We start from the raw sequence: 144179 nt of genomic DNA, 5'->3' as shown, positions 1-144179 counted from the left end.
ACTGGTGATTACGTTGTCTTCTAGCTTTTCTTCATGACAGCAAAGGCTCAAATGTGAGTATTGCCACCTTGTGGATCCACTAATTCATGCAATTAATTGCAGGCATGTTCAAAGATGCACGGTTAGAAAAACCAGGCTGTACGTGTTAAGTGCTCCAGCACTCTACTAATTACGAGATTTGCGTAATGCGTCCTGTACACGAATGCTGATTGTTTGCATTTGACCGAAATATACTTTGGACTAAAAGGAGATGGCAGAATGTTAGCATCAGTCACCATTCACTGTCACATTGTATGGACAAAATATGCAATGAAAGTGAAGCGTGACTAAGACTGTCATTCTGCATAACATCTCAATTTGGGTTCCATGTAAGAAAGAAGGTCATATGTGTTTAGAACAACTTGAGAATTAGTAAATGATGACATAATCTTTATTTTTAGGTTTAATATTAGGTTTAGACGCTTATTCACCATTCTTTTTTAACCTATCACACCCTAATTTTAGGGGTATTTTATGGCTAGGACTATGTTTATTTGAAAGGAATGTGGTTTCAGGACCAACAAAAGACACTGATCAAGGAATATTACATTTACGGTGACTCAAGACTGACACAGCCTCAAAAAAGCAACCCGTGAGAGTGATGATGTTCTACATATACCGAAAGACATGCTCTCACATATGGTGTATTCTAACCACACTGTTTGTATATTAAAACAGACGTCATATATTTCTTAGATCTTCCCAGTACCTTACTGTAATGGTCGTTAACTGTACAGGCTCTTAATTAGGCTGCACTTCAAAGTCATGGCGTGGGCCAGTATCAAGGTTTAGCAGAGATTTATATCACACAATGGCTCCATGGGTCCTGAAAAATTAATGAACGCTTAGCAGGGATCCGACTTATGGGCGACAAGGCACAATATAAATCAATGTGAGTATGAGCCTCACTGTATCTGCAGAACTACACATTTTTGGAGCATTTTTTGAGGTGCATAGCTGATTGTGGATGCTGATGTTCTCTTTGTCATTGCAGAAAGTTAGGTAGGTAGGTGTGGGTTGGGGGGGTGTAATCCTTCTGCTATGATGACATGAGATCTCCACTGTGCACACATAACTTGTGAGTTTATGTGAAGTAATTATGGGTGTAGAGATCAGCCATAATCACGTTGATACGACATGATACAGGATAGAACGCAGGTCAGGACCATGCAATCGACTGACGACTGTTTTCTCTGTAGAACAGACTTGAGTGGAATATAATAAGGACTAACTAATGCCTTTCGCATTGCTGCTCTCCCCTCTGCCCTTCATGTCCACTAAAGCCCATTACTGTGCTCACAAAATTGCATTTTGTATACTTGTCAGTGTCATTTATACACATGAAGTCATATTATCTCATGTGGGGTAAATCTCACGTTGAAATTGCCACTTGAAGGGGCAAATAAATCTACCTAAAATGCTCACCGAAGCAGATGCCTCAATGATTTCAACATAATTATCTCAACATATTGCCTAATACTGTAAATGGCCTGTGAGGCAAAATGGACAAAATCGTTTACCTGCACTCATGTTATTCCAAACCAGACATTCTTCCAGAACACAAACTATGATGTTGAGAATAATGTGGGAAAAAGATGCAATGAGAGTGAATGGTGACTGAGGCTAATATACTTCCTAACGTCTCTTTTTGTTTTCTATGGATAAAAGAAAGAAATGGGAGGTTGAAACAACACGAATGTGAGTAAATTATGACATTATGATTTTAGGGTGAACCCTCCTTTAAAAACCCCTGCCAGCCATTTTGTTAATGCCCCTGGGCAGCTATTTTTTATGTACTGTAGGTAAAAGTTCCTATGTAATAAAAAAAAACATATGTCCAATCAGCAATAACATTTGACTACAAAGGTATTATAAATGTTGCTTCTTAAGCTCAAAGCACACAAAAAGACTTGCCCAGTTAATGAGCATATGCATTCTTGAGTAAACAGACTATATAAGTTTCAGTCTGTGAAATCGGTGCCCTTTGTGTTTCCCTTATTAACAAATGTGTAAACAATGACTTTAACAATGAATTGCTGATGCCAACTTTGACATGCTTTTTTAGGCAAATTGTATTTTATTTTTTTGTGATTAACATTTTTTATTGATTCATACAGTAAACAAATAAAAGCTAAATATATATATATATATATATATATATATATATATATATATATATATATATATATACACAGAATCAAAATTTAACCCCCACTATTAACCCTCCCAATCCCCAACCCACCATGACCCTCAACAAATATTTCTGTGGTCACACACACACACACACACAAATACAAATAAAATAATTATCACACACATTTATAACTATACCTTTCTCTCCACTGCCCCTCCCCAAAAGCCCTCCAAGAACACAGAATAGTTGCCCCATTTCCCAACAAACGAATCCGAGTTCCCCAGTCTTCTAGCTGACACTTCCTCGAAAGCCGCAACCCTCCCCATCTCCGTGCACCACTCCTTGTTATTTATAAGGAATGGAAATAGATAAAGTGCTAATATTACGGCACAAACCGGCACAAATCGAGCACAAAGGAATGACACCAGTTTGGAGCGATTCGGACGACATGGGGTGGAGCTATTCGGATGACATGAGGTGTGTCTTTAAGACCAAGCCTATACAATCTAGAGGTAGTCCAACAGAATCGATGTAAAATCTTGAATTGCATAAGGTGCACCCTTGCATCTCTAGATGCAGACTTGATCAGTTTTTAGAATCCTAGCCCACACTCCCTCCTCCAATACCAAATCATCCTCCTTTCTTATCGTGGCTGCTAATGGTTTCAAGGCAAGACAAAACAATAATGAGGAAAGAGGGGTACCTGTCCAGAGTAAAATAATCTGAAATTAATACATTTGTTTGTACTAGATGTCTATAAAGTAACTTAATCCAACCAATAAAATTATTTCTGAACCTGTACATTTCCAAAATCTTAAAAAGATAATCCCGTCAAGTGAGATGGCAGCGACAGTATCTGATCATTCGCCACTGACCACATGATATTGATGAAACACCTAATGTTATCAGAAGAGCTATGGCCCCAAAGAAACCCCACCTGATCTATATGTATAAGAGATGTCATTTACAGAACTTTACATAATCGGTTAGCCAAAACTTTTGACAATATTTTAATGTCTAGCTGGATCAGGGAAATTGGATGGTAACTTTTACACTCACTTGGATCTTTGTTCTTTTTAAGAATCAGACTGATCCGGGCTTGCGTCATGGTTGGCGGAAGCTTTCCATTCTTTAGTGATTCTTTATTAACTTCTAGAAAAATTGGAGCAAATTCTGTAGCATAAGATCTAAAAATCTCAGTGGCAAAGCCATCTGGCCCCAGAGCCTTGCCTGTAGGTAAGGCCTTAATTACCTAGCCAAGCTCCTCCAAGGTTATCTCAGAATCAAGATAATTTTATTGCTCAGCAGTCAGTTTAGGAAATTCTAATCACAAAGTTTATAATATCCTCATGAAGACATGGAACTATATAGATCAAGATAGTTCCCTGTTTGTCGCTCACTCGACGTTGTGTCAAATGAAGTGACACTAGGGGTCTTTCTTGAAGGGCTCAGTTACCTCTGAACTTGATAAAAGGCCAATGAAAAATTGTCAGACAGAATTTGCATATCACTCCCCTGGACATACGATTATGTGATCAGCGAGCTGAGATCACTTCTGTTCCACTCACCTCTGCAGAGCATTTGTTGTTGGATATATGGTGCATATCAGTGGCTTTCTCCTTCTCTGCATGCCAGTGCAGCTTTGTCACTGGGTGCTTAGACAGCGCTTATAGCAGGCATTGAACGTCCTTTTCAGGATGCCCTTACACCTCTGTATAGTTCCTGGATGCGGTCAATATCTCTCCGCTCCTGACGGACATAGACACAGCCTCGTGTGTCTGGGCCGCGATCACAATGAGGCGGTATTTGTGGATGGTTCTTGTTCTCACTGCGAGAACTTAACCATGGCAACGTTGCGGTCGCGGCGTAAAAAGGACCACAACTCCAGCCACCCCATGCGTCACTCCTTCTTCTAACGGGATTGAGGACTACACGGCTGGTGATGGAGGCAATTTAGGGATGACAGCAGGCTCGGTTTCGCCGGGTAAATCTCCACGAACCTCCTGTCCCCTGCCATGCTCGTTGAATTCCGTCCGGGCTCGAGGTGAGGGCGGCTCGCCTCAGGGCCAGTCTGACTACTCCCTCGGACCCGCCGAGCTGGATGAGGAATTCACTGCATCGTAGAGTCGCGGAAGACTCGACTGGGCTGCTGCCTTCGGGTCGGCCCGGCCAGTCTGATGCTGATGCCCAGATGGCCGACATGCTTGCCCGGGTCGCCGTGAGCATGGGGTTGGCTAGAAGATTGGTTCCTCGGGTCCGGGCACCGCTCACAGCCATGCCCATTACCCCCCCCTCCCTCCCCGGTTCCTTCCTTCCCGGAGGTGCACGATGAGCTGACGAGTTCGTTGAGGGCACCTTTCACTGCCGCAGCCGACCTCCTCGTTCGTCCGCTTTATTTCTTTTGCCGCACTCACTTCGGGCTGTGGTCCCACATTCTCAATAAAAGAGCTACTTCCTTGTTCCCTGGGTCATCTGGCCTGCAAATGCCATTCTCACGGCAAGCTGGTACCAAACCTGCGCCAAACCTCCGGACCCACGACTGCTGTCACTCGGCCGGCCGGTTCTGACGAGTCCAGAGGACGCCTACACAGGAACTCCTCCTCAGTCACTAACCCACCCCCAGCTGGGTGTGCCGAGCAAGGTAAGTGCTTTGAGTCTTTTCTCAGCACCAAAACCACGGGACACACTTTTGCCTCCCGACGCAACACTACCTGCTCCACCCCGCTGCGTAGCCCTACCAGGTATGTTTAAAAAGATCATCACCTTAGTGCCCCTCGCATGGAGCTTGGACGCGTGACTTTCACTTCCAAACCCTTTGCGTTGGTTGGCCATGACCATCCGACTCGGCTACGCAATTCAGTTCGCCAGGCCCCGGCCCCCTTTCAGTGGTATCTGCTTAACCTCGGTGCACGGCAAAGATGCCAACACCCTACGTTGCTGATTTCGGAGTGGTTCAGCAAAGCACAGGTAGACCTGTTCACTTTCCAAGAGACCTCCCACAGCCCGCTCTGGAACTCCCTAGCGGAGGCTCCCCTCCGCTGCTTTGGCACGCAACTGCCTGCCCGCACCTGCATCAGCAGCTCATTTACACAGTTCAGAGCATGGCATGATTGAATAGGGACCCCTAGTGTTTCTTCATTCGACACAATATCAAGTGAGGGATAGACGGGGAATGTCTAGGTTACTATTGTAACCTCCGTTCCCTGATGGAGGGAATGGGAACTTGTGTTCCCCTGGCCACAATGCTGTACCGAGCCACTGTAATGGCCGAACCTTATTCTTGGCTCCTCTGTGCAAATTTATACCCGTATATCAGGGGGAGGGACATGCAAATTCGGTCTGTCAAATTCTCATTGGCCTTTTCTCAAGTTCAGAGGTAACTGAGGCCTTCAAGAAAGACCCTAATGTTGCTTCATTCAACACATGTATCGTTCCCTTCATCAGGGAACAGAGGTTACAATAGTAACCTAGACAAACTCTTTAAAAGCATTAATAATATAAATATATCTCGTGCTTTGGATTTTTTGGTGAATGAGGCATATTGTCTGATCAAGCCCCTAAGAACCACCTTAAGTGCCTCCCAAGCCAAATGTAGTCAAATTCGCCACCTAGGGACTCTCACCCAAGGATTTAAACTAAAACAGACACTCCATGCTCGTTATACCCAGTGAGGACTGAGATGGTTTAGAAAATTAACAATATACATAATTTTTTTTATATAAAAGAAACAAAAGCAACATAAAACATCAGGAGTCACAGAAGAAACACTCAATACATTCCAATATCTTTTAATTACCTCCCCAGACCAACCCAAAGAAAGAGAGGGCCATGCCATATACTCACACTAGTGCCCCATTCTACACAACCTAATAAACTTGTATTCAACAGTGAATCTCACAGCACACCATAATGGGGGAGGGGGACAAAATACCCTCTAATCAGCCTCCCTGGGGGCAGACCCACATAACTCCCTAAAAAGATATTAAAAGTTATTGATTAATAACCTCACGCCAAAAACAATAAAAAATAAAAAAAAATAATATTTTCACATTACCACCATCGGTGACTCCACAAACCAAACTGCTCCGTCAATGCAGCAGAACATTGAGCACTATTTAGGCTGACAAAAAATTATGTAAGAAAAACAACACGAAATATACAAAAACAATTCCACAATACCAAATTAATTACATTTATACAACCAAAATCAAAACAAACATCATAAGACCACAAAAATGAAAACAAAAATAACAAGAACAAACAAAACCCAACAAGGACAAAACAGCAGCGCAGACCGAATCCGCGTTCCCTTGTCAGCACACACACACACACACACACACACACTCACACCATTCAAGGCTGAAGATAAACAGAGAAACATACCCCTCCAACCTACACACACAAACACCTGCCACAACAGCATATAAACATTAAAATATAAACATTAAACCCAACACTGTGATTACAACACACCGTATTAAACTCATACTTATGGTGCCGGAGCAACACACACAAAATATCTGCTTGCTATGGAACACCATCACACACTTCCAGCTATGGACACAGAGATTTGAGATATATAGAGCACATTCCCACTGCACACATTCATAGATTGTGTGTCAAAAACTAAATTATAAAGACCACATTCCAACATTACTGCAACAATCAAACCCTGAACTTCCCCCAGACCCAAACAAACACACATTAACCCTGTGCATGACAGCGCCAACTGGCGTTCATCCCTCTAAACTCAAACAGTCCATATACGCCTAAGAGATCCCCCGTGACAACTTTGCCATCGGATTGCTCAAGTCTGGAGTTTCTATACAAATTTTGTGAGACAGAATTGCACAACAAAAGATAATCTATAAAACAAACTCCTGCCAATAGGTGGAATAAGCACAAAGAAATGTGTAGATTCGTCCACAAAACTGTCGCAAAGGAGTGATGCTCCACAAAACTAACTCCAGCTGCTAGGCAGAACTAGCACAAAAAGAAACAAAAAATGCGCTCAGTTTACTCGAACAGTCAAGTGAATGATCAGTGACTCAGTCCACTCGGCTGCAATGTGAGTACCACAAAATAACTTACTCAATTGACTTTATGAAGGATATTGCTTGCTGGGGACATTTCCAGCTTATGGCCTGTTATATCAAACAGATTCGGGAAGAGCCCATCCAGGAATTTCACCATATCCTGACCCTCTTCGGCCTCAGGAATTCAGACGATTCAGACTTTATTCCACCAGCTATGGTTCTGAACTTCTCCCAGACACGCTCCAAATCCACCTTGGTCATTAGAGGATTAGCAGATAGTTCCTTCTCCGATGACTCCAGATAATTTATTCATTTCTTGACATCCCCCACTCTTGTAACCACCACAATGAATTTAGTCTCCATGGCATTGATCGGACGATGTATTTCAGCAAGATCTTCCAAGTCAGCAATGACCTTCATCAGCATGGCAAACATGTTCGTCATTTCTCGCCGATTTTCTGACCATATCAACTCCCGGGCTCGGGGCCTGCTGAGGGGTGTCAACTTCATTACGTAAGTGTTTTTTATGTCTTTTTTATGTCTCCAGAGCCCGAGGATTTTAAATTCTTTAACATATTGTCCTCCTAGAACAGTTATATAACAGAGTGTATCAAATCTCACCTTTATCTTGCATTTTGTTAGGTTTGTAAGTAGGGGTTAATCTTAAAGTGTGTTCCCTATTACCATGATTTTGTACAGAAAAAAAAAATCATTAATAATAATTAAAAAGTGACTGTAAAACTGTCAATCCAGTTACTTTTTCAAAGGCTTAGCTGTACCGCAACATATAATTTGTATTTTTTTAATTTAGCTTGAGATGGCACAGTGCAATGTTTTAACACTTCAAGACATTCCTTGTCTGACAGAATGTTTAAATTCGGACAGAAATCTATTTTAAAATCACCCTTTTGAAATGGAAAATATACCAATTTTGCCTAAATGACCCTTCTAGAACCACCACATTGAGAGTTACAATTTATCACATACATTTTTCTATGAGTGGTACGTCTTTTCGTCCTTTAAACTTTCTCTGCTTGCACCTCATTCCTGAAGCTCATAATAACTATTACTAAGGCAATGCCCTGAGCGTATGTTCTCAAAGCATTGTATAGCGTGACCTGCACGTGTTTCAGTTGGAGATTTTGAGTGTTGGAGCTCAGGGACTGTTATACTTGGCTGGGGTCAGCAGATATCCTATGCTGATTTTAGTGATTGGATTGCAGGTGATTACCATAAGCAATTTAAATGATATTGATTTATCCTCCTGGATGCTGTAATTGAACACCATGACCAAGCCCCTGCACCCTTTCCCTCTAACCACTGCTTGCCGTTCACCACCACCTTCTCTTCTCTCGCATTATCCTTTAAAGTAAATGCATTTGGTAGCCTGAGGAGCATCCATAAAGAGGGGAAGATTGGGTCTTGAAGGGCCAATCAATTGGCAGTTTGCCACGGCAACAAGGGAATTGTTCAATTAATATCCTATCTCTGGTTAACTCAGCTGCTTAGCATCCAGGCTCTCCTCACATTATACACAGGGAATGTTGAGGTAGCAGTGGGATTTCTCCAATTTGGATGCAAACGTCCTTTTTGTTTCTCATATCCAGTACCGCCACTCCCTATGCATATACTACGCAGTCTGTGTAGGGCACCAACTCCCTAGGGGGGCACAATCTTACCCTAAGAGGGCACCAGAAAGTCCCTTACTCTCACGTTATACTTTATTCCTTGAAAGAAGTTGCGGAACACAGGGGATCTTTCACGCTCATATCACGCAACCCCCCCATTCAATTTGGCCAGCAGCGGCCCTGCTCATATGGAAAATAATAACAGAAGAAAATGCTGTTTCCTGAGAACTTCATGCTAGATAACCCCCCTAGTGTAATAACCTTGGGAGTTAATCAACTTCTTTTAAATCAAACAGCTAATTTGGACGATAATTATAATTTGGCATTTAGATAACATTGACTAAGCACTTGATTGAGGCAACAGGACAAAAACAGAGCTAATGGCAATTCTTCTAATGAAAGCACAGTTAAATATGTTTCTGTTTCTCCAATAGTCTACTACGCTCTTATATGGAGCTATATTTGGTGCTCAGATCAATTAATGAATGGAAAAAGTCCACCTGGGAGACTCGCTTGTGCATTTTCCATTTTTCACCCACCTTTCCAGCACCTCAGAATAGTGTGCAAATTTCTTGTTTTAATATTTTAGCGCTCTGACTTAAGCTTCAGAGAACTCTGCAGGTAGCACACTAGATCATTCTGACATTTCAAAGTACTGAATCCTTTGGAATAAAGTGTATTTTATTTCATTCTATTAACATAATTTATGTTTGTCAGAGAGCCCAACTCTGTGGAAGTAAAGTGGGGGTGTTGCCATAATTCATCCTCACATTGCCACACGTGTGCACATTTGTGTGTGTTAGAGACATGATAACAGCTGTGCGTGAGACTTGAAGACATTCAACTTCATTACTCAGATCTGAAACATTGAGCAAAGACTATTCTCTGCCTTATCAAAGGCACCAAGCACTTTTTTGCCTTCACACAGCACTGTCAGGGCTGATGTGATGTCATCTCGATTTTAGCCAATCAAAGTCAGGGACTCCTCAATAGAGTGAATTAGTCTAGTTCCAGACGTAAGAGTCCCAATCGTTGTTTCCATTGTGTAAATTGATTATCAGTGATAATGCACTCTCTGAGAAATTTATTAGAAGCACTATACTAGTACAAGTTAGGGCCTCCCTTTGCTCTCAAAACAGCCTAAATTCTTCATGGCATGGATTCCACAAGATGTTGGAAACATTCCTTTTATACTCTGGTCCATGTTGACATGATTTCATCATGAAATTTCTGCAGATTTGTCAGCTGCATATTCATATGCACATGGCCAGCAATAATACTTAAATAGGCTGTGACATTCAAGCGATGATTGATTGGTATTAACGGGCCCAAAGTGTGCCAAGAAAATATTCACCACAACATCACACCACCGCCACCAGCCTGGACTGTTGACACAAGGCAGGGGGGGTCTGTGGTTTCATGCTGTTGCCGCCAAATTCTGACCCTACCATCTGTGTGCCTCAGCAAAAATCAAGATTAATTTACATTTACATTTATTCATTTGGCAGACACTTTTATCCAAAGCGACTTACAAAAGAGGAAAACATAAGGAGACAGTGGTACGAAAAGTGCCATACTACAAAGTTTCACTATCATCAGAATAGTATACAGATTCATCAGACCAGGCTATGTTTTTCCAACTGTCCAGTTTTGGTGAGCCTGTGCCCACTGCAGCATTTTTCTTTACTTGGCTGACAGAAGTGGAACCCGACGTGGTCTTCTGCTGTTGTAGCCCTCAATGTTTGACATGTTGTGCATTCTGAGATGCTGTTCTGCTTACTACAATTATACAGAGTGGTTATTTGAGTTACTGCAGCCTTTCTGTCAGCTCAAACCAGTCTGGCATTGTTGTGTTGGAATATGCCCGTGACATCAGAGAAGAAAAAAATCCATTGATGGGATAACTTGGTCTTTCAGTATATTCAGGTAGTCAGCTGACTTCATTTTATTGTTGCATAACATTGCTGAGCCTAGACCTGACCAATTGAAGCAACCCCAGATCATAACAATGCCTTAAGAGGCTTGTACAGTGGGCACTATGCATGACCTCATGTGCTAGTGCATCGCCTCATGTGCTTCCCTTCTTACCCTGACACGCCCATCGCTTTAGAATATGATAAATCTGGACACATCAGACCACATGACATTTTTCCATTACTTCACAGTCCAATCTTTATTCCCCCTATCAAATTGAATTAGTTTTTTTCTTGTGGCCATACAGATGTTTAGTCACAATCCTATAAGTTCGCATTATGCATGATGCAATGCTCTTACTTTCACTATTAACCATAGCCATGAGTTCTACTGACGATTTCTACGATGTGATGTCAAGCATTTTAGTTTACGACCACATTTCTTCCGTGAACCTGATGGTTCATCACTATCCTTCCAGGTTTTAATAATGTGTTGGACAGTTCTTATATATATATATATATATATATATATATATATATATATATATATATATATATATATATACATACACACACATTCTATTTTTATAATTAACAACTTTAAATCATTAATTTTATATGTTCCTATAGTTTTTAATTAAATTACATCATTTGGAGTGCATCATGGGATTCGAGGTTATTCCCTCATTAAAGACGTTAAGTACACTGTCTTGTATACAGTGACCAACAGTGCTGGTCTTTTCAACAAGGTGCTAACTAGATTCAGCTGTACTCGGCCAACCTACAAACTTGACAGTCTTAATGTAAGCGTGACGTTAAAGGTGTAGCACATGAATTACAAGTCTTTACATCAACAATTTCATCTCAAGACATTCAAAACTTCAAATGGGGGATGGATAGATTTGAATTATTGAACAATACTGTTCCACATAGAGCCACAAACCTAGTTCCAGCCCTGCTCCAAAATGTCTCCTTGTAATCTTCAAGCACTCCTGCAGACCTTGATTAGCTGCTGCAGGTATTTCATTAGGGTTGGAGCTAAACTCTGCTGGACTTTGGCCCTCCAGAAACTGAGTTTGACACCCCTGGATTAGAGCATATAGGTTCTTACCACAGTTTTGGTGCAGACCTATTAAGTTTTCTACTATGTGCAGCAGTGGGCCTTCAGTACACTTGTTTCAAGACCCTATTGGGCATACACACATCACATTAGAGTCCTTATGCCTCTACAATGGTAAAAGATTCAATTTATGTATCTTCTCTGCACACCAACAACTTAAAACACTTTAATGTGAATGTTTTGTAATGTGAGTGTCTCACTGAAATTGCAGCCTCTGCAGAACATTCTAGACTTTCTCAAGTTCTGTGACTCGTTTTGCACTCTCAATTGCACTCAAATTACACTCAAAGTTCTAGTGAGATGGTGTAAACTGCATTCTAGATGCAATGGGATTGTCTCTCAGCATCAGAGTGGCTATCCTTCCACGCGGCCATGATCAGATAGAAGGTGCTGAAGCCATTCAGATGACACTGTTTGTAGCTCCGCTGACTTTTGAGGGAAAATCTATAACCTGGAGGCAAGCTAATGAACTGAAAATCATTTAACCCTGTCTCAGCAATACATAAAAATATGGCCGCTATGAGGAGCATAGTAAATAATAGATACATCTTCCCAGTTTTCTGAAAGAAATAAAAGCTGCTTCAGAGGCCTTGAGGGACCTGAGGGAGGCTGTTGGCAGCTCAATCACTCTTGAAATATCATGTCCTGTCAGAAAACTTCCTTTTGCAATAGTCTGTACTGGACACAGCTTGTACTAGATGTTTTAATGGACCTTAAACAAGGTAGACACATTTTTAATTTTAAATGAAAATGTACCATATGATGTTGATCGTTTAGACTATGCAAAATTGAAATTTCCAAAGGATTTTGTCCAACTTTTGCCTTGGACCATAACAAGGTGTTGCAGCATTGTACTTACATTTTGGAAGCACACTCCACTCAAACTATTGAGTCTGGCAGAGAATACATTGTTCCAGTGTTGGAAAATAATTTCGACACCTTAAATTTTGAATCACAAATTAGATTTCCTCCTAATGTGACAAGTAATTGTGGATTTAGCAAACCTCATTACAGTCAGAAGTCCAGGGAATCAAAGCACAGCCTATAAATTCCAAACAGAGATTTATTTGGTCTTTGTGTACTATGCTTTTGCACACCCTGTGGCACTCACCAATCAATAATTGAACAGACCGAGGATAATAGCTTCTACACACACCACACTGTATCTGAACATGCAGGAACACAAGAGAAACTCATCTGGAGGTGAAATAAATTGCTGCTTGATTTCCAAATGTAGCCTCTCTTTGAAGGATAGAGAACTTCTGAGCTACCTACACATTATAATGTTTGCCAGCACTACTTGAATACCTATGGCTGAATAAATTTCCTTGGATTCTAGTCTCTGTCCCAATATAGACACTAAAAAAAAAATTCACTTTCCCTATTATTAGGTTTACAGAATCCTCCCCTTTACAAATGTGTAAAAGCAGTGATAATAACTTGGGTAATGATGACAATAAAGGTGCTGTAAGTATTTATAGCCATTTTGCTAACTCCCACTAGACTTAGCCAATGATTAAGACTGCCTCCACCCCAACTATATATGCTGTATCCAAAGCTCCACCATCCAAATACATATCAGCTACTTGGGTTGCCAACTGTACCGTATTATCGGGCATGTCCTGAATTATCGTCTAAATGAAGACATCCCATCCATGATGCCTGTTGTCTTGTATTTAAAGGGATTGTTCACCCAAAATTTAAAATTCTCTCATAATTTATTCACCCTCATGCCATCCCAGGTGTGTATAACTTTCTTTCATCTGCAGAACACACTGAAAGAAAATAAAAAATTATCTCAGCTCAGTAGGTTCTTAAAATAAAAATTCACAGACAGTGAGCTTAAACATCATCCATATGACTCCAGAGGTTAAATTAATGTTGTCTAAAGCAATACGATCACTTTTGGTGCGAAAAAGATCAATATTTAAGTACTTTTTAACTATAAACCATCACTTCCGGTCAGCAGCAGAATATGCATTCACGAGAGCGCTGAATTCAGGTGGTTTCTCATGTGACAAATTTGCGTTGGCATGCTACGGATGTAATCTCATGTTTTTCTCTTGGTTGAGACATCCAGGATAAGCACACAAACGTGCCATTATGAATGAAGAAACAGATAAATGGATATCTAAGCCAAAACCAACTAAGCTTCTGTACAGATTTCCTCCTAAGTTGTTAACAGTGCTGCTCATCCAGGTGTGTCCCACAAGCGTCAGTTCTCACGTGAACATGTCAATGCGATTACGTCACACATGCTTACTGTTGCTGACCAGATGAGATGGTTTATAATTAAAAAAACTGAATATGCTTTTTCGCACCAAAAGCATCATATCGCTTTAGAAGACATTAATTTAACCACTGGAGTTTTATGGATGACGTTTATGCTGATTGTCTGTTCTTTTTGGAGCTTCAAAAATCTGATTACCATCCACTTGCATTTTAAAGGTGCACTCAGTACATTTTTCCCCATTAAAAAAGTTTTATTAATTATAATTTTGAAGCATAGGTATAAAATCATAACCACTCACATGAGATGAGGACTCTTATAAAAGCTCTTTTATTCTACTTGAGGCAAGGGTGCCCTCATGGGGACTGTCATTTTAAAATCACATGACCAGCTGAATACTACTCCTGGAATCTCAGTAACTGTCTTGTTATTGGACTTTCACGATTAAACTTATCATGGCTGATGGTGAATAGTGAAATTCTACAATGGCATCTGTCTAGGTGTCACTGTAAGTCCAAAATGACACAAGCAAAATGTTACTGAGTGCGCTACCGAACTTATTTTTTTCGAATGTGTTCTGCAGAAGAAAGAAAGTCATACACACCTGGGATGACATGAGGGTGAGTAAATGATGAGATAATTTTCGGGTGTACTATCCCTTTAAGCGATGCAAACCTGCCATAGTCGGACAGTGAAATGTCCGGTATGGCTGTATTGAAGACATTGTGTTCCGTTTTGAAGTGTATTGAATGTCCTCAAAGAGAACAGTCAGATGCCAAAAAGTTAAAACATTTTATCCAAACATTTTTTAAACAAAATATATTTACATTAGTAGGAATATTACATGAGATATTAAGGGTGGAATTTACTAAGAATTAATTGCTTAAAATGGGAAAAATGCCAATGGAAAACAAATAAACTTATTTGGTTTATTTTTCTTATCCCATTAGCAAAGAAAATAAATAAATAAAAAAATATATATAGTGCATCCGGAAAGTATTCACAGCACTTCACTTTTTCCACATTTTGTTACAGCTTTATTCCAAAATTGATTAAATTCATTATTTTCCTCAAAATTCTACAAACAATACCCCATAATGACAACATGAAAAAAGTTTTTTTGAAATCTTTGCAAATTTATTACAAATAAAAAAACTAAATAAATCACATGTTCTTAAGTATTCACAGCCTTTGTTCAATACTTTATTGAAGCACCTTTGGCACCAATTACAGCCTCAAGTCTTTTTGTGTATGATTCTACAAGCTTGGCACACTTATTTTTGGGCAGTTTCTCCCATTCTTCTTTGCAGGACCTCTCAAGCTCCAACAGGTTGGATGGGGACTGTCATGCACAGCCATTTTCAGATCTCTCCAGAGATGTGCATTCGGGTTCAAGTCTGGTCACTCAAGGACATTCACAGAGTTGTCCCGTAGCCACTCCTTTGATATCTTGGCTGTGTGCTTAGGGTTGTTCTCCTGTTGAAAGATGAACTTTCGCCCCAGTCTGAGGTCCAGAGCGCTCTGGAGCAGGTTTTCATCAAGGATGTCTCTGTACATTGCTGCATTCATCTTTCCCTTGATCCTGACTAGTCTCCCAGTTCCTGCTGCTGAAAAACATCCCCACAGCATAATGCTGCGACCACCATTCTTCACTGTAGGAATGGTATTGGCCAAGTGATGAGCAGTGCCTGGTTTCCTCCAGACATGACGCTTGCCATTCAGGCCAAAGTGTTCAATCTTTGTTTCATCAGACCAGAGAATTTTGTTCCTCATGGTCTGAGAGTCCTTCAGGTGCCTTTAACTGAGGAGTGGCATCCGTCTGGCCACTCTACCATAAAGGCCTGATTGGTGGAGTTCTGCAGAGATGGTTGTTTTTCTGGAAGGTTCTCCTCTCTCCACAGAGAAATGCTGGAGCTCTGTCTGACCATCGGGTTCTTGGTCACCTCCCTGACTAAGGCCCTTCTCCCCCGATTGCTTAGTTTGGCCGGGCGGCCAGCTCTAGGAAGAGTCCTTGTGGTTCCAAACTACTTCCATTTACAGATGATGGAGGCCACTGAGCTCATCTGTACCCTTCCCCAGATCTGTGCCTCGATACAATCCTGTCTCCGAGGTCTACAGACAATTCCTTGGACTTCATGGCTTGGTTGGGACCTTATATAGACAGATGTGGGCCTTTCCGAATCATGTCCAATCAACTGAATTTAGTTGTAGAAACATCTCAAGGATGATCAGTGGAAACAGGATGCACCTGACCTCAATTTTGAGTGTCATGGCAAAGGCTGTGAATATTTATGTACATGTGATTTTTTTTTACATTTGCAAAGATTTTAAACAAACTTCTTTCACATTGTCATTATGGGGTATTGTTTGTAGGAAATTTTTAGGAAAATAATGAATTTAATAAATTTTGGAATAAGGCTGTAACATAACAAAAAGCGCTGTGAATACTTTCCAGATGCACCATATATGCTATTTAAAAAAATTACCATGCCAAATTTTGTTCGATTTTTGTGAAGAATAAAAAAAGGTTTGCATCTGATGTCATTCTGTAAATGTATCTTGTTTTATGGATTTTTATGTATTATTACTGGAAAACAAGACTATGGAGATGGGGGTGTGGTCAATCAAGATTCTGTGGAGTGGGAGGCCGGGAGTGAATGGCTGTAAAGATTGACACCTGGGGTAAATTATCTCTAACAGCGTCCTTGATGAATGCCAGGCATTTTTGACAGGTGCTCCTTTAATACACATATAAAATGTGAATCTCTTCTGAATTTGGATGTACGCTCAGTTAAATTATAAGGAATGTAAGTATTATTAATAATTTTTATCTACTGGCACACAAATCATGGCTAGTATTAACAGTGATTGTATCCGCGCACACTTCACTTCTACCGGTCAATTTTGATTTGAAAAACTGTTTGATGTATTCAAACACTTAAAAAAATAAAGCAAAAATATTTCTAAATTCAAATTACACTTTAAACAAAATGAAAATATAATCAAAATAATAAAGTGGTACAAAAATCATAAAGAATCCAAACATTTTAGTCTCCTTCCACCGGCCCCTTTTGCAGTGGACTTTTACTTGGCCCCTCAACAACAGTAGTAAATATACAGTTATAATAATACATATAAACATACCAATAAAAATAATAATAAAAACTTGGTGCTGAGTTAAGAAGTTGTATTGAAACGTCTTAACGCAACAACCAATTTCTCCGAAAAATAGCATATTGCGCTTTGTGCCACTTCATTTACATACAATACACCAACAGTTTGCGTGCCTACACCCACGATAGCGCAAACACGAAAAATGTGCCCACAGTGTGAAACTCATACACAAAAAAAGGTCTAGAGTATCCTCTGATTCTCTAAGGTTCCTCATTGGCTAAGAAAGGGTGGGACACACCCCTGACTGCTATTATGTTGTTTATAAAGCCAAGGCTTGCCAGAGATAGATGCCATTTCTTAGGACATATATTTCAGTGATATCTGTCAGGTAATAGACACTGTATGCATGACATTCTCAAAAAGATCACAGTACATATGGCTTGAGTTGTACTGAATGCAATGCTCTGGTAAAGCTATATCTTTGGAGATTGTGGTACAAACAATGACAGAAATCCTCCTGTAGACAAAAAGCGATGAACTCAGTGAGCAGGCAGGAAGGTGATAACTGGACACCATTAAGTGCACGGCCTGCAAAAACCACCATGAGCTGTGAAAAAGCTCCATTACTTTAGGGTAAAGAGGGATGAAATGCAGAAAGGCACTTTTCTGCCAGTAACAGGCCTTAATGTGGTGCAAATGGGCCAGAGTGCATTGTCACCTCTCAATTTGATGCACTTCCATTTAGCCTGACAGACATGATACACTTATTGCCCATATGCACCTGCTTTGTTACCACTGACACTAACAATGGCTCTAAAGAATGGGTTGTGTAACATCCATCATTCCTTTCAAAAAAAGCCTTTGGTGTGTTTGAGCTTTTTCCTAACACAGAACACAAATGGTGAATTGTTGAATCCTTTGCCAGTTTTTTTTTTCCATGTAATGAAAGTTAATGTGGACTTGGACTGTCAAACTCCAAAATGATAAAATAAGCACCTATAAAGGAAAATCATAAGTAATCCAAATGATTTGGCCATTATATTCCAAGACTTTTGAGCTCATATGATAGTGTTTGAGACGGACTAAAAAGTCATTATTAATTCAAAATAGTCCCTTCTAGTGGGCTTTTAACCGTTGCAGACAAACAAATGAATCAGTAAATTGAACAGTCCGATTTGGTAAACAAATAATTTAGATTGATTTGTAAACAATATCAACCAATTCTATGTCAAGATCAGACTCATATGATTAAATAATTCACTCACAAATTGGATATCACTACTATCATGAACTCACCAAGGAGAGCTAGGCAGGATGTCAAGATTTACTGTGAATAACAACATAAATTTCTCACACAAAGTTATTTTATGCCTTAAGAAGACTTGGAATATAGCAAATTTCGAATGGACCACTTTTATGATGCTTTCATGTTGCTTTATTTCCTTTATAAAGCTTGAGCAACCAAGTCCTATTTTTCAAAATCCTCATTTGGTGTTCCACAGAAGTAAAAAGTCATAGATTTGGAATGACATGAGGGTGAGTAAATAATGAGAACATTTTCAATTTTGGGTGAACTATTCCTTTAAGCATAATATACAATGTGTTGAGTGTCACAAAATAGTTGAGGACTGAAAGGAGAACTGGAAAAGAACCGAGAGAGAGAGATAGAGAGAGAAAAAGTAGTTACATTCTGAGTGCTTATTACTTTACTTCTCTCGAACCTTGGCAGCGAGTCCCAGGCGTAGGGTGGAAGACTAATTTTTGATGACACAATCGATCGAGAGAGATGTTTAGCCCCTTCCTCCCATCTCCCCAGCACAGACACATCTAATTTGTTGCTTATCTTATACCGAGTTTTGCACATCGTTAAATCATACCTTTCAGCTGTTTAATATCGCCTGCTGCCTCTCCCACGTTCCTTTCCGGCAAGCGTGTGCAAACACTTGATATTTTACCCACTCTTGAAAAGTGAGATTGCAAACGAGGGATCAAGACGCACAGGGTGTGATTTGAATTGTTCTCATCTTAATATGGCCTCCACCTACTGCTCTAAGTCTCTTTCATGACGGAGGTGCTCGTATGAAATGCTGATGTGGAATCTCCGGCTTTCTTCACACCAACACTCATCTCGTTCTCCTTCTCCCTCAGGTCTTTATTCTTCCCTTTTTCCCCCTGGCAATAGATCGGATCTCCTCAGGGGAAATCATTACATGGCATCATTACCATCCTAACACTTTCATCTACCAGCCCTTGTTTCCACCCCTAATCATTTGATTAAGTTTAGGGAGGAGAGTATTGGGGGAAAAATAAAAAGCTTTAAATGGCAAAGTTAATAAATAGCTCCTCAAAGACACTTATTTTTTGATTGGGTGCTCATAGGGTATCAGTAGTTCGGTATTGTCCAGAGGGACACTCTTTCCCCAAAAGATGCTCATTTAGAAGAGAAGTGTTGTGATTGTGGGTGGAGATTAGGCCTAGCAGATGTTCTGCGATTCCTTGCTCTAGTTGCAATGGAAATGAGTGTTGTGGGTTGCTTCAGGGAGGTCATTTGTGTCTTGTATTTCCAGTTACAGTAACATTATTTCTTTAAGCTAAACAACAGATGATAAAATAAATTAGATTGCTTGCTTGTGCACACATCGTCAGTATGATGTGGGTGGTTGCCAGGGTATTGCTTTTTGGATGAAAAGGTGTACTGTGTGGTTTTATTTAAGTTTATGTAGTTGCTAGAGTTTTCTGGGTGGTTGCTAGGTTGCTTTGTCAAAGACAATATACCCCCACCCCCAAGTCTCTATGTCCATCCACAGACTCTACACTAATACGTTTTCGGTTGCCATTTAATGGGGCATTTAGAAAACGCTCTCCATTCCCACATACTTTAGAAAGCGATGATGTTAGGAAACTTAAATTTAAATGTTTGGATGTGGCCTAAAATACTCGAGTTCCTTTCAATTTAAGTCTGTGATTTCTTTCACTCAGTTTATCGTCCACCAGGTGAAAATCATATCGTCTAACATCGATAAAAGTCCTCAGCAATTAATATAAAAGTTAAGCTCAATTTACAGCATTTGTGACATAATGTTGATTACCAATTATTTTCCACTTGTCCCTCTTTTTGTAAAAAAAAAAACAAGAACAAAATGAGCAAAAATTACAGTTACAGTAAAACGCATACAATGGATGTGAATAAGGTCTAGTTGTGGAGAGTTTAAAATCAGAAATGGAAGTTAATCATTTTTTTAACAGAGTGTCTATTTACACTAAGTGCAAATTTGTTTACATTAACTCTGCCCACCATTGGTGTGACCAAGCTCAAGACAGCCATGAAATATTTATAAGGGGGTCAACTGCTGGTCAAATAAAGCTGGACATATTTACATTTTTTGATATGGGGCAGAGATATTGAACTGGCTAATAGTTTAGACATTAAATGGGTTAAGAGAAAATGGAGTGATAATTTATGCTCCAGTAGTCTGGTGGAAAGAGACGAGTTTACAACAAATTGCATCCTCACATGTTGCTGTAGTACCTCAAAGTTTTAAGACGTGTGGGGATGTATTGTTATGCTAGTGATCCAGGTTCAAATCCTGCTTTTTTCATACTTTTTCCCATGTCTCCACTCTTAATATTTCCTATAATACTACTTATTGTCATGAACCCAGCTCCTCTGCTTCTCCCCGCATCGTCTAGCACACACACGCACACTCCCTCACTCCGCCCCCTCGAGCTTTTCATGCTCTTTTTGCTCGCTCGAGCCCTCACGCCCACTTTGCTCCTACTCGCTCACATGCTCGTAGGCAATCTCCCTTCCTCGAGTTTCTCACGCCTCCAATCCCCAGAACATTATGACCACCTGCACTCGCGTCATCTGCACTCCTGCACATTAGTTTCACCTGCACTCGTCTCATCACCTGTCATGGTTTACACCTGCACTCGCCCTATATATATCACCACCCTTTCAGCTGCACGGGTGTTGGTTATTGTATTTAGTTTCCGTGTCTTTGCCCCCCAGTCTCGTCTAGTTTTGCTCTCCTCTTGTTTACTTCTTAGCTTGCCAGCTCCCCTTGTTCCCCTGTCTTTTGCTCCCACTAGTTATTCTATATCTTGATTCCCCGGCTCTCGACCTCACGCTCCCCTTGACTACTCTTCACTGGATTTGCCCTTGTTTTGTACTGTTGCTTTGCTTTGTGAATAAAGCAGTTTTTCCCCGACATTGTGAGTGTCTCAACTTGTGTTCGCTACACTTATGATAATAAATAAAAGTGATTATTCGCAGTGATTTGGTCACAGTGAAGGTCGAGGTGTTGAGGATTTGATCTGGATAACATTTACCATGTTTTTACTGTAGTAATATTGTAGTAAAATGTTTTTGGGTGGAAGCTATAGTTTTGATGTTATTAACCATGGTGTTACTGCAGTAATATGTTGTTAAAATAGTAACCAGGTTTTACATGTTTTGTGGTTACTATGATTTTTACTGCAAACTACCATGGTGATCCTATAGTTGCTATGGTAAAACCATGGTTAATTATTGTAAGGTATAGTTATGTTTATGGTTAGGGTGTTTGAAGCACTCTAAATAAACAAAATAATAACGCAGCAGTGATGCCACTATTCTGTATGTTAGTATATATACAGGGGTGTAATCGTATCTGCCATCTAATGCTATTTGCACTTAGTGTAAAGAAGATGATTACACTTAGATTACACTTGCTATTTACACTTAGTGAATAAAACTTACATAGTTTATTCTGTTAAACAGTTTTTTTAGCTGTAAAGTTGTCTTAGTCATAGTTTTAAGGTCGATTTAGGGTTTTAGGCTGTGTCCACACTAATGCATTTTCATTTGAAATTGCATCTTTTTCTCTACGTTTTGGCCTTCCGTACACATTGATACTGTGTTTTTGACAATGAAAACTGAGCTTTTTGAAAATGCTCTCCCAAGTGCATGAATTTGAAAGCGCCCTCTTCGCTTTGTAGTGTGGACAGGTAAAACGGAGCATTGGAAAATGATGACGTATTTGTTTTCATGTGACAGTCATGTGATCCATTCAACCCAAATCAATCAAGATGGTGGCCCATGTTGTAATGGCTTTGTTGTACCCGATATACACTTTGATAGCGTTTTTAAAGATAAATGTTACTTTGTCCAACCTTAACATTTTACTCCTTCAAAGGCGACGGGAAATTTACTCGAAATTGGTGTCCGGTGGCAGAACTCCAGGATTATTGCATTTTAAACTGTACATGGAACAGCTATTTTCCGCATGCGCAGTAAGGGGAATTAAGCATTTTCATACTTTTCAGTGTGGACGAGTAACTTTTCGAAAACATTTGGAAACGGCAGTGTGGCCGAAGAGTGTTTTGAAAATGAAAACGTCATTTTCACATTTAAACAGATTAATTAATGTGGACATAGATTTAGGGTTTTGAAATTGGATATAGCTTTACCCAGAAAAGGTTAGCAAGCCATTTTAGCAATCTAAAATCACATCATATTTACAACTTGTGGCTATACTTAAATACTTGTTTTTTTTCCTTATTTTATCCCCATTTCTCCCAATTTGGAATGCCCAATTCCCACTACTTAGTAGGTCCACGTCGTGGCACGGTTACTTCAATTTGGGTGGCAGAGGACAAGTCTCAGTTGCCTCTGCTTCTGAGACTCTCAATCCACGCATCTTCCACAGCGGAAACTCACAGCACAAGAGGCTCATGCTACTCTCCGCTATCCATGCACAACTTACCTCGTGCCCCATTGAGAGTGAGAACCACTAATCGCGACCACGATGAGGTTACCCCATGTGAATCTACACTTCCTAGACCTTTGAAACATTACACATTTGAAAATTTACAAATTGGCCCCATTCACTTAAGTGCATCAATGTAACCCAAATTTGATCTTTTTTGTAAAGAAAAAAGAAGGGTAAATCAAAATGAATTTTTGTGGTTCTCAACGTTGTTCCACAAATGCTGTCGATTGAGCTGAGCTTTTATTGAACCCAGAATATTTCTTAATAAATAACTCTTAGTATGAGCGATAATAAAAGTAAAGCGTGCTTGCCTTAGCCAACGACTCTAAAAAAAGAAAAAAAAAGTGTAGAAACATTAAAAATAGATATTAATAAATTGAATATTATACAGTATTTGACATGGCTCCATTTGTTGAACACTTTACTGTGGTCTGTTGCAACAACTGTTGAGTACAGGTACTGTGTGAACTGAACTTGTGCATATTTTTGCTAAGAGGTGCTCAAAGGTGACATCCAAAGCCTGAAGTGTGCTGGCAATTGTAAAGCTTTCAGACAACCATCCAAGAAGTAATCACTCACATTTAGAATTCGCTTGAAGGTTCAGAGTGAGCAACACTCACACAGCATCTTTCTAATGCTGTCTTTGCCCAGCCCACTCATCTGACCCAAGACCAGAATGCACAGCAGGAGTGTGGGCTGACTTTTCCTGCTTCATCCAGAAGTCACAGGTCACTAGTCGAAGAGGAAAACAGACATCTTTTATCACCATTAGTAATATGAATAACTGACAAATAAACAAACAATAGTGTTGAGGGGACCGCAAAGTCCTTTATTTAGCTGGACGCAAGCTATAAGGGAGTGATGCTTAGTGACATTAAAGTAAAAAAAAACATTTTAGTAACATAGGTAATGAAAAAACAATGTGTTATGTATGTATGTATGTATGTATGTATGTTCATACATAAATCCAAAATAAATTTAAAATTGGAAATATTTACTCTCTTCTTTGACATTCCTAGTCTTACATGTGGCATTTCTTCTATGCATGTTATTCCCATGCATGATTTTCTTCATATTCTTTCATCAGAATACAATAACCTGATCTGCATCTGAAACAACTTTCTTTTAGGCTGATGACACCATCCCCTTTTATTGTTCTCCAAACAGATAGAGACCACTTTTCATTATACAATCACTTACTGATGGATAAATAAATTGTATTCTTCTCATTGAATATACAGTACTATTTCACTATTCCACATAGTGGAAATAGTTTGTGAATGCTGTGTCATATTAATCTCAAACAGCACAATTGTTTTTGCAACTTGTTAGCTTAACTTTTGCCATCCCAGAACAAATGCTTTGTGAAGTTCAAACAAATACAGAAGAAAATTAGCATTTTCGACCCATGTGTTCCTTCTGGAATTTCCAACGGGCTTTTTTTAGAACAGGTCTGTAGTTAACATTTCTCGAAGAGATTTCCTCTTTTTGTTCTACAAAATAATGTTCTACAACTTTAAAATGTGAATTTTAAAGCAGTTGATTTTGTTATTAAAGTTGCAATGTAAGGACTACAACTACCACAAGCATGTGATTTTCCGTGCTTAATGAATTAGACAACCGCTCTAGTTCTTATGTAGCAACTTGCTTGCAACTTATGTTTTTTTTAAAACACAGTGGCTTTCAAATTCACATTTGAGGTATGATGGTTTGTCGTGATTTATGCTGAAGAACAAAACGTGAAAGTCCCTTAAAGTAATTTTAACCACAAATCTTAATTGACTAAAAAAACGAAAACCACTATTCTAACACTTGAGAAATTTTCAAGGAAACCCATAGTGAATTAGTCTTCAGGGTTGGCATACAGTATATACAGATGTAATCACTGATCAGTTCTATAGCAGAATATTACCTAAAACTTCTTTATTTCGTGATGCTAGCTCACAATCTATGATCAGTAAGTCATGGATCAGTGATTAGTCACCAGGTCCAGTGTCAAGCTAGCACCAGTCTCATCAGGTATTACAGCTGTCACAATTTAACGGTGGTCAGTAACGATATGGCTCTACTGCCCGGCGGAGATTCTTGTGTCGTTGTATTGCATGTATTTATTGTTAGTAAATAGTAGTTAAAGACACATAATGTAAAGTGGGACTGAAACGATATATCACACTACGTTAGAACAGTCTGAAGGTCTGTGCCCAATTTGGTTGTGGCAGCTTTAAAGCTAAGATGATTTAGAGTTAGAAATTTTGGTCTTCATTTAGGGATTTTGGAAAAACCCTGTCAAGCCAAGATAATGTGTCTGGGAGTATGCAACGATGCAAATTAAATGTTAAAATTAGGACTGATTGCATTCATACACACTGGGAACTGAACTGACCACCTTTTTAGCAAACTCGGATGTGGTTTGCTAGTGCACACCCTAGTTCGTAAAACTGATTTCACACCAACCAATTGTCAAACACATGTGGGTCCACACCAAAATCCCTATTGTGAATGCATATGTAATGTTTAATGTGTGTTCATGCATTTCATGTCTTTTATTTTGAAAGTTTATTTCCTGTTTCATGTTACGTGTCCCTGGTCATGTGATCCCTCCATGTTTATGTGTCTTGTTTTCATTGGTTTATTGTCTTATTATCTTGTTATCAGATCTGTCTTTTCATTGGCTCCCTTGTCATTGTTCTCCCATGTCCATGTATTTAAGCCCTCATGTTTTCCATTGTCCTTTGTTAGTTATTATATGTTTGGTATCATTGCCATGTTAAGTCAAGTCAAGTCAAGTCACAGTCAAGTTCATGTTTATGTTTCACGTTTATAGTTAGGGTTTTTTGGATCTCACTTTTGTTAAATAAACTGCACTTGGGTTCTTCACTTCATCTTCATCATCGTTATTGCCAGTACTAACGTCACAGCATCCTCAGTGTTGACTTCATGCTTTTAGAGTCAACTTCAGTCACATAAATGTAGTCCTATATGGGCTTAAATCACACTAGTGCTCTGAAATACTTGGCCGCAAACATAACCTTCACAGATGTGGTTGCACACAAGCACTCCCCTCTAAATAAGGCCATAAAAGCCAGGAATCCAATTACGCACCTGAAATAAAGCTCTTGTCCACCGAAGGCTTCAGCTCGACATTCAAGGCCACATGTATACACGCTGGTCAGATCAACATTCTTCTCATATCGCTCATCTGGTCTTTCACTGTGTTCTCCTCAAATCACAAGCCCATCTCCCACAAATAAGTCTCAGAGGAGACTTTGCACTTGTTTCTGTTGTTGATAAAGATGAGGTAGTGCTGTTCTTATCTCACTGGACCTCAGTTTTACAGGCTTTAGCCGGTTCCCATAACAGTGCAGCAATGTTTGATTACTCTTAAATCACAGAACTCAGACCTCAGCTCTCCCTGTAGCCTCAGCCATTTCAGTCTGGCAAAATAAGATGTTTCAAGTCGTTATTCCTGTCCAAAAACACGCAGGCTTGAGGAAGGAATGGTGGAAAATTGTCTCAAATAATCTGAAATATTTTCTTTGAAAGGCTGTTGTGAGGGAGTTGTCAGGAGTTACGTGTGACTCGCACCCCCTGCTGAATACAATCATCTCTCCAATGTGGTATAAATTAGGTAAAATGGAATTGCCCATCATACACGGCTAGAGCTATACTCCACTCCAGCTGAGTAGCTTTACTTGAAAGCGGGTGTTAACCACGAAACTGAAATAGCCATTAGAGATGCTCTGCATGGGTGCATCACTTGTAATCCTTATTCATTGTCCACAAATATAGATATTTATCTGTATATCTGAAGGTTAGCATTGATGTTCTGAATGGAACACTAGCATACTGTATACTGCATATTATGCAGTATACAGTGAAAACCGTCTGCCATGCTACAGTAAATATCGTCAGTATCCCTTGAAATTTCTTGACGAGTTCAGTTTTCTGTCCTTTGTTGATATATTTCCTATTGAACAGGAAGTTTGGGTGGTATCTATTGAAGGGCTCGTCCATTTTGTTAAATTGGCAGTAGCTTTTAGTTATGTCGACAGTATGTCACAGCCATGAGTCATGATGTGGTACTTGCTATTGCTAGTCAGAAGGTGGTGGTATTGGGGGAGGGAACAACAGGCATGGACTAAAAGCTACAAAAAGCTACTTTAAGTCTTGACAGAATTATTTAATTATCTGTTAAGAAAAAGATATTCAAAACTATATCTGATATACTTCTGGTTCATTCATCACACTAGAAATGGAAGGTCAAGTCGAGCACATTGTATTGTATTCCGCACCGTGTATTCTGTTGTCGAAGGTCATCTAGGTATTCTATGCAAAAGTTTATATGCTGTGCACAGTAAACACACTTTATACTGCAGTAATAGCAAAAGTAGTGTGTGTGTGGAACATAAATTTGGCTCTTTGTGTAGTTATATTTGTGTGCATGCTTCTGTATCCTTATATCTGTGGCTGTTTCACTGGCATGTGCATTTCGGTGTCATTGCTGGGCCTCTGTGGCGTACCAATAGTGGTTCATATGGTATAGGTTAGCATGCCACATCAAAAGAGAGAACTTCACAAGGCTTTCGGACTCTGAATCTCACTCCGTCGTTTGTCGGTGCTTTGCTATCCAGCGCACATTACTGATAATGGCAGACTGCCTTTGCAGATCCGTCTCTTTTGATAACACGTCTTGCATTCTTTAAATAACAGATCACAGATCAGCTGAATGAGCCGCATGGAATAAATTGCCAGTGACATTTAAGTGTGCTTAAGGTGAAATAACTAGCATTCTTGCTGCCTAACAGGGTATAATGTGAGCCACTTATGTGCATCTGCAGAGTTGAGATTGAAGCATGGATGGAGACAGAAGGATTTGGCCCATTCAAACCTTCTTAGATTATTAAGTCAAATAGATTTTGTAATGATACTTCCAAAATGTGTCTTTAATTTGCACAATTATTGTAGTATTTTGGTTTGGTTTAGAATGCTTAGGGATCAATGTGATGCTCAGTAGCAATTTTGCAATTTTATAGATAAAACATTTGAAAAATATGTATTTTTTTAATAGATTATATTATTTTCATAATAATTTATATATATATATATATATGAAGAAGGGTCGCGATCTCGCCTTGCACTGAAGTGAATCAGACGTCAGTGAACTGGTCCTGGCCAGCCACGGCTATGCTGAGGGGGAGCTCAAAGCACTTACCTTGTAAACGGCATAGTGTGGGTTAGCGACTGAGGAGGATGCCCTCAGTGAGCAGACACGGTGCAGGATCTTGAGCCACTCCAGGGCAAGATGTGCTGGATGGACTCTGTCTGCTTCTTCACCGGTGAGAAATGCTGGTTTCGCCGAAAAGTCTTTTGTTGGTCTCATTTTGGAACCGGACGGAATTTGAATTGGCATGCAAATTCCACTCGCCAATTCTCTTTGGCCTTTTCTCAAAGAAGGGAGGTGTTCGGGGCTCTTAAGAGCGACCCCTAGTGTCACTACACCGACACAACGTTGACTGAGTGACAGAAGGGGAACCATGACTTGCTCTGCACATAAATAACTAATATTGGAATTATATTCATGATGTTAGCCAGAGGGGAACTGGCTGCCACAGTGAGTCTGGTAATTTTTCTCCATTAACCAACATTTTATGGAATTTTGTGTTCCTTGCCACAATCGCCTTCAGCTTGCTCACAGGGGTTCTAAATACAATTATTATTTAATTATATAATTTTATACACAATTTACAATCATATTTAATCAAACAACACACTGATCACTCTAAGACTTAGCGAAGAAACGATGCTGATTTGAAGCTGCTTTGAAACACGCTATATAGATAAAAATGTCTTGAGATGTTTGGTGTGTGTGTGTGTGTGTGTGTGTGTGTGTGTGTGTGTGTGTGTGTGTATATATATATATTTAAATATCAGATTTGGTGTAGCGCTGTAAATATATTGAGGACGAAACCTGCGAAAAAAAACAAAAACGTATAAAAACAAGAAATTTATAAAAACACAAATAAATAAATACATAAATTTGCATATTCATGCATAATATATAAATAAATAAATGTGCGAGGAGATATACAAATAAATAAATAAATGCACTAATAAATGCAAAAATAATACAATATAAAACATAAATAAATGGTTTGGGAAATGCAAACTGTTACAGGAAATGCTACATCGAAAGTTTCTTTCATTTCAAAGGAACATTTCTAGATTTATTTAATCATACATTTATTTCTGTATGCTGTTCTGTATTTATTTTTGCTTTGCACAACATGCTAATGAGAGGATGTCAACAGCTGTTCAAATATCGATACCAGGTGAAATGGTTTTTGGTGGGAGTTTGCAGTTTCATCATGGTGAAGAGAAAGTCGATAGCAGAGCGAAAAGTTTGGAAAATCATAAAAGCAAGATCCTTTACATTTATTATTTGATTAATTGTGAATATTTGCTATTTATTATTAATTAATTTATTAATGACATAGTTATGTGAAGCACATTTACAATGATCAGCCAATGGTGTCATAAAGTCCCCCTACCGATGTTTGATTGACTTCCTCTCATTAGCATAAATAAATACAGAAATAAAAGAATGATTAAAGAAATATAGAATTAACTTACAATTTAACATTTCCTTTAACATTTTTGCATTTCCTCAGCCATTTTATATTGTAATATTTTGTGTGCATTTATTCATTATTTTTATTGATATATTTATGAATGCACAAATATATGGATTTATTTACATATTTATATATGTATTTGTGTATTTATTTATTATTTTTGCAGGTTTGTCCTCCATATATATATAAAATACAGTACATACAGTATACTAATATATATATATATATATATATATATATATATATATATATATATATATATATATATATTTATATATACATTTACACTTATATTTACTTATATAATACTTACATTTATTTGGAGATCTTGAGAAAAAGGTTTTTTTTTCTTATCTTGCCTAGGGCACTAAGGGAGCCAGGATTGCCACTGGTACCCCCGCTATAAAAAAGGTGACACTCCTGGGTTACGAGGCATGTGGTGTGTGTGTGTGTGTGTGTGTGTGTGTGTGTGTGTTTGAGGTTTTGCGTGGAGTTTTCATGGTGTTTGCATCTTAATTACGGCTCCTGAAAGGTCTTTAATCTTGTACCATGTGTAGTTTGTTGTGTTAATGATGATGGTAATGGCATAAGCAGTGATAACTGAATCAATGTATCGTGGAAAAAGACCCCACAAATGGGGTAATTCTAATCTAATCTACGAGTCTTGCTCAAGCTAGTTTGGTAAATATGATGTTTGATTTAGGGAGATTTATAATTCAGGTTAATTTCCAAGGACTTGAAGGGTAGAAACAGGGTTGTCTGTGATACCTGGCGAAAGCTATAGAGTTAGCATTCCCATTAATCTCAATGGCAGTTTGGCTTGTGCATAAGGTAAGTGATTTTAAATGTACAATTTTTGCTCATGGTCACTCTGCTTCTAGGTTTTTTTAGCCAATCACCTGAGCTATAAATGTCATGTGACTAATCACTCTGTAGCCACAGGTAAATTACATTATGACAACACTTATTGGCTATTGGCACCTTAAGAGTCCTTAGCCCACCAAGAAAAATGTGTCACTGAGTTTTGCCAATACCAGCTAATGATCTTCTAATCTGGAATGAAAAACAGAACCTTGAGTTCCTTACCGGCTGTTGGGTAATCACTCTGAGGGCTGTTTTCCACTGGGTAGCACAAACTCGATTTCTACCCAAAATTCTTTAGTCCATTATCACTGCAAAAAAGAGCTAATGACCCAACGACGGGAAAATATATTTGCCATGGCACCCATCTCTACGAAGAGGCCGAAGGATAAGGAGTCATTAAGACAGCATTATCTGGTCCAGATAGCATTGGCATGTCTACGCAGATCATTATTTTCGCCCCTGGAGCCGTTTGCCAAACGAGAAGCTAAAATTTATTTTGCTAAAAATTGGCGGTCAGCAGCAGTGTGTGTGGGGGAGTGTGGCCTGGCAGCTAATGTTCTTTCTAAATGCCCCTAATGACTATTTTATGAAAGACACTTGCTTTTCATTTTCATTTTCTTTAGTCCAATTGCACAGACCTTTAACAAACACCCTGTAAAAAGCACTGATAAAAACAATAACAGTGCGTTAAAGAAGGCACGGTTTGTGCTGTGCTTTCAGAGAATTCTTAAGATCAGGTCTCTAAGCATTAAAAGAGCTGATAAAGGATTTTTAGGAGAATAAAGACAAGAATTTAGTGCTGTGGAATCTCCTTTGAGTTTTATAACAGTAGGTTGTACACCTTGCATTCCTATGAGGTCTTTTCAATATACAAGTTATAAATGTTATTGTCAGACATGTTCTGTAATTATCAACTTTGTCTTGGATGTTTTTCCTGAAATGCCTTATAAGAGAAACAATAAGACAAGAATGACACACAGTATGAGTATAGAAATATAAGATTACAGTTAATGGCATAGCTTAGATTATGTGGGCTTGGAAGTATTTGATGAGAAATGTTTTAGTTCATATTGAGATCTCTTTTGATTGCATGCCTTGGCAAATCTGAGATGGAGACAACATTGAGATCTCTTCTGAAACTATATAATCTTCTGATTATTGAGATTTTTTTCCCCTCAAGAGACAAACCTGATATTCAATAAACTTGGGCATTGAATTTTGAGTTAAGTGGATTTTGAATGGCTACTTAAAATAAATAAATAAATAAAATATATTGGAAGGATTGAGAGATATTGGAGAGAAAAACAATAAACTTCACAATTTTTGTGGTTAAAAAATAAAAAAAACACATTGTCATGTTCAAATTTTACTCAGTTTATTATAGAAGTAAAATAATAATTATTTTGTATTTATTTATATTAATATAATATTATTTTGTATTATATTAATTCTTTAATCGGTTCAGCAGGAAACCGATGGAGTGCGTACTCCAGGTAGGGAATGAGGTTTTGCCCCAAGTGAAGGAGTTCAAGTACCTCGGGGTCTTGTTCACGAGTGAGGGGACAATGGAGCGGGAGGTTGGCCGGAGAATCGGGGCAGCGGGGGCAGTATTGCATTCGCTCTATCGCACCGTTGTCACGAAAAGAGAGCTGAGCCGAAAAGCAAAGCTCTCGATCTACCGGTCAGTTTTTGTTCCTACCCTCACCTATGGTCATGAAGGTTGGGTCATGACCGAAAGAACTAGGTCGCGAGTACAAGCGGCCGAAATGGGCTTCCTCAGAAGGGTGGCGGGCTTCTCCCTTAGAGATAGGGTGAGGAGCTCAGTCATCCGTGAGGAGCTCGGAGTAGAGCCGCTGCTCCTTTGCGTTGAAAGGAGTCAGTTGAGGTGGTTTGGGCATCTGGTAAGGATGCCCCCTAGCCGCCTCCCTAGGGAGGTGTTTCAGGCACGTCCAGCTGGGAGGAGGCCTCGGGGAAGACCCAGGACTAGGTGGAGAGATTACATCTCCAAACTGGCCTGGGAACGCCTTGGGGTCCCCCAGTCAGAGCTGGTTAATGTGGCTCTCGGGATAGGGAAGTTTGGGGCCCCCTGCTGGAGCAGCTGCCCCCGCGACCCGACTTCGGATAAACGGTTGAAGATGGATGGATGGATATTAATTCTTATGGTTTATATTTTTATGATTTCTTACCACTAAGATAATTATATTTTAATATATAGATTTTATAATTTGTCATATTTACATTTACATTTACATTTATTTATTTGACAGATGCTTTTATCCAAAGTGACTTACAAAAGAGGAAAACATCAGCGAATCATCTTAAGGAGACAGTGGTGCAAAAGTGCAATATTACAATGTTTCACTAGCATCAGAATAGTATTCAAAACATATACAAGTGCAAAAGTTTTTTTTATTTTTTTTATTTGTGTCTAGTTAAGTGCTATTGGAAAAGATGCGTTTTAAGTTTATATACTGTATATAATATATTATATACAGTATTAGGTCAGACTGTGATCATAGGTCCCCTGCACACTTATCAAATATTTAAACTCTGAAACTTTAAGAGACATGTGAGAATATTGGAATTTCTTTTTTTTTTTATTAAGGAAAATAAATAAATAATTAAGTGCATTTCTGAGGGGGAGATTTGGGATTTTGTTCTCTATTTAATCTCATTGCTGTCTAGGAGAAATAAATTGAGCTATTTTACATTCAACATATTTTTCCTACACTTTCAAAATATGTTTTTTTAATTGCATGTATGCATCATTTTCCCCAAACAATTCCTGTGAGACTATTCTAAATGATCCTTCAGTAATCAGGAACTGGCAGAGTGAATATTATTTCACGGTCACATCACTCAGAATCCAGGAAAAATGAAGGTGTTACAGCTAACAGTGTGATTTCATCATATCTTTCTTCAAACACTGCAATATACGAGACAATTACCGTAAATTAGTGAAGTAGATTCTCCTGTTCCAGGCTGGATTGTTATCTATTGAGGTTTCGGAGCAGTTTCTGCTTTTTATCGAAGGATTTAACAGCTTGAGTCTAATCAAAGACATTTTTCCCTCTGTGTTTTAGGCTAAAGAAATTCAATTAGTATAATTGGTCTGCTTATTATAGGCTGTAATGTGATGTGAGTGCTGCTGTTGTCAAACTTCACAGGCCATTTTAAACAGCCTTCTTAATTACAGGGAGAACTTTAATCGCAGTGTTTCAATTGTACAGTTGAGGAGGATATTCAAGCAATATTCTGGCTTTGTTTGCAATGTATGTTACAAAAGGTTTTAAATGGTGTGAGGGTGGGTCTCAGTGAGAGAGTGGAGGTCTGTGTTTAGGTTTATTGGTAGGAGATATTTCTTGTTTTAGTCATTCATATGTACCATAAGAGATTTTATTTTCCATGTACATATAAATGTTAAAGGGATAACTTCATTCATTGGACTTAAAAGGGGACCTTTAATGTTTGTGACACCGTTTTCTGTATACAATGAAAGTGGAGGATGATTTATACTGCTGAGCTCCAAAAAGGCAGAATAGCACCAAAAATCATGTCATCATGGCAGCTTGAGATATACAGTGTTCTAAGTTTTCTGAAGCCGTTGTGTGAGGAACTTAAGTTGTTAAAGTCTTTAATTTTTTTTTACATTTAAGTAGTTAATCACTGATATTTTTCCCTTCCCTCTGTACCTTACTGTAACCGCAATTTTGGCTTTCTTAAATAAAATGAGGTTATAAATGAATTTTGTGGTAATAAACATTATGCCACAAATGCTGTTTTGAGCTTAACTTCTTTTGAATCCTGAATATTCCTTTAAGAGCTCCTCAACAAACACTTAAACACCCTGTAGTTCTCAGCAGGACTCGTAGATCCATTTCTTTCCCTCTTGCCTTTTCCCCTACTTGTAGACTAAAGGGGTGGGAATTTTTGAGGTGCAATGACAACAAAATGGCTAACAAAATGACAAATGACAAATTGCACTTATGATCAATCATGGAGCCGGAAGTACAGTATGGTCTGGTGGATGGGCTAATGGAGTAGAGGCCTGAAGGTTCACCACTGGCTGCTCGGCATCTACAGTGGTGCCCTTGAGCGAGGCACTTCACCCAAATTGCTTCAGTAAACACTCCGTCGTAGAAATGAATGACAGTGTATGCAAACCAGACTGTCTGCTTTCTTTAGAAATAGGGAGATCTATCTTCTAAACCACTGGTGCTTAACTATATTTTCTTCAAAAAGAAAAAGAAAAGAAGTCACCACACAGTTCTAACACAATAAAACTGTATTACATTTGTCCTTAAAATGATTACAGTACCTTATGTACAGTGCTAAAAATAAACATCTCATGCTGGATAACACATAAAAAGAAAATCCATATACAATAGCAGGCAAAAAGTATTTTTTTTTTTTTTTTTTTTTAGATATGTACAACCAACATTTACAAATTAAGTTTGTCCTCATATTTTCTCTAGGCTATACCCTCAGTTTCAAAAGTGTAAACACGGCAAATAAAAGGATTATCTTAGAATAACGCCTCAATGTAGTAGGCTACAGTGGTGATTTCCTTGCGCTTGAGTGTCACCTTGTAAACAAAACCTGGAAAAGATCAGGCATTCAGGTGTTCTGTTGTTGCCTACAGTTTATGCAACCTGATTGTGTTTTAAAGAGGATTATGCCATCTGATCAACATGAGCTGCACAAAAAATATGACATTCAGAAACTGATACTCGTCACATCTGGAGAGAAGACAGTTGGTGACTGAGCAGTTATTAAATTTAGATATAAACATGTGAGGGATACAGCCTTGGAATTATGCGCAATGACAAAAAGCCTATTAAATAAATACAATGAAGAAAGTAACAACCCCCCTTGTTTTACAAGCCCACCAAACCCCGTCACATATGTGCCAAACCAAAATGTTTTAGTGTTCTCTTTTGATCACTAGGGTCTTTTAGGTATAAAACAGGGTGATAAAAGTTTTGCAAAGTTTGAACAATTTCACTAATGAAATAACATCACTAGATGTTGATGATGTTCCGGTCAGAAACTGGGTTCCCACATCTTTTGACCAATGAAATTCCATGATTTTACCATACATTTTCCAATCATTTGTGATTAGTAGATAATAATGATAAAAAATATTTGGTAGCACTTATCAATACGGTTCTATTTGTAAAGATTAGTTAATGCATTAGGTACGGTATCATGAACAAGCATCTGTTAATCTTGGCAAGTTAATTAATGAAAATACAATTGTTCGTTGTTAATTCATGTTCATATTGCATCAACTAATGTTGATGTATTCATCTGCCGTAAAAGTATTTCATTGTTATTAAAGTTAACAAATGTTGTTAGGTAATGTTATGAAACACAGCATTGTTATAAAGTGTTTCCAAAGACATTAGACTCAAATAGATCAATTTCTAGCCAAATAAATTCTTTAGAACTGTGAATAACTATTAAAATCTATATTAACAAAAGACATTTCCATGACTTTTCTAGGCCTGGAAACCACACTTTAAAATTCCCTGATATTTCCAGGATTTCCATAAATGTAGTAACTCTGAACACTGCCTTAAATATTAAAGTGTAAGGATGGCTGGCTCTGGCTGTTTTGAGAAAGGAAAAAAGGAATATTGTGGTAGAAAGAAAACGAGGATCCCCATTCAACCTGAGATCTTGCGTTGACATGGCTCTCTTTCTCCTTACAAACTTGTTCATGCCTTTTCACCATTAAATATCTAGATTAATTTCTATCTTTTTAGAAACTCTGTGGTCCTCAACCTGTATTGGAAGTTGAAATGGCATCATTGTGATTTGGACAGGGGTTTTGGAGTAGGGCTGTATTTGTCTGTGTGTGTGTGTTCACAAAATTGGGTCTTCATAAGGCCATCAGGCGGCGTCATTAAGACCACAGTCAAGGTCCACGACCACTTTTTCGAGGGCCTAAACTTTCTCCCACAAAAAAACATCTCTATGGCTAATCTGTACAGTATCATCCCTTATCTGGGGTCTTCATATATACAATGTGATTGGGGACAGCGGCTGGAGAGGACACTAGTGCTTTTTGTGTCTGATTGCATGTCCCCTTCAGGTCCTCTCTCAGCACTCTCCCCTCATGTGCCAGGATCGAAGCGGGGTCAGCGGACCTGCGGCGCATAGCCCTCCTTCATCAGACCTTCCTCGTAGTCTGTCTGGCACAAGATCATGTTGTTCTTCAGGAAGAACTTGTCTCCAACACAAAACCTGCATGGGCAAAACAAGAAAAAAAGGCAGTTCATTTAAGGATGTTTTGTTAACTACGGGCACGTTTATGCAGTGTTGGATGTAATCTGATTACACAGTTATTAGGTACTATAATCTAATAAACTTTTAGATTAACTAGAAATTAATCATTTCAATATTTAATGAGTGAAATGACAAGTGTCAGTAGAGAGCATTCTTGAGATGAAATACGAGATGTGATGTGTTAAAAAAACAGGAACATCAAGGTAAATAGCTCAATGTTTTCATTGTGCATCACAATTTAATTGAATCAAATTATGAAATAAGTACAAACACTATTAAATTGTTTGTAATTTGTGTGTATACATGACATTATCATTAGTAAGACAAAGGAGAATGCTATTTATTACCAAATCTGTCATTTCTACCACCACATGTTATCAATGAAAATATATAATTTGAGATGTGCTGGAAATGACATATGTTGGCTCAGACAAATTACAAAAATTCAGAAATCTGTTGTGATGCAAGTTACGTCCACTGTTGGACAGTGTTAGAACAGACATTTAACTAGTGAGAGTCTGAAAACTAAACAGTTTTAATGAGTTTTCTAAAAGTCCACAAGGCTAAAAGTGCCAATAGTTAAAGAAAACCGTAACACGAGAGGTAAAAAGAACTACTCATTATTATCGAACGTTGTAGACCTCCCCATAGACCGATGAAGACATGCTATTGCTAACTCTCCTTATCCCACCCCCTCAATATTAGTATGTGTCTTGTCCTGAGGACACATGGCTTGGATAGAGTATCTCTAGAGTGTATAATAAGAGTAAACTGCATCTTTTCCACCTGCAGTGGTTTCATAAATAAACCCCATAGATGGAGCGCAGACTCCACTGCTTTAGTGCTGCCCAACGGGCCACTGTCTCACTTGACCTTTCGAAAAGAAGATTATGTTGGTCAGGCAGAAGAGAAAGACAAAGAGAACAGCGGAGCAAGGGAACGAGAGTGAGAGTGCGTTTAGTGTGTCGAGTTGTCCTGAGGGCCGCTTATCTTGCTCGTAGCGAGAGTTCGACAAGGTCGGCGCACCAGCGAGTGTTCTGGTGTTTACTGGTGTGGCTGGCCATTGTTCCCAACCCAATCCCTCTCTCCCTGATTTCTCTTGAGGAGGACTGAGAAAAGAAAGTGTTTGAGTGTGTCTGCTGGTCCATCATCACAATTTTAAATCTGAATGAAAGTCTATGCTGAAGGCTGTATGGAAAATGCAATTTTTCAGCAAACAACAGAGATATACAATCCCCTTAAAAAGTCCCAATCTATCACTAATTAGGAACTTTAAAACAGTGAGTGAATTACGTAATGACTTTCAGGGTGGTGGACATTTTATAAGGGTTTACCTAAATTTTAATCTCTGCACAGTTACTGTAGCTAAACATACTCTTAAATGTATTTATTTTAAATAAAAAAATTACATTTTATGAAGACATTGGAAAGGGACAAAAAGTCATTTTACTGACCTTGTGGTCCTTTTATTTTACATTTTAAGATTACTCATAATTTGCACCCTAACTTTTGAAAACATGTTCCAAAAAGTTTCGAACTCATCTAAGAACTATTACCCTTTCCATCATTCTTGAATATAATGAGCGAGCGAGAGAATGCTTCGTAAACGGCACTCTTCTTTCTTCCTCCCTCACAAAAAAAAAAAAAAACAACTCTGAAAAACTTTCTATTCGTTACACATGGCAATGTCAAGCAGGAAGGCACAGCCATTAGTTTGGAGCAAGTATCAACAAGTAATATCCATTAATCGCGCTTGCTGACATGGAGATTAACACAAAGCAGAGGTGTGCTTAATGTAATGGTGTCATTCACTCCAATAAAAACGTCCTGAATGACACATTCTTGCTAGGAATCCATTAGTGTCTGTCTTCTGTGACATGCTGCCCCTCTCCACCTCCTCTTTTGAGCAGCTCCATCTCGCTCGTCCTTTCTTTTTCCATCTCCCTCTCTCTCTATCTCTCTAGGCTAATAGGATCTTTCTGTTTATTTACAGCCCGTGTTTTCTGTTCCCTCTTAGCCTCGTCGCCGCCCCGTTTCACAGCGCCCAAATTGTTTCTGCTTGGTGAAATGTCAACAGCGTTTGTGACATCTGTGTGCCAATTATGACGAGGATATTGCAGTCAGCCCATCAGAGGTAGCAGTAATAAATGCCCTTGTTCTGCCCTCCGTTTTTCTGCGCGTGCAGTCATTAACGATCACAACACGTTCCGAGCACCTACATTACCCGTAGCTTGATGCGTCCCCCCTTGCCCTCCCCGTTCAATCTCTCCTCCCTGATGAGGTCAACTTCAGATTGCTTTAATTGCTTTTTAGTATTTTCCATCAAGTGGAGGGGAAAAAAGTAAATGTGCCTGCTATAAAGAGTTTTCGACCCTTTTTATGTGTTTTCACAATTAACTATAGGGCTGTGCAGGTACATACAATTGGGTCCACTTTGGGAGTCCAAATGTATTTGGAATTCAAAATCTAATATAAACCTGGAAATAAACACATTTTTGGGATTTTGAAAAATGTAATAAACCGAAGCTTTATGATGTAAAATGAATAAGAAATATTTAATATTATGACATAATCACAAAGTCACAAATCAAATAAGCAAATCTGTAACATTTACCAAGTTAACTCCTTAGTACAAAAGCTCAGATTTCTTTGCAACCATTGAAGCACACAAGATGCTCTTTGAAACATTCTCAAATCATACTGGAATAGCATGGATTTTCACTCAGATTGTTATGCTGACAATATCTTTTTTTAACACACAAAAAAGGTATTAACTAAGAAGAATTAAAAATACAGGCATTTTCACTAGTGGTATCATACTTCTGGACCCCACTATATATCAATATATTGTGATTCTTTTCCCTCACAATATTGCCTCAATAATTTTGATCCTCACATTAATATGATATGATGTGCATTCATATTTCCTAAAGTTCAGCTAATGAAAGAATAGGGTTAATTTGTGATTCTATCATGCTATTATGATGTATTGAATTGTGACACATGTATCGCATCATGATGTAGTTGTCGACACCTACAGTAGCATTAATTAACAATGCCTACTCGTTCTCCCAGACTCTTTCTTTTCTTTCTCTGACGTTCCTCCATTTATACCTCGCTGACTCTCTCTCTCTCTCTCTCTCTCTCTCTCTCTCTCTCTCTCACTCTTTCTACTTTTCCTCAGGTGTGACAGTAATGATGAATATGTCTATTGAGACCCATCTTGTTAAAGAAAAGATGGCTTCTAAGTCATTGGACTTAATGATGTATGGCTTCATCAGCTATTTGCCTCTGAGGTCTGTGTTAACTAGAGTAGTAACATTCCTCTTCTGTGAAATAACATGCTGGAGCTGAGTAGCCGTGAGAGCACTAGAAATAGTGAGTGAAAGAGAGAGAGAGAGAGAGAGAGAGAACTGAATCAAGAAGGTAGGTCTATAGACAGAGAGAAAAGAAATCTGGAAGTACTCTTACTGAATGTCTTTGGATGTGAACAAGACATTATAGGACAGAACAGAATGGAATAGAATGGAACTGAATGCGGCAGCTCAAAAAAATGGAATACAGAGACTGTATAACAGAGGAGGAAACCACTCATAGGACTTCACTTAATATGACAGCTGTAAGAATGGAAGCCCACCATTCAGTAAAAAAGAGCCAATTGCCTATTTGATATAGGCATTATCTTTGTTTGTTTACTCTAGAGTGCACATGCGGATTAGTTTTGCTAGCATGATTTGAGCTTAAGAGGCTACATTTATGATACAATTAATGTCCAAATGTATTGCTAATTTAAAAGATATTATCAAAACGTATCTTGACAATTTTGGAGAAATCGGTCTTTCAATTCAAGTAGGTAGAAAATCAAGATGGACGCAGAGTGAGCTGACTCGCCTTAAATACTTGCCCATGAAATGGCTTGACGAGTGCAATTTTTTTTCCCTGTTTTGGCATTCCAATTAAATCAGGTAGTTTGAGCAGGAAATATTGTTTGTGCTTGTCCTTTAAAAAAATAATAAAAAAATAGGGTTACTTCACAGCTATGAACCTTGATTTGCTACCTGCTATTCAGATGCAGGTCGTGTTATGGGATGGGATTTAAAGGGAGGTTTTAAATACGCAAATCTATATGTGAATTTTGCCAACGTTCAGGAGTACACTAGCATATATATGGCCTCAAAGTGAATAGACATGGACAAAAAGCCACACAACTTTGGGATGCAACGGCATGGTTTCTTCAAATGAGTGAAGACTATAACTGAGGTACACTGAACCCTCTGAGAGACCACTGTCTGTGGTGTACAGGCTGTGGTGTACAGTTCTTGAGCATGCATGGCCCAATTTGGTTCGAGTTCTCCAGACACTTCGACAAGAACAGTGATCCATACTAGTGACCTCTCTACCCTGCCACCAAGGCCCTGGCCTTCTGTGCATCTCCTGGGATGGCTCTCAGCAGCGCAAACCAGGCTCATCACCAGGAACTGGGACTTCTGAGGCTGGCTGATGAGGCCCGAGTGGATGACAGGCTAATCGATAGGCTGTCCCCCCAGGGTTGATCTGTGGCTAACGGCTGATTAGAGTCTCAAGACCACACAAACATGCTACTGTGGTAGTAACCCCAATCCCTGTTAACCAAGCTGATGGTGTGATTTGTAATCATGTAATTCTTTCCTCATTAAAAAAAGAAAATAATTGCAATTTTGAAACATATTTATGACCATTCACATGAGATATGAAGACTCCAGTCATATTAGTAACCTTATAAAATCTATTTTATTCTACATGGAGAGATGGGGGCTGACATGTTAGGATCACATGACCAGATGAATAGTGCTCGCTTAAATCACAGTAACCACCATGTTATTGGAAACTTTCTCTAATAGATTAATTTAATTATGACTGACTGTGAATAGACGATTTCTGCATTTCAACCATTGACTAGCAAAATAAAAATGGCACGCCATAACAAAAAAGGTTGCCGACCCCTGTAGATGTTAATGTCCAAAACAACATGTATAAAACAAACTACTGAGTGCACATTTAAAGTAAATAGGGTCATTTTTGATTTCATGTTGACTTAAACCTTTAATATATAATATGAAGCACACCAGTATATGAAAGTGTGCCCTTTAGTTTATGGTTTTCAGATTTAAAAACAGAGCTAAAACTAGTTCAACATCCTCTTTGGTAAAATCAAGCTAATCACGGCTTGTGTTTAAAATTTTCTTGTCTTAATTGTACATTTGTGTGGGTTGTCCTGACTAATGAATCTGCTCTAGAGGAGCTGGTGGCTTTGCTGATGTGTGTGGGAAAAGCAGGGTGGCCCTGCTGTATTAAAAGCTTGATTGTAATCATTTAAGCATCCAACGGCAATGTCGGGCCATTTCCGACCCTCATTGAAGAGAATAATTATACTGTGTGACCTCTACTGACCCAAAAGCCTGCTCTCAGCATCAGAATGTCTATTCGACGTCATTGATGCCGAGCTGAGCATTTGGTAAGATGGATTAGATGGCTCTTTTAAAGGCCACGGCCTCTTTAATAATGTTTAAGGGAGGGAAATGAGAATGCAGAGTGCAGAGATGGGATGTATATGAAAGAAGACAGAGGGGGAACAGAAGACAAAAGCAAAATCAATGCAATATAAATTTGCACAAAAAACTATATTTAAATGGATAGTTCACCCCAATTTTTTTTTTATTTCTATCAATTACTCACAAGCATGTTGTTTTTCAAAGCCACATGACACCCCAAAGGTGTTTTTTTATTAACGTAGAAAGTGCACGATACAAAAGAAACAAAACCCAAAACTTAAACCTGAATTTGGCTCGACTGGCACTTCAAAAAAATAAATAATAAATAGCGACCAATATTGTATTTCTCTAAAATATCTTCTACCATCAAAGACTCTTGAAACAGTCTTGTTGTTTGTGTTGATGTTTATCAAAGAGCATCACAGTGATCACTGCACTGGTTTGAGCTTGTATTCGAGTAATGTGCAAAGCTGTCACAATGATGGACGCATCATCAAAAGCCCTGCTGTTCCTTTATCGTCCTTTTCTCTTTTGGAGGAGTCCATCAACATTTGCAAGGCTTTCTCAAAAAGCACTGGCAGAAAAACAAAGTGTCCGAGACACGTCGGTGGCATGTGTCTTTGGAGATAATGTCTCTTCAGCTTGTTGACAAATTAATTTGCTCTTTGTCAAATGAGGGGTATTTGCATATCAAACTTTTGATGCGCTGCTCTCTCGGGTAATGCTGAGAAATTCGAGATCTGATGTTGAGTCTCTTCTTGACCATTAAAAATTCACTAAAGGTTCTAAAGTACCAGGTTTAGTCAAGAAAAACACAAGATGGTTTGTTTATTGTATGTACAGTGGCACCCAAAAATATTTGGACACTCAAAGGGGCATTCAGTAGTTCTCTAGCTAGCATTAGCGTTGCTCATCTTCGTGTACGTTAAGTACCAATGTGAAAGTGGTGTTACACACTGTACTGGCATTTATCGATGTGGATAAGCATGATCATCTCTGCTGCCCCCGCCTGCTTTGGAATATCATTTGCATCTGGATAATGTTGGAGTTTGAGGTAATTTCTAAAGTTATTTATTACTACTATAATACAATTGCTTTGCCTAAAAACAAATGTCAGAATTCAAGCTAACAGACTTCTAAGGTTAAGGACAGATTATTATTGTTCTTCATATCAATAATCTTTGGAGACTGTCTACATTTATCATTATTTCTAAAGACAGTTATTACCTTTATTAGAGAACTGCTTAGCATAAAATAAACCTAAATTTGTACTTTTGTATGTACATTAACTATGTACATGTTCTGCTAACTTTAAACAACCACAAAGTGTCCAAATAATTGTTATGTCTAATTTGAAACCGTATATCTGTTGTGTTATAATTTAAGACCTAACAAATGTCTTTTTGTGAAACATTTTGTTTTAAATTATTTTCTTTCCATGTGGTTTGATATTTGTTATCTAATGCAATGAAATTCATAAATTTTTTAAATGTGGTTTAAGTGTCCAAGTACTTTATGGGACTACTGTATTTTTATTGTGTCAAATCTGTGCCAAAGGTCTTCAGAGGACACCAAAGTAAATCCATCATTTCACCAAAACATCCAAAATTGTCAATAAACCAACAGAATGTTCAAGTCCCAGTCTGAGATATAGGCAATTACGTTGTAGCACAAGCACCATGCCATAAATCTTGTGGTGAACACCAGAGAAATTGTGATGGGCGGATGAAAGATGCAGCGAGGTCTCGTCAGGATCACGACGGATTTATTAAACAGTTGATCGGTTGGCCTAATGTAAAAAGAAAGATTTTGCCTGGGTCTAAATGGGCTTTAATGTTGCCCAAGCGGGTAGACCTGTCTGATGAAGATTAGCTGACTTCTTAGATTAGGTGAGCTTGGTTCGTGCAGTCAAGTGAAGTGGCAAGACAATAACCCGTTGCTAATTGAGCGTAACCAGATCCTGCAATATGCCTCTCTTTGTGGACTGCCCTCTGGCACCTGTGTGTTTGCCTTTTTGTGTATGAAAACTCTGTGTGAGTTTCGTTTTTTTGCCTTACTTTACAAGGTCTTTTGCAGATTCTAAGACAAATGGTAATTTTTTTATTATAGTGAATGAGGACAAACAAAGCAATTTGCCCAATATGATGAAGTCAACAAATCACACAATGATAAAAATGCAGAACATATAATATTCAAAATATTGTATTGCTATTCTGTAGGAATTAAAAATATGGGTTCCAGGTTTGTTTAAATGATACATAGTCACCTTTTAATATATGTAATTGGAGTGCATTGTAAACAAATTGAGCCATTCATTTATTAAAAGTTTTGTTATATCTTTCAAGTAAAGTATCTTGGTTTTTTCAGTCAAAGAAATTAAAAGGAATGGTTTGAGATCCTTAGAAATATTAATGCTGACAGACCTCCAAGTAGAAATATTGTGGGACACTCAGGGATGCTGAGGCCAAGAATTTCTGTAAGCTAATGCCAATGATCCATTGTTGGGTTGGAGCTGCTATATATTTGTCTGTGGAAATTGCAATTTTATATAATAAAGACACAATTGGTTTTAATACAAGTGCTTGATAGGAGGGTTATAATTTTCCAAGGTTCCGGAGCCAGCTGATTTTCTTATAACTTATTTTTATTGTAAGTTTTGAAAATGAGCATGATTGGGTATGTTGTATTTTTACTGCATAAGGTCAGAGGTCATGAACAGGCCTTTTTAACTTACTTTTTAAGCCTAGAATGAATCAGCAGTGGTTGTAGCTACCCCAAAAATATTTAATAATTAATTTATTGGAGGGATATTTTGTGTTCTCGGACAATTCATGTAGCTTGAAGGTCACTGCTCCAATGTATTTAAGCCGTTTTGGATAAAAAAAGTATAGATATTTTTTTTGTCGTTCCTTTTTTTGGTAGGGTGGTTGTTGCACAAATAATTTTTGGTCCATTGGTCATTGGCTCAAATCATCAGAAAGAGGAGTTCATGAACTACAGAGTTGGTGGGATTTATTATGGCCATTGTGCCCTGGAATAAACTGGGCAAAACCCCTATGGATAAGTAAGTATATGCCATACACCAGCTTTTGGAAGTATAATGGTGGGCATACAACTATGCCAGCAATCCAATGGTTGCCGTTTCAAGCCCCATTGGGGTGATTCATGAACCGGAGAGTTAGCCACTATCACGGCTATGAGCAATGTGATTTTGCTCCAGGGGGGCTGTAGTATTTATACCAATGTAATTTCAGATTCTTTGGATAAGAAAATGGCAGCCAAAACCACCTTTTGGTGGTGAAGTTGTTGTTGAACAACAGGGCTCGTAATCCGAAGGTCATTTTTCAAACCAGAATGGGCGATTTGTGAACTGGAGAGTTACTGGGATTCCCTATCAGCATTGTGCCCTCGAACAAGAAAAAAAAAAGGGGTGCTAAAGGGACTGTCCTTGTAATACATATACTGTAAGATACTATAGATAAACAACTGTCATATCCAAATTACAATTGAGCTTTTTGTTCTTTAAATTCCACAAATCTGTACACACATATTAAGTACAGTTTTATGTTTACTTGCAAAAATACTGTAGAATGTGTTCAAGACTTCAAAGTCCCCAGAGATGAAAAACATGGGTTGGTAGGACTTACCTCTGGTTACACAGCTGGCAGGCAAAGCAGTCCAGGTGATAGACATTTTCCTTGGCTCTCATGACCATCTCGAATGCTGGAATGAGTTTACTGCATGCTGCACAGTTCCCCGTCACACCAAACAACCTGGCAGATTTAAAAAGAGTTTCAGCCTTCACTCTGAAATCATCTGACCATCCATATCTATGCTGAGGTCAAACAGCATTACTATGGGTTGCAGGGGCATACTTTCCTAGTTTTTAGGGCTTACACATGACCTCTTCACCCTTTCATAATGCATCCTTATCAGTGTAGGTGAATAACCAACTAAAAGTAGTGACACTACTGACTTAACATTTTCAGAGGTGAGACAGTATAACTGCTGTTTTCAAAATTGGGTAGCTTTTGACTCAGCTACCCCATTATAATGACTTACGACTCATAATTTAGAATGTTCAGTATGTTTTTTTAGTTGTATTTAGTGTAAATGTATCTGTTCAATTTAATGGCATCACCTAAATATTAATTAGACAATCTTTTATTTAATTAAATAATATCATTAAATATTTAAAGATATTAAAAAGCTTCAATGTAGTTAGCTAATTTTCGTAAGTAACTTTTAAGGGTCTAAGTATAAGAAATGTTCAGAATTTAAAAAAAAAAAAATGCAAGCTCAATCAACAGTATTTGTAGCATAATGTGCATTACCACCTAAATTCATTTTGACTCATCCTCACTTACTAAAAAAAGAAGAAAAATAGAGAGACAAAATCGTGGTTAAAGTAAGGCACTTACAATGAAAGTGAATGGGGCCAGTCCATAATCATTAAAATACACACTGTTTTAAAGTTTAGGAACAAGATTTAGGAACACTCATTTATAAAAAAAATAAATTATAAAAAAGAAGCAAAGTCAGGTTTACAGTAAGGCACTTACAATTGAAGTGAATGGGCACTTACAATGGAATTGAATGGGGCCAATCCATAAGCATTAAAATACACATTGCTTATAAGTATAGCTACAAGACGTAAATATTTAAACAAAATCAGGGATTCACCGATGTTATAGGGTTTTTTTCATGTTATGTTGTCATGACAACAAAGTTGTCATATTGGAAATAAATGTACAAAATGTATTTATTAGTAAGTTAATTTATCACACTAAAAATCATGTTAACACATACTATTTTTACGTCTTGTGGCTATACTTTAGAAGAAATTAGCATTTTATCACTTCTGGATTGGCCTCATTCACTTCCATTGTAAGTGCCCATTCACTTCCATTGTAAGTTGTATTGAACCCAGAACATTCCTTAAATTGCTTTATAAGTAGCTTGTAGCTTGAAAATCTACAGTACAGTTTTAATGGATCTTCCCCAAAATTGACCCTTACAAGATTTCTTGGAGTAAGGTTAGAAATGACTAGTCAGTTGCAATGGTAACATCACAGAGATGACTGGGCTGAGTAAGGTTAGCACCACAGAGCAAGAGATTCATCGCAACAGTAGTCACTGCCCAGGGACGACCCTATTATTTCCTAGCCTGCTCGCAGAACATTAGAGAGAGGATTCATTAGGGATTCATGGCTGCGACCTAGAGTGAGTAAAAGGGGGAAGGGGAAAAAGAAATATCTGATAACGAAATCATATAAGAAAATAACCTATTAGGCGGACTTCTTCAGGCACTTTTACCCGTCGTTGTTAAAATGATAAAACTACATGCCACTCTCCGGCTCTGTAAGAGATCACAATCTGATAAATGATCTTGGGGCCTGGGACATGCAGGGTTGTTTATTAACCTTCAGAAACTATGTTTCCCACAGGCAAATATAAAAAAGTGAGAAGCAGATAGATTGTGCCCTCATGAATACCTACAAAATTAAGGGCTACTGTCAACACACCTTCAGACAATGAAGGATATCTCCTATTGCGTTCTAAGTAATTGGGGAGGAAACAAGACTTCATTCCATGGATTGGTGCAGATTTAATTAAAGGAATTATGTAGTTTCCTTTGAGCTGTCTAAATATACTGTAGACACATTTGTGTTATCTCGTCTTCAGTATTTTTAGCGGAAAAAGAAGGCCTCAGTATGAAATGGGACCAATTTTACTCCGATCTTGCAACTGATCTAAAAGATCTAAACATAAATATAAGATAATAGATTAATTGTAAGATAACTCTTCAACTGACTTGCATAAATAATGAATTAAAAAAATGAGTATGCCATGGGTATAAAGACTCCCATATTTAAAGACTCTTCTTGTAAGAATGACTGGTTTAGAGTATCATTAAAGTGCACTAAAGCTTTCAGCTAATGAATGATAGATGATATCCATATGAAAAAATGATGCTTGAAGGTCTTTTTGTTATCAGGTTGAATCAAAGCAGCATTGCTTTTGCCACTCTAGCAAGATGTGAGCTCAGACTTCTCATTTTGTGCAAATTTAAAGTAACCAATACCGTTCTTTGAATAGGACAGTCATGCTTTTTTGCTTTGAGTATTTGGTCATGCAGGATTTTACACAAACAATTCAACAACAAAACTTGGATTCAATGCAACTTGAATTCTGCAAATGACAATCATGAGAAGCACAGATGTCAGAAAGGTGACACATTCTTGCATGGTTGTTAAACCAGCAATAAGTTGAAGATCTTGATATACAATGGTGACCTCTTGGGGATTTATTTCCCAACTTTTTTCATGCAGAATTGAACTATTCCCTTGTTTAAAAACGGATTCACTTCTGGTCAGTATTTTCACACATTACATTCCTTTATTATTGAGAAAAGGTCTTGGCACTTCACTAAAATGGTTTTGCCATCCAACTGATAAAAAATATATCTTCAATCTTCGTGATTACAAAGTGTAACACATGCACTGGTCATCTTGTATAAACTGGGCACTTTGCACCAAAACTGAGCAAAATGTGGTTGTAATAGGTTTTAATAAGTAAAATGTACCTCCCTAACCTAACCTAAAACTTTACTCTAAACCTAACCAATAGCGTCCAAAAAGATACATGAGAGTTAAAAAAACAAACATCCTGACCCTTAACCAACACCTAACCAATATTGTTTTAACATACACATTTTAAATGAAAAAAAAAAACAAAGAAACAACACACATTTACTGAAGCAACCATATGCTTTCACGCTTCTATGCCATTATCACTGTTGTGCGTCTTTGACTAGCCTCAAACCATGAACATCAAATCCAAAGTCCAACGCTCTAGATGGTGAGCTACCAAGCAAGCTAATGATGAAGGAATAAGGGTGTATATGTAAGTGGGTCTGTAATACAAGTGTTAAAATATTTCGGTTTTCAAATCCTGGTTACAGTAAAAGAGTTTGATATCATAACATGGGGGAAAAATACATTTCTATAAAGTCATACTCACCAATTGTCCTCGTGATTTGTGTGACAATGATTAAACCACACAGTTGTTGTAGCACCTCTAGTATTCATTTCACCATGGACACTAAAGTAACGTAAAGTGGCACTTAGATTTTTATTTAATTTTGTAAAAATGGTAACATTTATATTTACATTTCTGCATTTTTATACTGTACAAACTATATATTCTATCCCCTAAACCTCACAGAAAACTTTCTGCATTTTTACATTTTCAAAAAACATAATTTAGTATGATTTATAAGCTGTTTTTCTCAAGGGGACCGACAAAATGTCCACACAATGTCAAACATTTTGGGTTTTACTATCCTTATGGGGACTTTATGGTCCCCACAAATTGATAAATACACTCACGCACGCACACACACAACAGTAACATAATACTCTGAACTTTATCACAACAACAGTTTTGGCGGAAACAAATCTCTCTCTGGTGGTAGAATTCCACAGATATTAGAAAGACCAGCTGCAGATACAATCAGGGGACTGTTTTCTAAATACCTAACGTCTCTCCATACAGAAGACACTTTCAGAGAGGTCTGTTTCAAGCCCAACAGGAAAAGGGGAGGGACAGGAAGATGGATGAAGCCCTACCTGCCACTTGTCTTTCACCGGTCTGCCAGTTTGATGCCTCAGACGCTAATGGCTCTCAAGGGAGGCGGCAAATTAAGCGTGCTTGGCTTGTAATGAATTCAGAGGTACGTGTTCTCTAAATGTTTTGCTCTTGGTTCAATCTAGTTCATAGCTCAGTCCAGTTTTCCTTCAGCATTCTGAGGCTGTCTAATATTAGTAAAACATTATGAAGGAAATCACATTGCATTCGACATAAATGCTGACAAAATGGCATGTTTATTTCAATTGGCTATAGAAGCAGCGTGAACTTAAAATTCATCACGACTCAGATCAGTAAGTTAAAAGAGAATGTACAATCAGTAGCACCTGTTTGGACTCAAAAAGGGTTGGAGGTGCAAGGTGGCTTTTCACAGTTGAATGGCACCTATTTGATGAGAGGAAAAGAGACACCAATTAAATTAATCCACAAGGCTTTATCCTAGTGGTAGCAGTAGTGAGGCACAAGCATGCAGCTTTACTGTAATCATTAAACAAGTGCCCCACTGGAAATGCATGAGAGATGTCACCTCAATCTCTTCATCATGCTACAAAATCCTGGTAAATAATTCTCCATTAAACTAGACCCCTCTGGGATTCTAATATGCAAGTAACTCTGATAAGCCCAAAAATGTGGCCCAAACTGTATCATTTTAGATTCCTTTTTTGAATCTGCGAGTGTGTTAACAAGTATAACACTACACTTCCCTGGTCTTGATATCAAAACCTAAACAGTGACAATAAAGGAGTTTACATGCAATGCAAAATCAGGGTAACCGGACAAAAATTCCAGTCTCAGTCACTATTCACTGCATCTTTTATCTGCTACAGCAGTGAACTAAGGCTGTCATTCTGCTAACTCTCCTTTTGTGTTCTACGAAAAAACAAACAAAAAAACAACAACATGTGGAACAACATGACGGTATGTAAATGACAAGTGGTATTTTTGGGTGAAATATCCCATTTAGTGTCCACACGACCTTCCACATGATCGTCTTGTTTAGCGTCAGTGTAAGATTGTGCATATAAACACATTTCAAACAAAACAAAGCATTTATCAGAATCGACAGGCTTGTATTAGTTTAGCTATGTTTGCTTGGGCATTTTCATTTTCTCCCCTTTTTTCCCTAATTTGGAATGCCCAATTCCCAATGCACTCTAAGTCCTCGTGGTGGCGTAGTGACTCAATCCGGGTGGTGGACGATGAATCTCTGTTGCCTCTGCGACTGAGATGTCAATCAGTGCATCTTATCACGTGACTTGTTGAGCGCGTTACCACGAAAACATAGCGCATGTGGAGGCTTCACACTATTCTCCGTGGCATCCAGGCACAACTCACAACGTGCGAGGATGCATTATACATTACAGTGACCACGAGGAGGTTACTATATGTGACTCTACCCTCCCTAGCAACCAGGCCAATTTGGTTACATAGGTGACCTGGCTGGAGTCACTCAGCACGCCCTGGATTCAAACTCACAACTCCAGGGGTGGTAATCAGCGTCTTTACTTGCTGAGCTACTCAGGCCCCCTTACTTGCTTGGGCATTTTCTGAAAATCAAGGACAACAAATTAAGCATTATTTTTTCCTTTCCTTTCTGTTCTGTTTTTTTATTTAAGGGGAAAAACAAGAATGATAACACTGCCACCTCCAGAAGCATTTGAAATTCTGACAGCGGCTCCCTCTTCCCACTCTCTCCCTCTGCCACCCCCGCATCTGCTCCGGCCTCAGCGTGCATTCATCAGCTGCCGAATTAGAATTTGTTTCCTCACAAACCATTGATCATAGGCCTATTACCAGGCAAATGACAGTTAATTACCCACTACATTAACCACCGGGACCCAGGGACCGGCCGCCTGTGCCATCAGTCACCGTGATGAATGTGGCAAGTTCAGTAATGCACGGCCGTTTTTGCGTCCGCCTGCCACACTGAGAGCAACCCCTGGATCTCACTTCTCGGCACCCAGGGAAAATCTATGGCAATCTGCATAATTACAGGCTCAGGGTTAATAACAGACAAATGATTTGTTGCGTCTCAAACAGCAGGCTCTCTCACTGCTAACATGCGGCACTGTGTCTGCAGCTAGTGTCGCCGCAAACTTTTAACGTCAATGTTTACTATGGAGGGGGGTAGGGAGGAAAGTGTGGTACTCATGGAGGTGGAGAGACAAAAAAAGTTGGGATTGGTGGATTAATCCTGAAATATTAATACTTTAGATTAATGTTGTCAAAAGTACCGGTACTTCGGTACCGAGTCGATACTAAAATAAAAAAGATGTAACAATACCAGTGTTTCTGCAGTACCAACAGTGCCGAGCACTCACTCTATCCTGTACCAGCACACAGTATGACTGACACATGACTGTTTTAAAATGCTCACAGGCTTATTTTGAACATGTGATCTGTTACTCCTTGTACACTGAAATGGTCAATTAATCAAATTAAAATCGTGACATGTCCTTGTGTGATTTATTAAACCACTAAAGGCTGCAATCTTACTGTGGACGAGCAGCGTACTTTAAATAAATCCAACCACTCATCCACTAGAAACTCCACAGACATTGAGAATCATTCACGTTGTATGAGATGACAGAAAGAGCAGAGGACTTATTCATTGTGAATCATGTAAAATATATATTTATATAATTAAAATCACAGCATCTGCACTTGAATCTCAGCTCTGTTTTATTTATATTGCATTTAAAACAACAGAGTTGACCAAAGTGCTTCGCAGTAATAAAATGTACAACATTACAACATTTCAAAATTACCACATACACAAACACCTGTAATCTAAAATACAAACACTCCAAAAGTGTGTCCTAAATTTAATTTGTCAGACTCAAAGGCCAGTGTAAAGAGATGAGATTTCAGATGTGACTTAAGTTTTCAGTGACGGCCCAAGCCGTCTTCCACCCCCTGAGAATGATTCGCCTGGCAACCATAACTCCGGCCAGGACCCAACATTTCAAGTGGCTATCTCCGAAATTAATGACCTCCCCATCACCCAAAATGCAGAGAGACTGAACTTGTGTTGTGTGACCAATACGTCACACATAAATCTTTGAAACTTCAACCAAAATTCCTGTATCTGAACACATCCCCAAAAAACATAGGTTGTGTCCCCGTCTTCTGATTTGCATCGCAAGCAGGTGGGTGTGACTTTAAGACCAAGTCTATACAATCTAGAGGGTGACCAGTATAATCATTCAAAATCTTAAATTGCATCAGACACACCCTTGAATCTCTAGATGTAGACTTTTTTTAGAATCCTAGCCCACACTCCCTCCTCTGATACCAAATTTACATCTCTCTCCCATAATCTCTTGAGAGAAGTTGAAGCTCCATCCCTGAATTAACAGAGAGTAATACACTGATGCCTCATGACCTTTTCCAAAAGCAGTAATCACCACTTCTAGAGTATCTGCCCTTTTAGGGGGGGTGTATGCTACTCTCAAAAATAGTAGAGCAGGTGGTGCAGCTGTAAGTACTTGAAAAACTGAGACCTGGGAATCCTGAAATGTTGGACCATATTTTCAAATGATCTCAACTCACCACTCTCATATAGGTCACAGAGCATATTAACACCCCTTTACAATCCACTCCGACCAGCAGAAAGGGGACTCACCAATACGCAACTTTGGGTTTAGCCATATGCTCGAGGCAACATTTCAATAAATCTCTGAATTAAACACTCTGGACACTTTTGTCCATAGCGCATGCAGATGTGAGATAATGGGGTGCGACATAACTTCTCCAATTAGTTTAATATAAAAGGCTTTGCAATAGTAAAATAGGAGCAAGAACTATGTTCAATTCTCAATATTTATTATTTTATATGCATTTAGAATAGCACTGAATTAGAATTTGAATAAGAAGCTAATTAAACTACTGTGAACTTTCCTACAAACAGACAAATACAGGACTTCCTGGAGAGTTTAGGAAAAGTATGAGTAAGTTTAAACCCTCATAAGTATAAAAGTATGAGGGTTTAAAAGTTAAAGGTGTCACGGAGAGACTCGCAGAGGCAGAGATATGAACTCCGTAGCAGGGTTTATTGAACAGACAATTGAAATATTGATGTAAACATTGAGTAAATCCAGTTGAGCAGAGTGGCAAACAGCAGGTGAATAATATCCAGACAGTGTATAGACACGATGAACAGATATCGTAACAGTCTTATGATACTTGCAGGCAATAATGAAGACACAGGTATGTTTGACATATTTGAAAGGTCTGTAGTCAGAGATACTATCGATGAGAACAGACAAAGAATGTGTGTGAAAGCGGGAGTATAAATGCAATCCTTGATTAGCCACTAATGATATGCAGGTGCGTATAATCAGAACTCAGAGGAGAGTGAGTGCTGTGATGGCAGTGAGGGAGAGAGAGGGAGAGAGAGTGAGAGAGTGAGAGAGTGAGAGAGAGAGAGAGAGTGAGAGAGTGAGAGTGTGTGTGACCGGACATCCGTGCATGATTGAGGTATATTACTATTATAATATATTATAATTATGATTATTATCATCATTAATTACCATGCATAAACTATATTTGTTAAAATAATTAAAAATAACTAAACTGGTGTGTTCAATAGCACATTATCATTTTAGCACATTTTTGCTGTGGCATCGAAATTGGTATTGAGAACTGTGAAATTTCATCGGTACCGGTACCAACTACTGACATTTTGTTACCACGACAACACTACTTCAGATGCTGTTTTATCGAGAGCATTGATCCTCACTTAAAAATATTCACAATCACATAAAAATATATGTAATATTGTTTTGATTCCTAATTTAAAGGGACTGCCTACTTGTCTGAACAACTACAGAAGGGGGGAGTATTCAGGAAACCTGTTTGAAAACAATCATTAGGTCTGTTCCAAATCCAAATGAGCGTCCTCCAGAGGCAGCATTTTAAGACATCATAGGTGTGTAGTGGGACAAACAGTGGACATTGCACACTTATTTTTTTAATTATTGTGCCACACCTGTGGGTGCATTGGTTGTCCAATCATAGGCCTTTAGGGATCCTATAAAATGTAACTGTAGGGCACTGCTTGTGAGTCAGAGCACCGCATGTGTGTCACTGCCTGAGGACCCGTTCTGGTTTTTATCCCTTCCGCTTTGGAGGTATGTTTGGTTGGCTAACTAGCTAACTCTAATATGCTTGGTTGAGGTAACCGGTTTGTTTACTTTGTCGATTAGCTTCAGTACGGACAGTTTATCGCTGTGGTCGGCTGGCAGCTACCATTTCCTCAATGATCTCCCCTCATCATTTTCCCTTCAACATTCTTCCTCCACTTTGGAGTGTGTTATTGGCGTATTGATACCTTTTTGTTATTCGCGTGGGTGTGAGATTTGTATCTACAGTTGGGCATATTTAAATAGTTATGTTGTAAACAATCCTTTGTTTAATTTGTTGGAAGAACAATTGGGGTTTTAGGAAACATCTTGATGTGTGATCCGGCGGGGCAACATTCCCCACAGAATAATGGGGTGTTTTAGGAAACCTCTCCTCAGATTAAGCCTGCAAGGTAACATTATCCGACACTGCTGCTTTGTTTGTAGTTGTTTGTCTCTATTTGTGGGTTTTGTCTTTATTTGTTTGGTTGTATGATGTTTAGCCTTGAGCTATTTTGAGCTTATAATTTTTTTTGTTTCATCTGACCTCTTCTCTGTCTCTGTGAAATTATTTGTGGTTAACTTTTGTTTCTGTTTACAGGAGCAGAGACCCATGGAAGGCAGCTAGCTAGCCTCCTTGTGCAGTGGTGGTACTTCTGTCACTGAGTGGTGTGTATTCACACTTGACCTCATTTTTGTGTTGATGTGTGTGTGGTGCGATTCGTGCACTGGGTGGTAAGATTTCATGATAGGAGCCTTGTGCTCGTCAGCTAGCCTACCTGCCACTGGTAAGCCTCGGTCTCTTGTTTAGTAGAGTTGGTGTCCATGTGTGCATATTTCTGCCTGGGTCATACAGTCTTTTAAATGTTTTTAAAGTTACTGCTTGAAAATTGTAGAAAATAAAGATTTCGTATTTTTGGTATCCACATCTTGGGTCCCTTTGTTTAAACAAGTGAACCTGTGTGCCATTTATGGGTGATTTAATTAAATATGAATATTTCCCTATTTAACACTGTGGCGTAGGCAGCTATATTTACATCTTTAGTTTTGTCCTTCTTCCCCCTTCCGCCATGCCACATTTGCGCTCCCAACATGAAGGCTATTCCAAAAGGTAGGTATCTTAATTATGCTGCCTTCCAAGATTGTTTTGGTCAAATTCTAAGGTAGCATCACTTGTATTCTTCCCCTGGTAGGTAATACCAGAATGCACCGTGATGAGCTCGGTCAAAAAATAAATCCAAGATTGCAGACAAAGCGAGAGAAATTTCGATTAGAAATATGCTTATAATCCATTCAATACTGAAAAATATCAATAAATAACAGTTTTATATGATACAAAAATTTACTATTTTACCCAAAATGTTTGTGTGCGTATTTATGTTCATTAAGGAAGGCATTGTTTCTCTCACAACACCTGTATTGAAATCAGTGGAGAGTCGAGTCTCCCGTGTGTTGCGCATGCGAAGCGCTTACAACTATTGAATGATGTGAGGAGTTGCGGCCTATGTAGAGCATTTCAAATAGGTCACTTATGAGGCATCATTTCAGGTAGGATGCTGCCATAGAAGACAGCTGCCAATGTAAGCTGGAGACAGTAAGGCAGCTCACTAAGTTTTGGAACAGACCCATTATGTTGCTTTGAAAAATCCATCCATCTGACAATCTTAATTTCAGACATATCTTTGTCAAGCCAACATCTTGATGAACTTTACCTATCTAGTAGGGGTGTACTTTCTTCGAAGGCTGAGGAAAGCACATCTCCCAACCCCCATCCTCACTACATTCTATAGAGGGACTATTGAGAGCATCCTGAGCAGCTGCATCACTGCCTGGTTTGGGACTTGCACCGTTTCGGACCGCAAAGCCCTGCAGAGGATAGTGAGGACAGCTGAGAAGATCATTGGGGTCTCTCTTCCCTCCATCAAAGACATTTACAAAAAACACTGTATCCGCAAAGCAACCAGCATTGTGGACGACCCCACACACCTCTCACACAAACTCTTTACCCTCCTCCCGTCTGGCAAGAGGTACCGAAGCATTCGGGCCCTCACGGCCAGACTGTGTAACAGCTTCTTCCCCCAAGCCATCAGACTCCTCAATACTCAGAGACTGGTTAGACACACACGTGTCCTGAGTTGCACTTTAATTACTGTCACTTTATAACTGTCTGCTACTCAATAACTGCTATGTGCATAGAGCATTATCTCATAGTATGTTATGTTTACATTTTAGAAACTGTCATCTTTTTGCACTACTGAGTACTGGTTGGCGCTGCACTGTGTCTATTGTCCTGTTCATTGTCAGAAATTTGTTGTACTGTCCCGTACTTTTTGCACATGTTTGCATGTGCACTTTATATAGGTATATATAGGTTTTTTATATAGGTATTTTATTTCGTTGTGTAGTCTCATGTGGTCCTGTGTTGGTACTATGTTGTTTTTTATGTAGCACCATGGTCCTGGAGGAACGTTGTCTCGTTTTGCTGTGTACTGTACTAACTGTATATGGTTGAAACGACAATAAAAACCACTTGACTTGACTTGACTTGTACAGCAGTGACATTTTCTGTATTTGTTTGTGTTACTTTGACAAAATGATTTGTATCTGTTTCTGTATTCTGATAGAACCGGATGTGGGTGTGGCTTAAACCGGAAGTGCCTCAACACTAAATGTAACTCTTACATTTAGTTTCTGTATATAAAATATGCCTCAGATAGGCCTATTTATATACTGTTATTAATAATAATTATTAATAATTATAATTATTATTATAGCCTAATAATTATTAATATTTAATTATATTATTGATCTATGTTGGCTTCATTAACTGTGGAATATGTTTTTACCTTTGGTTTCTCCTTGTATTTCTTTAATTAACCAGAATTTTCGTTTAGACTAGCCTGTGTAGTGTGCACGTATAACAAAGTGATTCTAGAGGCACGAGGTGTCAAGCAATTGTGAAAGGTCAAGCACACATTTTGCAGAGAATATTAAATAGCCTACAAATACAAATATTAAAAGAAATTATAATTATTTTTATGAGTCCATAAACAGGTGAAAGCATCATAAATCTATAGCAGAAAGTTTTTTTTTGGTAGTCTACACTGTGTGCAAAAATGTTAACAATGTGGAGGACATAATTATTTAGTTAAATTACGTGTGCAGAATTAATGAAATGCAGTGGAATAAATAGCATGAGCGAGCCTCTATATTTCTAGAAGAGAAAAGGGGACAAATGTGCATGTTTTGGTTTCTCCGCAATCCTCTGTGTGCAGGAATATTCTGAATAGATTTACAAGTATTTAAACCTCTTTGGGGCATTTAAACATTTTGGGGATAAAGACTTAACCATGCAATTACCTTTATTGGCGATATGGATGTAAATGTGATCAGCTTTAAGAGACGGACAGATGAGCTCCGCTATAAAATCACTTCTCTGGTCAGGAATTCATCATCGCGCTCAGGTTGGTTTATGAATCCTTACGTTTGAATTGTGAGAAACATTTGGTGTTTATGTATTAACAGGCATTTGAAAAAGTGGAAAATGTATGTAATATAGTATCTTAGTTAACGTTACTCATGACAAGATTAGATCTCTGAGATGTGCACGATTACGGAGCCGAGTCTGCGGTCATCCAATGAACTTGATATAACAGTGCACATTTTTATTCACAAGGTTTACACTAAATGTGACTTTTATTATAGGTTAGTACTGCAGATTTTTAGAAGTTGTAAACTGATGGCTCATATTCTATAATTCTCATTAATAAATGGAGTCTGATAATCTGCATTTCAGGCCAATTTAATGTTAAATGGCTGTAATCTATTTTATACTCAGAAATCATCAAAGCTTTCAATGATAGAGGTATTGGTATTGATTTTGGCCTTGATTGTACTTGATTTCGGATTGAAAAGTGAAATAAGTAGCCCATCCTTGTAACAAAGTAGGAAAAGGAGGGGCTGGTTGGAAACAGAGAGTGGACGTTGGTTTGGCAGAAGTGATCAGATGTGTACTTTCTTCAATCGAGTGCCTACATGTGTGATTTTCGAAGATTAAACAACTCTTGGGGCAAAATTATTTCAATTACAGTGGGCATGACATGGGAATTGTCTGTGGGATAAATTTTCCTCCTTGAGTGCCTTGACTTGCCTGGCTGCTTGCTCAATCAGTTCTAATCTGCACCTGGACTCTGATATCCTAATGATGAATTATGGGCCTCTCTGTTTTCTACTGCAGGGCAGATAGAAGAGCTTTCCACTGACCTGTCAGCTTGCTTAGGCTGAGGCAAAGACCCACAATAATTACCTAGAAAGACCATGTGCATGGTTAAAAATCACGAGCATCACATGAACATAGTTCACTCATTAGGCCTTTCGATCTGTCTATGCCTTTCTTCCCTCAGTTAAACCACAGCAGAGACAATTTTATGCACAGAAACGTTCACTCTTAAAGGGATAGCTCATCCAAAAATGAAAATTCTGTCATAATTTACTCATCCTTTATGTTGTTCCGAACTCATATGATGTTCTTTCCTCCATGGAACACTAAAGGTGATGCTAGCCTAATTATATTATTTGGTGTTTCACAGAAGAGAGTTACTCATATGGATTCTGAAGAACATAAAGGGTGAGCAAACAAGTAATAAAAATAACAGAATTAAATGGTTTGGGTGAACTGTCCATTTTAAGTAGAGTATGATTGTCTTCTGACATCTAAAGTTCCTGCTTCTATCTGCCTCTACAGGGTAATTACTGTAAACAAACCTCTAAGAAGGCAGTATTTTAAGGAACTGACTTTAGAAACTTCTATTATGAGATAATAATGTCCACAAGCATACCAGGAGATAAAACACTGACATTAATTGACTCCTGAAAAACAATGGTGGTCAAATATTTTCTTGCATCTGTGTATTCAATAAACAACTGAGATGAAAGGTGCACAGCCTCTTTTTTTAAACACTTTCAAGGCTAAATCATAGTGAAACAAAAATAATTATGCCTTCACAAACTACAACCATCCAAAAGCTTTGGAGGGCTTTTCAGCAAGAGAATCTGGCATGAGTGTACAGGGATTCAGAGAGGATATTTTGAAGAGGGGTGTGATGAAAGTTTTCAACCCCCGCAGGGTCCAGATGTGCACTTTGATAGGCACTTCTCAGTGCCAACCCACCTGCAGTTGCAAGCTGGGCACCGGGGTGTGCCACGCAAGCCCTGCAATTATCTGCACCAAACATGTGCAGTCCCACGAGTCATTGCTCTTCACAGCTAATTAAGCTAATCATAACTGGAGGGAACCATCCAAAAACATAATGTGTCCAGGCGACTGATCTCAAAAGTGTTAAGCTTAAATGGAAATGCCAGCATTGTGAGCTTTTTACGTTTTTGAAAAAAACAAAAACAAAATGTTAACAAGGGTGGCTCGCAGAGAGTTCTGTGTAGGTAAATCAGCATATATATATATATATATATATATATATATATGTCATATATCATATCCATATAGGGTCTGACATTTCAGACCCCTCCATGATTTCTAAGTGGGAGAACTTGCAAAATAGCAGGGTGTTCAAATACTTATTTTCCTCACTGTATATACATATATATATATATATATATATATATATATATATATATATATATATATATATATATATATATATATATATATATATATATATATATATATATATATATATATATATATATATATATATATATATATATATATATATATATATATATATATATACAGTATCTCACAAAAGTGAGTACACCCCTCACATTTGTGTAAATATTTGATTGTTATACAAGCTGTACACTCACTACTTTACATTGTAGCAAAGTGTAATTTCTTCAGTGTTGTCACATGAAAAGATATAGTGTAAATTTGCTGTCCCCTCAAAATAACTCAACACACAGCCATTAATGTCTAAACCTCTGGCAACAAATGTGAGTACACCCCTAAGTGAAAATGTCCAAATTAGGCCCAAAGTGTCAATATTTTGTGTGGCCACTATTATTTTCCAGCACTGCTTTAACCCTCTTGGGCATGGAGTACACCAGAGCTTCACAGGTTGCCACTGGAGTCCTCTTCCATTTCTCCATGACGACATAACGGAGCTGGTGCATGTTAGAGACCTTGTGCTCTTCCACCTTCCATTTGAGGATGCCCCACAGATGCTCAATAGGGTTTGGGTCTGGAGACATGCTTGGCCAGTCCATCACCTTCACCCTCAGCTTCTTTAGCAAGGCAGTGGTCGTCTTGCAGGTGTGTTTGGGGTTGTTATCATGCTGGAATACTGCCCTGCGGCCCAGTCTCCGAAGGGAGGGGATCATGCTCTACTTTAGTATGTCACAGTACATGTTGGCATTCATGGTTCTCTCAATGAACTGTAGCTCCCCAGTGCCGGCAGCACTCATGCAGCCCCAGACCATGACACTCCCACCACCATGCTTGACTGTAGGCAAGACACACTTGTCTTTGTACTCCTCACCTGGTTTCCGCCACACATGATTGACACCAACTGAACCAAATAAGTTTATCTTGGTCTCATCAGACCACAGGACATGGTTCCAGTAATCCACGTCCTTAGTCTGCTTGTCTTCAGCAAACTGTTTGCGGGCTTTCTTGTGCATCATCTTTAGAAGAGGCTTCCTTCTGGGACGACAGCCATGCAGACCAATTTGATGCAGTGTGCGGTGTATGGTCTGAGCACTGACAGGCTGACCCCCCCACCCCTTCAACCTCTGCAGCAATGCTGGCAGCACTCATATGTCTATTTCCCAAAGACAACCTCTGGATATGACGCTGAGCACATGCACTCAACTTCTTTGGTCGACCATGGCGAGGCCTGTTCTGAGTGGAACCTGTCCTGTTAAACCGCTGTATGGTCTTGGCCACCGTGCTGCAGCTCAGCACTAATAATTTACTATTTTACTAAGTTTTTCAATAAAATACAGTGTTTATATTGCTCATAGACTACTCAAAACAAACAAATATGCAAATATTAATAGGTAACATGTTGCAATATGGAATTGAGTACACGTGTTTGTGCGGGTCTCCATAAAATTACTTAATTTTACTTCATGAAAAATGTTACTTCCCTTTTAGGCTGGGCAATATGTAAAAAATATTTTAATGATAATCGCATTTAAAATATCAATATCCGATTATATGCTCAATCCCCAAGGTCGGTGAATATTTTTCCTTTATTGATTTTGCTTTAAAAATGTAATTAATTTATTGAAACACGAAATACTTGAATAAAAATTCAAATTGCACTTTAAACGAAACAAAAAAGCAATACAAATAACAAAGTGATCAAAAAAATCTTATATATAACCTCCACCCCAAATCCAAACATTTACCATCTCCAACGGCTCCATTTGCCATCACGCAAGAACTAAAGAAAATTATAAATGTAAAGATAATTATAATAATCATCATAATAAATAAGCCTTAAAAAATGTTGTGTTCCCAAAAAATGCTGCCAAATGTTTTTGTATTCCGTTTTGGTCCTAGTATTTTTTTTAAATTAATTTTAGATTCGAGGTTAACGTGTCTTGTATTACCTTATGATTTAATCACATTCATCTTTGTTTATTTAATATAAAGATACCTGTATATATTACTGAACCTACGTAGTTGCGTTCACAATGAGTAAGAGTTAACTAAACTCACAGTACCTCATGAGATAATCGCATTCTCATAGACTACATTATTCTTGCAAACAGTTTTCAGGTGAATGAAAGTAAGAAAAATGACTCTTTACATGCACTTGTTTCACGAGACAGGGTCCCGTTGCACGCCTCTGAACAGTGAATCAGACATGAGCACTGACGGCTATTGTCTGTTCTTAAAAATATAATAAAGTGTGTTTCTTCAAACACGTCAGCACATATCAAATCAGACGCTCATCGGCGGCTTTTCTTTCATCTGTTCTTCAAAATGTAATCATGTTTTGTCAAACGCATGTCTTTGTGTCTAGTTTCTTGTTATATATATCTCTCTGAGAGGTCTTACAGGTAGCCTTTCACAGTGGCTGGTACATCAGCAAAAATCTGCATTTGGCGGCTGTTCATTTCAAACCTTTTTCACCAGAATTAGGCTGTAAACTTCGTGAGAAAGAAAATCAAAACAGTGTCATATGTTAACGGTCATGTGTTGGAGAATGGTGCGAGACTTGGCGAGCTACTTGATTTTTAACAAAGAGCCACAGGTTCCCCACCCCTGGCCAAGGCCATCTTTATGTACAGCAACAATTCTTTTTTTCAGATCCTCAGAGAGTTCTTTGCCATGAGGTGCCATGTTGAACTTCCAGTGGCCAGTATGAGGGAGTGTGAGAGCGATGACACCAAATTTAACACACCTGCTCCCCATTCACACCTGAGACCTTATAACACTAACGAGTCACATGACACCGGGGAGGAAAAATGGCTAATTGGGCCTTAATTGAACTTTTGTGAGATACTGTATATACCATATATTGGTTGCAATTCTTTGTTTAGTCTATTGTGATTCACAACTGTTATAAATTACAATATTTTACTAAGTAGTTTTTCATTTTTCTTTATTGAAGTGGGGATTTTTGCTGAACTTCCTGCTTTACTTTATTGTAGAGCCACAGAAGTACAGAAAAGCATAGGCAAGTTAGTGTTGCTAAAAAAACGCAACTTCAGGGAGAGACATGACCTGTACCATCAACTTTTCAGCTTGAACCCAACAGAGCGCAGGTGTCTGTATATGCATTTTTTAAAATTTACATTTTTCACACATTGTCTTAAAAAATGTGGCAGATGCTGAAAAAAACCTGTGAGATGTGCCACAAGGGTCAAATATGTCCATTCAACTTGTTTACATAGAAAAACAACCAAAAAGCAGACTTGTGCAGCCCACAGACCACTCTTCTGTTCATGCACGTCGTTTTTCATTCATTTAGTCATACTTGAAAAATGGTCCAGAACCTGGCAAGAAACCCTATGGTTTGTAGGGTCCCGTTGGTTTTGGGTCAGGTTGCAGATATGTAATTCTGACATTATTATTTTAAGCTGGTTCTGAGTTGCATTCTAGTCAACTAGAAATCATTGATGGTTCACGTAGGGAAATTTGCCTGATCACCGGATCCCCACTGAGATGACTGTATAGTGTATATTCCCACTGAATTGTCCTGTCCATAGGTAAATATGAGTCTTAATCCTGCTGTATGTTTGGTCTTCTCACACACTTGTTCTGAGTGTTGCTCATTCTCTTTCCCCCCCAAAATATTAATGGTAAAACTTAATTGAAAACATTGATTCTTGGCATTAGAAAATTGACAGTATTGTGAGGTAAAATATAGCATTTTTTTTATATATATATTTTCCCTCACTTCTAAAGCTGTAGAGCTGTCACATTTGTGTAGCTGTTGGAACATTAAATGGATTGTTCTAAAGGTCTAAATTTACGCACTATGTTCACACTGTGAATGATAGTTTTGGCTACCTGAAATTCTGTTGAGAATACATCGTCTAGCAAAGAATGTCATTTAAAGAAAGGTAGCAAAGTAACTTTTACAGCTTTTCAATACTTCTATTTTGATCCACTTGAAAGATTATGTCTTCTCAAATAAAAGATGCCCTTAAGTTAAAAGAGATGTAAAAAAAAAAATGGCCCATTCTTATTTTTGCCACAAAACTTATTTTCCGCCAAGGACTGGAAAGAGTGAGAGAGAGAGAAAACAATGCCGTCCTACCTCTGACCCCTTTGCAGAATCCCTGACCTTCCCATCAGGACAATTTAGTGTGGAAGAAAAATAGAACATTAAGTACTTGCACCTCTACTTCAAATTCGATCGATGGTGATTACGAGTGCCCATTTTGACCCCTCTGCGATTTCAGATTACATGTGAAAAGCCCAATTTAATTACAGGAAGTCAAGAACACACACTTGCAAGAATGTAGCATTATTGACTACGTAATTGCCAGACATGTGAAGTGAATTGTTTTGAGAGGTTAATGGTGGCAAAGCTTTTTTTCCAAGCACAACATAGCAATTACAGGACGCCTTCAAAGCTTTCAACATCTCCATGCCATCTCATTTAACACAAAATAGAGGCGAAAGGGGATGCTGGATTTATCTATTAATTTATTTCCTGAGGATGCAAGACTTAATTCTCATCTGGAGAACAGATTGTTTTGTTCATAATACAGAGGCCTCCTGTTAGAGGAATTTTTGAAATGTCACAAGCCACAAGAAACTGTGAGAAAAGGGAGCAAAATGAATACAAGAATATCTCATAGTTTGGGACTGTCAGAAAAGTAATGATTGAACATAGTATGTGCATTATGGAAGTGTAAAGGTGAAATGTGTAAGTTTTCAATGTTTAAACCCCAGCTTAATATGCAGAGACAACTATAAGCCATTTTTAAGTTGATTTCTCAAAAAAGTGTAAACACTTTGTCTCTGTGATGCTATAAAAATTGTTTGAGTATCCTGACCAGGGCTGCATTTCCCAAAAGCATCGCAAGCCTAAGTAGATCATAGAAATCGTAGTCTCTACGATCAACTTAAAATTGCAATGATTTGGGAAACGCAGCCCTGGCCAACACAGCAGCATAGGCAATAGAGTGAGTTTAGGGCAGCAATATCGTTTTTTCCAACCAATGACAAATGGGGGGATTGATGAGAACCAGTTTGAAAACGTTATTTTTGTCATTCCATTTGATGTTTTTAGAAGCACAGAAATAACACACTTTCCCTTTAAAGCCTAGGAAGATAACAGTATTGTGCTTTTATAGCAGTCTGTACATCTCTTCATGGAATAGATGATAGCATTTATGTTCTTGACCTTTTTGAATAATAAAATCTTAATAATGATAATAGTAGCTTGTTGGCTAATCTACTGTTTGCACAGAAATAACTTTGATTAAAAATGTCAAACATCTTTGACACTGTCAAACTGTCACTCGATTCATAGATTGTATAAAATATGTAAAATGGGATTTAAAAAATAAAGAGCAAAAGTTCAAACACAGGAAACGCCAAAGAAGTGACATCATGCCAATTAACATTTGAGCTTTGTTTTTATGCAGTAGTGATTTTAGCAACTTCAGTTATCATAGCAATTGATGGGTAAGGTTGCGATCCCCTGCATTATATTCAGTTCTCAAAATACTTATATCATGTGCAGAATTTTGGGATAGCAGGATATTTAATACATTCTGTATCATCTTACAGATATTTCTAAATGAATAGCATCGTCTTAGATGTTTATAGGTTTTAAAATAGGTTTGAATAATTTTTCAAACTGTAGTGTGACAGTCAGTCCAGGTTGTTTTCAGTTAACCCTGTTGAAAACAGAGATTTCTTAAAACTGTCTAGTCAAAGTTTTCCCAATTCGATTGCAATTCCTTTATGTACGGCAACTGCTCAAGCTTTGTAAATGTATTAGTAAATAACCAGAGTTTTAAACCAATAAAAAGTATAAAACAACATAATTGCAGAGTATGCAGAGTCTGTCATAGCTCTGTAGAAAAGGGGAAAATCAATAACAGCCCCATATTGTTGCAGGAGAAGGTTTACAGATCCCATCTGTGAAAAGGTCTTCAAAATCAACCTGATTAATTTCCCTTTACTTTCTCTTCATGGAAAAGATAATTAAGAAATATTTAATGTAGGATTTTAATTAGACCAAATTCTGAATGCTGTCCCACATCGAGCTTGAGGGGAGTTTTTGTGGATTCAGTGATTGAAATGTTTTAATCACTGATAAAATTGATTGGATGTATTTTTTTCCAGGAATTCCCACTGGCAGTTCAAATGAAAACCATCTTGATATTATTCAGAGTAAAGTAATTAATAGAATGAAGATAAAGCCAGATGAACTCATGATCAATACATTAACCGGCATCCTCTCTCTCCACCCACCTCTCTCTTTTGAAAATCAAATTAATAATATGCACTCCTCTCAGTATCAAATCCCTCTGCTGCTTTGTACCAGGGACATATGTATATCAGAGTAATGCAATACGGACAGCAGCACCTACACTTCCCGCAGTGATGCCTCTTTTTTATGCAGATTTGTGGTAGAGAGAAGTGAATCAGGGCAACTGATCTTGCTATCCAAGCCTGACAATGGAGAGGTCTCTAACAAACAGACTTAGAGCAGGCTGTTTATTCTAATGAGAGCTTACAAACGCCTTGGGTCTGATCAAATTCAGAGATCTGGAACCGGTAGAATGCAGGAAAAGTAAAAGCTGCAGTAACTTTGAATGGAGACAAAATACCCAACTATTTTACAGCCTGCCTTTCTAGTTATGCTCTTTTTTTCTGTTAACATTAATGATCGACCATTGTGTTTTCAGAACTAAGCCTGATTCTGGACTCTGTCTTCTCCGTGGTGTCAAAGTAGCCAGTCGGTGACATCATTTAGCACACAAAGTGTTAAGAATCCTAGCACACTCTCAGGCAGAGCTGCCATTAAAGAGAAAACTGGTGTGAGTGCGATTGATAAGGACACACAGGGCTAATGCAGAGGAGCTAGGCTGAGAAATCAGTGGTGCTGACGTGCACAGACGCCAGGCCTTCAACACGCATGCATAATGTAGACTTCCTTTGATTGCATCTTTAGCATTGGAGAGAGATTAAAAGTATATGGAAAAGTGGCAGAGATTCAGCACAATCAATGTGATGGCAGCAGTAGCGCTGGCCTCATCTCTATTTTCTCCCTCCCTCTCAGTCATACACACACACACACACACAGTTAAAGTAATCCCATGTCTTAATTTCTGCATGGTCAGATAAACGGTTAATGTAGAGTGTGATTCTATGAATGCATTGATTAAATGAGCAAGAGGCAATATAAAAAAAAACAAGTCTGAATTGTAACGAAGGCTCATATTGATCACAAATATCTATTTATATGATTATATATCTATTATGTTTGGCATGATTATGACAATAATTGGCGATTACATATATTTATTTACATCAAAATATTTATTTAGAGTGGATCAGACAATTTCCAAAACAAGCTGTGTACTGTGTTCCTGAATAAAAAATAAATTCTGTTTTAAACATCAGTATGGTTGCCTAAATGGTCAACTTCACTTTGGAAGCATAAAAAGCTAAGCTGTTATTCATATATTGAATCAATAATACACAAAGTGAGCAAAGGACTTGTCTATGATTGGCAGTGTTGGGGAGTAGTTAACTACAAGTAGTGACGCTACTAACTTAACTACATTTTTCAGTAGCTTGGCAGTAGCTCAGTTGCTTTTTAAACAGTGTAGCTTTTCCAGTATAGCTAACTACTTTGTGCAGCAAAAGCTACATTGCGTTCTGTCGAGCCTGCGCGAATCAGCGCGATACAAGGATATTCTTCTTCTTTTTAGATTACAAACTAATTTTTTGCCATTACCGCCACCTGTTGTTTAATCATGCATCTTGCGGCTAATGATTCACTGATGTACAGAAGTGGTTTGACACACACACACTCCCATATGATCCATGATGGAGCAAGACGTGGCGGCAGATTTGGAGGATGGAGAAACAACTAACGTTAATTACCCATGGCCTTATTTGTCCAAGTTCATGTCTCTCAAAGAAACGACAGGTAAAGGTTACACTTTTGTATGCAATCTTTGCAAACCAAAGTTTAAAACGCTGTCTACGTCGAAGACATCAAGCACAAATTTAAGGACGCACATACAGGTGAGTAATGGCCATTTTAAATGTATTAATTATCCTGCTTTATTGCTCTCTATGTTACATCAAATTTCTATTTCTGATTTAATTACAATGACCCACAATGATCTGTACGCCAGTTTGGTAATGAACCTAAAAGACCACTAACGTTTATGCCATCTTGTCAGTTGAACAAAAAATGTAATCTTAGTTTGTTTATCGCACGACAAAGGCTTTGATCTAATTAAATTGCTGTATAGATTTGTTGTGACTGGTTTCAGAGCAAACCGAACTGTGCTCACAAGCAGCTTGTGATTCACGTTCTTCTTTCACAGTAAATTCTGCGAGCTCCATCACTGCATGTGAGTGAGTTTAACGTGCTTTTTCAAATACCAGTTATGCTGTTTAACGTTCACATAACTTCCAACATTTGTGTGGGCAGGCAGATAATTACTTTATCTTAAATTACTTTTTATATTATTTGTAATATAAAAGCATTTTTAATGTAATAGAAACGTAAAGGTCTCGTCACACAGTTTTCCACCAAAATAAAATCTCAAGTGTTTAATCCTTTCAAGTGGAGAAATTAAGACAAGTGTTATCATTTAGCTACCTTAGTGTAAAATGAAAATTAATATAAAAAGGAAACATTCCTTTTATGTTGTTGCATGCATGTTGTTGTATATGTTATGTACGCAGTTGTATTATTAGTAGGCTTATATATTTCTGTCTTGTATAATAATAATTTAAAAGTATGGCATTTAAAATGTGTTTTTCTTTCTATTTTTTCTCCTTTATACTATAAAACTAAATATTTTACTTAAAACATTCCTCAGACACTTATTCAGTTATTTATAATAGACGTTGTTCAAAACAAGCAAAAGTAGTTTCAATGTAGCTAGCTACTTTTTGATAGTAACTTGTAGTGTAGCTAACTACTTTTCCAAAAGGGTAGCTTGTCTGTAGTTTAACTACTTTAACTAACGAGTAGCTTGTAGCTTGTCAAACTACAGTTTCAGAGTAGCTTCCCCAACACTGATGATTGGTTACGATTCTCAACAGCTTCAAAACACAAATTAAATATTAAAATAAAAATTTGACACACGAGCAGACCTACAGTACACTGACTGCTATAATTGACACTTTTCACGATTAGTTAAATGTGGCAGCTGTATTTGAAATCTTGATTATTTAGGAAAGAGAGAAAGAAAAGAAAGAAGGAAGGAAAGATGAAGAAGACAAAGAATACAAACAAAGAAAATTTTAAGTCTAAAAATGTTATTTTTAAAAGGGAATATTCAAGTGAAGTGAGCTGAAAAGCTTTTCTAGAGTTGAAATACAGTTACACAGTAAGTACCCGCCGCACTTACATGAAAGCTATTGTCAGATGATTCAATAAAGTTGTTAATTCTTTTGGTGAGATGGACTTATTTGTGGATGTGTCTGGTTCAAGGGCAAACCTGAGTGCCTCATTTGCATTCTTCCTTTTCTTTTGGAACCTCCATGAATAAATCAGGGCATTAAAATGGCTGCATTTACATCTCATTTTACACAAGTACAGTTCAGCAACTAGGTCTGACTGGTCTCTCCCACACCATTAATAGAGAGAAAAAAGATTCTTTGTAATACCAATTCAAGTGATCATTCATCTAAAAATGGAAATTCTATTATCTGGCAGAATGTTAGCCTCAGTCACCATTTACTTTTATTACATCTTATACTTTCATTGGTGACTGAGGCCATACAATTATATCTAACATCTCCTTTGGTGTTCAATGAAGGATAAAAAAAATCATACCGGATTGGAACGACCTGTTAATTTTTCAGTTAACTATCCCTTTAAATATAAGGATGAGTGCTGCATTTTGATAATATCAATTATAGTCCTAATAATCAAATGATTTTTGAAAAGCCAACCATTTGGAAGAGTCTTGCTGGTAGTGCTCTTAGAGTAATTCAACTGAATTGACCAACACTGAAAAACATTGTTAAGTGCCTGATGCACTTTTCAGTCAGGCTATGCTTTGGCCTGCTGCTCTCGATAGAAGCATGTGCATTGATGTAACATCCACAAAAAAATAAGCCTGACTATGTGATCATATGAGATTTTTTGGCAGATGATGTGTTCCTGGAGCCGAGTGGTTGAGGTGATGAGCATCCAGCGGCATCTCACAGTTCCGCTAGGCAGCACACTAATTGAGAAGTCGCTCAGGGGTTGAGCGCAGGGGGCTTGATGCATTGCCCTCCCTATCCAAATCAAGCCCCTGTAAGTGGGACTGACATGGACCAATCACCATCTGGCTGGAGGTTCCTCAACTAAACCCCCTTTCCCCCAACTACTTCCTGACTACCATGAAATAAAATGCTGCTATCCTCCCACTTTTTCATCTCCGTAAGAGCTCATTACAAAATGGGCGTGACTGAGGGTTTGATGGCAAGCCCATCCTAAATAACTGAGGTTTAATTGTCAGCTAGCTTATCCGACTGCTCTGTGGTACGTTGATGAGGTCTGTAGAGCTGACATTCATACACGCTCAGTAGATTGATGGATGTGGAATTCAAGAGTGGGCTTTGTTAGGAGAGAGTTCTGTAACTGGTTAACACATACAGACTAACAGAGCCTCAAGCAAGCATTTTAGAGAAATTTCATGGTTTGAGTTGGAGGATGCTTTTGAAAGCTACTAAGTTATCATTGAGTACGTTTTCTTTCAAAAACAAAAATGTTGTATTGTTCTTCTGTTCACCAAAAAAAAAAACAAAAAAAAAAAACGTGAGAAACCAGACACCTTGGCCTTTTCAGCCAGTCAAAATAGGTTTTTGTGCTTGCATCTGATCCTACAACAACATGGCAGTCTTTGTGACTGTGCACAATTTGCTATGAATAGTTGAAAAGCTACCAGGCCTTGCGAGGTGAGAGGAGAATGTTTTTTTTTCAGGCTCCCTCTCAGGGCAGGGATTCCATCTTGTTTGCTGGATTGGGTCTTTTTCTTTATCACAGGTAAAAGAGGAATTGGTTTTGGAGGGATTGCACCAGCAGGTTGGAGAATGAGCTGTGAGATTTTCAAATGGCTGTGATGCAAGCCAAGATGGCGGCGGCTTCCAGGCATAGAACTCGGAAACAAAAGCCGATCGGTGACAGCCAAAGCTCTTGGGGTGGCAGAGGGGTTTGCATATCTCACCGTGTCAAGCGACAAGGCTGGTTATCACACTGTCACATGCCGGCAGAGAAGTGATGCCAGCCAAGGATGCAATGGCACCCCCCTCCCACAGCCTGGCACAACCACAACTGTGACAAATGAGGTAATGCTTCTTTTAAAAGAGCAACTGCCTTAAACTTGAAATTAAAATTGAAAATTAAAAAGAAAAAAAGAAAACATGCCTGACAGCTACAGACTGTACAAACCTAATAAACCATATTCATAATTAAAGGAATTGTTCACCTAAAAATGAAAATTCTATTTAGCCTATTTACATTCCAAAAAGGGTAAAAAGCATACGTAAAGCATGCGCATATAGTGCTTGTGCGCTACATTTGAAGTCTTCTGAAGCCATATAATTGGTTTGTGAGAGGAACAGACCAAAATTTAAGTCATTATTCACTGATATTCATATGGACTAGTTTTATGGTACTTTTGCACTCTCTTTGAAGCATAAATGTTCCAGTCCCCATTCGTTGTATATTATTGTCATTCCATGGAAAATAGCACAATCTTCAAAATTTCTTCTTTTATGTTGCATGGAGGAAAGAACATCACACAACATTGGACGACATGAGGGTGAGCACTGTAAATATGACATTTTTGGGATGAACTATTCATTTAATAGCGCAAATCTCTCACCGATTCCTCAGCTAACAGTCATTGCAGCCTCTGTAAGTTCTTCAAGATTTTTCCTTCCACAGCAGATCAAATATGTGCCCGATATTCTTCAACCGCACCTCCAGCTTAATCTATAAATCCAAGCGGATCATGGACACACTAGAAGCAAAAAAGAGCTAAAATGTGGTAATATATGCATGGAAATGACCTACGGCAATCCTCACAATGAGGGAGCTAAGAAAGGTCAAATAGCTTCCAAACTGTGCTCAAGTTTAATTAAAAAGACAAAGAAGAGCGGGAAGCTCCATGCGCTCAACCCAGATTACGGATTCTGAGCGTAGGAGAGCCCAGGCCTAGGCTCTTTCAGGGAGCCCCAAGACCTCTTCCTCGTCGGCCTTCCGCCATATTCCCGTTCCTTTGATGTCAATATAGACCATTTATTAAGGGCACAAAGGTTAATCTCTAAGGAGCAAGTATATCAAATGGTCTGAAGGAGGAAGAATAGTAAATCTGTTGAAGAAAGTTAAGTTTGTTTTTCCAAACTTTCCAGCCCATTGAGTCTAGTCAGCAGGTGCAGGATTTAATTTCATCATTAAGCGATGGCCACACTTTCTGAAAATTAATGTAACGACATGAGCATGGGGGAAAATGAAGCACCCATATGCTCGTAATGCCTGTGGAAGTGCTTTTGACAACGAGATGTATCGCAACAACTATTTCGGGAAAATTATCTCATCAGAAATGATACCCATAGGTAATGGGTGATTCAAACCCAATATAACCTTGTACAAGCATTTAGGGGCTCAAACAGAAATAAGACTCCTGTCTTAATGGGGAGGAGAGAATGGATGAAGATCACCCTGGTATTAAAAAACCCACAATACTAACCCACATTAAATCCTGTCATTATGATACATTTACACATCAAAGCCATGAATATCTTTAGCAGCCTTGCTCTGCAGTATCTGCATTGTTGATCGAAGAATTCAAACCTTAGAAAACTTCAGGCATATATAAATGCCCCAAAAAGTATGTGGACACTAAAATCACAGTTAAATTGTCAGTGTGATTCCATAAGATATCCATATCATTCCATACTGAAATTCCAAAATATCAAACTAAGTGGCATCAGTAAACAAATGAAGAGTTTTTCTCAGAACTAGAACCTAAACCTAACCTAGCTATAAAATGTAAAGACATTCATAAAATGTAGTAAGTGTCCAAACATTTTTTTGGGCCATTATACAAAGAAAAAGGAAAAACAGAGAAGAAAATCCCATAATAATAGAAATCAATACAGCTGAATGTACAGAAATAGAAACCTGTCGAAAAACAGTTCCTGTTACAATGATAACAGTTAATATCACACTCAGCAGGCAGTTAGAGTATGTGTTCCTCTTATAGCGTGGAGTTATTCCACGGCCGACAATTTTTAACCGTATCAGTCTTACACAGTATCACCTGCTACCGCCAGGTGTCGTGAATAAAAAACGATGGCTCAAACATATATTTCAAAGCCATTTGTTTAATGCATTGTGATTGTCCATCTTGAGCATGGCTGTCTGGCTAAATTATCTCTTGGGAATAAGTGAACCCAATAATTTGGCAGGTGCAAACAACAACTAGAATAAAGACGCATAGAATCTCATTATAACAATCACATATAACTTTCTTTAGGGGAACAGGAGGAAAAGGTGATGTTAATCGGAATGATACCCGCAGTCATCATTCACATTCTTTGCATCTTTTTTTCCATACAATGAAAGTAAATAGAGACAGAAAATGCCTCAACATCCTGTCTAACATCTAATTTTGTGCTCAATAAAAGACTATGGGTTTGGAACAACATGAGGCTCAGTAAATGACAGAATTTTCATTGCTGTGGGTGAACTATCCGTTTTCAAAGAGGTTTGGGGAAACAGCAGTAGTCCATGGCAATAAATCCACAGACATCCCTATATCTCCTCTAGACCAAATCAAAACCCTCTGAAGGCTCTGGGTGGCCCTTTCTGGCCAAAGTTGACATTTAATCTAGACTCAACTCCTGGAGTCCGTCTACTCATGACACAAAGCTATCCAACATTTTGCTTCCCATAAATCCACAATACAAATAGGACTTGAAACAGGGTCATCTCTCTCTCTCTCTCTCTCTCTCTCTCTCTCTCTCTCTCTCTCTCTCTCTCTCTCTCTCTCTCTCTCTCTCTCTCCCCTTGCTATCCCATCTTATTACAAGGTTCCCATACATACCCACAAGAGTACAGCATTGCCTGGAAAAGGTAGGGTGGATTAGGACTTTATAGTCCTCTCCCAGATTAGATGGAAATCATAACACAGACCAATGCACTGAACTCTGACCCCTCCAAAACCAATTTCATTTGGAGAGATTGGAGTGATGTAGCTGGATGTCTATGTGCTATAGTGGAGAGAATTAAAGCAGGATTCGTAATGCATTCAAAGTGCGAGTACACGGGAGAGGAGGTGAGCACAAATAAATTGCTGTCACTACCCTCCCACACACATCTCCGGTCGGCAACCTGTTTCAGTTATAACATTCATTTTAATGGAAACTTGTTGGATTAGAGGTAGTGAAGGGAGATTGGAGGAACACTTATTTGCTCTGGCAACAGCAATGCAGCTATGCAGTGAATGACAACATTCACTTTAAAAAAAAAAAAAAAGTCTTGGTCAAGACAAAAAGTGCATGCAGATCTAAAATGTGGCTACTTCAACTACAAGCTAAAGCCTTCTTTCTTAGTGTAAATGGCAAATACATACTGTACAGTGGGGTCAAAAAGTCTGAGATCACAGAAGTCTGAGATCACTTTTGTAAACTGACATTTACATGCCACTTTCCACATTTCACTCTAGAGGTGCTACAACAACTATGCATTTTATTCACTTTCACACAAATCACGATTAAAATGGCTGATTATGACTTTATAAACATGCATTTTCTACACTGTTACTCACACATTTGAAAAATGACACATTTTAAGGCTTGCTTTACAGACCCACCTACATTTACACACTTATTCCAATGTGATAAAGTGTTCCATGAACACTTCCAAAGTGTTAGACTTCAGACTCGGAAGACCACAGAATAAGCCCAGCCAAACAAGCAAGCGGACACATTAGACAAAAGTGTCATAGAAAGGACATGAAATTAAAGGGGTTGCTTCAGAAAATTAGCTTTTCCCAAACTATTTGTTCAGTTTAGGGTAAATATGTCTCTTTGTTTACTTCTCATTTGATTTTAGAACACTATTGGTTAAATTAAGGTTTAGGTTAAGTTAAGCTTTAGGTTAGAGAGGTAGGCCTACATTTTACTCATTGAAACATCCATCTAATATTCACCTTAAAAACTATGTCTGATTACGACACCATTTCACTCACTTTTGGCTCCCCCTGCTGGACATTTCACTAGGAAGCTGCACGAAACGTATAAAGAAGCATGTAAATTAATTTGGCAAAAATGTTGCCACGGTCACGTAACATTCTTGAGATCAGTCTGCATTTTTAATTTATACCAGGATTTTGAAAGATTTAAAATAAAATTAAAGGTATTTGGTAAAATAAGGAAGAAATATTGAATAATCTACACTACACCTTTCTGGGTCACTAATGAAATGTAAGAAAACATTGTGACTTTGACCATGTTAATTCCTATGTACAAAAGGTCAGATTTCATTCTAAAATCATGCTGAAATAACATGGATAATTGCGTTTTGCACAAAGACTTCTGGAATCTATGCCAGCTCTATTGCATGCTGTCATTAAAGCAAAAGAGGGACATACCAAATATTAAGAAATTATACATTTGTGTTAATTTTTTTATGTAACTTTTCACTTAAAATGTTATGCTTATATAATGTGTAATGAAAATTTTGCATTAAATTAGAAAGATACAAACTGAACCATTTTCACAAGTAGTCTCAGATTTTGGACACCACTGTAGTGTTTGAAGTCTTCATATTCAGTATGCACAGTCATAATCAAGCTACAACAGATTTTTGCATAGCCGAGCAAGTCTTAATCTATCTGACCAAGTATGCAAGACACAATGTGTAACTGAATACTTGAAAGAGGGATGTCAGCTGAGAAAGTGACGGAAATAAATGCTGCGCGTCTTTCAGAGCAAGCGAACAGTGGCGATGGCAATTGTGGTCTTATTAAAAGGTATACATGCTGTACGAAGCCAAGCTACAATCGTATTATCTAGCTCTGTTAGTACATTTTAAAGGGCATGCAAAGGTACTGACTGATTACAACAAGGCTCACCAAATTTTTTTCGCTTCAACAAAACACTAAACTTTGACGTGAGTGCAGAATAGGGTGTGCAGAGTCGTGGGAATGGGGGAGGGGGAGGGGGGAAGGTTACAGGAGGTTGTGAGGAGACATTCAAACGTACTGCCTATGCCCTGTCCTGTTCAAATAGATAGCTTCGTGCTTTGGCAAAAGGTATGCTTAACAGTGCCAGGTGGTGACATCTTAATTTTTCACGGCTGGAAACATGGCCATGCCCTACTCCCCAATCGCTCCCATGCATTATTCCTGCCTTAAGCACTCATCCTCTGGAGAGGCAAGCCAGGGGGAGGGGGCATTGTTTTACAACGCGCCCAGCTGCGGCCTAGTTGCCTTGCCCTGGGTTCTTTTCAAGGAGTTGTCGTGGGTGACCCCCTCTGGCTGACAGTTATTAATAATAATGCACAGTGGGGAATAGTTCACCTTGTGGCGGTGGAATGGCCGCTGCTGTTTAGACGCTCAATGTGCAGCCTCCAGGGGGAGAAATCATACACCACACCATGAGGGAACAAATAATACAAGAATGGGCAAGCGAGGAAAGAGATGGCAAAAAATCTTAAACTTTTTTTGGAGTCATTATCGTAGGTTAGATTTACAATATCCCTTGATTACACGGTTACATTTCACAAACTCCCTGGTGCTTACTTGGGAGTTTGAAAACAACATTTTACATTTAAATGTAAATGAATCTCATCACCACTGCAAAATTTACAAGCATTCCAATTTCAGGCACAAGGCATTTTCATCACCTTAAAGGAGCAGTTCACCCAAAAATGAAAATTCTGTAATAATTTACTCACTATAATGACATTCCAAATATGTACGACTTTCTTCCATGAAACATAAGAGGAGATTTTTTTCTCATGGACTACTTTCATGACGCATCCTTTTTTAAGCTTGTAAGCCCCCAGTCCCTATTCATTGCAACTGCACAGAAAAAGTGACTTGTACAAAATGTCTCCTTTTGTGTTCCACAGAAGAGAGTAAGTCAAACAGGTTAGGAACAATACGAGGAGTAAATTATTTACATTTTTGTGGAGAATTTTTTTCTTTAATGAATAGCAGCCATTCTTTATGACAAAACAAACTTGCAGTTGAGTGACAACAAAAACCTGGTGGATATAAATTTGGTAATAACAAGGCTACAGTATAGAGAATGTATACAGAGCACGTTCAAAGACCGAAGCTCAGCAGAAAGGAAGAAAAGATGGCGAGGGGCTGTCTAATGAGAAGGAGGGGATAAGGAGGTAAAGTGTCCAGAGCCACAAGGCCATTAAAATCTTCACTAGGAGAGCCCCTTTTGTACACACTGAGTGCTCTGTTATAACAAGTGCCGTTGAGACAGAACACTATCTTGGGCTGAGAGAAACGGCACACCCGATGAATCCACACCTCAAGTACCTGTGATCCAGCAATACTAAGGAGCACTATTGGAGCACTTCTCTATAAGGATGTATCTCCTTGAAATCATTAATATTTCCTCTTTACAAATCCGAGTTTATTCAGAGTGGTTTTCCAAAATATATTAATGGTGGACCAAATCAAACTCTAAAATGACTGTTGATTGGTGTCTGCAGTGGGAGTATAGTTTGTGTATATTGCAAAAATATATATTAATAATAATAAAGGAAAGTTGTGACACTGCAAAATGATTAGATTTAAGATTTATAGATCAGCTAATTAAATGTAAGCAAATTTGTGACATTGACAAAGTTGACTCCTACAAAGTCTGATTTCCTTTTCAAATCATGCTGGAATAACATGGATCGTCATGTTTTATGAAACTTGCATGCTGGCTCGAGTGTATGCTTTTTTCTTGATAGGGTAAATCGAACTGAGTCTGCAGTGGTAGGCCTACATAATGAAGATTCGTCCTGTTGATATAGACAAATGTTTTTTGTCTATACTGTTTTTCTGTAGATGGTAAAATTCTTTACCATCTACAGAAAAATTGCTTGCAACAATGACACAAATTGCTTGCAACAATGACACAAATACTTTAAAACAATAAACACATGTTGAATAATATTACTATTTTTTTCGTCATTCTTTAACAGACAGAATAGTAAAAAAACAATTACAGCCCAGGTGCACCCACAGAAAACAGCTTCATGTTGGTTGCAGCATGCTTGAAAAGCTGACCTTGCAGATGAATCCCTCGAGACTTAGATATTTGTCAGCTTGAGATGTCACTGCCAACAGAAGTAATATGGGCTGTTTATTAAGAATCTTAATGTTTACAATTCAAATCATTAATGTAAATTTGCTCTTCTGTCTACTGATATGTTTATTATGTGTCTCCTTAAAGGGTGTCACTTTATCGCAGGTCTTTAGACAGCATTTCTCACCTCACATTTCAAATGTGTTTCAATGCTATACAGTCTGAAATGGTCTGCGCGTGAATTTTTAAACAAAGAATGATGCAAAGCCCAGATAATCTGTCAACAGCTACCCTGTTAAAGTGTGCAGTTTGTTTTCAATAACCTGAAAGACATTAAGGCATTTTTAGTTTGTTAGTTCGTTGTGAGACGAAGAAACTGAGAATTGTGGTAACATCTAAATTAATAATTAAAATTATTTACTTGTTTATTTAACAGTTCTGTAAATGTCCCAGTTTTATTAAGTTAATTTTCAACTGTAGTCCATGGGAAAACATTACAAAAGATTTAGAATGACTGAATCAATCAGGCTTTATTAGGTTACACCAACAAAAGTCATTTTTAAGGGTTATATCAAGTAGTAATAACTATTTTACAGTGACAACTCCACCAGTGTAGCAGACTTAATGTATGAAGAAAAACAGACAAAACTGAGTCCTGCTCACTGCCCTTCAGAGGCAGAGAGCACTTGCACAGTTTGCAAGCATCTGCACTGGTCATTAGAACAAGAGATGGCCTCAATCTTACAGCTAGCTTCAAAAACACTGTGAGGAATACACATAACAAACTATGACAGACCTTGCTAACCTTTAACAGACAACACAGCTGCAACTGTGTTACTTTAGTGTCATGTCAGCACACAATACATTTAAATTAATATTTGAGAATTATTGCTCTAATATGTTTAGGGCATTAACTAGAGCATGACAACTTCTGAACTAACAAGTTCACTTCTACGTTTTTGAACTCTTTGTGATAACAAAATTGAGACTGTAAGCGGGACCCTTAGACTTAAATGAGTATTGCCCACCTGCGCAACCTCCAAAACATAGATTAAAGTAAAATAGCTTATTGGACATTCTGTGGAGGTCCACGTACAGCAATTTTTCTAATAATTTGTCTCTGTCTTCATAGGTGGTGACTCTATGGACTATTGTTTGGCAGCGAGCCAAGTGTGATGCTTCATATGAATGTTTTCAAGGGTGATAGGTCCTTTAAATGGAGGTGAAGATCAACAGTCCAAGGGACACTTTTGCTTTTTAAAGCATACAAGCCATCTGCAGTTTTTAGTACAGCTTATTGTTTTATATATTGCACAATCCTCTCTTTCAAAGAAACCTGTTCCTCTAGAAGCGTAGTTATAACTTTGCATATCAGAAATGTACAAGCAGAATGAAGCACAAACAAAATCTCAAAACAAGATTGTGTTCAGACTTCAAAGCAATTTGCTGTAATTCCTGACTTTCAAGATTACATGTTTTGTTGACCTACAGTATGACAGATAAACAAATGGCAAAAACATAAATGCATACAATCTACACTCTGACTGCAGTAAGATGATGCAAATATGGAAATGTGAAAGATACATTTTTATGGTTAATTTCTGAAAGTTTATACAGCACAACGGAGATGTAGACCACATAGTGGTTTCTGAATGAGGAGAGGGAAAAAAATACAAGTTATTACAACCAAACCATGCTTTACATGTTGGTTATCTTTCACTGATAGCCAGCTTTCCATAACGGTAATAAATCCAGTCATGTTGACAGTTCTGTGAGTTTGCTTGCATTTACAATCTTAGTAAAACCACTGTAGAGGAAAATTGAAGTTGGATTAAAAAAATGAATGAATAGATAGATAAATAAATAAGTGGTCACCCTGTGCTGTCTTTAAAATGGATGCCTGAAATTTACAGTTTTCCATTAACTGATGCCTAACAGCTTTCCTCTCCCTGCTTGCATCCTGGGCTTTCCTGTCTGTTGCTACTTTCTGTAGGCAGTGTCAGGATTCATTTTTGCTGGTTTCTCAACTCAAATGTGTCAGTCCCTTTTTTGTCTGGGCCTTTTAACTTTATCGCTCCCTGCTATGAAATGTATATGTGGCATAAACACTGCTGTGGCAGTTATTACCTTTATCATCAATGGAGATGTCTGCACAGTATCAAAAGAATCATTTGTTGATATGACAGGCCAATACCATTTACCCGTATTTTGAGTGCAAAACAAGCATTGAGCCGGGCCCGATAACGCTTTCCGTCAATAATTACCTTCTCAATGCTTTGAATATGAATTGAATGATATTCTCTCCCCACTAGCTGACAGCTGAAGACCAAACAATTCCTGCATCTCCCGTCTACTACAAAAAAAAACCCACATCATATTTGATAATACGTACTAAAGGAGACAGGTCTGGTAAGGCATAAATCTTTTTTTCCTTCTTTAATTTGTTTTTGTGTGTGTTGCGATAGGCATTATTATTTCTCAGCTGGTGGGATCACATCGCTCCTGGTTGTAGACCCCTGAAGAATTCTATTAACCCTGGTTATGTCAGCCTTAATAACATGCCATTCTGCTAAACAGAACTGGATTGATTTGGTGTGGACGGTGGGGGTGGGAAATCTTGTATAATAAATCCAAGCATAATTTACTTGGAATAAGAATGGTGAAATAGAACACAGAACAAAGAGGAAGGATTAAGTCTATCTCTTATCTCGGTGGGCTGATTCCGGCACTAACTTAAGAAAATAAATAGGGAAACGATACAATCGAGGGGAGAGTGTGTTGAGGGCGTTTTGTAAGAGTGGCAATTGATTGACTCATCAATGAAGACTTCTTTTCTTTTGTTGCATTGCAGATGTGATTTGTGGAACTGGGGCTGTGCCATATTTGCCCCTAATTTGCTGTTCGAAGGGGATGTCAAGCTAGAGGCACAGGAAGACCATTCGTGTGATAGCCAGAATCAAATCAATTCAGACACTTTGAACTTTGAAGATGAAAGAATCAGGCAAGGTTGGTCTGTTGCTTCACTTATGAGTAGGGATAGGAATTGTAAGGAATTGAATTTCAATTCTGGTTTCTCTTAAGGAATATTCCAGGTTTGAGACAAGTTAAGATCAAACTATGCTTAATGTTGATTACCACAAAAAACTTTGACTCACCCCTCCTTTTCTTTATAAAAGCAAAAATTTAGGTTACAGTGAGGCACTTATAATGAAAGTAAATAGGGCCAATTTTCTGACATTTAATAGGCAGAAATTTGAAGCTTATTAAATTAATTAAACTCTAAAGTTGTTTAAATCATAGTTTGTACAGTCTTTTAAGGGTTTACAGTGTAAAATTCGATATATTTTTACACAGAAAATGTTAGTAAGAAGTTGTGGACGGAGAGCATTTGTATACCTGTAAAGGAAAGCGACAAGATGCAACATCATGAGAACTAGGTTTACAGAAGATATGTATGACTTATAATATGTGTTGTACTGCATTTAATTGAAGAGATCCACAAGGACACAGAGACTTCCTTAGTTTATAACACTAAAATCATGTTAACATGCATATCGTCTTGTTGCTTTACTTTTGAAACAGTGAGTATTTTAAAGTTGAGGATTGGCTTCATTCACTTCCATTGTTAGTGCTTCACTGAACCCAGAATATTCATTTAATAATTCCAGAGTTTCCGAGTATTTTAGGCAATGACCACATTAATATGTTTTTGTTTGAAAACACATTGATTTTGCTACGTTTGTGCCTCTCGTCCACACTGGATCAGCAAAAACACTCTCCATAAACAGTGGAAAACGATATTAGGAAACTGAAAATGGAGTTTTAAGGCAAAAACTGATTAGTGTGCATGTGACCTTTATGCTGCGTTCACTTTCTGTCAAAATTGCTGTAATTACGAGATGAAACTCAGAGATTCTACTCTGAGCAGTACATGTCCTCAGAATGAGACATTTTCAGTTTCTTTGGCACTGATCATAAAGCCAAAATAAAACACTTTGTGGCTTTGTTGTTGATGACAGCATAATATTGAAACACTATATTGAATTACTTCATCACTCCAGGTAACAGTGACTTTAAAAGAATGGCATATCAAACAGTAGTTATATATATATTTTAATTGAAATGTATGAGTTTTCATGGAGTTTATGGAGTACGAAGATGTGAGTGTTTTTTACAATTCAGAATCTTATAATTATGATAATTTTGACACGACATGAATGCACCATTTGTACAGAGTTCTGTCTAGATTGGCAGCAGAATGAATATTCTAGAGCAATTACAGGAAACAAATTTTGAAAATCTTTCTTTTTTTTAATCAGTATTGTTTAAAAAATTAAAATATAAATATTAACTAGTTCTCAATTCCAAATCCTAATCATAAGCAGTGAGGTGTGTTCAACAAACTATTCTAAATATAAAAAAATATTGAAAAATAGTATGAACAAGAAAACTATCACTCATAAATTTAGCCCAGGTCTAGGGGTAGAAACTATTTAAAATAATTTTCTGTCGCAACTGAGACAAACCGTTGCCAAAGCACTTCACCGTTCTACTGAAGACAGATATAAACTATTCAAAGTGCCATCTTTTAATGACACATCAAGTGTCATCTGTTTTATTGCCGCTGTTGTTTCAGGCACAAACTTGTGAGTGTCGTCGTGAATGAAGATGCAGTTTAGCAAGGCACAGTCAATGAGGCTTACTGTGAGATGGTAATCTCAGTCTGCCTCTGGCCCTGTGGCAATGCTTTACAGTCGCGTTTTCCCTGAAGTCTGCTTGTGTACTGCACCTAATGGAGACTCGCTCATCGGCCATGCCATAATTAAATGAACTGTGCCATTTCAAAGTGCCTCCTGCCTACTGTAGCTTCTAGCATACTCACAAAGACGTGACACCCTGGAGCATCCCGTTGAGCATTTATATCATTTTATATACAATGTACGCACAGACATGCACACGTGTACATGGGTTTCCTAACATATGTATGTGTAACTACAACTGAGACACTGGTAAGGAAAAAAATGTGGCATGCGCTGCTTTCTAGACCTCAGTCATGCAAGAGAGTACCGTTCATGCATTCTTTAATTTTTACTCATAAGAAGAAAGCAAGTGAAATTTTTAGATAGAGTTTTTTGGGTGACCAACCAGGCCAAACATAAGAGATTAAGTAGAGTCAAAATTTGTCCAATGTATCATAGTGGCATTGCCAAAACTGAAACTTGGGAGGCCGTGTTCTTGCTCTGTTTGGACTTTAGAGGTCTTCATGAATCCACATATAGATTTGAATATAAAAACAGACCAAGTTAATTCTTTAGGCAACTGTACACATAAAATGTGAAATATACATCAAAACTATTACTCTTTGCTAAATGGCGTGATGTGCAAGTTGAATTGATAGAGTGCAGCAACCCCCCCAGTGGTTTCAGCCAACAAAATAATTCTAATAAAAACTTAAATTTGAAACAAAAATGTTATAAAAGTTGGACGAAAAGACAAAGGCACAAGACGATGTGCTTAACGTCTTTAATGAATGAAGTACAATCCCACGAAGCATTGCGAATGACGTAGTAAGATTAATTTAAATTGATGATCATAAGTTTATAAAGAAAATATTGTAATATTATTGCAAAATATCCAGATATATGCAAATATATATGTAGTTTGAGAGTGAAGGCAGACCGACCCAACTGTTTTTGTGCGTTTTGTTCACAACGATTCTTTGATTGGTGAATTGTTTCCCTTCTTGACCATGGGTAATGTAGTTCTTTCCCATAAATTAGATATTAAACAAATGTTTTTTTAAACAGATAAAACATCAGACTGATGGCTTCCACAGAAGCATACACCATTGATTAACAACTTCAAAGCTCATGATGTGTGTCTTTAAAGAGTACAAGTTATCATAAAAAATTCAATTAGTCTATGGAGAAAATGAATGGGATTATTACTTCTGGATCCAAGCTGTTGCACTTGTGACAAGGCCTACCATAAGATATTAAACAGGCCTATTGTGTTGTCTAAGCATAATTGAAAATTGTCTATATGGTTGGTGGTGCTATTGCCGAAACTGAATACTGGTTGGAATTGGGAGTTTGGGTTTCTAAGGAAACCCTTCCATCAGTTGACAAAGGTAAGCTGATTGAACAAGAACCAGGGTGGTCCTTGCTAAACAATGCCCCTCTATCAAGGCTCAGTGTGCTGATTGGATTCAACAAGTGAATTCATTGAAACCTCACAGAAATGGCAGCAGTTTATAGGCTCATAAAGGTCCCCTTTGAGCTCCTTTTCTATTACAGAGAGCAAAGGATATCTAACAGCATGGGAGAACACTGGGCGTTAAGGGCAGCCATAAAAGCCAGTGTTAAAGGCAATATGGCTTTATGTGGCACTTGCTGTGTTTGGACATGGTATTTGAAGCAAGGGCATTAGAGGTCTCTAGTGAATATGGTACAGATTTAACTATTTTGTGGTTCAGACTTAATTTGTTCATTCTAACGTGGTTTTAATTGTTAAATGCCTTAAAAGGGCTAATTCACCCAAAAATGATAATTATATCATCATTTACAAAAACATTTTGAAGAATGTTAAACACTGCTCTTTCCCATACAGTGGAAGTGAATGGTGACTGAGGTTGTTAGTCCCTGACATTCTGCTTCATACATGTTTGGAACAAGATTTTTGGGTGAACTATCCCTCTTATTGCATATAAGAGCTAATATGCAACAACATGAAAGCAATTACATGTCTGTGCTTTTGCATAGAGGCCGTGTGTCACAATACAATGAGCAAAAGGTGATTTCTCCTTACCGTAGGTAGTCTCTCCGACAAAGGATGAGATTGGCTTTGGTGTAGAGCGTGGAGCCCACCTCGCCAAGTCTACAGTCGCAGCAGGCACACTTGAGGCAGTCTTCGTGCCAGTACTTGTCCAAGGCCTTCAGCAGGTAGCGGTCCTTGATTTTCCGGTTGCAGCCGGCACAGCCCTTTGGCTTGGTGTCCGGCTGGACGGAGAGCATTTGTATACCTGTAAAGGAAAGCGACAAGATGCAACATCATGAGAACTAGGTTTACAGAAGATATGTATGACTTATAATATGTGTTGTACTGCATTTAATTGAAGAGATCCACAAGGACACAGAGACTACCTTATCCACAACTACAAGTAGCCATCAATAGATAGGGTTTTTTCAATGATTGCATATATAATGTAAAAAAACACCACATATTTAACACAATATTTATTGATGTTGACAAGGCTGTCGGTAGATTTGAAACTCATGTAGAGGAATGGTTCACCCAAAAATTCTAATTCTGTCATAATTTACTCTCAACCCCTCATGTTCTTTAATACACATATGACTTTCTTTTTTCCATGGAATACAAAAGGAGATATTTATTTTATTTCATAAAATAAAAGTGACTGCCAGACCCTAACATTCTGCCTCCTTTTTTGTTTCACAGAAGGTTTGGATCAACATCCAGGGTGAGTAAATGATGACAGAATTACCACTATCCCTAAGAAGAAGCCAAAGTAGCTAACATCCTCGTCTTCTTTCTGACTCACTCTTCTGTAACGCCCTCTCTTCCCCCTTTTAAAGGGAGGAGCTAGGGAAAGCTTGCCCCATTGCAGGCATTGTGTAGCCCTATCCAGGGCATGAAAGGGCTTTGTTGGGTGGAAAGGGAACAATGTGGGCTCATGCTGAAGGCCTGTAATTAGTATTCTCCTTCCATACAGAGGAGAGTCAGCGCTACCCCTCTCCCCTATGCCAGCACTCCAGCCCCCTCTTTTGTCCCAGCCTGAAAAGTTTTTGTCCTACATTACAAGTACGACTGATTCTGCCCAGTTGTCCTGCCACTATGACAGTCCCCATTTCTCACCTTGTGCAGCAGAAGCTGTCAGAGCCATAGATTCCACCTAATGTATATGCTGCTCTTGGAGGGGCACGAGTGCAAGCAGTGAGAAATTGCGAACTTTGAGTGAGAGGGTCACCGCGAGTTTTCTCTGTTGTGGTAAATTGAGTGTCTCTGTCTGAATTGAGGACCTCCCTCGGGATAGTTATAATGTGCTCGTAGCCGCGATGCGTTGTCCAGGCAATCTCGCTGAAATACATTCATAGAGGAATATGAGATTACAAGTCTTGTTTGAACTGCATGACATATAGTGAAAGTTTCTGAATTGACATCATGATGTATGCAATGTGAGATTTTGGTAGAATTCCAATGAATGTCAACACATTTGGAGAACGTTATGACTTTGCTCTACCTATACAAAAAACTATTAAAAAAAGTGTGTCTTTCTTGCTATTTTTTTTAAGTGCAGCCTTGACGATAATTACTTTCAAAAATATTTTCCCAAAGCATGGCAGTTGGCCATCACAGAAAATAAACAATACAGTGCACCAATTAGCAAGACTGAGGACAGGTGTGAAATTGTTTCAATTCAACTGAGCATTACAATGCAGGAAAAGGAACAGCAGGTAGCCTATCCCTCTTGGGTCATAATTATAGCCTAGAGCAAATATCTGATGCAGTACCATTGGTTTAGATTGTGGAACAACTTCTTTCTGCTGTAAGACCGTGCTCATTAAGATGTAGGAACATTCAATGAAAAAGAGCGAAACAGATAATACTGATATAATAAATATTCTTTCTGAGCCCTCCATGGATTCCTTCGACCTCTCTGTCCTTTTTATTACGCTTTATTTGTAGTTTATACAAAGGGAGAGGTTTGATGAGGGGGAAAACAGCAAGGAGGCACATCAGACAGGTAGTGAGGTAATGAGCAAGCCCTAGTTTGTCCCATTACGTTTAAGCAGTTGAGCTTTTAATTGGCTGGATGGGAGTGTGAGAGGAGTGCACGGCTGATTGCCTCCCCTATGCGTCCTTGTTCTGTCTCACTCATCCGCACCGTCCCAGCTCGCCTGGTTAACACAACAAAGTCACCGCCTCTCATTACCAAGCCAAAGAAGTAAGAGTTTCGGCCCCCCTCTGTCCGCAATCAGGTTTAACCCTAAATGAATCGCTTGTGCAATGGCACAAACTAACTATCCCTTCTATTCGAAAGCTCGGACCTGAGTGGCAAGAATGTAGCCTCTTCGATTTGTCCTAAGGCGAGCGACGAACAAAAGATTCATTTTAAACAGGATAAATTAAACGCTATCCGTAAATGGGACCTGGGACATGGGTGTCTTTTTTTTGTCTTTGCTCGCTCACTCAAAATTGTATTATGTGTCGTTCACATAGCGATAGGATGCTCTGTATGCTCTTCCCGTTGGTTAGATACTGATGGGGACATTTGTGGCGTCGCGAGCATACACCGGGCGCATAGTACCAATTTGATTCCCCCTTTCAAGCACATCACAGCTGCGCGAGCCGGAGCTGCTGACATTTCACCCTCTTATCAGTTTAATTACTGTTGCCATGGCAGCGTAGCGCACGGAAAAGGCCAATAAGATTTGCAACAGAGTAGCTAATTTTCGAGGCAGCTTGCATAACGACGAAATGAAACCGTTAACTGAAAAGACCATTAGCGTGTTGGAAATGATGATACGCAACGGCTCACCAAAATAACGTTATTTACAATTTCCCACGCGAAAATCACAAGCGTGTAATTAAAACGCGCGGGGAAATGAGAAAAATACACACTAGTTTAAAGCAGCTGTACTGGGTTGGACAAAATTCGCATGCCTTGCGCTAAACTGCAGCTGATACCCATTGAAACATTCCAACTATTCAGGGACACATTTAAACACGCTACCCTCAAGCTGATATTGTGCAAAGCAGGACACAAAACGTTGCTCTTACCGAAACTTTTCTCCCTTTTCTGCATTGGTTGACCCGCTTCGGCTCCCAGAATCACCATGCAAGAGACGAGGCGCGAGCCAAAGATGCGCGTGAAGTGAGCAGCTGTATGCGCGCGAGGGTGGTTCGCTTTTGTTACAAGTAACAATCCAGCTCGCTTCGCCAGAAAAGAGTGAACACGAGGAAAACACCAATCAACAAAACACGGGAGAATGAAAGAAAGAGCGAGCCGCGGCGCGCTATCGCTCTGCGCCACACGCTGTGAAGACTGCGTTTGTCACAACAGTGCTCGACTATGAAATTAGATCGACCAGCAGCCGTGGCAAGGCAAGTGGCAGCGAACAAATGACAGCGGATGACAAAGGCATATGATTTACCCCTTCGCGCGCGCCGTAATCTTATAATCCCGTGCCTCGCGCTATTCGCATATTCGAGGCATTTCAGTGTCCGAACAGCAAAATGATCGAAGTTAGATATATGCAAAGGACAACATTCAAAACTGACTATTTATAACAAATGAAGTTATAGATTGCTGGAGCCAGGAATTTTCATCTGTTTTGAAGCATTCCGTATTTTTAGAATCAAAACACAAACGCAATCCTCTTTGTAGCTATATCCAAATCCTTTGACGAGCTTTTTCAAGATGTCAAGAAGTGCAGTAAATTGATGAACTCTTAATTAAGCCTTGTAGGATGAATTTGTCTTGCACATTTGCAACACCAGTTGCCATTTACGTGATATCACGATGTATATACAAAATCACCAAGCGTGAATCTTAAATTAAACTCTAAATTTTGCATTAAACATCAAATACAGCATTGATTGATTAACCAGGTAGTTTTGCACTATAGCAGTAATAACGACTCAACCCAGAGCAGAGACAATAGAAATATACAAAAAACAAGCTCGTGATCTTCTCAGAAAACACAATTATAGCGCAACCCACTCACCTTCTTGAGCAAGTTATGCAGAAGGTTAACTAGGATAGAGCACCGTCGTGCAGACTCCAACTCAATATTCCACGGAGCAAAAGTTCACGAATCTGACATTGCACCGCGGATAAGAGTGATCTTCAGGTTGAAAATAATGAGGTCCACATGGATCATCTACGCGTAGTTGTTCGCAGCAAAAGCTACAGGTGTTCTCGCGCGATCCGTCATATAGTGGGTATTCTGAGAGGGCTCGGAACAACTTGCCTATCTGTGAGTGAGGAACGAGGAATAGTGAAGCCTAGCTTTATTATCTTCAAAACCAATTCCTCACCAGTGAGACATTACACGAGGAGGAAAAAGGTCATTCAGTTATTACCGACAGCCGGAGTAACGGAGCGCAAGCATGCGAGCGCGCGCGCCACCAAGTCAAACTTAATGCTCGCCTCACTGAGACGCGCGCGCAAACAATGAGCTTTATACTACACATTTTTTAACACACACTCTCTCTTTCTCTCTCTCTCGCTCTCTCTCGCTCTCTCTCTCTCTCTCTCTCTCTTTCTCTTTGTTTCAGCAGCTGGGTAGAATAAAATAGATTTATGAAACACATTTCATGTATTGTCATACAGGTGTCTGTAATCCAGGAATGTTGGCATAGCTACTGAGAACATATTAATTTAGGAACTTTGGAAATATTATGCATACATAACATTGCTTAGGTGTAGCACCTCTGAGTAGGTCAGGTGTAAATCAGTTTTGAAATTCACAAAAGTTGACAATTTTGTTCCCTTATTGAACCAACACACCTGATTTCACCCACTATACCAACTAAAATCGGGTGTGCTATTATACGGTGATCAAAGAGGACTATATTTTAGACTACATCACTAATCATTCACAGAAGAAAAAACAAAACAACGTAACAGGACAGGGGATAATGCAATGTAAGAAAACATGAGGCCTGTGCAGTCCTGTCTTTAAGTCAAGTGTAATCAACTATGAAATAGTTTAAAATACCCTTTATATTAACAATGTTAAAAAGCAGATCTAAAAGACCACCTTTGCATTAATGTAGCACTTTGTGTGATATTAGTTTGATATGTGTCACTGCAACATTCACCTTGTCTGAATTATTGATTTATTAGCCATGTTAAGTCAAGTCATATTACCCCAGGACACTATAACTATTTTTCCTTATTGATCATAATGCTTTCATGCATCAGGTATGTGACTCTGCACCTGCAACTTCAATGGCTATTGAATTCTGGACAAAGAGTTTGAAAGAAACAGTAGGCCTACATTTTATTTTTCTTTCAGATATTGCTATTTTTGTGCACATATTTGATCCTCTGTGCTTCTGAAGCTACTCCTCGCCCATTGGTTACACCTATTCTCTCTAATAGACCTTTTTCACACTCTGAGTTTTGGAATGCGGAAGTAAACGATTGCATTGTTAAACTTGGACAGCTGTGAATGGGAGATCACAGCAAATATTTTTTTCACTAACCCATTTTCTCCAAGAGCAAAAGAAAAAATCCACTTTTGCATTTGAATGACTTTCCAGGAAAAAAAAAAATAGAAAGCGTTGGATTAAGACAGTCAGATGGGAGAGGATACCAAATTTACTGTCACTCTCTCAGCAACTGTCATCGAAACCGCATCGCAGCTGTAGTCATTCCTTTTTTAAAACTGATTCCCGGGTAATATAACACAAAGCATAATGTTATAAAGTCTCTCTCAATATTTAAAACAATTATCATATAAAAAAGTTTGCTAGATTTACACTGCTAAATAGGCTAAGGCAGAAATTAGTCATCACAGTCTGTGAAAAAGATCTATTAGCACTGCTTGATGCCCTTGTTGCCGAGGAGGAATCACAGGCCTTCAGTGCCACCACTCCCCACAAACAAACACAGAAAAAGTAAAGGTGTATACACTCACTATTGAGTTTATTTTCATTCATGGTCATCATAGCCCAAAAGTAGTCATTTACTGTATCTTGAGTTTGGAAGTAAAGGCGAATATGGAGAGAACTCGTTGTAACAGTTGGGTAGTGGTAAGATTGCGGCCCCACGTCAATCACTCTCCGCTTAAAATACAGCGGTATTGAGATGGGTCATAAAATGCTCCTCGCTTCCATTATGAGTGATGAGATGCATTAAAGCTGACAGGGTATTACCTGCCAGTAATTAGGTTTTGTCATGGATTGAATTATTTCAATGCAGGCTATCTTGGTAATCATGCAATTTGCGGGGGAGACGCTTTAAGCTGAGTAAAAGAAAAAGAGAGGGAGCGTGTAGAGGGGGACGCTGCAACCCCTTCTTCCTCTCTGCTCTCCCGCCACCACTTCAGCTCGCCCATTATCACGTCAATTATTCTCCGAAGATATCTGAATTATTGGGGGTGATGAGAGAGTGCCATCATCAAACTGTGCTGCGCGACGTGAACTCAGCCGTCCGTCAAATTATGTGATGCTCAATGTGCATAATAGTCCAGCAGCCAGCATGGCGGGAATGTCGCTGCGAATGGACATCTTTAAAATGAAGATCTGCATATTATTTGACATTTCTCTCTCGTTTTCTCTCTTTATCAGACAGATGCAGTGTAACGTCAGCGAAGAGAGAGTTATATCCGACAGACGACCATTCGACTCCATCTGACGGATGAATTTAAGCATGAGAAATGCAGGTTCATGTGTTTGTGGTAGAAATGAAAGCGGAGTTTAATTACTAGGCTTTACAGAGAAAATCTTTTTGGGGAGGATTAGAGTGAAAAGATATTTCCTGGTACTCTTACCCTGGTTTAAGCCTCCTTTGAGCATCTCCAGCAACCATTCATTTCACGGAAGCTTCAACTTAATCCCAGTTTTAAACCTCTGCTGCTACTGTACAGAAAATCTAATACTCTCGCTCACCCACCACAGCCAAACACGTTATAATGAAGGTAAACCACTCTAACTGTTCAATTTGTTTCCTGATTTAGGAAAGACAAATATAAGTTGTTGACAAATTATCCAGAGATCCTTTATCTTAAAATTAAATCTTGAACAAAAGATGTTCACCATTTCCTCCAGTTTTGGGTTAAATTGAAATATTGCACAAGCAGTTTCCAGGCTTCTTAATGAGGCTGCTGATCAGAATAGTATAGCAAAATCTGATTTAAAGATACTGTACCAAGGAAAAGTGCTGCGTAAGATGAGTAGGTAGCTCAAATTTAGCCCGTTCCCTTTCCAAGTTCCAGGCGACTGGGTAATTTGCACAGCCCACCTCAGTGCAACTCCTTTCCCGCTTGCTCTCAGTCTCACTCCCGCTCTACAGTGAAAGACTCCCCTCCTTCTCCCCACAATGGCTGTTTCTTCGCTCTCAGTCTCGTTCCCTCCCTGGCAGCAAAGCAAAACAGACCTGAGCCGGCCTGCACGTCTCCTTGCCTATTTAAGCACCTTCACCAGGTCCCTAGTTAGCAGCACACTCCAGCTCATCCAAGAAGCTGACAAGCACCGTTTGGGAAGGCAGCGCATGTTGCTCTAATGGACCTCATTAAGTTCTACTTACAGATGTTCTCTTAACATAATTGATCTGCAGCGAGTTGAGAGGACGGCAACCTATTCCCTAGCCCCCAATTATGGCCCGGTAATTAGATCCCCAACCTCCAGTTCTCCACATTCACCCTTCTAACATTCCGAAATATCAAAGTATCTCTTTCTCTCAAAGCAAACCCTCCTGCCTCCCCCAACACCTAACCTTCGTGTCTCCACCTCCTTTGCTCCCTCCCCTCCCTAAGACTCCATTCCTCTGACAGTATTGACAGTCAGATCTGCTAACCTTTGTAGTGAAGCCAGACTTAGTAGTGCACTCACTCCAATTGACAGAGCTCAGTCTCTTTTTTTCTGTCTCTTTTCCCTCTCTTTTTTCACACCCTCTCTCTCACTTGCTCTCCTTTTCTCTCCCTGCAGAAATACAGAGGGAAAGAGTGAAGGATGGAGCGTGAGACACATATGGAGGGTGGTGGTGGGGGGATTGATAAAAAAACACGTTTGCACTTTTTGATAAAAGGTTGTAATGATAATATCTGTCAGGGGAAGATTTCTTTTTTTCCACTATTCCTTTTTATCTCTAATAATTCCTCTGATGGTAACTTAGAGCTTGAGCGCAGATGGAAAAAAGCAGGTGGTGTGAACGGTGAGTAGTGATGGCACAGTGTTTATAATGCCAATCAGAGCCAATCCCTACTCTCGCTTAATTATCCGCCATGCTAAAATGCAGAGCACTTTAGGGAAATGAGAATGTCACTCTTCCATACTTAAAAGACGAGACTGTTTCGTCACAGAGGGGAGAGCAGGAAGCTGGGTTGGGTGCACTCTGTGCCAATTATCACAGGGCAAATTTTCTATATCGTCCACAGTTTGTGATATGTGCATGAGTGTTTAAAAATGTAAACGTGTAGGCAACAGATCGTGACCTAAGCTTTGTGAGACAGCAAAAACTGCAATATGTACATTTTAGTTCAATTACATGCATTTTACAAACACTTTGTTTGCACTGTTTGTGTCTTTCATTCTGCATGTGTTTCTGTAGTGGTTGATGACTTAATCATGGGAAATTCATTTAGACACCCCAATATGACGATAGGATATGATGGCATGCTAAAGGGCTTCTAGTTTTTATAAATAAAATAATAATATTATATTCATAAAATACACAAACTACTCACTTTCCTGCACCAATAAATGCATGCAATTTTGAACCTTTGTGTAACGTAATTCGATGGGAAGGAGGAGGTGAGAACCTGCTTGACAGTATAAATTATATTTTATTGATTAACTTAAACAAACACACACACACACATGCCGGTCATGTCCGTAAACTATCTCTCTCTCCCGCACAATCCTTCGCAGTCATCCTTTATCCCTCTCGGAGGCTTTATTGGTCTGATAAGGGACCGGGTGTGTCACAACCCAGCCCCGCCCTCCACCCTGCCACACTTTGTTTTAAGCTAATAGGTCAATATGTGACGTTTTTTTATCTTCTATTGGTCACACGTCTTCTCGTCATACAAATTTGCAGGTTAGAGTTTGCCAAACTTGAACTTTGGAATGCAGCGGATTGAAGAATTTCTTTGCATGAGCTTGCGCTTCTGGTCTCGCTCGTTCAGATGCGTTTGAATGGGAGTAAATGGAGTGCAATGTGTAGTATGACTGCTGCTTCAGGGTGTTTAAAATGTAGTCTCTGCAGTCGTCTTACAGCATGTGTTAGTTTCAAGGTGCCTTGACATGTGGTGTTTTATATCCTTCTTTTACTGTCTCTGCTTAGCTGTTACCCCATTGAGATTTTAAAGCAGGCCTATGGGCCATCTTTATGTTCTCATCCTAGCTCGTCTTATCTTTACCTAACACTTTTTAAAACTTAGTTTACCACAACTGCACACACTAGGCTTCTACAATCCACACAGACTCTGGTAGAGATTCACACTCATTCTAATCCAACATACTCTCCCACAGTTCTCTTCTCCCAATGGACACCGAGGGACACATGTGACTTTTCACTAATGACCACAAGAGCCTCTCCTTAAAGAGACACCCAATAATTGCTTCATGAAGGTGACCCTCATCTAGGGTCAAGAAATGCCTTGCTTTTAATGACAAATTTCATTCTCCTTCCACATGCCCTGTAGACCAATTTGAGTTTTTAGCTGCTAGACAACTAAAGCAAATAATTGAGATTCTCCTTAGCAAAGTCTAAAGAATTTCCTTCAGTAATGGGCCAGAGTGTACACCTCTGAAATTAAAAAAATTCCCGGACCAGAAGATACTGGCCCTATTCTATTGTCGCTGAGGGAATCGATTGAGATTACTTAATTCAACCGGCAATTAATATGTTAAGGCCAATATGAAAGCTAGAATATCTAAGTGCAACGTGACAATATTGCAGAAAGGAACGCATTCTTGCACAGCCTAATACAGATTGTAAATTGGGTAGTACTGAAATTAGATAAGTATGCTTTCTTCAACTTTAACCTTTTTCACACCCAGGATAATGTTTGGGAAATGGTGACTTCAAGGTGTTATTGGTCATGTTCACCTTTGTGATTTGTGACCTTTCTATTTTCATAGCCAATACATAATAGATAACCAAGAAAAATGTCTCGTAAATTTGACTAGTTGAAAGTCAACATGAAACCTGTATACTGTAGCTTTTGACATGTTTCTGAGTGATACAGGATATTCAAATAGAAAATAATGCAAGGTGGGCTTGATTTTGTCCATCGGGAATTGAGTGGATTGCAAAAAAATAGGTGTTACATACCAGAATGTAGCCATGCGGTTCAAGAGGAGGGGTTGAAAAATAAGAGGGATTGGTGACGTCAGCTAAAAAGTAAAGTCATTTCAGAAGCGGAGCAAGTTATTACATTTTGATTGCAAAGATAAACTTTTTCCTTTCAGAATAATGAGTGATGTGCACATGAATTATACACTATAAGACCTGGAACATGTATTAAGTTCAAATATTGTGTCACAAAATGACTTTTTTGAATTAGAAAACTATGATAATATGACTGCCAGCACTTTAAAAACAACTACTAATAACAAATTGGCCCCCTTTTAAAGGGTAATGATAGATATCTATACATTTACAATAGCTACCCTTATGCTCTTGATTTTGCTGTAGATTTGATGGAATATGCAAATGTGTATCATGCACAAGCAAAGTGTGCTAGGACAGATATCTGCCCTTCTCAAAATGTGCTTCTGTTATTTTGCCTGAATCCAAGTAACATACATCCCACAATTAAACATTTTGTGATTAAATATCTATCATGATAAATGTTTCATTGTTATTTGACACTTGATTTTCTAGGTCATGTTGGAGTTTTGGAGGTCAGGTTTGTACTTTCCAATTAAATCTTCCATCACAATGGAGCCTTTACAGTCAATAAACCAGTCAGTGCCTTGTGAGTGTTAGACCTAACAAAATCACACACACTTTCAAAACCACAAAAAGATGAACCTTATGAAGAATAATATGTCCACAAGCATTTAATGATAACCTTGAGCAATACTGGTACCTGCTACATAATATCTATTGATTCTATCCAGCATGATTTCCTTGAGTAGCTCGGCTGAAATGACTTGTGTGTTTGGAACTAAGCATTTCAAACAGACTGCTGTATACCTCTGCGGCAATCAATCAGCCTTAATCCAAAACCAATTTACTCCGCCTGAAGAGGAAAATATCTTTTAATCTCTTGCCGACAATCCCTGATTGCAGTGCCGAGCATCAGTTGACAGTAAAATGGAGGCTTGTTTGTGGTGAAACCTCTAGTTGATGTACTTCACAAAACACCCTTTGACAAGACTTGCTATTGCTATACCTACACATTAGGAAAAGATATTCTAGTAATCGTGAAGCTAGTTCTAGTTTAATTGAGTTCAACACAAGACTTTTTGCTTCTCCGAAGCAGTGCAATTATTGGCGCTTATATGCTGTGTAGTTTTTTAAGGGTAAGATGTATTTATTCAGTTCAAGATTTATCTTTGAAAACATGCCGGTAAATAATTAACATTAAGCACAACCACCAGTGTGAAATTAACAGAAACAATACATTTGTCCAACTCCTACCCAGCCCAATCAATAAAATTTAGTGAACTACAACTAAAAGAACTATTTTTCCACTTTGTCAGGGCATTCATTTTTATGCCACAGCCCTAAATATAAAATTGCAATCTCTTAAATATTCATATCATAACAAGCCATCTGTCATGCATAAAGCTCACGGATCAGAGCCCTATGTGAAGATGTACAAGTACAAGACAGAAAACACACTCCAAAGCGATCTGCAACTTAGTAATTCAATATTAAGGGCATATGCACTTAAAATCAACTTTCTTTGCATCTGTAAGGCATCAGTTACTGCCAGTCAAATCTAAACGCATACGTGGAGACAGCGTGTTCATCACCAAAGCTTAACAAAGCACAAAACTGAAATTAAAGCCATGGTGCAATTTCTGACTCTTTGACCAATCAAAACCGGCCTAATAGTGTCTACTTTTAGTGTCTTGACTGCAAATAAAATGAGATAAAATAGGTAAGTAACTTGGTCTCAGTGAATGACACCACAGGCCCAGGAACAAAACAAGACATCTTGTTGTAAAGTTTTGGTGCAGCTGATGCTGTTTTGGAGGCTGGGGGGTTGATCTCAGAGTCTGTCTGCTAGTTAGATGAGCCTCTGATTTTCATCTGTGTGTATATCTGGGAGCACTAATTGGCAAGATGAAGTGATGATTGATGTCACTGATGTTCTCTTGCATTCATGCCACAATTTTCCCACCTACACGTGTCAGTCATTGTAATTTGCGTCAGTCATTGCGTTGCTACTGTAAAAGTTGCCCTTTTACATTGATCTGAGATCAGCGGCTGTGCCATTTCTTAAAATAATTAAGCCTGTGATTCAAGCGGAGGGGGGGAGCTTGATCAGAACATAACGCCCCATCCTCCATCTACTTTGACTTTGTACAGTCTCTCCCTTTATTTAAAAAATTGAAGGACATCACCTCTCTGTTTAGTACCATTAGCCTCTAGCTCATTCTCTTCCCCAACTCTAATTGACTCAAAAACACACAAGGTGAGGTCCACGGGATGAAATAAAAGCATACACAGACAGAGCTTACAAAGGCCTCATTACAACAATGAGATGGAATAGAGTATGTAAGTGTGCAAACTCTTGTTGGCCATGGGGATGGAAGCATTTGCGCTTTGGTAAGCTTTTCAAAACATACTTAGCATGACATTAATTTTCTGCACGTCAATAGAATGCATTCTAAGCTCTTGCGCCTCTGTAATTTGAATGAGAGGCATTAACCTTCAATGAGGCCTATGAATTTGGCAGATTCCAAAACTCATAGACATCAAACATAAACTCAAGAGACATAGTCAAAGCAATACACTTATTTCCTTGCTCTCAAGGTAAGGCTGCATAAGTAAGACTGAAAAGAAAATCAGCTGAAGTGGCTTTTAGATGTCATTGTTTGACTAATATTTTGGACCCTGACAACAAATCTCTCTGAGCCTTGACTATCTTTACATCGTTTCAGTATTAAGTTTGAATTCAAAGACGATTGCTTCCTCTTCGCTGTGATCGATCCTCAGAGAACAACTTTCCATCATGCAGAGAAGGCCTGAGCAGGAGACGACAGCTAATCAAGATGGCTAATCGCCACATTTCACAGAGGCTAGAATGACTGTCACTCTTTACAATCCACTCAGTGGGTGCTGCACAAACCTGTAAAATCATAAAATGGCACCAAATATTCAGCCATTTACTCCCCCCGCCTAACCTTCTCTTAAGATTCTCATAAGTTTCAGAATACTTCTGAGAAGCCCTTAGCCTAAATGGTTTCAGCGGCTTTAGGAAACACAGGTGTAAAGGTATTCAATGGAAAGGAGGAGGCGAGAACCGTTTTTTCAATATAAATAATAGTTTAATGAGAAACTTAAAAGAAGACACAAACACATGACGGACATGTCCGCTAACAATCTCTCTCTCCTGCACGGCCCTCTGCAGTCAGCCTTTAAACCTCACGGATGCATAATTATCCTAATACGGGACCGGGCGTGTAGGATCACGACCCGGCCCCGCCCTCCACCCTGCCACATTCCTCCCTCGTTCTCTCAGGCTGGGGACCCCCGGCCTGACGTATATCCCCCCCTCTCTTTCCCTGGGGGAGGGTGCGCCTTCTGCGCTGTCTGCCGGCAGGTCATCCCCATCTACCTGGACGAGGGAGGGGACAAGGGGAGGGAAACAGAAATAATTTAAATGGGGGGTACTTCCTGTAACAGTGTAGTACCCCCCCCAAAACACTGTAAAATTTAAAAGAGGGTAAAGGCCAACGCAGAGTGACAGTGAGAGAGAGAGGAGAGAGATGAAAAAAAAAAAAACTCTTACTCGCCAGTTCTCCGATACGCCGTAGCTTGTTCCTCGGCCACTCCTCCACCCTCTATCGGACGATAGCCACGCCTCTCCGGGCGGATCTGAGGCAGTCCTCCAGCCCCTGGCGGACGGAACAGCCCGCCTCGTTCTCGGGGAACAGAAGGGGTCTCCCCTGCCCCTGGCAGCGGTTCTCTCGCTCCAGGTGGCCGCCAGTGAGCCCCTCCCCACTCGCGGTCAGCGGTCTTAAACTCCGCCGCATTTCAGCGGCCGGTAGGCAGCGGCATTGACCGCTCCAGGCGGTCGGCTAGGAGCCCCTTCTCCCCTCGCGGTCGGACCTCCGTTGGGGTGAACGGTAGTGGCGAGAACTCTACTACGGCGTATCCCTCCTCCTTCCCGGGTTTCGGCACCAGTGTAAAGGTATTCAATGGAAAGGAGGAGGCGAGAACCGGCTTTTCAATATAAATAATAGTTTAATGAGAAACTTAAAAGAAGACACAAACACATGACGGACATGTCCGCTAACGATCTCTCTCTCCCGCACAGCCCTCTGCAGTCAGCCTTTAAACCTCACGGAGGCATAATTAGCCTAATACGGGACCGGGTGTGTAGGATCACGACCCGGCCCCACCCTCCAGCCTGCCACAACAGGGTTGTAATGCTTTCTCCAAATGAGTGGTTTCGCCTCACCAATGGCACTCGCTAATTCAGTGGCGGGCCGTGCATTAAAAGTCTAGGCCTTCAGTGTGATTCATGCCATTAAGAAAACACAGTTTCACAATGAATAAGACACCATTTGCCTTTGGGCATCATACATCATGTCTGTTTTGTGAAATGAACATCATTTTTTCACATTAAAAAATCATAATTTTTCATATGAATCTACCAAGGAGGTCTATAATACCTGGAAAAATCTATCTAATAATATTTGTGATTTAAATATTGTTTGTAATACATTTTGTTTCGTAAGGGTACACGGTTATGCTGAGTTCCATTCAAGTTGGATGTGGGATATTCCTACTTGATATCTCCAACCATAAATGCATTCCATTCCACAATATTCGTAATGGCAACACTCCCATTCGCTTAAACAATGCTGCATCGCTAGCTTCAGGTATATGAATATTACAGAGATTAGAAACTTTTATTCACGTTTCTGCAGGCATTTGTTAAACAAGCCTTAATATCATGTAATGTGGAAACAAACTCATTTATCGATATTACTTCATAAAGTGAATGTTTATCCCTTACTTTGTAATCTCTCTGAGTGTCAACATGTTTGTGTGACATCATGCCCCTGCATCTCGGTGAAATCGGAGTTGAGAATTTCTGCACTAGCCTATAGGTTGTAATTCAAATGCATTCCATTGCACTTTTCCTAGTAAGAAGCTGTAAATTCCGACTTTACGAGTTCAATGGAACGCAGCACTACTTTTCAAAACTTGATCTGACACTGAATGCTCAAGCAGCATAATTTACACTTAGAAAACTCCTGATGTTGCTATAAGTAATGACAGTTGACTCGTCAGCGAGAACTGTTGCTCTTCGCTTTCAAATTACACACATCACTTGTGATTGAGTCACTTAAGGCCAGCTAGAAGGCCTCACATAGCCCTGTCCCAAATGGCGCACTTCATGTGGACTTGCGGTCTTGTGGCCTTCAGTGGCACGTGCTTGTGAAGTCTACGAGTCCGTAGTGTGTCCCGTTTATGATTTTAGCGCTTGCGAGTGTTCTCACGAGCACCCCATTTGCACCCTCGATGCGGTCTACGTCGAAGCCCACACTGCTCTGGGCTCACGGCAGTCTGCTAACCAACAATCCTTGCGACAGGACTCCAGATTATGAGCTGGAGGAAAAAACATGTCGGACAAGGCGATATTCAATTGCAGATTAAAAATGTATTTTAATAATTGTTTTTTTCCTGATTGTCAATGGCGGATCACTTGCTTATCATGGGTATATAGAATCACTTTTAAATCTGATGTGTAGAACTTGTTCAAAACTTTGTTTTATTAAAATGTTACAGAGACATGGAATTACTCCTATTCAGTTTATTGTTATTGTTGATTCAAAGAGGATTTTAGAATTATGGTGAGTCTCTAAAATATCAAGATAGGAAAGAATAATTTAATGCACATGGCTGTTGCTTGTAAGATTGATTATATTTATTGATATAGCAACATTTGGTCTAACAGTGCTATTTACACCTGCAGAAGTGTGACTGTGTGTATTTTATAACTATTTTTGCAAATATATGGTGGTATGTTCTTTCTATACATTTTACTGTGTTCTAAGCTGTAACCATCCATGGGTTTGAATAATGTTTATTTGTTCTCTAAAGATATAAAACAATGGGGTTTTGTTGCTGTAGTCATGTGCACTTTGTTTTTCAGCGGTTCTTTATTATCTAATGCTTTATCGTCAGCGATAAAAACAAATATTCAATAGTGAGTTTAAAGTGTGTTCCTTCACCCTATCTATCAATTCCATTACTTTTTTAAAGAATAATTTGTAAAACTGCATGTAAATAAAAACATAATGTAAAAATGTGACATCAATCTGATTGGCTTGTGAATCTGACAATCTGACTTTAGTTGCTCATTCATTTACACTGTTGAGGGATTCTGTGGAAATTCTGAAGGCCTGACGGGTGAAGGGTGGAGCTCAGACTCACGCAATGCTTCAGGAATGCGATTTGTGAAACAGTTGTCACACTTCGCTTGTAATAATCAAGGAATAATTTCTGGATAAACTTTTCATTTTTCTGTATTTGTTCTGTATTTTGTGTGTGATTAAGAGTGGAAAGTGAATAAAAATACATATACATATGAAAAATATTTATTTATTTGGCATGTTAGGCCAGCAGAGAAGGCTTTGCTGGCCCTAAGAATTCACCACTGCACTTATTACATAATGGTCTCTGATAGATGGGCCTTAATTATTGATAGGAAGAGCAGAAAACCCAGGAAGAATCAGCTAAAGAAAGCTAGGAAACTCATCAGAAAAATAAAAAAGGGCATGGTAAACATCCGACAGACGTGACACATTTGTTCCTGTTTTTTTTGGTTTCTCATGTCACAACCCCTGTGAGCTTGACGGGAATGTGTTCTGGCATAAAGCTGCAAATTAGCCATGTAGTTCAAGTTTCCTTTGGTGGTTCAAAGTCACCCAGGATTGGGGCTTTTTTTCCCTGATTCAAATGGTACACAGCGACGAAAACGGGGTTGATGTACACTCAAACTGAGAATCTTTACATGTCACTCCTGCCTTTTCGTCTCCCTCTCTCTCGCTACCCCTTATTTCTCTCCATGTTTTTTTTTTTTGTTTTAATGTAGGAGTGTAAGTGTCCCCTCCTTCATGTTTTAATTGGCTGCTCTCTTTGCATGTCAGGGGACCCAGTGGAATACTTACTAAATCCTCTAGTGATGATCAGATCAGATCCCGTTCTCGGGAGGGATGGTGAATCTCCCTCCTCTCACATCACACCCCATTGTATTTCAAATGGCTCTGAAGCCATCTTCACTGTAACCCAATATAAACACAGAAGGAGGTGCAAAATTATCCCTTATAAAATCAGTTGCAATGAAAAGCAGAGCATCCACCAGCCAGGATATATGTGAACTCTAGTCTCATCAGGCATTGTGGTATCTTTGACAGGAAATGTAAAGATTCTATGGCAGATGAACAGAAATGAAGTTGTTCATTTGCCATAGATGAACTTAGATGTTGTAGTTGCACTATACTCTATGTATGAACCTTTGAAGTGTATGATAGTCTTAAATGTACTCTACGTGTGATTTTTGTGTTTGTGTTTTTTTAACTATTCAGAAAGATTATAATTTTTGTTTTTGTTTAGGGCAATGCAGCTCCAAATGCCCTTGATGTGTTGGCGCTAGTTTTAGCACGTTAGCCAAATACTTAAATTCGACCCCAAGTGTGACTTTGGGGGCTGCTCAAAATTATGCAGCACCACTTGCATAGCTTTCTGTTAAATTACATTCAATTCGACCCAAATCGTTATGAAGGGACATACATTATCGACTATGGTGCTTTTTGTCCGCTGTGTGACCTGCTTTGTGTCTCAAAAGATGTACAGATTCACACAAAGTGTGGGGATGTTAAAGCCTTAAACTCCCAATTGTAATGTGCTGTTTTTGCTAGAGAAGATTTGACAGTTGCCATGTCCGGCATTATAAAAAAAAATTAAGGCCAGCATTGTGGCCCGATAACCCCGCCCCATACATGTGTTCAACATTCCATGCTATTTTTATTTTTTTCGGTTGAAGAAGTACATCATCTTCATACTTTTTAGTGTGAACACATAATCACACTACTTATAATGAAAGTGATTTGAAATAGTGCAGAAATATGCAAATTGGGATGAAGATATTGACTTCAAACGGGGAGAAGTTATTTTGTGTAGTGGGACTATACAGGCTAGGTAGTTAAACATTCCTTGCACAAAGCCTGAGCTTGGCCCATTATTTTCCAATATGAGGCTCTGTGTCTTTGAGGATGCTCCTTGGTCTTGATAGGAGTAGCAATATTGAAAATGGGAATGGATGCACATCTGAGGCATTGGGCCCTCTGAAATGAAGGCAGGAGACAGAGGCCTATGAGCTGGCGTCTCATCAAATGGCTCACGAGGCCTTAAATTTTTTTCCTACTAAAGCGATTTGCGCATCCTCTGCGCAGAGATGAACACCAACCTGGCTAAGCCCTGACAAGTGCTTATAAGAGAAAACTGTTTGGGAGTGATTTCCCATCTGGATTCAGCTCAGATAAGCAGTTTTAAATTGCAGTAGGACTTATACCATTGACTACATTACTGAGTCTGCCAGGCCGCAATATTGCATCACTTGCTCATTGTCTGATCTCAGTATACAGCTAAGGTGAATAAAAAAAAAAAATAATGAAAAAAATAATAACAAATAAGGATGGCAAGTAGCGGATGTACCCATTTCTAAAGAGTACAAAGTACAGTATATCACAAACTGGACATTGTACTTGAGGGTGAGGTTTTCCAGATTTGGTAGACTGAAACCTTCAATGAAAGGTCTGATTAATCTTTTTATTTTGGGAATATCATATATTTGAAGCCATTGTGATGTTCTTGGCTCTCTCATATCCTAGAGTGATTTTCTCTAATATATCCCAGTCATGAGGGAGGGAGAAACAGACATTTATGTGCAGCTAGAGACCAAGTGTTCTGTGCCACAAATTTTTAAAGTTAAGAAAAAAATGTCAAACTATTGTGCCACTCTTTTTTGTAGTGTGATAGGGCCTTCTGTTTCACTTCATAATGCCGGTTATTTAGCCTACGCAATATAAATATTCTAAGCATGTAGTCTTATGTCATGCAGTTGTACTAAATGTATGGGCGAAATTCCACAGGCAAAGAAGATGTGGGCAGATGTGACGCAAGTGTGAAACCAGCAAAAATGGCTTGCCAAGTAGCGTCTTTTTTATGTGCAAAGTTAAATGTGACCAAGCTTTAGTAGACAGAGATTTTACTTTTATATATATATATATATATATATATATATATATATATATATATATATATATATACACACACACAGTGTTTCCCCACAGGATTTTGTGAGACTGTGGTGGGTGGACCTTGGACCCTCTAGGGGGGTCCGGAGACATGCTCCCCCATTAGAAAATGTTGTACATTTTAAAGTTAAATGCATCAGTCTGTTGCACTTTGACAGCAAAATTAAGAGACTAGATCTATGAAGAACTTTGTGCTCTTGTAAACAATTTTGTGCTTTAGTAGTAATTTAATCATAAACACATTGGTTGTATAGATATGAATGGTGATGACACAGCAAAAAAGTCACACGCACAAAGCATAAACGAGATGCAGTTTAAATATATATTTCTTATATATTTTTAGATTGAGTTTTTAGGTTTTATATTTCATTCACATGTCTTTTTATAATATTTGATTATTTTTGAGAGGTTGACAGACAACAAAGACTGACATAAGTGCAGTACAGCCAGGTGTAAAGTAAAAGTAAGATAACGGTATATGGGAATTGAACACATTAAAACGAACAGATGTGGAAAGTATACAAAATATGCAATATCGGCGTCAAATACATGCACGCACATTTGGTAAGCATTAAGGGCACTGCAAGTAGAGGGTGCAACTCGAAATGTCATTCAAAATTAAAATTAGAAAATATTTAGGAAATATAAAGGTGGAAATAAATTAATTATTATATAATCATGCTCTAGATTATTTCCAACAGCAGAATAAAAACATGAACTTTCTAATAAATGACACAGGCCTAGGCTATCACAAATATAGCCAGTTATTTATTTATTTTAGTTACTGACATTTTGATCAAATGTTTTTCAGATTTCCAATATATCTAGAAACTGATATCCGTTTTACGCAGGTACTGTATCTAGGCCTTTGATAATGCATAATATCAAGAAAAGGCCAGTCACAGGGTTACAGTCAATCAAGCATTATCAAAGGCCTAGATAGAGTACCTGTGTAAAATGGATATCAGTTTCTAGATATACTTGGAAATCTGAAAAAACATTTGAAATTCATCCATCAAAATATTTTTTACTAAAGCACCCCTAGTGGTGTGTAAACATAACTGGAGTCAGAACTGTGCAAAGACTTATTCCACAGTGGGACATCCTACGCACTAATGCCTCAGTGCAGTAGAAGACATATGATCATTGTCTTTGAGCTCTTCAATCTCCATTTTGATGTGAATGCCAACACAGCTGACTCAGATTCTTCCTTTTCGAGATTGTTTTTCTCTCTCTTTCTCTCTTTTGCAACGTTCTATTAAAAACGGATTGCTTCAATCCTATGCTTCTGAATACTGAAAACTGGTGGTGCTACCATAAGTTGACACCAGGGTAAATCAAGCACTTGTTTGTGGGTCTCCTTGCCTCAGTGAAATGAGTTCCATCCTCCTCTCCCGTTCCTTGTGTCCTTCAGTCAAAATGCATTCTCCTCTAAACACGGCATAATCTTCCCGTTTGTGAGGGCAGTGCTCAACTCCAAAAAGAGGTCGCCTCAAAATAATTGCCTCAAATAAATGAGCTCTTAAAGGTCCATTAGCCCAGCCTCTTTCTTGGCTAATAGCGTTTAGTGATATCAAAGATTGCTGGAAGGGGCCTTGCCACGGAACAGATGGGGCCATCCTCTCCTAGCTGTAAATGAGAATTCTGAATGGATCCCAGGCCTTCATCATTACCTGGGCCTCCTGATAAAAAAGGAATCTAAATCTCTCAGATTATGTCACGCTTCACAAAAAAGTAAATGCCCTTCACATGGTTCAGTCAATCGTTTCAGTACATTTAGGTGTAATTGCATGCACAAGAGGAGGGAGGGAAAGGGTCTTTAACTGTTTCTAGGAGTGCACAGGTGCAACCAAAAAGTTCTTGCAACACATTTAAAGGGGTAGCTCACCAAAAAATGTATACACAGAATGTGTCTCCTTCCTGAGCGGTATAATGGCTGTGTGGTCCCATGGTGTTTATACTTCTGTACTATTGTTTGTACAGATGAACAAGGTACTTTCAGGCATTTGGAAATTGCTCCCAAGGATGAACCAGACTTGTGGAAGTCCACAATATTTTTTTGAGGTCTTGGCTGATTTCTTTTGATTTTCCCATAATGCCAAGCAAAAAGCACTGAGTTTGAAGGTAAGCCTTAAAATACATCCACAGGTACACCTCCAGTTCAGTACACCTCCTATCAGAAGCTAATTGGCTTGACATCATTTTCTGGAATTTTCCAAGCTGCTTAAAGGCACAGTTAACTTTATGTAAACTTGTGACCTACTGGAATTGTGATGTAGTCAATTAAAAGTTAAACAATCTGTCTGTAAACAATTGTTGAAAAAATTACTCGTGTCATGCACAAAATAGATGTCCTAAACGACTTGCCAAAACTATAGTTTGCTAATATGAAATCTGTGGACTGGTTAAAAATAAATAATTTTAATGACTCTAAGAGTATGTAAACTTCTGACTTCAACTTTATAGATAGATAGATAGATCGATCGATCGATTGATCGATCATTTGAGTTTGGAACAACATGAGGGTGAGTAAATTATGACAGAGTTTCATGTTTGGGTGAACTGTCCCTTTAACAAATATAATTTTTCCAGAAGGGCAAAACCCTTAGAAAAATCCATTCCTTACCAGAGAGGATGTCATTTATTTAACCTCTGACAGATTTGGATCGCTTTAGAAGAGAGGCAAGAAAAATCTTCATTTTTGAAGGAATGCATTTGTCATTTGCCACATTTGTGTGGCGTTTACAAATGCAACCAAATCATTTGCATGTTCAAGCCATTGTCAGACTAGTAGAACATCACTCAGCCTCTCAAGTGACCAATAAATTCCTTTGGGCATCTTCTCCCTAATCAGAATTTAATCTGTTTGCTGGTCAATTCCTCCCCTTTAGGTGTGTGAGTTATGTTTTTCTGGGGGCCCCAGATGGGGGGTGTATTGGTCTCTAAGGGATTGGTCAGCTTCCACCTTTACTTCCTGTGACCAATCTGGTACTGATCTTAATATCCTGAAGCACACTGTCATCTTACCTCACTTCTGCTGTAGTAACAGAGCATTCATTTAGGCCCAAAATATTTTACAACATGTCCTCCAACAGATGACCAGATGCAGTTTGTTGACAACAGAGTAGAAATGCATGGGAGAGAGAGACATTTATGAAATTAGCTTTTAATGAGAAAAACTAATTTCAAGAGAGCATCACAAGAGAGGAGAAGTGGCATGGGGTTGGGGCTGGGGTTGATTTAATGATTTTTTAGAATTTCCTAGGGTGTTGTTACAGAGGCAACAGAAGGCGGCCCTGGCAGAGTTCTCGCCTTCGATTATGTATACTCTTTTATTCAATCATTGCATCTCTCTGTGCCTGACATTTGGTCAATAGTGCAATCTTCTAGTGATCAGAATACGCCAGACAGCCCACCGCAGAGAATTCCATTAGTTTTGCTTTCAGTGGATGCACTTGAACAAGATAACTGGATATAGCGACACATGGACCAATTATTTTCTTACACTTATTGAATAGGGAGCATCATATAAATGGGATGTTTTAATTGGTTGTTGCTTCTTATATTCAGAATGTTGTTATTAATCTCCCTCTCTCTCTCTCTCTCTCTCTCTCTCTCTCTCTCTCTCTCTATATATATATATATATCTCTATCAACACAGTATACAGTATAATTTATGGCTAAAGTTTTTTTATTAAGGCTGTTTAAAATCTCTGACTGATCTCAGAGTGAAATCAGAAATAGTCCTCTGTGCTTACCAAAATGGAAAACATTGCATTGCGTTCGTGTTTCCGGTTGTGGCACATGGGAAGGTAAACACACTGGAGCAGATGCAAAAATGTCTGATGACGGGAGAGGGCGCTTGTCGGTGAGTCATAAACAACATCTATCTATCTATCTATCTATCTATCTATCTATCTATCTATCTATCTATCTATCTATCTATCTATCTATCTATCTATCTATCTGTCTGTCTGTCTGTCTGTCTGTCTGTCTGTCTGTCTGTCTGTCTGTCTGTCTGTCTGTCTGTCTCACAGAACAAAAAGATTAACAAAATCTTTCAAAAAAAAAACCTTTAAGAGAGACACAATGATGTTGTAAATAAGCTCCTATGGCATTTAAATGAGAGATGAAGGGCTTTCATAAACAGAGGCCCATAGTGGTGTATTTTATTAGGTTCCATACACCCATTCCCATTCAACCACTATGGCAGCCTTGAGATACAAATGAGGCCACCTCGAAACGTCTCACACACAAAGCTGCGAAAATAGAGGTGAAAGTTGTTTTCAGTTATGACATACAGTATATCAGTAGGATGGAGGTCATGTTTTAACCGTCATTTATTGAGCCTCTGTGTAGCCGCTTACAAAAGCTCTGTGCATCTGTGAGAGTTTTTGTTGCAATGCTGTTAGCAGCTGCCATGCAGTGCCTTTGACCCGCTCAATTGAATTCAGATATACGCCACAGGTTTGATGACAGTGGTGGTTTGTAGGGAGTTGGTGATTATTTTTGACATTTTAAATAATTAACAGCCATCGCTCCTTTTCTCGCGTCTATGCATCACTCCGACCATTGCTCATGGGACTGCCAATGAGTCTCTATAGAATGCCGCTGTGTGAATATTTAGAGAAAACAACATGAATAAATGAATGCCCCACTGCTACTGTATATATCCTGTGAACTTGGACAACAGAAATGTAATATGAAGTAAGAATACTCTCTAGCGCTCTCCAAGACATAAAATACTGAAATGAGAATGAGTTCACATCGTACTCACGTTGTGCAATCAGCCCTTGTGCAAATGTTGAGTTAAACAGTCAAATGTATTTATTTCTGTACTTTTTCTTTCTATATTCCTAAATGTTTTATATTGTTAATATTATTTATTAAAATTATTTATTTATTTATTTGTAGTTATTAATTTTTTTAAAAACTTTTTCTATCTTTATTTCTTTATTTTTATACCCAATTAATTCCTCTTTTATTTCCCTTTAAATACACATTTAAACTGTCCCCTGTTGAGATATATATGTATATATATATATATATATATATATATATATATATATATATATATATATATTTTTTTTTTTTCATTTTTTTTTTTGTAAAGTTTCATGAAGAAACCGATAGACCAAGGCCATAGGCTTGGTAGCTTTATACAGTATACACTCACCTAAAGGACTATTAGGAACACATACTAATACTGTGTTTGACCCCCTTTCGCCTTCAGAACTGCCTTAATTCTACGTGGCATTGATTCAACAAGGTGCTGAAAGCATTCTTTAGAAATGTTGGCCCATATTGATAGGATAGCATCTTGCAGTTGATGGAGATTTGTGGGATGCACATCCAGGGCACGAAGCTCCCTTTCCACCACATCCCAAAGATGCTCTATTGGGTTGAGATCTGGTGACTGTGGGGGCCATTTTAGGACAGTGAACTCATTGTCATGTTCAAGAAACCAATTTGAAATGATTTGAGCTTTGTGACATGGTGCATTATCCTGCTGGAAGTAGCCATCAGAGGATGGGTACATGGTGGCCATAAAGGGATGGACATGGTCAGAAACAATGCTCAGGTAGGCCGTGGCATTTAAACGATGCCCAATTGGCACTAAGGGGCCTAAAGTGTGCCAAGAAAACATCCCCCACACCATTACACCACCACCACCAGCCTGCACAGTGGTAACAAGGCATGATGGATCCATGTTCTCATTCTGTTTATGCCAAATTCTGACTCTACCATCTGAATGTCTCAACAGAAATCGAGACTCATCAGACCAGGCAACATTTTTCCAGTCTTCAACTGTCCAATTTTGGTGAGCTCTTGCAAATTGTAGCCTCTTTTTCCTATTTGTAGTGGAGATGAGTAGTACCCGGTGGGGTCTTCTGCTGTTGTAGCCCATCCGCCTCAAGGTTGTGCGTGTTGTGGCTTCACAAATGCTTTGCTGCATACCTCGGTTGTAACGAGTGGTTATTTCAGGCAAAGTTGCTCTTCTATCAGCTTGAATCAGTCGGCCCACAGGACTGCTGCATACTGGATGTTTTTCCCTTTTCACACCATTCTTTGTAAACCCTAGAAATGGTTGTGCGTGAAAATCCCAGTAACTGAGCAGATTGTGAAATACTCAGACTAGCCCGTCTGGCACCAACAACCATGCCACGCTCAAAATTGCTTAAATCACCTTTCTTTCCCATTCTGACATTCAGTTTGGAGTTCAGGAGATTGTCTTGACCAGGACCACACCCCTAAATGCATTGAAGCAACTGCCATGTGATTGGTTGATTAGATAATTGCATTAATGAGAAATTTAACAGGTGTTCCTAATAATCCTTTAGGTGAGTGTATAAGACTGAGATTACTAGACTAGTGGCAGTCTTAAAGGAACAGTACACCCAAATATTATATCCTCATTAACTCACCCTCCTGCCATTACAAAGTTATATAACTTTCTTTCGATATCTTTTTGAAGAAGATTACAAAATGTATATTGTGATTCACTGAGAATCTTCCGCTCTTCCATATCTTCAAATAACATTTGTGTTCACGTACATTGAAAAATGGTTTATTTGGAAGAATAGCTTCTGGCTTGAAGTCAAAGACTTGTGTTCAGAGAAGTCAAACATCATTGGTTCTTCAGTGTCTTGTGGCTGATTGTCACACACTTTAAATGTGTTGTGATGCCCTTGATATATTTACACGCAAACACAAATTTCAGTATGTTCCTCACTCAAGGCCTTCATATGGCTTAAGAACACTTTGAATATAGCACACAAGTCATTTAGTTTTAATATTTTTTTAATATTTTTCATTATCAAATTTACGGCAACTCGGGCACTCTTCAAAATGTATCCTTTTCTGTTCCAAGGATGAAAGAAAGTCAAATGTATTTTGAATTAACTTACTGTGAGTAAATGACAACAGAATTTTCATTTTTGGGTGAATTATTCCTTTAACATTTACACCTCTATAATACAGATCTCATATCTGCTGTGTTTGACTTGAGCTATCAGTACTTTTATATAAACGATAACTCTTTTGTGTCCACTAGAAATAAAAAAAAAATTTCAGCAGAGACCAAGGCATGACTGTGCACCGTGACTTTGAATTAACTGCCATTCACTATGTGCTTAGGAACTAGCAGCCAATGGTTAATTCTTTAACTTCATCTAGTTTTTATTCAAAAGATTTAACCTTTACATTTTAAGCCTTTCGTTCCATTCAGAGACACATGCATGAAGGCTCACATAGAATCACATTATTCTTCATTATTCTTCTTGAGTGCAGCCATTGGATTTCACATCTAAGATTCTTGTCCAATCAGATTCCTTCCCACCAGAATTCAGCGGGAACATTAACCTCTAGCATCTTTTAACACTTAAGAAAAGTTTGATAAGCTCTAGGGTCAACAGGCTAAATCATCATAAGCAATTTCCAATTCATACACGTTATTTTGCTGGTTTGTGCCTCATCTACCAATAGTTCTTTGCTCACAGATAGGGATAAAAGTATTAATCTACTGTATAATCATAATCCCTCTAGGAAGCCTGCAGGGAAAGACAAGCCCTAGTTACAATAAGAGAAGAGCTGACACCTGAATTATTTTATCATCTAATTTCAAAGTCAAACAAAGAACAAGCAAGATTTATCATAGAGTATCTATCTATCTATCTATCTGTCTGTCTGTCTGTCTGTCTGTCTGTCTGTCTGTCTGTCTGTCTGTCGGTCGGTCGGTCGGTCGGTCGGTCGGTCGGTCGGTCGGTCGGTCGTCCACTTGGCTCAAAAAATCTGAGGGCACATGATGCTTCATAATAGGAGTGTTGGGCTACCTATAAAAACAGGCCTAGCCTTTATGGGCTCTCTGTCTGTCTGTCGGCCGGTGGGTCAGTCGGTCATCTACTTCTCTCAAAATATCTGAGGGTACATAGGCATGATGCTTCATAATAGGAGTGTTGGGCTACCTATAAAAACAGGCCTAGCTTTGATTGGCCCCTGGTTCACCAAGGCCATAGTGCATTACCATTCATATTAAACTATAACCCACTGGCACTTATTTTACTGACACAATCTCACTGGTCAATCAATAATGCATCCCAGACTTCAATTTGAGATGGATGGATATTCTTCATCCTGCACATAATATTGCAGGCAATCTTTGCTCGGTTACAGCACAGTTGTTTGTGGAGATAGAATTACCTGACACTAATCAGATGCTAAAGAGTGAGCGCCAACCGTTCTTGCAGATATTCACGTACAGGAAAAGATGGCTTAATATTACAGGGAACATTAATGGAAGAGGAGAGGTAAGCAAATATCTGGTGAGATACCTGCTATCAGGCAGTTAAACAATTTCCTGAACAGCCCGCATGTCAATAATGCGACTGCCCTCAGCAGTTGGGAAAGTTCTGCTTTATTGCCGATTTACATAGAAATTGCCTTATTTTAGACTCAATGGGGTTCTTTTTTAAATACATTATCTGCTACTCTGTCTTATCTATAAGATAGTGAGTTTCTGATTGGAATTATACACAATCAAGTGCAGAAGAGCACCTTTAGTTTTGAAACGGTTCATAGAGTTCAGTCCAAGAGCTCTTTGTCTATTGTGCTTCCAGTTAAAATGCAAGGGGAAACCACAATTAATGGGATAGGTAACCCAAAAAATAACAATTCTGTCATAATTTACTCATCCTCATGTCATTCCAAACCTGTATGACTTTCTTTCATCTATCGAAAACAAAATGGAACAATTTGGACACATTTACTGTTCCCTCTTTTCAATGCAATTATAATGAATAAGGACTTTCAAGCTTTCAGAAAGGAACTTAAAGCACCATAAAAATATAATAAATGTTGTCTATACAACATAATATCTCCTTTTGTGTTCCATGGAAGAAATTAAGTTATAAGGGTGAGTAAATTAAGATAAAATAATAAAACTTTTCGTGAAAAAGTGATGGTGGATATTTTGCTTACACTCGCATCTCAGCAGAAAGCAGCAATCACGTGACAGGCTGGTGGTGACAACTACACCTTACCTCACATTTGGAAAAACAAGATATTATGGATGAAACTTGTCTCATCGTGGATTTGGAAAAACATAAAGTTCTCTATGACCTACAGGATTTCTTGCATAAAGATTTAAATGCAAATGAAAAGCCATGGGAGACAGTTTCCTTGGCTGTTTGTGTGGATGGTCAGTTTTAATTAAAAATGTTTGTGATGCTACCTTTTCATGTAAGAGAAGTACCATATTTAAATGTTTAAAATAAAAATAATGGCAAACTACTTACCCATTGTTGTATTTGTGGTATATAGAAGCCATGGATCAGTTGCGCACTGCAAATGCGTCTTATGTGAAAGCACAATCAAGTGCATGCTGCTTCCGCACCATGTACAGTACGTACTGCATACTGCAAACGGATCATGTGTGAAATGGGCGTTAGTATTAAAGTGCTTGCACACAGTCCATAAGAGTAATTAATATTTCAGAAGAACAAATATCACCCCTTGGGCTCCAATTATTTTCATGCATTGTCTCCCTTAGCTTCTGACTAGGTCTGGTTGTTTTGTCTTTGTTCTTTATTTATTTTTAATGCATCTTTTGGATTTTTGTTTTTCTTTATCTTGGAGGGTTTGCGCTTAATATTTTGCATTATAGTCCTTTGTGGCCTGCTGTGAATTCCTACCCACTTATCAATGTTTGAATGCATATCTTTTTGGAGCTTGACAGCCCCTGATCCCAATAAACTTTCATTGCCTTTAATAGAGCAGCTCAGACCGTCTGCTAAACTTCTCCTTTGGTGTTCCACGAAAGAAATACAGTCATATGATTTGGGAGTGGCATGAGAATGATCATTTTTGGGTGAACTATTCCTTTAAACAAGTATATAATATAGGTATATTGTGCCATAGTTTCAAACTGGATATGATTCAGTGAATTATTTAGTTAGCTCTCGTTGAAGCTTATCCTTTTGTAATTTCATCACCACAAATGTGTATATTTTTTTATCTTTAAATAGAACTTAAAGTAATGCCTCCTACACACTACATGACTTTCAAAGATATCGGATTGTGGAAGTGTTCATATCACACAACTGTCTGTCTTGTCATGGAAGTCGTAGCGTTTTCAAATTACACGAGGAATCGGTGACAGGGGTGAACTCAGGGCAGTGGTGGCTCAGTGGTTGAGGCTCAGGGTTACTCAGGGTTACTGACCAGAAGGTCGGGGGTTCAAGCCCCAGCACCACCAATATGCCACTGTTGGGCCCTTGAGCAAGGCCCTTAACTCCAGGTTGCTCCAGGGGGATTGTCCCTGTAATAAGTGCACTGTAAGTCGCTTTGGATAAAAGCGTCTGCCAAATGCATAAATGTAAATGTAAATGTAATGAACACATTACAAAACATTTCACTATTGACGAATCTCCGACGACTCTGCCTGGACTCCAAATTACGTTTCACAACAGAGTACATGCTAGAAGTGAAAATCGGGCCTAAAATCATGTAGTGTAAACTCAGCATTAGCTGTTCATGGGATGATTTCCCCGAAGAGTGTGAACAAAGTGACTTTGTGGCTGTTTTAAACATTGCTCTGTTTAAGCAGCCTGACATATGATCAATCAGTGGTGTGATTTTGGGGCCTGGACTTCTTAATTGACCAAATAATTTAAACCTGGTGAGTTTTGGGAAACCTGTTTGGAAACAGACATTGTTTGGAAAATTACACCCAGCAACTTTAAGAGAAGTCTAATGTCATTGTTACTAAGGTCAAATGTTAATAAAAGTTTCAACTTCAAGAGAAGCAATGAACATCCATCTTAATTTACTTGCATCCAAGAGGCATCGAACAGGCATTTGCTATGCAGAAATCATCATCGTCAAAGGCAACTTAAAGTTTACACCAACTAATTGGCAGCAACATAAAGGGGAATTGAAAAATGACAGTAGACAATCCTGCCTCCAACCCTCCCTTTTGAAATTTGTCAAAATGTTTTCTCTTATAGCAGAAAAACAAAGCATTCGCTCGTTAACGATGAAAGAGTTGCCTAAGTCCCTTGTTGATTGACGATCACTGAGATGTATGACACCTCTCAACTTGTCAAGGAGGAGTTATTTGCACTCGGCTGCGATTCGTTCTGTGAGGAGAGACCAGATGTCCCATCTTAATTAGGCCTGCAGTGATGTTTTTAATGACTTCTACCCCATTACGGGCAGAGCATGCACTAGTTGAGAACAAGAGAAAAGTTTCAAATCTTCCTTCTTGTCAGTCTTGTCTGTATGTGTGTGTGAGCTTATGGAATTTTGCTGCTTTTTGTTGGATTGTGGTGTGCGATTTGAGATACGCCAAAACTCTCTGAAGAGCTCGGGAGAAACTTGGGGTTTGGCGGGAGAGGAGTTAGGCGAAAAAGACAGAGAACAAATGCAACTTTTCCGCCTAATCTCCTCTCTGAATTGTTTTTGTCTTGCATGCTTCATTTATATCTATGAGGCCACACAGTGAGTAATATATTTAATTAATGGTGTCTGTTATGAGAAACTAGGCCAGGCTAGTTGATGTGCAAAGACTGATATAAAACACTCAGAACTTAGTTATTCTTTCCCAAAAGGTTTTATATGGTAGACTACTCTTTTATTGCACCTTAGATCTCTAATTCTGATTCCCCCCATAGACAACCACAGAGACAAGGAATCGTCTCCTTTCCAGAGTCTATGCTCAGAGATTCATGATAGGCGGTTGGTACATGGGGTATTAGTGCTCTAACTTACAATGCACAGATCAAATATAAATTTGGCCTATATTAAATCATATCCCTTCCTCTGATGTGTCAGTGCAATACATCATGGAGAACGGTGTAAAAGACTGGTAAGATGTTCCAAGGGCTGATGGCTGTGTTACCTGCTGAGGAACAGACGTTCAAACCACCTCAAGGTAAAATCGAAGTAAGTTTCTGAATAAATGTAATTGCTTTGCCATAATGAGGGTATAAAATGTTATTAAAATTTTAGAACAAGTCCTATTTTTCATTTCTGAAAACCACTACGGGGCTCCTTTTCAAAGGGTTTCAGTCGAAACCCAATGGGAGATTCAATTGACTTTAATCTTGCATTCGTTTGAAAATTTGAGCCCATTAGTTAACTTTGCCTTTTCTGTGCCGTTTTCACTGCATTTCAATGAAGCCGCTTTCCTGTGGTGTTAAAACACTAATAGATGCTTCAAATAGTAAATGAGGAAAGGATATAGAGGAAGAGAGCGAGAGGGGAAAAGAGAAAGAGTGTTGATGACCTAAAATATTTATATTAATCATCTGTGTTTTTATGAAGGTTGGGTATAAAAAAGTTCCAATATACAGCTACAGGGTACAGGAATCAAATATTTATATGCTTTAGTGAATAATTCGGGGATTGATGCAACTATTAAGTATTCTGCACCAAGCATGCTGTGCTGACAACATATCAATATTGGCCAGGTGCAGGAGCTATTTGGTGAAATGCATTGTGGTGGCTGGCGAGGGGAAGTCAAAGGAACGTCTGCAATCAAATAAAGGGAAGGTCTAAATAATTATTTTTGAAGTGCTACAGACTTTTATGAGCGGGACATGCTCTAATTTCCAAAGCTCAGCATATACACACCCGCTCAATTCGTTGAAGACCCCCACCTCATCTACAAAAATACCAATAATACTACCAATATATACACCGCCACAGGAAATAGGAAGGGTTGCAGTGGCTTTACGAGTTAACTGTTATTTAAATCTAACCAACTAGCATCACCTAAAGGAATTTAATAAACAAAAAAAAGTTTCAAACACTCAACCCATCTGATGATTAAAAACCCATTGCTGATCAAATGGAAAGTTCCACCCCAAACTCATGCCATTGGTTGAGCCAATGTTGGTGTGTCTGGCTGGTCGGGCCACTCAAACAATCAGAGGAATGTTGTGATAGTTCTACACAGCCATAGTGTTTACACTTTTGGGGTAAATCAACCTGAAAATGTCTTTAAATGTATTAAGGCCATGCTATATTATTATGTATTATACATATGTGCCGTAGGCTAGATGTAGCTATGTCGGAGCCCACACCGTAGCCTGACGTGCACCACTTCAAAAATGTAACTGCGTGTCGCATCGACAAGTCTGTGATTGGTCCACTTTGAAACCAGAAACCGCACCCCGGGATGATAACAAGGATATCTGAGTTAGCTTTGCATTTTATCCAAGATTATTTTGTATCTATGCATCATTTCACATTGTATTTTGAACCTTTAAAGGAATTTTCTTAATCAGAAGCATCTGTTGGTTTTATGGTCTCTTTGTTTTTCATGAAGTTACAAGTGTAAAGCTTCTGTATTACTTCATGTATATCTGTTTACAGTTTATAAACTCTTAACACATTTATTCTCAGGGCTTTTACTTGATATTTATTTGATATTTGAGTTAAATAACATCCTGTATCCTAGTCTCGAACTTTCCGTTCTGCACAATGTTTCTACCGTATGTTTAATTAATTATAAAAATGGAACACTTCTAATATGTCAGCAAATGTACAAGTTATGAGTTAATGTTAAGAGTTGGTAATAATTCATATATGCATTGTAAAGTTCTTAAAACGACAGCCATTTTGTATAATTCATGCATGTAATTATTAAGTATTTTGATGATTTCTCTTTCAGCAAGGAAAGTCAAAAAGTAAGCCAACATATGTATTTATTATTATTTAAGCAACTCATTTTCTCATTTTATTTTCTCCCTCCAAGGCAGCCAACATGTATAATAAACTATATTTGCCTAAATTTCAACATTCACATACTTTGAATTCCTTTTAATGCCACAATAATTTAATAAATAATCCATGAATTATGTTGCTTACATTGCTATTGTTTATTGTATGTGTACTCACAGAATGACGCAGACACACCAAAGCAGAACTATAAATGCAAACCAACGCATTGGCCAATACACGGGCCTATGCCATAGGTTTGATGCACAAGTATAAATCAGCCTTTAGAGTCAACTGATTAAAATACTTGACTCTGCATATAAGCTAGAATAGGAGAATGCATTTAAATAGGTTTTCTCAACCCGTTTAAAGTTGGACATGATAGTCCCAACTCAATAGACCGCAAACTTCTTCAGAAATCTTTGTTCTGGTAGTAATTTTTCCAATAGGGATTTTACAATATCCCTTTTAAAAGATTTCTAGGCCGTGAACCAAATCAACCGGCTCTAGAGTGAATAACAACATTACTTCTCTTGATTTTAAGCAACAAAAATATTTACAAAAAAGATAAAGGTACAAGACTGTGTACATAACGTCTTTAATGAGGGCATGAACTAATTATATCAATTAAAAACAATTGGTGCGATTGTCGCGGGACATCTCGATGTGTGGGGCCTGGTGTGGGCTTTTAAGCGTTGGGCCTTGGTTTGCTGCGATTCACCGATTGGTGGATCGTTTCCCTTCGGGTTCATGGGTATAGCTCTTCACCAAAAATTCTGCTTTTAAACATGTTTTTTTTTTTCATTATGAAGAAATTTTGTGGATTGATGGCTTCAACGTGAAGCGTGTACTTTCGATTAACAACCTCAGAGCTCATACGTCTTTAAAGGTTTGGAAGTAATTATTAAAAATATATTCCCTAATGAGAAAATTAATGGGATTTTTTACTTCTTGAACCAGACTATTGCACCCTATGTCAATATTGCTATGTAGGGATGCTTAAACAAACAGAGCAATGTTTTGAGCAGTGTTTATTCAATTCTGAGGAATCAACCTATGAATGGTTTACTTATAGTTGTCTGAATATTAAGCTGGAATAAAATAAAATATTTTAACATTGAAAACATTACACACGTCACCTTTAATCAAGTAGCGTGATTGAAGTGAGTGCAAAAAAGACTTATAAAATGCTAATGCGTTAAAAAAAAGCACTTTTCAACACTTACTTTACATCTCCAACAATCCCTATCTCAAGGCTGACCAACACCAACCCCTCCTAAGGGTCAGCATTCTGAATCCCGGCTGCTCAGCTTTGAATAAATAAATTGTGTCATTATGCTTTTCATCGTCTGATAAACAGCTCTTTTTCACACTCAGAATCTCCATTAAAGAAAAGTAGGTCAAGAGCAGAGGCTTTAAAAGCAAGCCAATACACTTCTCCTCTCTTTACTTCTCTCCTAAAAACCTGCAGAGTAGCAAGTCAACCTCTTGGTTTATCTTGCTCCTAACTCAGCACTTGCAACAGTTAAATACATGTGCACATCAAAGGATACAACCAGATCAGGATATTTTGGATAAACTTTTGATATTGTTCAAAGACTAGGCAATACCATAAAGTTCCATGAGGGATGTTTGATGTACTTTATGAGCAATTTAGTACATTTCACTGATGTTCTGGCCCATAACAGTAAGGTATGGTCTAATTATATTTCGCTTAATTTTAAAATTATATTTATTTGTATTGCATGTTTCACATTACATACAGTATCCCTCCAAAGCACAACTTATTAAGTAGCTCAATGGGATACATGGTTCTGATTAGTCAATTGGTCAATGACAGCTAAACTGTCATTATTTCTTGTCCATTTCTTGTTCATTTAATTCACCCCAAAATAAAAAGGCAATGTTAGGCAAAAATCTTCACTCAGTCATCATGAACTTTTATTGCATCTTTTGACCAAACAATGAAAGTGAATGTTGACTGTGGCTAACATTTGCCTATTGGTGTTTATTGATAGTGACCGTCTAACTGTTCATTATGCCTTACTTAGTTAAAATTATAAATCTAAGTGACTGTCAAGGGCATGCTTATGAACTTAAAAAGAGAAATGTCTTTAAAGAGAAATGTCATCAGTTCTGGTTTGTTTACACAACATTGTGTAAATCATTGGAAAGCAAATGCTCTCTATCTGTTAGCCCAAGGTGTATAAGTACAACAGAGCAGCCAAATCAAGAAACAAATGTCTGTTTGCAAGATTGAGAGGTTGAGACTGATAGAAAAGGATACCAATCTCAGAGGCAGCTGGCTGTCCTGGTTAGTGTCTCAGACAGTCTGAGCTTGGGCCTGCTTTTGCCCATCTGTCATGAACCCTGGCCAGCACAGGAGGGGGGCCACACCAGGACAGTAGTCATCTAATCATGTGGCTTAGATGCCTGTGAAACAAGGACAAGTGTTGATCCAAATACTTTTCAACTCATTCTTCTGGTTTAAGATAAGCTTTCCTCATCCAAAATTGTGAAAATCACTGAAAATAAAGTTTCTCATGTCAGTTTTCATACACTACATGGCCTGAAAGTAGTGGATATCTGAACATCACACCCACATGAGCAGTTCATTTTCAAAACCATGGGCATTAATATCGAGTTAACAACTTCCACTCTTCTGGGAAAGCTTTCCACTAGATGTTAGAGGATGTTAAAGGTGTTCAATAGGGTTTATGTCTGGGCTTTGTGCAGATCATGTTTTTCCACATGCAACTCATTAAACCATTTCCATTAAACCATACTAGAGAAAAGGTACGCTCCATTATAAGAAAACAATGTTTGTCTAAGGAGAGAGTATGACTGTCAGCTTGATTTGATGTGCCTTCTAGTAATGAATGTAGCCGAAATAGCCAAACCTTCTAATTTGAAGGGGGCGTTCATGTGGCCTGCTTTTTGTAATGCACTTATGAGGTAAGCCATTGCAGGATTCTGAACTGATTTAACTGGTAAACAACCTGCTGGCCTTGTTTGCCACCATGAACTGCCTGTTTCTATGACACAAGATGTCATAATCATCTCTTACATTACAAGATTCCAGCATTATGCATGGTGTTTTCATCTCTGGTTGGCATCCGTGGCAGAATAGCAACATGTAAGGAATCTAATAACTCAAAGCGAGAATAATTGAGCATAAATGGACATACATTTCCTCAGTAAACAACTTCAGCAGGGCGTAAATAGGGAAAACTTCAAATGCCTTTTCTCAGATATAGCTGTGTGCCAAAATAACCTCACTGTATGTCTGTGCACTATATATGCAGGGAGTATAGTACTGCAGGCCTCAGAGAGAGGAAGATGAGGGTGTGTTAGACCAAAGTTACTGCATGGGGTCCATTGCAAAACCTGGCCATCTCACCACTATCCCGGTCTGCATCCAATTTCAGCATGAACACTTCCCGTTAAACCCCCATCAAACAGACACACGGCAGCACAAAGGAAAACCTCATTTCCACGGGAAACTAATCCGCCGGTGTGCGCTGTAAGCCTGTCAGTTTTTTTTTTAGTTTTTTTTATTATTATTGAAAGAAGTCATCACTCATTTTTCTCAAAGATTAAAAGTATGGCTAAATTGAGAAAATCCGCTTAGGAAATTTTCTGAATTTAAATTTGGACCGGAAAGTGAGGTGCTTTTTTGTAAAGGTGTGGAGCAGAAAGGTGTGTGTGAGGTGAGGCAAATTAGAACGTGTAGATAACATATTTGTTTCTGCCCTCCCCCTTCCCCTTATTTCTCTGTCTGTAGCTCTGTAACTCCTTTGAATTGAGAACAATTGGGGAATTTGCGTCATTGTCGCAAACGAAAATGCTGCTGTCCGAGTTACCTCAAAAACCGTCCTGCCTGATTGGCAATTCTGGCATGAGAGACACGCATGTGAAATGAGTTCTCCGTCCCTTTAATTGCATCACCACTGGCAACAAGGTGTTTCAGTGGAGGGAAAAGGGTGAAGAAGAGGGGGGCTGGGTCAATACCAATTTCGCATCCACCTCACATGTCGTCCCTGGAGTTTATTTACCTCAAGGCATGTTGGCATTAACCACCAAATAATTATAAGCAAGTTAAAAAGTAATTTTTTGACTATTATTACACATCTCAGCTAAACGTGGCTATGTGCTTATGGCTATATATCTTAAGAAAGCAAAACATAGCACAAGCCACATCTTTTAATTTCTTTCTAGCTTAAAGGCATAATTTTTTTCAGTGTTAGAATATTTTTTTCCTATCCAAGCATAATGTCATGCAAAAAACTGTTTCGTGGGCTAATTTCCCTGAAAGTGTAAACATTGTGGCTCTGTGGCCCTTTACATTTTTCCTCAGCATGGCTCAGCCAATGGCATGAGTTTAGGGCTGTGGTTACCTATTTATTCAATTACGATTGACGGCATTGCCCCTTATTGGGAAACCTGTTTGAACAGTGATTCAGCACATCCAAATATGCCTAATTCCCAACTATATATTATTTTAAAAGTGTAGTACTGACACTCCATACTCTTGTTGTATCTGCATATAAACTTCACAGAGTAATAACTGAAAGCAGCAAAGGTAGGTGGATGTTGTAAAGAGAGAAGCAAGGCTATATATGTCTAGAAAGCTAAGCTAATCACTGTAGAGTGCTTGACCTATCACTCTCTTCCCTGCCATTGTTACTGGCCTTGCCGTCCTGTACTGAGCTTCTTAGTTGGTAATTATGTCAGCTCCAGCCTAAATGATTTATTATTTATTTTGCCAGAGTGCAGCCTGAGAGACAGCTGCCCCTGGAGTGGTCATTAATGTGCTATCTGGTCGGGCAGGGTGCGGCTCCTATGATCCCGACCCAATCTCAGATCCTAATCCAAGGAGGAAGGAGGCTGCAGGCCAGGATTTGGCGGCCCAGCTATCTCACTCTCTATAATTGATAGGTTTTAGGCGATTATACGCTTCACGTGATTAAGATCTGTAACGATGTATTGATCGGACTGCAGCGGGATTCGACCAGGGGGTGTGAGACATCTACGACTACCCGTACTGCCCCAGCCCCCTCCTTCCCCCCAACCGATGGTTTGACATTTTGATATCTGACATTAGATAAAAGTGCGAGAGTGTGTATATGTACGTGTGTGTGTCTTTCCTCCCTGTACGGCAAACGTGCAGATGAAAGGCACGAATGTTGTTTGAGTTTATGAGTACATACATATTTACAGTGTGCGCGCACAGAAACATGCACATCTATCAATCCGAGGATCAGAAGAGGAGCTGGATTGGATTTTGAAGGTTAGGCTGAGCAGCCTGTAGGTGGGTGATTATTAATTATGATAGCTGTAGTCTCAGATTTTATCCTGCAGTCTGAGACCTGTGGGACATCAGCTGAGCTGGGTTGCCTGACACTGAGACAATCAGGAACAGGGTGATGCGTCACTTGATGAGAGCACAGAAGGAAAATGCATTACTTTCATCTATGAACACACATACACGTCATAACTACTATAAACATGCGTTTTCATGTGGTATCTTTTAGAACAGATGCATAGGCCATGGGCTACAAAATTATAAATAATTACTCAAGGTAATACTGTAGATCCTTTTCACAAACTGTGATAATGAAATATTTGTAATTATTTGATGTAAATTAATAATAATATTCGATATATTATTTGTTATTTATAGAAAGTCAGTGGAGCTGTGATGGGGTTTCAAATACAGAGTCACAGTAAATTTGGTATCTTTCTCTCCTTTGACTGAAGTAATCCATTTCTCTTTTTATTCCCCCTTGTTTGGAAAGTTGGGAAAATGTAATCCTGGATTTTTTCTTTTCGTGTTAGAGCAAATGGGAATGCAAAATTCATATTTGCAGTTTTTTTCCACTCGCCGCTATAGATGTTTACTGCTATGGTTTATATGTGAAAAGGGTCCATTACATACTAATAATTGAAAAGAGTCAACAAAAAAATTATAAAATGCACATTAATCGAGTTGTAATGACTAGTCGATAAGTTACAGTATGCTTGTTGGCTATGTGTCAACTCGTTATGGATCATATGACTTCAGTTGCATGCTTTCTTTGGTAACAGCATGAGGAAAATGTAATCCCAATGTATTTTTTTTTTAATACAATTGTAACTTGTAACAGCCCAAATATATCTGAAATCATGCGAAAGTAAAAATGTACAAGTAAAGCGCTTTGCATTCACAAAAAAGTGCAGGAGTTGGAGTTCTGGAGTTCATTTGGATTGTTCACATACAAGCCGAAGTTTAAGTTCATAAAGCACATTATGTGCACGTAATAAATTCTTGTGAACTATCCTAAAGCTAATCGAGTGGGACATGACTATTTTTTGCATTGTTCATGACAACGCAAGCTGCATGAATCTGCCAATAGAGAAATGCACACTTTTAATTATCGTCCATATCTTAGCTGGACAAAAATTCTCTCCACTGTCACACTCTTCACTAACACAGTGGTGAACCTGCCAACCTGCCAACGAACCTGGCAAAAATGGTGAAGGCAGTTGTTGATTGATGCTATATGCCGTATTATAAGTGATTTACATAAGGTAATCAGTGACTAGTCAGCTTCAACTCTGGACAACCAGTCATTGGTAAAAATATATCTAAATCTATACCATATAGGCCCTATATAAATGTGTCCAGCATGCATATAACCTAAAGAGTCGACCCAATAACCAAAGCTTAAGCTATCTTTTGATGATCTCAGCTTAATCCATGATAGACGTTTTAACTGACTCTTTGGCTATCAACAAGCTACCCTGCTGTCGATTGTTTACCATGCAAGAATCCATCCCTCCTGGTAATAAACTGAGTGCAGAAGGGAAACAGAGCGAGTGTGGGGAAATTAAAGAAAAGCAGACAGAAGCACTTCTAGTTCATTCCTGTATTATGGTACATTTCCATTTTTGTGCCTCAGTCTTAATCTCCATTGAATGACTGTCATCACCCTCCGGCAGTAATTAGGAATGGACTCTGAACAACAACAGACGAGTCGGCCTAGCTTGTCTCAGGCAGCAAATTACCTTTAGCTAATGGTAAGCAATATTCTGTGCCAGCCTACTTTTACTGCTGATTAGCAATTAGCCTAAACTACCATCAGCTGAAGAGCTAATGTTTAATTTGGTCTTCTAATGATGGACTCTCATCCAGTGCATACAGGTTGGGAGAGGGAACACACAGGGAGGGGGCTGCATGTTGAAACATATGGATTTCTTCGGTATTCCTTTTCATTCACGACCTGATAGGCCCGCAGGTAGTAAGGAGAGGAAATTTCTTAGCGATTAGCAATGGCTGGCCCTCAAAGTGGCAAATGAATGCTAATGCTGCTCTTCAAGGCCTTCCCCTCAGAAAATACACTTCATGCAATTACTCACTCCTCAGGATAAGTAATCATAGTGTTTGCTTTCACAAGAACAAAATTGTCAGTGCGTGTAAATCCTCAACGAGGTGACGGAAGAAATTAGTTATTTAATTTCATCATGGTGACAACTGTGTGCTAATCCTGCTGAAAAAAAATGTGATTTGCTAGTCTTAACTTTTTTTTAAGATGGTTTAGATAGTTTCCTTGCTTGGCCAAGCTGATGTTTAGCTGGTCTGCAAGCTGGTCTCCCAGCTCAAACCCCTCTGAAACTAGCAAAAAAGACCACTTAAGGCTAGTTTGTTAAAGGAAATGTTCTCTCAATTATACAAATTCTCTCATCATCTACTCACTCTCATATCATCCTAGATGTGTTTGATTTTTTTCCCATCTGCAGAACACAAAGATTTTTTGAACAATATTTCAGCTCTGTAGTTTCATACAAGTTCCATACTCTGTAGCTCCCTAAAGCACATAAAAGGCATAAAAGTAAGACTCCATTGGTCCAGTCAATGTCTTCTGAAGCGATCTAATAGATTTTGGGTGAAAACAGACCAAAATGTAACACATTTTTTACTGTTCATCTTGTCATTGCAGTCTCTAGGCACAATCAATGATTTCAAGCTTGATTACACTTCCTAGTGCATGATGCATGTGCAGAGCTCTGGATAGCACTAGGTAGTGTAATCAAGCTTGAAATAATGATCACCACAGATACTGCTGATGTCAAGATTTATAGTGAAAAAAGGAGTTTTATTTGAGTGTGTTCTCACTCAAAACTGATTGGATCACTTCACAGGAGTTTTATGGATTACTATTATGATGCTTTTATGTGCTTTTTGGAGCTTGAAAGTTTTGGTCACCCTTCATTTGCATTGTATGAAACTAGCTGAGATATTCTTCTAAAAATCTTTGCTTGTGTTCAGCACAAGAAAGAAAGTCATACACAGAATTTTCATTTTTGGGTGATCTAAGCCTTGACTTAATGTTAAAAGTAACGAAGTAAACCCAAAAATCAGCTTGACACATTATTAGTCTGAACTTGTAACATCACCAAACGGTATCATATAAAAAAGGTAACTTTAAGACCATGCTAATCATTCTCGTGTAACAGAGCACACACATGTGGGCTGGACCCACCAAATCAGGTGGGCTATCTGCAGCACTCACTCAAGACAAGTTCAGGATAGATGCTTGTTAAAAATGTTCAATGGTTACCGTGAGAATTATGCCATCCCTCGGGGCTAAGGAGTTCTCAGCGCTAATGAACGGCAAGGATGAGGCTCGTTATCCTCCTCTATCTGTCTGATATTCAGCCACGGTGTCTCATTTTGCTCATGCATTTCTCTAGTAAAGATGGAGGTTTTCTCCCTCACATGGACCAGATATATACCCTGTGGTACAGTAGAAACGAGAGAAGATAATATTTCTCAAGGCTTGGCAAGCAGCCGAGGGTCAACACTGGTCATGTACTGTACACCCTGGATGTAAATATGTTTGTCAGTCATATTCTGTATACACAAAGTTTGTCTATTTCAGTTTGCATTCTAATGCTGCATTCACATCATGTCAGAATTACTGTCATTATGAGACGGCAACTCGGAGGTGTTCACGTCCTCAGACCTCCTAAGTTTTTAGTTTCTATGGCAACACGTATTACCCCAAAATGGCTTTGTTGTTGATAACAGTAAAATGTTTATCACTTCATTATTTCACCTATGTATATTTTGGAAAAAAAATTTAAGAACAAATAGAAATGCTCCAGACATCAATGGCATAATAGAATAGCATAAATAGAATGTTTTCAGCTCTCATTCTTTTTCGAGAGGATGTGGTTGTGAAGTGTATTTTTGAAAGTCTATGTATTTGGTGGAAGGAAATTCCGTTCTAGTGTGGATTAGAGGCATAAACATATCAAAATCAATGCATTTTCAAAGCCGTAAGTGACCAATTCGCAAATTTTGACACTAACCTGTTTCTCTCCATCATAGTGGCACCCACCAGTCCTGTGGACTAGTTAACCATATATTACAGTCAAAAGAAAGCCACTAAATGCACAAATTATCCACTTAATGCACAAAATGACACTATTTATGGACAGTAATATGTCTCAAGCCGCCAATATGACTTTGGTTGAAAATAGCTAACACCAAATGGGTTAAACTCTTTACAGTCCTATTTTACAATCATTTTATGGATATTTTTTCTTGTTTATAATGGTGAGACCAACAGATTAAGGATACTGATTTCAGCCATCACAGTTTCTATGGCTGTGGCTGTTGGCTAGTTGTACTTTATTTTTTAAGCATGTATCTAAGCAAATTACGTGAGGTTTATGCTTAAAACAAGATAGGGTGGGGGAATGATACAATTTCATTTTTTTCCGTGAACTATTCCTTTAAGAAAATGATTTTTTCGCAGTGTGATGATTGTGATGTTTTACATCAAGACATTCTGGAATGAATAAATGCAGTTCTTGGATTTGAGAAGCAAGTTTGAAAAGAATAAAATAAAGTAGGAGAAAACAGGCAACAGAACCCTTCCCTTTAGGGAATAATGTTGTAAACTTCAGCCGTCTCAAGTAGGGTTCAAAGGAAAGAACGTTGTCCACGCTGACCTGTGTTGCATTTGTTTGTTTACTTTTCCCCCATTTTCTTTCTAATTCTTCCTCCTCTTCATCTCTTCATCAAACAGGTAAGGTATGGCTTTGCTGCTTGGCAAGTTCAAAAGCGAGGGATGTTTTCCTTTTCTAAAGTCCACAAACCCAACTTTTTCAAACCTGTGTTTCTGATTTGTGCAGACTCTTGGGAATGACAGCAGTGGAAATGAGAAGGGGGCCTGTGCAATCGTGAGGGTGAGGTAGAGAGGGACACATGGAGGTAGAAAGGTATGAGAAGGAAAGAAAGAAAGGGAAAGAGAGAGAGAGAGCACCAGAACATGGAACTCTATCGCTCATTGTCTCTCTCTTTCATACACACACAAAAAAACAAAAAAGACTGACAGTCTGGAGCTTCAAAGCTTTAGCTTCTCACTTTCCTTCCTCTGGTGTGGAATTTCAATGCAGTATTTCATTTTTCATCGGGAGGTTGGGGAGGGCAAGGAGGTTGGGGGCATGAGGAGTGTGTATTCTCTCAATGATCCACTTCTGTCTAATGGCGGCACTCTTTTATAGTGGTGATGAGTTTTAAGTCAACTAATAACAACACATCTGTGGTCACAATATAAATGACATGTGTGGTTGTTTAGAGGGCAGATCATATTTATAAAGTCAAAATTCAAATTTATTTGAATTGCACACCACATTCACCTCATAATCATTATAGATTAAATGGAGCAGGGCCCAAAATTAACTTTATTTTTATTTATTTATCAAGCCAAAAATATTTCTTACCAGCCATGAAACCGTATTTCGCTTTGTATAGTCAGTATATTTGCTTTATATATAATCTTTTATTATTTTATTATACATAATTTTGTATTGCATATATAGATATATTCTATTGAGATACAGTAAAAGTCATTAGAAGATGTGTGAGTTGCAAAAGCTACCCCAGGGATTTCAACAATGTATGGCATTAAAGTTCCTTATAAATATACCAGTCAGCTGGTGAGTAACTCAATTCTATTTACTTAACGAAATGCATTTCGGATCCTGGCTGGGAGACCTTCTTCACTATTGTTTTATACAAAATTTCACTGGCAACTCATGTACCATAATCATTTTAACATTCTGCCAATTTTATTGAAGGCCACAAAGCCCACTGAGATTTAGAATTAATCAAAAATGTGTCATATTTGAACTTTTTTTCAGAAAATGCATCTTTCTCCATCACCACCTTGGATTCTGGCCATAGATGCCTTTCAGTCACTATTAATTTATCTAACATACTTAAAGGCCTGCAGAATCCACAAGCCTCAGAGGGTAAGTGGAGCCTCTAGTGGCACATCAAGGAGGTGATATGAGAAGGAGAGGTCAATGCCCAGAGGTACCTTTGCTATCTCGACCTCCTCCTAGGGTCCTGTCCATGAGGACGTGTCAGTGTGTTCTGCCCTTTTTGCCTGTGATAAGGAAAGGTCAACCTGCTACCATCATCCCATGGCCCAGGGCCTACTGAAAATACCAGAAGAAAAGTCAAAGAGCCCCAACGCACTGCAAGACTTCAACTTCTGTCAAGTTACAGTATACGCTCTTGATTGTCTCTTTAGTTCTGTAAGCACAATATTGTGATATGCCTAACCAAGCATTTAAGTATTATGTATTCTGGGGGGATGGGCAGGGTTTGGCTAGGTAGCTTCAAAAAGTTAGGGACTGCTGGTAATTTTTTTATTTTTATTTAAATGTATTTATTTTGCAAGCAACTTGTAAAATGTAATTACGTTACAGTAGATCTTTCACCAGTAAAATAGTTTTGGAGGGCTCTTAACATCATGAAATAGAAGTCTATTTTGTCTACTGCCTTGGATGTCACAGCTCAGGCACTGACAGGATCAGCACTGTCATGATGTCATTTTACTGCTGTTCCAATATGATCAGTACATTTTGGCTAAGTTTGTTGGCTCAAAAGATTTTTCTGGAACTGAGTGCCCATGAAGCAAATATTGTAGCCTTCAGGTCACATCCTTTTGGGGCACCAGCCAAGCAACTGCCATTGAAATGAATAGGAATGCTAACTAATAGATTTCTCCAGTCATATTTGAACTCTTTGCTTCATTCCTTAAATGTTCCTTCAGTCACACACATCCTTTTTTATATTTCCCTGCTCAAAGCACACAATCACGTACAGGCTTCTTTTCCAGCCCCCCCATCACACCAACCAGCTCACTCTGTTATTCCTGATTAGTTGTAAACGAGCAAATATTTTCCCAGTGTTCGCCAGGTTAGATCCCCATTTAATTAAACTGGCTCATTTTGTCGTTCTCTGATTAGTGGAGGGGAATCAATTATTCAATTCATAAACATGGGCCGCAGGAGCTCGAGGTGCACAAAGAGCTGCTCATTTAATTCCAAGGACACTAATTAGCTACAAAGCAAAGCTGCAACTTTCTGTCTCTCTCCCTCTTGCTACCCCCCTTCCTGAATTACTGCGTGCGTAGGACACTGGGTGTGATGAGTAGGGAGGAGGGCTGAAGCAGATGCGAGAAGGACGAATAGGAAAGGATGATGGGAATGGGTGGTGCAGGTCAATCCTTCCTTATTTGGCAGGATTCTCGTATTATTAGCGAGGTCAAGATGTGTGGATGGCAGGCGGCGGATTTATTTGCTGATATGTAGATCGGGGCGGGGGAGAACTAAGTATCCAGGAAACTACCCCAGGGATTTCTGGCAGCTTGAAGCTCAAAGGCTGCCACTTTTGTTCTTCACAATCAAACAGCGGGCAATTATCCGAATTATTGACAGCAGATTTCTCATTTCAACTGCAAATTAAGGCTGTCAATACAGCTTTCTGATGCAAAAGTGACTAATTAACCAACGGAGTGGAGCTCTGAAGCTGTGCTATAAAAAAAGAAAGAAACTTAAGTCGGCAGTATGTAGTGGAAACACAGGGGAACTAATTAGTTTAATTATCAAAACAGCTAATTAAAATTACACAGTTGCCTAATTAGTTCTGTGCTTCTTACTGTCTCTCTCTCTCTCTCCATGTCTCTCTTTTTTCCTCTTTGCCCTCTCACTCTTTAATTGACAAGATGGAGTTAAATATAAAACAGGAGAAGAGAGAGAGAAAAGGAGAAGAGGTGGGTAATGAAAAAGCAAGCGTGTGGTGGGATAAAAAGAGTTTAACTGAGTATCTCTGATTCTGTCTGTGCAAGTGGCAGCTTTCTGATTCAGGAAAACAAATGACCTTCATCCAAGCAATTCCAAATGTTCTCCCACTAATGTGTCTTGTGAACAACTCTTGTCCTTTGACTGTCTAGGAACAGGTTGACCAAAGACTAGAAATAGCTTGCCATGCTGTAAAACCGTGGAAATCCTGAATAAAGTCATGTAGTAAATGTTGATTTTTTGAGCATGGGGGCATGTCACTGTCCATGTTGGCAATTGCCTAATTTGGCTAGTTTCTACATGGGAAAGTGGACATGTTGTAAATGAATGTTGTTCATGTTGCTGAATGTTCCAGTAGCCTTTACCTTCATTTTCCCTCTAAGAATGCATTTTTACTCCACTGATGGTTAGCTTTAGGTTTGGGCTTTGGGTTAGGGCATATTGTTAGAGGAATATTCCTGGTTGAATACAAGTTAAGCTCAATTGACAGCATTTGTGGCATAATATTGATAACAATAAAACATTATTTTGAATGTCGCACCTTTACGTTAAAAAAGCACATATCTGAGTTACAGTGAGGTACAGAACTTACAATGGAAGTGAATGTAGCCAATCTGTAAATGTTAAAACACTCACTGTTTCAAAATTATAGCCACAAGATGTAAACAATATGTGTGTTAAAATGATTTTAGAGTGATAAAATTGTTCACTTACCAGTGTAAAGTTGTGACGTAATTGCTTTATAAATTTACAGATCAAATAATACATGAGTTTGCATTCTATGCTTCACATTTCTGCCTTTAAACCCTCCAAAATGCGGCCCCATTTACTTCCATTGTAAGCGCCTCAAAGAAACCTCGATTTTAGTTTTTTTTTAAAGAAAGAGTCAAAATTACTTTAGGTGGTAATCAACATTATGTAACGAATGCTGTCAGAATTTGATTGGACACAGCAACATCAACAACAAAAAATATGGGAAGCATTTAATCCTCTCGTTTAATTTTATAAGTCTTTTTGTTTGCTATACTAATGATGCATGATTATACAGTATCATGCATATATCATTAGAAATGTGTTGCAAATGTTCATATTGACTTCAAGTCAATTTTTAGCCATTTTAATAAGAAATACTGTCAATAAAAAGGTGAATGAAAGCTAAATCTGGACATTTCTGGCACATCTGATTGCTTTACTTATGCAGATGAAATGAAGTGTTAAATATTTTCAGCTCTTGATTTGCTTGAACATGCTTGTTTGATTTTTATGTTCCAGTAGCAAAAATAATCTCACCAAAAATTAAAGGCAGGAGGGCAAAAAATGCAAACATAATATAAGATATGTTTCTGCATATATGTATGTTTACGGGCTGGGACCATGTTCAAATTTGGTGGAGGGCTGCTCTCGTTGTATGTAATCTCTCTGTGTATCAGATTAGCCTGTGAACATGCAAATAGGTCAGAGACCCATCCAATCACCTGGCCCCTTTTGGCCACCCTGGTATTTTAGCAGTCCTAATCAGGCAGCTTATTATTATTCTCAAGTTCACAGAAACTTTGAACTCTAGACTCCCCCCTGCCTAAAAGATTCATGAAGGCCGGGGCATCGAGGGACATGCTTAAGTTTGCAGTGGGGTCAGAGAGCAGAAAAACAAATTGCATATGTTAAGGGCGTGCCTCTTGTATGCGTATCTGGTACATAATATGTTGGTCAGTTCACCATTTCTTTTCCCACTGTCCAGTTTTTTCCTTAAGCTAGTCCTAACTATGCAGTCAAGTAAATATTGGAAATAGATGCCCCACAAAGTGTGAATGTCATGAAATAAAATGTGGTGGATTGGGCTTTTATGATGGCCAGCAACCAATAAAATCTTCAGTCATCCAGTGGTTATGTTGTCTGATTGGCAGGCAGCATTTTTTTATTGACCCTTTAAAAAAAATCTTAATTTAAAAAAAAAAAAATGTAGTGAAGATTTCATGAGATATTTATCAAAATTCTTCGAATGGAATTAAACATGCTCAAAACCCTGCTGAAAACAAACAAACAAACAAACAAACAAACAAACAAACAAACAAACAAACAAACAGATAAAGCCAGCCAACAATGGACAGCTAAAAAAGTGCCCAAAATGTTTTTAAAACCAGCTAACTGACCAGGTTGTGCCAACTTAGACTGGTTTTAGCATTTTTCTTTTCCTCGGCAAGACTGTTAAATGGAGATTAGCTATAAATGAGCCCCCCCCAACCCCCCAAACACCCACACACACCCTTTCATTTTAGTTTTACTTAGTGTAAATATATGTTCAGATTTAATGCTGTCAAGTTAATTACGATCTTTATTTTTGTGCCATATAATTACTGCTCTGATTGTGAAAATAAGTGATATTGTCTCATATGTTTAAAAATATATATTCCCCCCCTTAAATAACTTTAATGTTGTTAGCTAATGTACTTTATGTTAGTAGCATGTAGTATAGCTTTTTTAAATGGTAGCAGTAATTCAATTACCTTTAATTATGAGTAGCTTTCAGTTTGGGAAGCTACAGTTTCAAAGAAGCTGGGAAAATAGAGATTATGAAACTAGAATTCTCACAGTCCTTGCCACGTATTTGAGATCTGCATTTCATTACTAAAGACAATTAATCTAATTGTCATTTTGTCATCCTTTGTTAGAAACATTAAGTATATCTGAAATGCCATAGATAGTGTGCACTTGTAAACCAGGGTACTTTATTAGACTATGAGTGAATATTAAAGGTCCTCTGAAATGCAGTTTCGCCTTGGCCTGCTGGCAGGGGCATGCATGTAGATTGCAGGGTGAATTGCCTGTAAAGCTGCTGTCCGATTGGAATTGTCAATGCGTCCCTGTTCCATTTGACTCATATGGAGAGCACTTTGGCACAGATAGTGCAAAGACAGATTCCATCAGGTCCTTATCTGTTACAGCTTACATTGCTTGCAATTGGATTCAATAGTGGACAATAATAGTGTTATTTTTTAAACATTAGGATACCTGTGTTTTTTGCACTGGTCAGCAGTGGGGGGTGTGGGATGAGGGAAAAAGGATATAAAAGGGAAACTTATTCTATCTTGTTTTCCACCTCCTGCTGTCCAATGCGATGAATATTGCATTATTCTGATCATTTTTCTGACTTTCAGGAGGAAAAAGTAATTTTATATCGTAAAGGACTTTTTTCTTCTTTTTTTCCATCAGCCCATCCCCAGAGTGGTGTGTATAGTGTCGGAGTGAAGAAATCCCATCACTGCATTGATATATCACAAAAGCCAACTACAATCATCATCTGAGTTATATCCTCTGAGACCAATTTAGACCCCAAAGACTTTGACCATAACATTTAAATCAGCACAACTGACTTATAGTGTTGGCTATGATAGTTCTGAATACAATATTGTACCCTCTGCATGTCAGAATTCATTAAAATACCCATGAAACTGATTTCAGTGTTGACCAATCTTTTTATAATTGTCTCTCTTAAAATAATTGGACTGGGTCTCATTTTAAGGCCGTGGGAGAAGTTTCATGGGAGAATGTTTTTAGCCAATAAACTTAGCCAAAAGTTACTGATCACATTGGAACAGCAGGAAAATGACACCATGACAGCGCTGATCCTGTCAGTCTTTTTTTTGTTTGTTTTTTTAAGAAATTCATTAAATGAGACTAGCCACTTTCCAAAACTTCATCTGGCATACATATTTGTCAGCATTAAAGGGGTAGTGCACCCAAAATAAAATTATGTCATAATCTTTTCTATTTTATGTAATTCCAAACCCAAATGGCTTTCTTATGTGGTACACAAAAGGAGATGTTGGGCAGAATGTTGGCCTCAGTCACCATTCACTCTTACTGTATGGAAAAGAGCAACCTGGACATTCTGCTAAATATTTGCTTTTGTGTTCCATGTAAGAAAGAAAGTAAAAGGGGGTTGGAATGACATGAGTTTAAGTAAGTTATAATAGAATTTTCATTTTTAGGTGAACTATGAAATTAAAAGGACAATTGAAAATCTGCATTCTTAAAGGGACAGTTCACCAAAAAAAAAAAAAAAAAATTCTGTCATCCTTTATTCAACCTCAAGTCCATCTAAACCCATATGACTTTCAATGTTCAGTAAACACAAGGAGATGTTTGGGAGGATGTTTGACTAAGTTACCATTCACTTTCATTGTATGAAATAGTGCAGCTTAGACATTCTGCTAAATATTTCCTTCTGTGTTCAACACAAGAAAGAGGAGTTTTTAATGACAAGAGAACGTGTAAATGACAGCATTTTCATTTTAAGGTGAACTATCCCTTTAAGGTTTTAAAAGTAAAATTACAAATCTGCCTTCTTAAAAGGATAGTTCACCAAAAATGTAAATTCTGTGATTGCCCCATGTTGTTCCAAACCCATGTGACTGTATTTCTTCCATGGAACTTCCACACCATGAAAGTAAATGGCGACTGAGTCTAACATTTTGTGTGTTCCACAGAAGAAAAGAAAAATCATACAGGTTTGATGCAACACAGGGGTGAGTAAATGATGATGGAATTTTCTTTTTTGTGTGCACAATTCCTTTAAGACATCCTCTTCAAAATGTGAGTAGCTGGTCCTTGGCTCACAAAGTGGATTCCTATGTGTAAATGTAATATGAAGTTCTCCAAACATATCATTATGAGGGTTAGGAGTCGCAGTGGTACTATTCACAGTTTCTTAGCGATAAAAGTGAGCCTCAATTTGCCTTCATGTTAAAAGTTCAAGTCAAATATTCATCCTTTGCCTGAACCACATTCAGTTTTTTTTTCTTCCTCTAGAGTCAACCGTGTTGGTATCAAGTCAAACAATGTGTGCATCTGTTCAAAGCATCAGAATAAGATGGGTGAAACTCTTTAAGACAAGCCTTTTTGACTGTCTCAGATGCAGGCATTCTTCTCTTGGAACAGAACGGAGCTGTCGCAAACTCCATCTTATTTACATTTTCTTTTTTCTCCCACCCCACACACATACGCCGCACCGTTCCAGAAACGCAGGGAAGGAAGCAGCCCAAAAAAGTAAAAGTGTCTTTTAATGCCAAGGTGCCAGGGCCTTCTTTTAAGCCGTAAATGTTCTGACGAAGGAGAAGAGAAGGCGATAATGAGAACTGAGCTCCTTTCCAAGACGTCGGTATTGTTTTAATTGTTCGAGCTGCATAACGGAAGGGAATAGAGAAAGAGAGAGAGAGCGAAGTCTCAGAGCTGCAGCGGCAACATTTAAAAAAAGAACAAACCTGGCTGTTTCCAGTTTGTTGGAGCAATTATGTACAAACCCTGTAATTATGCATATCTTTTTGAAACATGTAAAGCTGTATGGAAATGAGTCCGGGCCGATTTAACTCCACACGTTGCCCCCCCCACCCCTCCACCCCCCACCGGCTGCACATTGTTTGATATTTCAGACAGTTTTGGAGAAGTAATGGGGGACTTTAAGTCAAGGTTTTGTGCGAGTGTGTGTGCTTGTGTGAACGCGAGTGTGAGCGCGTCAAGCTAAAAGGGGAAGCTTTAGGCCGTTTAATGCGGGAAACGGTGAGAAACAGCCACAGAAACACTCCTCGTCTCACAATCTTGTTTGAAACTCCTTCACACACATCCCTGTCTTGCTCTCTCTCTCATTCCCTCCCCCTTCATGTGCGAGGACCCACCCTTAATTAAGTCTGTTGGGGTTTCAAAGTGTTGAATCTTCTTTAAAGACCATCTCAGCACATTTATAGGACTGCGTGTGTGCATGGTAATCAGGTCATCCATTGGCATTTGGGTATTGGGAAAAAAATCGTATTTTCCAACAGATTTCCTCCCCACACACTTGTTTTCCCAGTGTTTTCTGAATAGATGCGGCGAGAGTTATTGTTCCCAGCTGTAAGAGAGAATATCTCCTTTCAGCACCTCTGTTTCTTGCAATTACCACTCGTTAATCCTTTCAGAAAGGAATTCAATTAGTTTTATCAAGGTTATTTCATACACGATAGATGGCACTGATGCAAACCCTAAAGGGGTGCAATGAAAGGGGGTGTTTTGTTTCGCCATGCTGTTTTGAGCCAAATAACTGAGCTACACTTGCTCTTCAAGGAGAGTGGTCTTCCTTGAACCACAACAATGCCACATGTAACAGCTCTGTGAGCGACCAATAATGCGGATGTTATTCCGGTTCACTGGGAGCTCAGCACCTGTTACGGCTCTTAGACGCAGAACCCACACTGGCATTTAAAATATTATTTTCAACATTGAATACAGGTTATTGACAGGGCTTCATGTCTGTAAACTGATGAAGGCTTTTTAAATGCTTGCAAAGTGGCAAGATTAAAATCAAATAGGTGCATTTTTACTCCCTTCCTCTCTCCTTCCTTCATTCCCTCCCTTTTTTCTGCTTGACTTATCTGCATTCGTTCCTCTAGACCCCTCTCTTGTAGGCAGCCAGAGGAATCCGGGTAGCGTTCCCCTCCCCTCCTCACCAATGACCCATGAATGGATTTCTTTTTATTTTTGGGATTGAAGTCGGATAATTGTGTAATTATCTTGGTGAAATGGGAAGTCTAATGTGTTAAAGTGGGATTTTTTTTAAGTCATGTTTGTGGAGAGAGTACGAAGAGTATGGCGAGACCGGTCTGCCAGAGAGCCAGACGCTTAACCAAAGTGATAAAAAAGAGAGATACATTTTCAGTCACTAGGATGATATACTGTAGATTAAAACTAATTGAACAAAAATACAAGTTAAGAAATTCAGTGGCTTTTTAAAAGGTTTAAAAGATTTTAACAGCAGTATCAAGTATTCAAGTAAACGTACAGAATGAAATGCAACATAAAACTACCATTTGATTGGTACTGTATGATTATAATATATGACTCATTTTTAAAGCTACTAAAGTTATCCAGTCAAGAGCAGTAAGTGTGTTTTCTCGTTTTCTTGTTATGTTTGTTTGATTATTATAATGACACACTAGACAGCAGCAGGTCAGCTTACATTTATACTTACAACTCCTACAATTTAATACAAATCCGCTTTTTTCTCCACTGTTTACATTCTCTTTAGACATTACACCAAGACGGGCATTTTGGTGGAATTGTTTTTATTTATTATTGGTATTTGAACATTCAGGTGCGCATTAGCACGAGCATTTCCGAAACGCACGTGCATGTTCAGCACACACACATACGCCACCTGTCAATCAATATAGTTGGTTATTTTTTCGTTATTGACGTTTTAATCAGTCTGCTTCTTTGATTGGGCAAGTAAAATTATTTTTCACTTGCCCCTTCAAAAATCCACTTGTCCTGGACAAGCGTTAATGTCGAGCCCTTATTAAATATTGTATTCAACATTCTCCGATATCAAAATTTTCTTCTGAAGTATAGCTGTTCAAGTGTTACTTAAAGTAAATGTACTTTGTTTTAAAGGAGTTTTAGATATTATTTGGGAAAACGAGCCAAAAAAGACAAATCAAATATTTATTTTGTTCCAGTAAATAATGGGCTAAGGCTACAATCTCTCTCACCTTATGTTCACTTCGATCCATCTTTAACTCGCAAAAAACAAACTTTCTCTTCTTAATAGAGAGCCTACCATCGATTTTCTTCATGATAAGATACACACAGTGAACATGAAGCATATATTATGATTCACATTATAATAGCTGCAGCAAACGTCCTTGAGTGATGAGTGTCCCCGCACCAGAGTGTGCATCAGCCAGTAGAAGATTGAATATTCTGAAAGACTGATCTGAACATAAGGGCACATATGAGCTCAGTTTCCTGGTAAAATGTCCACCGAGTGGTGCCAAATCAAGTGGTTTTAGTTGTAAATTATGTAATACAGTCAACAGGAGTGCATATTTAATTCACCCTACACCCTTACCAAAACCCCAACCCTAAACCTAACTGTCAGTGGAGTAAAAAGGTAATCTTAGAGGGAAAATGCAACCTCTGAATCTTTCCCCATCTTTGTTAATGTGAGGGCTTTCTCTGTGGAGTTTGCATGTTCTCCTTGAACATGCAAACATTCCTCCAGGTGCTTTGGTTTCCCCCACATTCCAAAAGACATGCAGGTTAAGTTAATTGGAGAAATTTCCCATAGGTGTGAGTGAGTGTGTGTGTATGTATATGTTAGTGTTGGGTTTGAGTCCACCTTAGTCAGTTCCAAGTCTTTAAACAATCGAGTCCGAGTCCAAAAGGGGCCGAGTCCATGACAGGCCAAGTCAGAGTCCAAATGAATCTGCTCATAAATCTGAATTAAAATTCATATTTTAAGTTTATTTTATATTTCACAAGTAAGAAAAACAGTTTGTCAATATTATTGTAACAAAAACACCTCTGTTGCCGTTTATATATATATATATATATATGATTAATATCCTGTTGAACAAACTTCAAAGTGGTTTCAGAATGAAAACGTTTGCTTTAGGTGTATGAAATTTCAATTATTTGTTGCTTTTTCCCTTCCAATCAAAGACGAAAGTGAAAGCTGCGTTACTTGATTTTCTTAATTTGCGGGAAACCGTACAATGCAGGAAAGTTCTGCGTGCTGCTCATGTACCAAAATCCCTGATGCGTCCATGTGCATCTCGCAGTTCCTGCCAATGAAGATAAAAAAAAATTATAATTGATATTTGCTTGAGCGGCATCCGCAGTGTTCTGCGATCAGTCTGAAATCTTTAAATACCAACCAAAGTAAATTTCACCGAGCTCTTCTAAAACCACAAAAAACATGGGGAATAATAAATTTGAGTCATAAATTTAACAGAATTGTCCTTCAGACATGTAAGAGATGTAGGCTAAAAAAAAACGTGCATAAGTTACCTGGTGGTTTACAATGAAAATAAATAAAAAATGTAAAACAGAAAAGTCATAACTTACTAAATTCATCTCGTAACATTAAGTTTAGCTTCATACACATACACTGTCATCGAATAATACATTTATTTTATAGTCTATAATTAATTTATAAACAAAACATTTCACTGCCCAAAATCTCCTCATATTTTGTGCATGGTTGAATGCTGTGAATGGTGGACAAATGCTGTAAAAGAATGTATTTTAAGCAGCTTGTCAATGCTTTGAATATAGTCAATCAATAATAAATATGTGCTGTTTATCTGTTTAGAGTTTCTGTCTGCTTTAGCAATAACAATTATTAAACCAACTATTTAGTAATTCATCAAGCTATTGTGGACCAGTTCAAGCTGACAACACTGCGTGGACCACAAGAGACTATAGAAGCCTACATGTGTAGATACGTTATGCCTAAAAACACTTAATATCCAAAATTAATACTATTTTATATATTTTTAATAAATAATAGTTTAATGAGAAACATAAACAAAAACACAAACACACACATGACGGACATGCCCGTAAACGATCTCTCTCTCCCACACCATATTCCGCAGTCGCCCTTTATCCCTCTCGGAGGCTTGATTAGCCTGATAAGGGACCGGGTGTGTAGAATCACGACCCGGCCCGCCCTCCACCCTGCCACATTCCTCCCTTGTTCGCTCAGGCTGGGGAGCCCCCGGCATGATGTACACCCCCCCCCCCCCTTTCCCTGGGGAGGGGCGTGCCTTCCGCCCCGTCTGCCGGCAGGTCATCCCCGTCTACCTGGATGAGGGAGGGAACAAGGGGAAGGAAACAGAAATAATTTAAATGGGGGATACTTCCTGTAACATCCCAAAAAACACTGTAAAATTTAAAAGAGAGGGAAAAGGCCAATGCGTAGCAGCAGTGAGAGAGAGAGAGGAGAGAGAAATAAAAAAAACATACTCGCCGGTTCTCTGATACACCATCGCATGGTCCTCGATCACTCCTCCACCCTCTCAAGTCTGAGTAAAAATGCATCCAAGTCCGTGACAAGTACAAGTCCATTAAAATTGGACTCATGGCTCGAACTCGAGTCCGAGTCCAGCTATAGAATATGGATGGCTGTCTAATGGGAGTTGGCTTTTGTTATTAAATTTATTTCATAAACAAGTGCAGACCCTAGGTTGTGTTCTCTTGCAAAACATACCAAAGGTCCATTGCAACTAAACTCCAACAAGTAGTCTCATGTTTGGAAACATGCTGTCCTATTACCAATTTGTCATGCACACCGTGCTGTGGTTTGGACTAAACTAGTTAGTATGAAGAAATGGTTATCACCAAGAAACCATGAAAAGTGTGCCCTCTTGTAAAGATAATGTCCATACCTGACAAATAAAACAATAACATTCAGATGATCCTCTTGGGTCCTCTGTCTTGCTACATTTGAATCGAAATGAAAATCTGGAATTCAGCTGGAATTCCAAGTTGGGTCTATTTCCATTTAACTAACACATTATTACCATGACCTTAAGCCGTTTCACTTCACACATGTAATTTTTCACTGCCAGTTCTGAGATGTTGGCTCCAAGACAACGCTGGCGGTAAACAGCGACTTGTGAAAAAGGGGGTTTGAAGGGGAGAGAAACAACACAATGAAAATTCAGGGAAAAGGAACATGAGATATGTTGTCTCCTTCAGCGGTTGTTAGGAAATAAATTGCTTTTGAACGTTGAAATGTTTACCTCAATTGAGAGACATTTTATGCCCTTGACAGGAAATTATTTCACAGCTTCTCTTGCGGTTGTGCTTTACAATGGTCATGTTTTCTTAACCTTACAAAATAACTTGGCCTTTAAATTCACCTCGAGTATAAACACTTATTCTATGTTTTGAGGCCTCTCTCAACAGGTACCTTAACTAATTTCTTTCTTCTATGGAGGAACTGCCAAGACAGAATGGATGGGAAATGGACATGCTGCTATTCTGACTACTCCCCATATTTGCCCTTTGTGTTGTGCATGTACCAAGTGGCAAAAGTAAATCGAATATAGAATTGCACTGGCAGTAAAAAAGGGACGCTTTTTCCGCTTTAAATTTGTATTAAAAATATGCACCATGCTCATAATGTTACAGTTGTTGTTAGCAAAACAAATCATGTGAACTGCACAATTGAGAGTAAAGACTGTTTATGACTGTTAATGTTAGTGTAGTATAGGCACCATTTGCCCATTGTTGGGTTCCCAGCCAATTTAGAACTTATCGCTTCAGTTTAATTGAGTATGTGGCAGTGCTAAGGGGACAGACAGAGGACTTTTGAATATACTGTATAAGGTGAAATCGGAGGATAGATCAGAATGGGACATTCTTGCTATTCTGTTGTAGTCGACAACTCTAATGATTCATTTTGTTGGAACAGATTTTCATCTGAATTCTACTTAGAGTTTCAGGCCATGAATTAACTGACTGTAACAACATAATAATAGAGTCAACTTCAAGCCACTAAACAAACAGAATAGCTAATTTGCATACCATACAAAAAAATAAAAAAATAAAGTGTATGTATATATATATATATAAGAGCTAATCTAAAATGTGGTCCAGACTTTTTGCCTATACTCAAAAGTCTAGCTATGTGACACTAGTGTACAGGTTACACACATGTAAGAGTGATTGTTTTAGTATCACAGAAAAGTGTGTGTACAATTGTCTGTGAGCGTGTTGCATTTAAGTGTAGATGGATGCTCTCTGACATTGACACTGGTCTTGGGTCCTGACCTCCAAAACAGCTCTTATCAAGAGCCCGAAAGCCACACATTCAGCCTCACTGACAAATATGCCCCCTGCCTATATACAGCCCCTCACCCAGCAATGATGTCTAGTGTCCACAATCTGGAGCCCCAAAGGGACGAGTCACTGCACCAACTGATATTGGTTCAACAACAGGCAGTGTGCTAGACAGTTGTGACTCTATTTTATTCTAGACATCAGGCTCTATTTTAAGACTGCTATGCCTTGAGCGCAGTGCTATGCAATACGCCATGTGTACAAAGTCAGTGGGCATGGTCAAGGAAGTTTGGTATTTTCTTGCAAGCATGCGCAAAAAGTCTAGGTGCCATTGGGTAGGCGAAACTGTATGCAAAGTGCAATCAAGAAATGAAGACAGCCCATTCATAAGACGCTGATATCTAGTATAAATGTATACACAGGTACCGATTTATGTTCTAACAGCTGTTGTAGTTGGAATTTATGTGTGTACAATGTGTGCCATAAATACGTCATTCGTTGGTTGA

At 38.6% G+C, this 144179-nt stretch overlaps 1 protein-coding gene across 4 annotated transcripts; it reads right to left on the bottom strand.

Moving 5' to 3' along the window:
* Window positions 1–34787: 34787 nt before the first annotated feature.
* Window positions 34788–93347, bottom strand: LOC127639121 (LIM domain only protein 3). 4 transcript variants are annotated; one of them, XM_052120983.1, is made up of 4 exons: window positions 92903–93347; window positions 85810–86023; window positions 45933–46058; window positions 34788–36712 (listed from the first exon to the last, which is right to left on the bottom strand). In XM_052120983.1, exons 2-4 carry the CDS (start codon window positions 86013–86015, stop codon window positions 36607–36609), a joined length of 438 nt encoding a protein of 145 aa, XP_051976943.1. In that variant the 5' UTR covers window positions 86016–86023; window positions 92903–93347; the 3' UTR covers window positions 34788–36606. The 4 variants fall into 4 exon arrangements, with proteins under 4 accessions (XP_051976943.1, XP_051976944.1, XP_051976941.1 ...); XM_052120984.1 differs by lacking the exon at window positions 92903–93347 and adding an exon at window positions 89751–90036; XM_052120981.1 differs by lacking the exon at window positions 92903–93347 and adding an exon at window positions 88804–89237.
* Between the last annotated feature and the right edge of the window lie 50832 nt (window positions 93348–144179).

The sequence above is a fragment of the Xyrauchen texanus genome, chromosome 47 (genome assembly GCF_025860055.1).
Source record: "Xyrauchen texanus isolate HMW12.3.18 chromosome 47, RBS_HiC_50CHRs, whole genome shotgun sequence".
NCBI classification, from domain to species: domain Eukaryota; kingdom Metazoa; phylum Chordata; class Actinopteri; order Cypriniformes; family Catostomidae; genus Xyrauchen; species Xyrauchen texanus.
The sequence above is the reverse complement of the archived record's forward strand: the minus strand, read 5'-3'. Positions and strand labels throughout refer to the sequence as shown.

Coding starts and splice junctions, on each gene's coding strand:
- LOC127639121 (XM_052120981.1), bottom strand. CDS start 88,861: ATGGTGATTCTGGGAGCCGAAGCGGGTCAACCAATGCAGAAAAGGGAG. Junction 86,024..88,803: donor GAAAAGGGAGAAAAGTTTCG/GTAAGAGCAACG, acceptor TTTCCTTTACAG/GTATACAAATGCTCTCCGTC. Junction 36,713..45,932: donor TGCCAGCTGTGTAACCAGAG/GTAAGTCCTACC, acceptor TTGCCCATGCAG/GTTTTGTGTTGGAGACAAGT.